Raw genomic sequence first — 143,758 nt, 5'->3', positions numbered from 1 at the left:
TCATGTGTGAGTCAGTGACTGGCAGCTGAGGGGAGTGGGAAATGAGGGAGAGGGTGGAAGAGAAATGGAAGTGAAGATCAAGGACAACAGGGAAAAACAAATAACCAGAGAAAACCAGAACGTGACCTTGCACAGCCTGTTACTGAACTTGGAATGGGTTCCACTCTGCATCTGAGGATCCTATCACAGGTCAAGGCACTCGTGGCAGGAAAGTAAATGAGCAGCTGCTGCCTGACGGTTTCATTTGCTTTGACCAAAGGGGGAAGCTGTGGAGTGACTTGACCTATCCCTTCCTTGACCTTCCAACAGTCTACCTCCATTCACCTGGCCTCATAGGAAAAGAAAAAAGAGAGAGAGAGAGAGAGAGACGGCCTCACCCTCTATAAACAAACCCCTCACTGATCTTCAATAATCTCCAGGGTTAGGGTTTCCCACCCAAATCTCATTTCCTTCCCTAGAACGCTTGTGGAGTGGGTTGCTCAACCTCTGAGTCACCCTGCCCACTTCACTGGTAGCCACATCAGAGCAGTGTCCACAATTGTCCCCTGCACTCCCCAGAGCACTGGCGCAGCCGTGCCCTGGGGTCTCAGACCCCTTGTGCAGATGAAGCACTAAGGAAACAGTTAGAGGCAAGATCCTGCACGTTCTGGGGAAAATAAACAACCTTTGCAGCAATGATGTCTGCACCTTCCTCGGTAGGCAAACCGCCCACCTGGGCAAAGCGGCCCCGCCCCCACAGATAAGGAGCAGAATGGACTTGTTGAAGTCACACAGTAACACCCAGAAGGCCCCATAAAGGTGAACTCTGAGCGCTGGAGGAGTTACAAGAGACAGAGATTTTTCATGGGAACATTTCCTGCCCATATGCCGGCACCAGACTTCTCGCTTTTCAGACCAAATCCTCGGTTCCATTTCCCCCAGATGCCTAGTCCACGGAGCTTGCCTCAGCTGGTGGCCCGCCTCGGACACGCACTGCCCCGTCCTCCCAAGCCCCGCAGCCCGCCTGGCGCGGGGACCCTCAATCTGGGACTTCTCCAGACGTCAGACTACAAAAACAGCCCCAACTCCTTTCCGGCTTGCGTGTCCTCAGCTACCAAATCATCAGCTGTGCTCACGCACCTTCTCCGGTGGGCAAAGCTGCGCCCGGAGGCTTTACCGAGGAAAACTATAGAAACAGAGGTTACAGGCGCTGCCCTTAAAGAATGTGAATTAGCGTCTGCAGGTTGCCTGTTAAGTGTGAGCCTTTATCCTCAGCACTTTCATACATTTTCCATCATTTACCTTCACAAGGATCCGAGCAGTTAAAACCCCATTTGCCCTGTTTTCCAGATGAGCAAACTGAACCTCTCAGAGGTTGAAGAATGTGTCTCAAGTAACAGCTGGTGAGTGGCAAGTCCAGGACTTCTGATTCCAAGCCCGGGCATTTTTCACGACACCAGAGTTGCCTTAAAGAGAATCCATCCTGCTTGGAACTACAGAGCGCTGTGACCTGAGATAGACTCAGAATATTTGCAGAAGAGCATGTCAACAAGAACTGAGGCATGAAAAGATAAACTCCGAGCTGGTGTGCTCTGGTCTCGTCTGTGGAAGGGAGGGGTTCAGCAGTGAAAGATTCTGAAAGGGGGAGTTCAACCTTGGAAATCTAGTTTGAAAGGACAGAGGGCTATAGACTGGCAGGGGCGAGAAAATAAATTTGGAATAAGCACCTTCCCTTAAGGTTACTTAGACAATCCTACTGCCGTGAAATGAATTTTCCAGGCTGTCTCCCAGAGTCAGAGGAATCATGCTGAAACGTGGCAGGGTGAATTCAGGTTAAGAGCACAGAAGTATTTCTGGTGATGAGGTGGTTAAATGCCAAGCGACTTCATTAAAGGAAGTGGTGAAATGCAGATTCCACACCCCACCCCACCCCCGCCGTTGGCTGATTTTGGCCGGCTTCTGTTGGAGACAGGAGCTGGCATACATGAGCTCTGGAAACCTCATCTGAAAATGGTAATTGTGCAGTTATACGATAACTTTATTATGCCCACATAAAAAGGGGCTCAGGGAAAGCCTTATAACAACACACGATTACTCAAGCCAGGACCCTCCCAGAGAGCCGGTGCAGAAGCTCTTTACCTCTCCTCCCTGGTTCCCATACTCCAACAAGCATGAACCAGAAAGGGCCTGAGTCACTGGTCATGTGACTGAAAGTGCACACAGGGCCTCTCCACACTTGGCAGGGCCTCATGAAACCAAAATCGCCTGTGCCCGGCGAGCTAGGGAGCATCCGGTACTCACAGGTCTGTGTCAGGAAACACCCCGGGGCTGCCGTCCAGCCATAGGAGCTTTAGGGAAAATCTATACTTGGAAAAGCTCCGTTCCAAGGCATGCTGGCCTGGCTGCAAGACCGGGCCAGCAGGCCACGCACATTACAGTCATTCACACCTGGGGTCTGCTGGACGCTGCGCCCAGGGTTGCTGGGGAGAGCTCAGCCTCGCGCCCTGTTTTAGCTCCGTCTCTGCTTCCCACAGAAGAGGATGTCTGAATGACTCCATCTCTGCCCTCTGGCTGCTGTTTGGTTATGAGTCAGTCAGTCGATTTGCTGGGTAGTTCGTTGGTTTTGCTGTGAGTTAGTTGGTTTTGTAAATAGCACAAGGGCACAATCCACCTCCAAGAAAATGATATTGTTTCACAGACTCATTAAGGATTTCACTGCTCCTTCAGGAAACCAGAAAAGGCCTTGAACAGGAAGTCCACCAGAAGGAAATTTTCTCCTCCTGCAATCGTTTCCAGTTTCCTGAGAACCATGGGCTCAGAGACAACTTAGGTTTAGCTGGGTCTTAGGAAGGGAAGCCCAAGGTCAGAGAGCTGGCACAACTCACATGTCTGGTCAGTGCCCCTCACCAGTCCACGTCCCAACCACCGCCATCGTCACCAAACACGCACCAAAGTTGCCTGCCCTACCACCTCTGCAAACTCACTAAGCCCTTTATTCCCAGGAGATTTTAAATGCATAGGCACCATGCATTCAGTCCAGCAGAAATGGGAACGGCTTCCTGACCACAGAGGGAGGTGCCACCCTCAGCAGGCTCCGGTGGGATGGCAGGCTTTGTGCCATCAGTTTCGTCACCCGCCTTTTTCTTTCCTCCCCTTCTTGCCTCCCAATTGCCAGAAACCACCTCCCCAGCACTCACGTGGATCAGTCGGGTGTAGACAATGTGGATGGCTGGTTGACAGAGCCAGGGTTCTCAAGTCAAAATGCCTAGATAACTAGTATCAGCCGCATGGCCTCACTCAAGACGTTAATGACTGACATCCTTAAACTGGGGACAGTAATGCCATGGTCCATGACAATGAAATGACATCACATTTTGGGAAAGGCCTCTTGAAACTGTTAGGAGAGGAAGCATAAGGGATTTTCATCACTGCTCCCAAGCTGCCCCAGGCCTGAGCACACGAGTAGAGTTCATAGTCCAAGGGAAGGGTGTCGGCGGCTGGGCTGGGCCAGGGAGCTTAGGAGCGGGGTCTGCCCGATGGGTGTCCACAGGAAACAGCTGCCTCACACAGTCCTCAGAGGGGGCGTGGCTGGGCCACCAGACAGCTGCTGTGTGTGTGTTCCTTACAGCATTTGCAGCACTTTAATGAGGCTGTGTCACCACTGGCCTGGCAGACAGGCTGCTTGCTCGAGGGTGACAACTCATTTTCTTTCCGCAGCCTGAGCTTGTGCAAGTGGAGAATACTGGGGATGTGCACACCGATTCCCTCTTCCTCAACGTCCTTCAAGCACTCGGTTCCCCCCCACCCCCACTCTGTCGTCAACTGTCTTGACATGAAATGATAATCTCCTATCTGAATAAGATGAATGTCTCACCTTCCTTCTCCATCCCCAGAGCTGTTCCTTCCAGAAAGAGTATCCTTTTTTTTTTTTAATTTGGAAGCAATGATACAGATTTATCCATGACAACCGTGGGGGTTAAGAGCATCCTCTTTTACTCACGTGAACCACACCACCTGTTCCGTCCCTTCTCCCTGACCCCTCCTCCCTCAGCAAGCACGGCAGCCCCACTTTCCATTTCTCCTCTCCGCAGACTTTTCTCCCTCTGCCTCCGAGCACGTTCAGACTTCTAATGACTTCAGATATGTTCCTCGATGTTTCCTTCACTATTCGTCGTCCTATTTTTATTTTCTTTCCATTGCCACTCTTCTTAAATCAGCAATCTATACAAGCAGTCTCTTCCTGAAATTTTGCCCCATCTCATGCTCTTTAGAAACTTTCCTCCCAAAGGTCACCAAGGAATAGTCTGAAGGTCAATGACTAATTTTCGGGCCTCATTCTTCCTCTGCAGTACTGACATTCCACTCAGTGGGATTCACCTCCCTTCCCTACCCCGCCACGCTCCTGTGGCACAGCCACCATCGCTCTGTTTCTCTGCCTGCTCCCATGTCCCCTCTGTCACGAGGACATGACAAACTCCTATTCCTTTTTCGCCTCCTTAACGTGGACATTTGTCAAGACTCCGTTCCCAGGGCCTCTGCTATTCTGTTTGTTCTCTTTCCCTATTAACTTCATTCACTTTCCTGGATGGATGTTTGTTTCATTCTGATGTGTTCAAACCTCCACTGGGGGACCAGGGCAGGGGGCGGGGAGGGTTGGAAGAATAGGAAGATAGCTAAAAGATGCGGGGCTTCCTCCTCCGTAAAGAAAATCTCCTAAAACTGACTGTTGTGATAGTTGCACAAGTCTTTGACTATTCTAAAAAACATTAACTTTTACACTTTAAATGGATGAATTGTATGACATGTGAATTACATCTCAGTAAAGCTGCTAAAAAGTCAATAGATGTCTGTAAATACATAATAAACAATTAGAAAACTTTATGGAAAAAAACGTCACTCACAAATCCACAAAATCTAGAAAGCTAATAAATCTTGTGCAAAATCTTTATCTAGAAGATTACAGAGACGGGGTGGGTAGGATATAGCTCAAGTGGTAGAGTGCATGCTTAACATACACAAGGTCCTGGGTTCAATCCCCACCACCTCCTCTAAAAATAAATAAATAAGTAAACCTAGTCATCTTCCCCCTAAATAAATAAATAGATAAATAAATAAAATAAGTGCAATACATTTAAAACAGAAAGAAAGAAAATTGCAATATTGAAGTACATAAGAAAAGAGCTGAATGCAGAAACAAAACTTGTGCACGAATGGAAGATTCACTATTGAAAAGACATTAATTCTCCCTAAATAAATCAATAAAAGAAATATGACTCCATCTGAGTATTTATTTGACCATAAAATTCACATGTAAGGGAAAGGAGCTACAAATATCTAAGACAGTCCTGAACTAGATAAAGTGAGAGGCAAGGTTCACCTACCAGAGATCAAGACTTATTATAAAGTCGAATATGGAGAGTGAACTCGTGGGGGATGGACAAACACGCCAACAGAAGAGATTAGAGAGCTCAGAAACAGACTCTCGCATAACTTAAAACTTGACATATTAGAGAAATGACCTTAAAAATACCCGTGAAGATTTTTTAAGAGAAGACAGGATATATAATGAATGATCCTGATACGACTGATTACCCACAAACCTCTCTCTCTCTCCGACCAACCACAGACATAAATTCCAAGTGGATTAAAACATACATTTGAAAAGAAAACGTCACAACTTTTAGAATAAACTGGGAGAAGGTCTTCACGACCTGAGTAGGGATTTTCTTAAACAAGACAAAAAAGCATTAACTTTATATTAAAAGTGGATTAATCTGATTAAATTGGTTTTTCTAAAACTCTGAACTATTACAAACCTGAAAGCAAAGTGAAAAGGCAAGTCACAGCCTGAGAGACTATGTTTTCAATGTGTGCAGTCAAGGAAAGATTAATGTCCAGAAAATATGAAATGCTTATATATTTCAACATGAAAGAACAAATAACCCAATAGAAAAACGGTCAAAAGATACAAATAGGAAATACACAGAAGGAAAAACCCAACAGCCTAATGTACTTATGAAAAAGATGTTCAACTTCACTAGAACCAGGAAAACAGAAGTTTAAAAAAAAAAAAATTAAAGCTTGTCAAGACCCAAACTTCTCAAGGACACAGAGAAATAGGAACTCTCATAAACTGCTAGGGAAAATGTAAATTGTAAATCACCATGGATTAAAATATGGCAATATGTGGTAAAACTGAGGACATGCATTCTCTAAGACCCAGCAATTTTCCTTCCAGGTACATGTGCCTTAGGATAACTGAAGCACAAGTGCACGTGGAAGCATTATCTACAGTAGCAAAAAAAAAAAAAAAAAAAAAAAACTAAATAGAAGAATGAATAACTATGATTAAATACCTATAGCAGTTAAAGCGTATTAACATGGATAAATCACCCAAAATTACTTTGAAGCAAAAAAGAAAAAGAAAAGCAGAAGCCACCTCCTGAATAACACACGCAGTATGATACCATTTACATACATTTTCAAAACAGGAAAAACAATACTGTGTATAATTTATGGACACATAAATGTGTAGTAAGTATGCAAACATGCACAGGAATGACAATCAGATACATATAGAAGTAGCTCCTGGAGGAGGGGGAGATCGCAGAGCATGGTAACAAGAGGTGCGGGTCCACGGGGCTGTCAATTATTTCTGTACCGTTTTGCCAGATACGGCCAATTTTAAGATTTTAAAACTGTTGGTGAGTATAAAGAATTCTTTAAAATATTCTCTGTTCATTTTTATAGGTTTCAAATATTTAATAAAAAGAAGTAGGAAAAAAAGTAGAAAAGTCTACGTGTTCACAAATATACTAGACAAAAGGTTAAAATATTTAATATATAAAATCTCTTGCAAATAAAGTACAAAAACATCCAGCATGGATAAAAGAAAAAAATAACATGAATAGAGAATTTGCAGCAAATAAAATATAAATCGTTCATAAACGTCTTAAAATCCATTATCAAAGAAATTCAAATAAACAGTAAATAGATAAGATTTTCACATATTAGATTATCAAAATTATTTTTCTTAGTAATACTCAGTATTGGCAAAGATATGAGTCTATGAACACTCACATGCTACTGGTAAGAGTATACATTATGGCTAATCGTCAGAAAAACTATTTGGCAATTTGGATAAAAATATCATAATTTTTTTACCTTGTAATTACACTTCTAGATATCTATCAGGAGCAAAAACAGGAATGTAATCAAGATTTGAGTTCCAAGATGTTATTTATTGCGGTATTTTAAATTTTTTATTTTGGGGGAGAAGATAATTAGGTTCACTTATTTATTTTATTTTTAGAGGAGGTACTGGGGATTGAACCCAGGATCTTGTGTATGCTAAGCATGCGCTCTACCACTTGACCTATCCCCTCCCCCAACTGCGTTATTTTTAATAGCAAAAAAAGAAAAAAGAAAGAAAGAGCATAAATATCCAAAATAAGGGAATGAATTAATAAGTTATAATGATTTATCTATAGAATAGCCTTTGTAGCCATTCACTTATTATAATGATGTATAATAAAGAATTCTTAAAGATATTGTGGAATAACTGTGATGTAGGGTTAAGTGGAAATACAGAGTATTAGCTCTGCTATGTAAATACACACAGGGGTCCCCATTATCCACACAGTCATTATCCAAGTCCCTAGAGCTACATGATTTAGTGAAATGAGAGGGAGTTTGGAAAGCTGCACAAATCGCATGCAAAACCACTAGCAAATAAGAACCAGAGAGTTAGATGAATAAAAAAAATTGAAGAGAAAGTTTGCAAGGATGATGACAAGATGGGCCATGCAAAGACAATAATCTGACTAGTAAAATGTTCTGAGAGGCCACTGAGGAAACTGATGAACTCTTTAAACATTTTTGCAAAATTGGTCCTATGTGTTACAAAATAACCCAGTGTGGAGCCAGACATGTAGTATTAAACTATCTTTCATTTTCTTTGGAAAAATTATCCCCCAGTCTCCTCCCCCATCATTTTATTTATTGATATGTTCTTCTAAGAACTGGTGTATAATTGAAAGTATAAGCTAAGCTTCATTTTAAGAAGACTTAAAATTATTTGTACATTTTTAGATTTTCAAGATAAAAAGTGTAAGGATTCTTTTTGAGAACTGTTAAGAGATAAACGGGGTGTATTAAAAATTGTAAGTGTTTGAGCACAAATTGACTGGGGCAGGCAGCACCAGACTGGAAGTGGCTGGGAGAGCCCTACAAGGCCAGGAGCCAGGGGAAAGGCTGACAGAACCTACGAACGCAAAGATAGGAAATCATTTGATTGGCTATAACTAATGTAAGCCTGGTTGGCTGTCTGTGATCGCTTTTTCCTTAGCATTTCAATTTGGTGACCTTAGGGCATTTACAGGCTGAGATCATTAATTCCTTATGTAAGTCATCTCCGCATCAGAGCCACCTCAGTCTAATATTCTCCTTGTTTAATTAATTTAACGCTACTTAGGCAATTTTGATCCTCATTTAAATTGATTAGCTTCAGGTGATTCTGGGTTATTAACAAAGACTTCCTGACTGTTACACGTATGGAAAATAAAAAGTAGACGGCACCATCCAATCAAAATAGTGTCACCCACTTGTGTAATTTAGGTGAAATTAATTTAATAATATATTGTGTTCAACACAATTATCCAAAATATAATCATTTCAATATTTAATCAATATAAAAACCATGAAAGAGATTTTTTTAAACTAAATCTTCAAAATCCAGTGTGTATTTGACACAAAGCACATCTTAGATTGAACCAACCATATTTCAGGTATAATACAGGCTCAGGCCTAGAAGCAAATGCACACAAAAAGGGTATGTATAAATGGAGGGATTCAATGTAAGAAAGTACTTTCATAATTAAAATTTTTTTTAACTTTGGCTTTAAGTATCTACTTTTTTTGCTTTCTTTTTTCATTGACAAACGGTAACATTTTTCTATATCTCTCATTTAGGGCTTAAGTATTTAAATAGTACTTTTTTCCTATTTCTCTTTATGTTCTTTGCGAGTCATATTTTGTTTCCTGCTTTGGCTTTTCTGGTTTTCTCAGCAAATTATTTCCACTTTTTTTTCCCATTCTTTTCTCTGGTAGCCTGGCGAACTTCCACTTCTGAGATCATTTTAAAGCAACCCTTGGCCCTGCCAAGTTAATTTCTTTCTATCCTTCCCTGCTTGCTCATGGGTCGAGATAGTTTTTTCATATGTTATTGAAACCATATTGCTTTCTTATGAAACAAGCCGTTCTTTTAGACTTCTTTGTCTTTAAAAAAAATCTTCCCAGGAGACTTCTTAAGCTACTGGAATCCACTTGGTTGATTTTCATCCTTTTTCTCCTGCAGGTTTCCTCTCTTCTGTCCTTTAGAATCATACATTTTAGAATGTACAATTACCAGGTTGCTAAATTTAAAATCTTAATACTTTTCCCCTAAGACAAGTATCATCAAGAGGTCTGTTTTCAATCCAGTGATTGATTGGCTTTCTCCACCTCTTGCCATAAGGGCTGCTTCTCCTTAAATGAGCCTGAGTACATTTTCCATCACTTCCATGCCTTCCCCTTTTATGGAGAGATATGCAGAAATTGTGGGGCTGCAAGACTGCATTCTGTATTGACAAACTGAGGATAAGTTGCTCAAAGAAAAGTGGAGCTTGGTTGAGAGATGGTGTATCATTTTCCTGAGGGTAACTGCTAAATTTCACTTTTTGGATGTCCTTAAAGTCCCTGAGTTGGGTAAGAAAAGAATTGCCAATATAGGCATGAGCTAAAAAATGTTAAATTTTCCTTGTATATTAGATATATCTATATTTACATAATATATATAATAGATTATATATTAGGAATGATATATTCCTTATTGTGTCATTACTGTAAGACACCACACACTCAGAAAATAGAAGAGTCTGTTTTAATAATAGAAACGAACAGACAGGAAAAAAGTTAATAGAGGTGCTGTGGGAGGTACTCAGCAGCAGCTTATCAAATACTAACAGCTTACCAAAGCGATTCAGACAGACTTACAGATGCTGAAATCTGATTCCCTGAACATCTGTACAGGAACCCTCACAGGCCACCCACAGAAAACAAGAGGATCCTTTTTTCTCCCCTCAGGGGTGGGAGCTGCAGACGATGAATAATAGCTTCTTAATGCAGGACATGGAAAAATAAAACAGAACAAACACTTGGATTTGGGGTGGAGTGAATTCATGGGGTAATTTACATTTGATATGCATTGTGGGTAAAAGTGATGAAACAGATCAAACGAGATTATCTGGCGGAAGGCCCATTATTTGTTTGTATTCTGCCCTTCTCTGTGTAAAGCTTGAGAAGACCGGAAGTCACTCTAAAAACGGTTAACATTCTATGAGCATGAATGTATAGAAGGAGGTAAGAAAGAAAAGCAAGAAGAAAGAGAGAGGAGGCCAGAAGGGAGAAAGAAAGAAGGAATTTCAGTTAAGTGTATTTCATTTGTAGAATCGGTTTCCTGGAGGGGGAAAAAAAAACAAGAAAAATATTGGTTAGCATTTGATTAAATTAAAAACCCATTTATTGAGTGCTAACTCGTGCTGGGTGCTGAAAAGCATCACAAGATAACCGCAGTGAGGAGATCTCTGCATAAGGCATAACCATGTCCTTCTCACCATCACATGCCCGCAGAGGATGGTCCAGCTTTTACCCCATCACAAGGGAGGAAACCACACCAGGACAGAGCCCAAACCAATGGCAGCTCCCTCCGAGCAAGACCAATCTGGGGGAGCCTCAGAAGGTAGGAATGATTCCAGAATTCACCTGGGGCTTGCAGGGCTGAACTTAATCTTGAGTTATTGTCAGCTCATCTGTAAGTGGTCTCTGACCATTTCCAGGATTTGCTCTGTCTTCTCATGAACTTCTAAACCTGCTATATAGGATGCGGGAATGACCCAAACCAGAACAGAGTGTTTAGGGAGAATGAATAAAGCATTATTAATGCTTAGGTGGGTTACTTGTAGCAGGGCACTCTCTTCCCCAAGAGCAGAAATGCTGTAAGTTAAGGGAACTAGTAGTATCTGGGGCTGAAGAAAAGGAGGATAGGTCTGGGGAAAGCCAGGGAACCCGGGTTTGGGAGCCAGTCACTAGCGGTGCACTACTAAACCAATTACTCAACTTTTCACATCTCTGTTTTCTCAAAGTTCGAATGATGACAATATTAACTATGCCCCAGGGTCCCGCTGATGATTAAATGAGATATGAGACCTGAACATTCTGGAGACATCTAACACAGATGTTAATTAATACTTCTAAAATTATGAAAGATATCTGGAGAGGTGAAAGAATCCATTCCTTAACAGCTGAGGGAGCAAGCTTGAGCAACGAGACTTGAAAGAGAGGCTCTGGCTACAGAGAAAAGACTAGACTCAGAACGTTGCAAGGAAACATCCAGCCAATGACAGAAACTATCCAAATAATCAGACTTTGCTCTTTAATTTGTGAACCTGGGATTATATTTTTATAATCGTATTGAGCCTAAACTCTCCATGCTGTCTGTGATGGAATCAGAACCAAAGAACACCAAAATCCACTACTGACAAGGGCTTTGAAGGAGGGGAGTGTTGTGTTCCTGAAGTCGAAACATGGGCGGGAGGGAGCTGGCTGCTGACAGTTATCTGGCTGCAATCCCACCACACCCTCATCTCCATCCTGTCTGAAACTGCACTCCCGGGGCCAGCCTGAAGCTGGACCAGATTCCACATCAGTTGGGGCACCAAGTGCCTTTCCCTGGACAATCCAGGGGCACTCGGTGTTTCTTCTTGGGTCTCAGTCCTGAGTTTCTTTCCCCCTTGTCTTTGTTTAATTTTGCTATTTACCCTGTTGCATCTTTTCAGCCCACACAATAACGCTGTAAGAAAACCAGTGCTGAATTGGCAAGCAGGCTGCAGAATTGAGCTAAAATGGTCCTTTGGACCTCACTCCTGGTAAATCCTACAACTACCAAGTTTTCCCTCACATCTGTTTCCTCCGGTCAGCTAAATGCCAACAAAGACTCAACATGGTCTCAAACACTTACTTCTATTTTGCAGACAGCTGCAGAATTCCAGGACATGGAATTTTGAACTACAGCAGGAGTCAGTAATAAGCAAACTGCAGTTAGCTTTGGACAATGAATCCAGGTCAAGAATAAAATAATGTTCAATGTTTAAATAGCAGGTTAAAGTTTACAAAATGTTTTACACCCGTTACCCTATTTGATAGAAGCTCCATGGTGAGGCATGTGTCTGTGGTAGGCGGCACCCAAGATGGCTCCAAGTGATTCTGGACTGCAGGTCCTCCTGCCCTTTGGTAGCCATTCCCACGTGGAACAGGGCTGACCTGTACAGCCACTAGAATATTGCAGAAATGAAGGAGTGTGACCTCAACAGACAGGTCACACTCCATCAAGACATAGCAGCTTTCACCCTACTCTACTCTTGGTTCACTCTCTCTGGGAGAAGCCACCTGCCATCTTGTGAGGACACTCAATAGCTCTGGTGGCTAATTTTATGTTGCTAACTTGATGGGACTAAGGGATGCCCTGATGGCTGTTGTGGGCTTTTGTGCCTGACTTCCTTCACTTAGCATAATGTTTTCAAGGTTCATCCATGTTGTAGCCTGTATCATTACTTCATTCATTTTTATGGATGAATGATATTACATTGTGATATATCCATACCACACTTGTTTATCCATTTGTCATCAGTTCATGGACATTTGGGTTGTTTTCAACTTTTGTCTACTACAGACAGTGCTGCTACAAATACTCATATACAACTTTTTGTGTGGGCATATGTTTTCATTTCTATTTGGTATATACCTAGGAGTGGAATTCGTGGGTCATATGGTAACTTTGTATTTGACCATTTGGAGAACTGCCAGACTGTTTTTCAAAGTGACCAAACCATTTATATCCCCCATAGGAAGGTTCTGATTTCTCCACATACTCATCAACATTTGTTATATCTGACTTTTTGGTTCTAGCTACCCTAATGAGTGTGAAGTGCCATCTCATTATGGTTTTGATTCGCATTTCCCTGATGACCAATAATGCTGAGCATCATTTCATGACCTAAGTGGCCATTTACACATCTTTGAAGAAATGTTTGTCTGTCTAGCTACTTTGCCCTTTTTCAAACGGGATTATTTGTCTTTTTACTATTGAGTTGTAAGTCTTTACATATTCTAGACACAAGTCTCTTAACAAACATATGATTTGCAAATATTTTCTTTCATTCTGTGGGTTGTCCTTTTACTTTCTTAATCATGTTTCTGGATGCACAGAATATTTTAATTTTGGTGAAGTGCAATTTATTTATTTCTTTTATGGCTTGTGCTTTTGATGTCACATTTAGGAATCCATTGGCAAATTCAAGATCATGAAGATTTACCCCTGTGTTTTCTTCTAAAGGTTTTATAGTTTTAACCCTTACAATTAAGTCTTTGATCTATTTTGAGTTCATTTTTGTATGTAGTGTGAGATAAATCCAATTTCATTATTTTGCATGTAGATATTTAGTTGTCTCGTTGGAACTGGAAAGACTATTCTTTTCTCCACTGAAGGGTCTTGGCACCCTTGTCAAAAATCAGTTGGCCAGAGACACATGGATTTACTTCTGGACTCTCAATTCTATTCCATTTATGTATGTGTCTATCATTACGCCAGCACCATGCCTTGATTACAATTGCTTTATAATAAGTTTTGAAATTGAGAAGTATGAGTGCTCCAACTTTGTTCTTCTTTTTTCAGGATTGTTTTTTATTCTGAGTTCCTTGTAATTTCACATGAATCTTACTGTCAGCTTGTCTAAGAAGCCAGCTGGTATTGTAATGCGGAAGAACAAACCTGACTCCGTATTAGATCTACTCCTTTAGCTCTAACCCTGTGCTCTGTTTCCTGTGCTTAGTCATTCTGGTTTTGTCTCTTTTGTAAAAGAATGTTGTTATAGCCTAAAATATATGAGAGTAGGACAGCCCACCGTCTAGGCTCTGACCTTTAAGGGTATGACACTTTTGCATTCATATAGAGATAAAAAGCAGCAGAACAGAAAATAACATTTGTCTTGCTGGAGGTTTACAGGAGCATCATGACCTGACCCACGTGGACAGCTGCAAGAACAAAGGATTCCTGCACCAAGACGTTTGCAACAACTAACCACATCCCCTCCCCTTTTAGTATAAAGAAAGCCTGAATTCTGACTTGGGTCAGATGGTTCTCTAGAACATTAGTCCCCATCTTCTTGGTCTGCCAGCTTTCCAAATAAAGTCGTTATTCCTTGCCCCAACACCTTGTCTCCTGATTTACTGGCCTGCCATGCAGCAAGTAGAACAAGCTTGGACTCAGTAACAGTGTTCTAAATAGGAATTACATTTAGTCTGTAGAAAAACTGGAGGAATATTGCTATCTGAACAGTCTTAAGTTTTCCGATCCGTGGACACAGAATGATTCCTATTTATTTGGTTCCTATTTAATTTATTTAATTTACAGTTTTCAGAGTATTGACTTTGCACTCCTTTTGTTAAATGTATTCATAATTATTTTATTTTTTGACACTATTGTAAGTAGAATTGATTTCTTAATTTCATTTTCATTGCAAGTGTATCCTGCAATGAGGCTGAACCCATTTATTAGTTTTTTTTATTTTAACTCTAAGAATTTATTTGAATTACATTGTGTGGGATTTTCCAACTAAGCTTTGCTTTCCTAAAAGAAAACCCATGTGAAGAAAAATGGTCATTTGGGTGAAAATAGTTGCAGCTCTCTAGCAGCTGGGGACTCTTTCCTAAATAGTTTTTGTGAATTCTTTGGGGTTATCTATATACAAGATCATGTCATTTAGAAATGCAGATGGCTTTACTTCTTCCTTTTTAATCTGGGTGATTTTTTTTATTTCTTCGTCTGCCTAATTGCCCTGGTTATGGCCTCTAATACAACGTTGAATAGAAGCGGTGAGAGTGACATCCTTATCTTGTTCCTGATTTTCAGGGAAAAGCATCTAGTCTTTCAGCATTAAGTGGATGTTAGCTGTAAGTTTCCAAAGATTTCTTTTACCAAGTTGAGGAAGTCCCATTCTATTTCTACTTTATTGAGTGTTTTTATCATGACAGGACGTTACACTTGTCAAATGTCTTTTCTGTGTCTATAAAAATGATCATGTGGGTTTTGTTTTTTATTCTGTTGATATAGTGTATTATTTTGATTGATCCATCAAAATCTTGACTGAGACTTCACAAGAGATCCTAGGCAAAAACCAGCTAATCTGCTCCTGAATTCCCGACACACAGAAACCTTGTGAGATAATAAATGTTAATTCTTTCTTAAGCGGCAAAATGGTGGGATAATTTGTCATGAGGCAATAGGTAACCTAGTACAGTATTAGTACAACTATTTTGTAAATGAAGAAACTGAGGTTCAGAGTGTTTGCTCGCTTCATAATTCTGCCCTAGGTTACAGAGTTAGAAGTAGAAGCGATTTGAACAAAGTCTTCTGCTTAAAATAATAGGTTTTCCTCCAATGTTGTCTCTGATTGGCAAGCCCATGTCATATGATTGGGCAGGTTGTTCACTGCAAAGGGACAACTGGCTGAGAGGGCAGATGGGGACGGGTACCTGGACTGTGCTTTTTCTGCCAAGATGTGCACACTGGCTCAGGGCTGCATCTGCCCAGAGGAAATGGCTCCTTTTCAAGCGTGTCCAGAGGCACAGTCTGATTGTCTAGCCTCACACCCAGAGGGTTGATACTCTCATATTGATACCTTTTCTAATTTGTGCAGAGGTACTGTATAAGCCTGTTAGGTTGTTTCAATAAAATTATATAACTGGGGAAAGTTTCATATTTCTCTGTTTACTGGTTTTGCATGCCAATAGGGCAATATTAGTCAATGGGACAAGTCCCAGACAAAATTTTAAATCTGGGACAAGAATTGTACTCACCATTCTCTCTTACCCCTCTTCACCAACACCTCTTCCCTAGGACCTCGCTTTTGGGAAGGAGAAGAGCAGGAAAAATACCTCCTATTATTTGAGTGCCTTCTACGTGCCAACATGTAGCTGGTCCCCTTCCATACTCAATATTACTAAATGTTCTTAATTATGAGAGGAAGATACTATTATCCCCATTTTACAGATAAGAAAACCCACTGAGAGAGGTCAAATAATTTATTCAAGTCCCACAGATGGCAAGTGGTGGAACTGAAGTTAGAACTCAGGCTCATCTGACACCAGAACCCATGTTCCACCCACCACACCTTGCTGTTAAAGGGAGTGTCCCGCCAGGAACACTCATATTCTCATAGAGAACTCCAGCTGAGCCAGTAACACTCAAGACACAAATAAATCAATCTAAAATGGTAGACAGTTGTGCCTTGAAATATGGGATGGTTTTGGGCATTAAGAACTTGCAACACTCTTCAAAACATACCACGTAAGTGACCTCCTTGACTTAAAGGTTGCCCTACTGACCTGGTCTCCACAGACACAGACTATCTGCTGGAGTCCATATCCTGGATCTCAGAGACAAGTGTATTTTTAGCTCTGAAATAGAAGAGAAGATCTACTGATACAGGAAAACAGATGTTCATTCATTCCTTCTATCAAGATATATTGACTGAATGTATATTGATCGATTTGCAAAAGAATATATAGGAAAGATAGATAGATAGATAGATAGATAGATAGATAGATAGATAGATCACTATGCTATACACCAGAAACTAACACAACACTACAAATCAACTATACTTCAATAAAATTTTAAAATTTTAAAAATAAACAAACAAATAAATAAAAGATACAGTATTAACCAAGGCGGAAATGTTCCCTGACCTCATGGAGCTATGAGCTTAGAAGATTATGAAGCTCCTTAAACATGCCCTTTCCCCTTCTCACTGAAACACACACACGGCTATCTGAGTAGTAGAGAAACTGCACTTAACTTTCATTAAAGTCCTTAGAGTAGAAAGCTCAATTCACTAAGGCAGACATAGATGGTTTAAAAATAAGCAATAGTTGATAAAACTAAGATAATGGGGCCCAAAAATCTTCCTCTTACTGCTCAAGTGAATAACCAGGGCATCCGCACAGATGCCTCCACGCAGCCCTTCAGGGGCCAGCGGGAGAGGCTCTGACTACACTCCCCCGTGACCTTAAGGTAAAAAGGGTTGCATGGCTGAGAGACGGGCCACCAAGGAGAAATGGCCTTTAGGACAACTTGGCCTCAGATTCAGGAATGTCAGTTTCTTCTTGCCATGATCTGACCCAGGGAAGAAGGTGGCGGAGTTTGAGTTCTTCTCAGAACAACATGTAGAAAGAACTGACTGGCCACCCAAAACCTTATCTGAACCTAAAATGTCCGCAAAATTGGGCAACAAAGTTCAAAGAAACAGCCTTTTCCTTGCAGGCTTTTAGTGCCAAGACTCCCAGTCCAGTTGTAACTCAGTGAATATAGAAGCCAAGAGAATTAAATGGAATGTTGGAACTCGATCCTGGGTGTGCTGCAAGTTGAGGACAGAAATATTTGGGTTGATGAAAGCGGGGTGTAGGCTTGTTTTCTTTAGGGTCCTTCCCATCCTCTGCAACCTTGGCCCATGTTACCAAGTCAGGCTGGCTTCCAGGATCCTTGCAAAGTTCATGGTAATCTGCCCCAAACTTCTCTATTTACAATATATGATATGGAGAGTACTAGCTGACAACCCCCTTTTAAGACAGAATAGGTTCAAAAATTCCATATACTGGAAATACTGGTTAGAAAAGATGGAATCTGACACCATGTCATAGGAAGAGATGGACAAGTACTGATAAGGGAGTGCTGCGGGCAGTCTCGGGGGCTGCGGCAGAAGGCAAAGCGACGGCCAGTGTGTAGGTCCTGGCTCAGCTTCTCCCTTCAGCCAGAACACCCGGCTTCCCTCCTCATAACCCAGGGCTCAGGAAAAGATTAAATTTGAGGCAAAAAGATTCAGATACATAAAATGGATGGATGGATAGATGATAGATAGATAGATAGATAGATAGATAGATAGATAGATAGATAGATAGATAGATAGATAGAGATAGATAGATAGATAGATAGATAGATAGATAGATAGATAGATAGATAGATAGATTTATTTTATCTATAAAACATGGAAAACCCTGGTGGTGTAGAAAGGATGCTGCACTGGGAGTTGAGATCAGGCTTCTAGCCCAAGCTGCCACTAGGTCCCAGTGTGACCTTCAGCAAGAGATCATAACTTCTAAGTCTCATTTTTTTTTTCCAACTGATAAATGCCCAGTGTGGGCTAAAGGTTCTTAAGGACCTTTAGCTCTGACATGAGTTGATTCTCTGATTGCAAGGAAGCTCTAGAAGAAGCTGACGGCTGTCTTTAATGACCAGAGCTTGAACGCTACCCTAGTCTCCCTATGCTGAGAAGACGGAGTTTCACATGAAGATAAGCCTGAGAACTGTTAAGTCATCTCTTTGCTTAGAAGACCCCTGTAACTGAGCGCAGAACTCGGTTTATAGATGGAATCAGCACACTGTATTCTAAAGAGAACCAGACGGTGCCCTGGGCCACAAGAATAACCCCAACCATGGTAATAATAAAAGCCTCCTGTTATGAGAACTCATAATGGGTCAGACATGGGGCCGAGCATTTTATACATATTGACTCATTTAATCCCCGTAACAGTCATACAAAATTAGAACATAAGCATTCCCATTTTACAGATGAGGAAACTAAGGCTCAAGGTGGTTAAGTGACTTATCCAAGATCACATTGCCACTAAAAGCAGGAGCAGACTTCAACGCCAGTCTGGCTTCAGTGCTCTTAACCACAGTGCTGTTCAAAGTGGAGACCAAGATGGCGACTCTGTTGACATTTGAAGACTCATCAGAGAAGGGAGGAGAAGTTGTAAAAGCAATGAAATATACTGTCTAGCAAACAGGTAGCTACTCAATAAAAATTGGAATCCAGGGGAATGCCTCAAAGATACTTCAAAGTAGGCTGGCCAGACATACTGAGTTATTCAGGAACAGTGGCTCCAAGGGACAGAGGACAGACAGACTGAGTAGTTCTCCAGAGAAATGATGAAATCAGCTCGCAGACAATGGGCAGAATGAGGGAAGATAAACAGGCAGGTCCCTGCTGACAGGGTAGGGGAGGCATATCGGTGGAGGGGGTTGGCCAGAAATTCACACCAAGCGTCCCAGAGTCTGTCTGCATTGCTTAATGGTTCTAGAACTATTTGAATGGAACTTGCACACTACTGAATTCCTAGTTTAGACCTTAAAAAGGGTCAGGCGAGCTGAGAGAGGGCTCTGCCTTCATCTGCTGCGGTAGCTTTTCCTCCGTATTTGTGCTGATTTCTTGTGGAAGAGGAGACAGGGAAGGGACATGAGCTAGCATTTAAAGACAGTCCCCCTACAACACAGGCCTGAATCTCTAAGATATTCCCTGCCCTGTTGCCCCACGGCCTTCACCTTCCAGTCCAGAATTTCCAGAATCCTAGTCTTTCCTCTGCCTGCACTTGAGCTTAAATATGTATTCCACATGGCTTACTCCTTTTGAAAAACCTCACTTCTTGCCTCTTTCCAACCTAAGCAGCAATGAAAGCATCACTGTCCCTCAAAAAGGGTCTGGAAAAGCTGGTCACAGGATACAGAGAAAGGGCCAGTGGTAACAAAGAGCCACCCCAGGGCTGAAACCAGCCAGAAGCAGGTGGCAGTCTTGGTGCCTGTCACATGCAAAGGACTCAAGTAACATTTGCCAGATGGAAGGAAGGAAGGAAGGAAGGAGGAAGGAGGAAGGGGTCGAGGGAGGGAGGGAAGAAAGGAAAGTTTACTCTGATATTTACAGTCAGTCTGAGGATTTGAGGATCTCCAGACCATACTAAGGGACTGAGAGAAGCCACTGAAAATTTTTTTATAAAATGAGTCAGATAATACATTCTATTAATGACCTTGATGGCTACTCTGTACTGTTTTGTTTCTTCAACCCTAAGTCTAGAAATTCCCCACTAAGTGGTCCTAATAACAATCTAAATTTATCTCCCTCGCCTCTTCCCTAGCAAAGTCACCTGGTTGGGTCTTCTATTGTCTTATTAGAATTATGTGCACACCAGTCTCCTGCACTAAACTATAAGCTTCTAGAGGCTAATGTGCTAAAACATTTTCTATTTGCCCCTCCAGGTCCACTTTCCACCCTTCTCCACCCTGCCTTTGAGAGGGTGAACTCTTCAGACTATTACCCAGATTCCCTTGCACCTTTGGTTTCCAGTGGGTTTGGCCAACAGAAGGCACCGATGAAAGATTGGAGGGTGGGAAGAGAGACAAGTCTGGGGATTTATCCATCCTACCAAGCCATGTTCAGGCAGTGGCTGTGGCTTTCTACCCAATGCCACAACTCCTGGCAAATGGCCCCACTCTGAAAACCTTGGTTCTCTCCCGGGCTGATAGCCACTCTTTCCCCTGCACCTTCAGACTGAGGCATTGCATGGGTTTTCCACCACGTTCATCCCACACATTGTACCATCCCTTCCTGGTTCTCTCAATCTCACCCCAGAGCTTTGCAAACTGCCCATTCATTAAGCCTCCACAAACGTTTTTCACATTTTGGATCAGCCATAGTATGGAACTGATGCTATGCGAGGCACACCCCAGTTTGGTGCTGGAAGTGAGCCCTAATTTACCTCTCCCTCCTCCCTGCTAGGACCCCAGCCACAGTCCTACAGGGGCATCTCCTACCTAATTCTTTTCCCTCTCCTGGGATTCTTTTGAAGGTGCTTAATGCATCTTTGAGTTTACGCTTAGAAATCTCTCCTACAATGTAGATACGGCTTCTGGGAGGAGCATGTTCTTATCTCAATACATTCTAAAGGTGAACAAGCTTATCAGATTGATAGGAGAGTGTGTGTAAATAAAACCTACTTTGATAAACAAGTTTACAGTAGATAGCACAGGGAACCATATTCAATATCTTGTAGTAACCTATGGTAAAGAAGAATATGAGAACGAATGTATGTTCCTATGTGACTGAAGAAGTATCATGCTGTATCCCAGAAACTGACACAACATTGTAAACTAACTGTACTTCAATAAAAATATATTTTAAAAAAAAACCTACTTGGAGAGCCTGTGATTTATTAACCATTATTTGAGTGCTATCGCTTAAGTGAATCCCCAAATACGTAGTACAGCAGATGTTGCTTTGGATTGGAACAAAGGGCGGGAGACACGGGTCCCAGCAGAGCTAAGGAGGACCTGAGGGTGGGGGACTAGCAGGGTGTGAGGACATGGAGAACAAGTCAAAGGAATCGTGCCCAAAGACAGAGAAGGCCCCTGGAAAGAAACTGGGTCCATTCACATATTTGTACAGGGCTGGGCTGGCCCCACCCTTTCCTTCCTCCTCCCCACCCATCATTACTTCTCTGCTTGAACCGCTACTTCCTCCTCCTCCCCCTCTTTCCCTCCTGTGTCCTTGGTCGCCATTCATGTATGTATTGTCTAGGTTACAGGGGAAATTCATTTTCACGATTGCTAAAAATGATGCCAGGTACCTCTTGTGTAGCATTCAAACAGCTGAGGGTCTGGGGGAAAGTTCGGGACATCCATGCTGATGTTCTTCGGAAAACTGGGGGGCTAGGGTGATAGCAACTGGGGTGACCCTGCCTTTCCCTGGCATTTAAATGAGGTCAGTGGTAACCATATCATGCAGCTATGAGGGTTAATGACTCTCTGGAGGGCCCCTACAGCTGTTACATGATTCTCTGTGGCACAGGCTTTTTTGTTAAGAAGGAGAGGAGAGAGGTGAGGCTGTGTTGGATCTCTGATGACATGCACAGTGCTGGGCTCTTGCTTGTGGGATTTGTGGCAGACACTGCGAGTTGCCTACTGCAGTATCTATTCTCACCTTGTCACCTAGAGAAATGACAGCATTTCCCAGGCTCCACTAAGTTCTGGCCAATGTGTTACAAGCAGAAGTGATGTGTGGCAGCTTTTAGGACATCTCTTTGTAGTACAGTTGTCAGGTGCCATATTCCCCCCTTCTTAATTATCCCTTTCTTCTTTATGCTGTTGGGAGTACGGATGTGATGGCTGGAGCATGAGCAGCCACCCAGGGCCATGAGATGGAAGCCACATGCAGACAATAACAGAGCATTAAGACGGAAGTCTGAATCCTTGACATTGTGCATGTTTGTACCAACCTTAGACTACTTACCTCTAGACTTCTTATATCTGAAAGGAAAACAAACTTCTATTTTGTTTATTTTGGTTTATTTGTTATATGTGGTCTGATCTGATTCTAACTGATAAAGTCCCTCTCTAGGCTTTAGCTAAAACACCTTTATCTTGAATAAATTCTAGTCCAGGAATTTCACTGTCATTTCCTTAACTTCTCCAGAGTTCTAAATATGAAATTCACTTCCCCTTCTTTCCAGGGAAGTGAAGAAGGCAATAATTCCATGGTCCCAGAAGATGCCTATCTCACAGTCTGAATGACAAAGCGGAAAGTGGTACATCATCTAGGTTCCCATCCAGGCCAAACTCTGGTCCAGGGGTTCCCCCAGAGCAGCTGTGTCACAGTCTAATATTAAATAGGCATACGAAACCCACCTACGTTTAGGGCCATGAGTGAGCTTAGTAGTGATTCAAAATCTCCAGATGACTTGGTGATCCTTAGACGAAAAGAGGCTTAGGAAATAGAAATGCATCCTATTCAGCTAGAAAACAACACTCTGTGAGTCAGAACTGGCACAGCAGGACTGAGGCAGAGAATGGTCTCCCTGGCCATTTCAGGAAGTAGTTAACAGTGGAAGGAAGTAGCCACTGATGAGAAGGAAGTGGGGAGGATGGCGGGCTGCTGGGGAGTGAACACAATGTTCCTGATCGCTCTTTCCTCCGGCTATGCCAGCCACGTGGTGTGTTCTGGTCCCTTCACGGTCTTGCCCTAATGAACCTCTCTTTTCCCATAGCTCCCATCTTCTCCAGTACCATCCTCCTTGCCCTAAACATAAACTCCAGATCATTCTGTGAAGAAATCCTGTTCTCCCATAGCTACAGTTTTCTGTTCATGCTATTCTCTGTGTTTAGAATGCTCTTAATCCTCCACCAGTTTGACTAACACCTCCTCAGTGCAGCCTTCCTGGATTTCCTAGGGCAAAGTTAGAACATTTTTCCTCCGTGCTTTCAGAGCACTTTGTACATTTATACAAACTTCCATCTTGGGGATAACGAAGGGCCGTCTCATAGGCACACTGAACTTGCATGTATTTAACTGCACATGCTCAGTAAACAGAAAGCGGGGAAAGAAGAGAAAACGATGAGAAAGAAAAAGACATCTTTTTATTCTATACTCTATGCAAAACAGACCTTAGCTTCATAAAATAAAAAAAAATTTTTAAAGGGAGTTCTAGCTGAAATGCAAAGAAAAATGAAGGAAGTTTCTTTGAGTTGATTGCAGGGATTTTTGAGGGGGCGATTTCTCTTTGTCATTGCACTTTATATGCTGACTTTGGACTAAATCTCTGAATAAGATGTGACTCTCCTGCACAGCATCATGTGGTGACTTCTCTGACTGTCCCCAGACAGATGGCTCCAGGCTGAGAGCTTCTGAAGAGTGATAACTTGTGTGATTGATTTGGGGGTCTCCCAGGATGGTATAGACAGTTGGTGCTCAATAAATGTTTGCTGAAAGAAAAGTTGCAAGATGCCAGTGTTCCCTACCAGCTCCACCAGAGTTAGGATCTGAGGGAAACTGTCTCACCCCACTCAGCTCCCACCACCCTTTTCAAACTATCATCTGATCCCTTCTTTGAAGATCCAACTATGAGCAATTCACTTTCCCCAGCAGCACACGTCCCCACTTTGTTAGAAATGTCTGCCCAGAGGGGAGGGTATAGCTCAAGTGGTAGAGTGCATACTTAGCATGCACAAGGTCCTGGGTTCAATTCCCAGTACCTCCTCTAAACATAAATAAATAAATAAATAAACCTAATTACCTCCCCCTAAAAAATAAATAAATAGATATTTTTTAAGTCTTAAAAAAAAAAAAAGAAAGAAATGTATGTCTGCCCAGGTCCGGTTGTTAGAAAACCAGGACTGTCCAGAATGCTCATCGTGGGGCCACAAGCAATAGGAGCTGAATTAAATGCATCCTGCAGCTGCCACCACTGCCGGTGAGATTCACAGCAGGAATCAGAAGCCTTGCATTACGAACTCATAACACTGGCTTCCAGCTTTCAGGATTTGAGAAGTTGAGGGTCTTTTCCATTCTCGACAGTGATCTGAGATCTGCCTTTAACAGCTCAGTTAGCCAGAGATCGGCCTTTTGGAATCCTCAGGATGGCTCTGATCCTCAAAGTGATGAGACTTCAGGGTGGCGAAATCAACTCTTGATCACCTATCACGGTAATGGAGCTCCAGAGACGGGGACCTGGAGGTGACAGCTGACGCCTGCTTGGCTGAACCAAGAAGAAAATGAGCTCCAGTTGGTGGTGCAGACGACACGGTGTCTTTGGTAAGGAGAGAAAGAAGGCTTTCTCCTCTTGTCCTCTCCTTCTTCTTCATCGTATAGGGGACTGAAAACCGTGCTTTGTATTCAGCCGCTTACTCAAGAAATGTCTTTTGAACATCTGCTCTGTGTCAGGCACTATGCTGCTCACTGGGTTCAATACAGGAAAAGCCCACAGTCTCAGGGAGACAAGTAAAGGTGAGACAAGCTGGTGTGGTGAGTGCTGGGAGAAGGCAACAATCAGTATAACAGAAGCATGTATGGGAGCCACCTACCCCCACGCCGGAAGAGAAAATAAAAATGACGGTGACAATTACAGCGAGTAAAGCACAGTCAGCAATAATGGGGTAACCTTTTCACACCTCACAACAACTTTACAACGTAGGTAAGCTTATTATTCTCCCCATTATCACCAAAAAAAGAGAGAGAGAGAGACTGAGCCCCAGGGAAGGTGCATAGCTTTTACAAGTTCATGCAGCAAGGAAATAGTAAAGCTGGCAGTCTGACTTGGGAGCCTGTGCATCAATCAGCCACCCCGTTCTGCCCCCTAGAGAGGAGGGGAAGGTCATTTATGGGAGGTGACTCCGACCTGAGACCTGGAGGACAAGTGGGCAAGGGCACAGGCAAAAGCAAGGTAAGTTTGGGAAGGGGCTGGGGAGCAGTGAGTGGTGAGTCTGGGAAGGGAGCCAGGGGGCAGACCGGGAATGGATCAGAAATCTGGCTGTTAACCTAAAAAAGATGGATAACCACTGAAAGGTCAGGTCTGCATTGTTGAAAGGTCCCTCTGGCCACTGTGGAGATTATAGACTACTTGGGTTCAAACTGGAGGCAAGAAGACCAGAGAGAAGAGAGTTGTTACAGTAATCCAACCAAGGGCTGATGGCCACCTGAACTAAAGTGGCAGCGGGAGGAAAGGAAGTAGGCATTAAAGCCGACGATGACAGGACTCGATGATGGAAGCAAGCATGTGAGGGAGAGAAGGTCATTGGGGGACACCTGGGTTTCTGGCGCAAGTGATGGGTGGATGGTGATGCCAGTCACTGCAATCCCACGGAGGAGTTTATGATCCATCCAGAGCATACCACCATTAGGAGAAGGGCAGAAGACAGTTTCCCTCCCCCTCTCCTACCTAGGTCTCTGCCACGGTCAGGTGCATGACACTGTTCTACTGATATCTGCAATCCAGCCTTTCTGGGGGATTCCTGTAGGACTGCAAGAATCCAGGAGGCAGACTGACACCCTAGATGCCATATTTAAAAGATACCTGTGTTCAGAAGCCAAAAAACAGAGGCCCTGCCCGGAGGTTATTTTGATGAGAGAAGCACTCGTGCCTCTATGCTTGTTTGTCTTCATTATAATTAGACTGCTAGCTCCTCAGGGTAAAACTTACCTAACCATAAGCTTCTGAGGGTACCCTTCATTACTAAGGATAAATAAGGAAATAACAGGAAACCACCAAACTCTTTACTAGGAAACAAAAAATATTTATTTTTATTCTATGGAAACTTTCGTAAAGTAATGGGCAATGATAATATGGGGACAATTTGCCCAATTTCTCCCAATTTTAGCATTGGATTAACTTCTTGGATTTGACTGTGAAAAGTTCTAGAACAGGTGGGGTGTTGTTTGCTTTGTTTCTTGGTGTGTGTGGGTGTGTGTGTGTGTGTGTGTGTGTGTTTTAAATCACGAATGGCAAGTCGTTCCAGAAATACAGTTTATTATATGGTGAGAGGGCAGGAAAGACATTTCCTAAATCCATTCATTCGTTCATCCCACGTCACTGAGCACTTACTTTGGGCCAGGAGCTCTGCTAGGTAGTAAGGGTACAATGATGGGGAAAGTACACAGAAAAAAATTGCCATTAAAGTGAGTTTGGTGAGGAGAGGCCTCTTCCGTGGACTGAGGCCGTCTGGTTCTAACTGGGGCCCCACAGCTGTTCAACCCTCTTCGGCCCGCTGGGCCCACAGGGCTCCCTGACACAGACACGACCCCGCCGGAACGCAGTCCCATTCTGAACTGATCCCTCTGCCGGGTCAGATTCATGTCACCGCCCAGACACCCTGGTGGGCTTGACTCACTCCCCGAGCCGGGCTGCGGTGGGGAGTGGATGCCCCCAGGTGCCCTCTCACAGCCACACCTCCTCCAGCCCTTCCAGAAAGGCCCCTCAAGGTTTCCAGCATTCCAGCAACCAGCCCTTCCAGTTGGGCAGAAATTTCCTGCCATGGCAACCGAGAGGCATTATGTTTTGTTTTATTTTAATTGCTCTGTTCATCCTCAGGCAGCCCCACCCACTGTTCTAACTCCATTCAAGCTGTTCTTTTTGGACCTTTATTTTTGTGTCTGAGAAAGGGGAACTGGGACAGAGGTAGAGAGAAGCTGGAAAATGAGATGAAAATTGAGGGTGGGTCCCTCGTATCCCTGTTCTGACTACTTTCTCTCTCAAATGTGTCACCTCCACACATCCAACAGCCAAGCTTGTCCCCAGGCTCCTCACCTCAAGGAGGAGTAGGCTGCCTTAACTGAGCCAGAATATATATCACAGGAGCTGGCAATAATTAAAGGATAAAGCAGACATCTGTGTCTTCAGAAAATAACACACATGCACACTGCTCTTAATTTAAAACTAATAACAATGTCAGGCTAATGTAATTAATGCCTCATTTATTAGGTCCAGTGGGAAACAAACTAGTCTTCTATGTAATTGATTCTCCCAGATTCCTGCAGTCTACAATTTGGGGAATCAAAATCGTTTCAACATTTTTCATTGGTGTGGAACTCTTTCTAAATATATTATATCATTTTCTATTTCTCCAAACAGAACCCACCCAACATAATTTATTTACCCTCCATAAGGACAGAACCATTTCTGTCATTATACACCCGTGACCTGGTGGAGTCCTCAGGCTTCCAATATACGTTTGGAGAGCAAATAAGTAATTATAACCCACGATATTGAACTTTGATGTAGAAAAATCATGAACTCTTGGGCCTTGGAATTATAGACAGCTATTTGCCTTTACCTTGTATTATATTTCTTGCATTTTTATTTGTGTTTTTATAATTCTTCTGTCTCCTCCCTCACCATAAAGCTGCCAGCTTCTTGCTTCTGTTTCTAAAAGTTCCTCCCTGCCCCACTAACACACTGATTCTAATCTGCTGTAGATCAGAATTAAGCTTATTAGGTCATGCCTGAAATAGAAGGAAATAGTCTCTAAGAGAGGAGGAGTAGCCCTGAGGATTTGGGGGTCCATGTTGGCCACCCAAAGACCTTTTTGGCTGCCTTCTGGTTTCTCAGCTGTGTTTCAGATGGCTGCACCTGCCGTGTGAGTAACTCCCAGGCAAGTCAAGCGTTACGGTAAGAGGTACTATAGAAACTCATAATAAATGAGTCTTACACGGGTTGGAACCTCTCATCATATGTCACCCAGGAAAAGATCACTTCTGATCATAGGATCTGACATCTAAATTAACTGGTTCCTCCACATTTGTGAGCCAAAGCCAAGAGAAGTCACACTCCAGACAAGGAAGGGGCCCGGACAGGCAACAAAATTCCTCAAAATTCAGGAGTAAACCAAATCTTCCATTTGCTGGTGCTTTGGGTCCACCAGACCTTCCCTCCCTGGGTCCTAGAGACTCCAAATTTATCACGCAATCAATCCAGCAAGGTTGAGAGTTTCCTAGAGTTCCCAAGAAACTGAGAGCCTCTCTCCTTTGTGCTAAAACACAAAATAGATGAAAAGCAAAAGAGTGAAAAATCTTGATTTTGAGTTTACTAAGAAATCATTTAGCCTTCTATAATACATTCTTTCACTAACGAAGAGTTCAATGAAGACGGAAAAGAACCGGTCCAAAATAGCGACAAAGGAAGTGAGGAAATAAGATTAGCATCAGACCCATCAGATCTCACCCTTGGTGGGCCGCTAATACCATCTCTGTTCCAAAGCAAACTGGTTAAGACCTGAGTCTTCCTCCCACTTTGTGGACTGGTTTAGGGCCAGAGGGTTCTTTGTTGGTTGGGGTAAGTAAGAGAAGGGCCAGGAGGAGGCAGAACTCAAGGCTTTTCCCTGTCAGCAGCTGCCCCACCAGGTGACCCTGGGCAGGCTGTCTTAGCACTTTTGGAGTCCAGTTCTCAGACTGTAAAGGGAGTGATGATTGTATCCCTCTGCTCCCAGGATGGTAGGAGACATTGCTAATTGGTTTTTGGAAAATTTTGTATTATTGGATGAAAGCATTTATAAGGTTTGAGCTCTGTTTTTAGCCAAGTTTCTGTATAGTTGGATTTTCTTGACTATGGGAATGGGGCTTTTATGAGTGTCATGATAAACAGATGCCTTTATAAACCTCTTATGTTTCCCTCTGACTCATTTTTCATCTCATAGGCAATCAACACAAACTCCTTCAACTCTAAGAAAAATTCTTTGGTGGGGACGGTATAGCTCAGTGGTAGGACACATGCTTAGCATGTATGAGGTCCTGGATTCAATCCCCAGTACCTCCATTTGGGAGGAAAAAAAAAAGTTAAAAAAAGATAAATAAATAACAATTTTTTTAAGAAAAATTCTTTGAAAATTTTAAATTCCAAAAATATGTGGTATAAACTAAGTTTTTCTAAATCAAATTATGGATTCAATGCAGTAATAAATTGTGCTTGCTTAAAATTTTAAATTTTGAATGTTTTAGAAATGATTATGTTTTTCAAAGTGAATAGCTATCTTCCAAAATTATCTTTTTTAACTGCTATATTGAGGTATAACTGACATACAATACACTGTTTAAATTATACAATTTGAAATGTTTTGACATACATATATATCCATGAAGACATTACCCCAATCAAGATAATGAACTTAGCTATCACTCCTCAAACTTTGCCCTTTTGGAATCCCTCACTGTCTCCCCTTCCCCCATAGTCTGCATTTTCTAGAATTTGATATTAATAGAATCAAAAAACCTGTGCTCTCTTTTGCCTGGATTCTTTCATTCAGTGTAATTATTTTGAGATTTATTCCATGTTGTTGAGTGTACTATACTTCATTCCTTTTTATTGCTTAATAGTATTCCATTGTATGGATATACCACATTTGTTTATCTCTTCACTTATTGATGGACGTTTGGGTTGTTTCCAGTTTGGAACTACTATGACTTAAGCTGCTCTGGACATTCATGTACACGTCTTTACATGAATATGTCCTTTTATTTATCTTGGGCAAATACCTAGGAGGAGAATGGCTAAGTCATATGGTACAATATTATCTTCTGAGTAGATCCTAAATAAATAGATACTGTGTTCACAAGCATGAGGCATGTGAACCCCTACATATACTTCTCTTGATGCCTGCAAGTGTTTATCATGAAAAAAACAAACAAAAAAATTAAACTTTTTTCTTTCCTTATGATAATAGAAAAAAATATACTTTTGTGTTACATGTGCAATTTACAAAATGCCTTTGCATATATGATCTTAACATATCCTCACAAATAAGTTCTTCTTCTATTTCTATGATTCACTCCAATTGATTCTCTCTCTGCATAGGAGTAACATCTCCAAGACTAGAGGTGTTCTCAAAATAACTGCACATCCAAATTGCTTTTGCTCCCTTGTTTCTCAAACCCTAGGTCATACTCCCTGGCCAAAAGGCTCCATTGTCCCAGCCTCAGAAGGAAATCTGCAAGGTGTGAACCAGATCCTTCACTTGCCTGCTCTTGGCTGTGTCCTCTTTCACTCTCTCATTTCCATGGATACAGACTCATTACTCACTAATGCTGACATTTTTATATTACAAACTTCATATCTGGACTCCAACTCATTCACAGATATCTCCGCTAAAAAGATACGGAAATTGTAAATTCCAAAGCTCTGAATCCTCTTGCCATGTTAAGTTAGGAAATAATATTATTTCAGAGACACTTTTGAAAACTAACCTTGCATGTTCACTGTTTTCTGCCAAAAATCATTCCATTCAATTGTTGCAGAAAATTTTAGTGAGACCCTTAGAATCTTCACTCCAAAATCTCATCTACTCTCTTTCCATCCCCTTCTGCACTATGTTCCACTTCCTTACTGCCTTTTCTTTCTTCACTCTTTCACTTTCTTCTAAGGTTTGGAGAAAACTCAGTCAAAGACTACACGAGAGAATTCTAAAAAAAAAAAAAAAAAAAAAGAGTAGCTTTGGGACAACTGGTATCCTCATTGTAGAAGCTAGATTATATCCCTCCTTACGCAAAAATACAATTTAATGTGGATTTTAAAAATTTAAAATAGAACTACCAAAGCACTGAAAAATATGAAATTTAAAAAATAATATTAGGATGGGAGAAGTCTTCCTAAGTAAACGTAAAACTTAGAAGAATAAAGAAAATTATTGATAGAGTGATCATGTAAATTTTCCATTTCTGTATGTGAACGACATCATAACAAACTTTAAGAAGCAGATTGGAAGAAAATACTTGCAGTATACATATAAGGGGAAACGTTACTACTCAATATATAAAAAGTTCCTTAAGATTTGTGTATTTTACTGTACATAAATTTTACTTCAAAAAATAAAAAGGACGTAAACAGATACTAAAGTTGCTGATAAGCATTTGGAGGACTTCGTGTACTGATATTAACAGCTGACTTTGAAATGTACAAAAATAAGGTGGATTGATAAATGAATAAAGGGATGGACAGATAGAAAGATATGTGATAAAAGTAAATATGGCAAAATGCTAATTATCAGTTCTAGATGGTGGATGTATATCAATGTCTACTGCATAGTTCTTTTAACTCTTCTATATGTTGGAAATTTTTCATAATAAACTGTTGGGGAAAAGCCCCTGAAAATGAATAAAAAAATACATATAACTCCTAAGAACAGTAAACAAAGCAAATTAGTAGACACTTTGAAATAAAGAAAAACAAATGGACCAAAAATTTAAAAAAGGATGTTCAGTCTCACATGGAATCAGCCACAATTTATAAAGCTTGATAACATTCAACAGAAATACACACAGACGGGGAAAAAATACACCTGTAAGAATATTTATTGATTTTTTGTTGTTGTTGAAAATAGAAAAGAGAAAGAGAAAAAAAGAAAGAAAGAAAGAAAAGGGGAAAAAAAAGAAAAGAAACAGCCCAAATACCCATCCCTGGGGAAATGTTTGAATGACTGACAGTGAGTCTATGGTACAGAACCCTGGGTAGCAGTGGAGAAGAGTGAGGTAGTTCTGGGTGCCCTGACGTGAGATCTCCAAGGTCTACTGTTCATCAAAAAAACGAATATTGCAAAGTGAATTGTATAAAATGAACACTTACATAAAAAATAATACTAGAACTATGAATGTATGCAAATGCACAGAAAAAATGTCCAAAAGGATACGTAATCATTCTCTTATTCATCCTAGGAAAAGAGTGAAAATGGAGGGAGGGAAGAAGACACTAAAAAGACATTTAATCTTCTACCCTATAGACTCCCATGTCATTGGGACTTTTTACGACAAGCATGCAATACTTTTTGTAACTTCTTAAATTACCTAAATTGGTCCAAGATGCTAATAAAGACTATTATCTGAATATCCCTAAAACACCCAGTGAAGGTTGCAAAATTCGGTCAAGAATCCACATATTTTTCCTTACATCAAAAGCCTGAAGTCTTGCAGACCAAACATCTGGTGATCTTTTACAGGATTTTTCTTTACTTTTTCTCTGAATGTCTCAGCATTCATGTCTATTAAGCCAAATGGTCACAAGCCTATAAACCATGTGAAAGTTCTTTCTTCTCCCAAGCACTGCCCCTAGGGCTTAACCCAACTCTGGATGCAAAGCCTGGTCCCAATAGAAGCTCCATTGAGAGGAAAGCGTCCTTAAACATAATGGAACATATTCTGAGCTAAATGCCAAAGAGTAGATGGGTCAGAAGAGGAGAATTTTACAAAAACACTGCAAGCCAAAGGAAAGAGAGACGTACTTGGGCGTACAGCTCCAGTCAGCAAGCCGGAAGAGACTGTCTGGAGGCAGACAGAAAGGTAGATCATTCTTTCAAAGTGAAGGTTCTAGCTCTGCAGAGAGACGCAGACGTGGACAGAGGAGCGCAAGAGTTGAGTTGGGATACACTCTCTGAAAGATTATGTGTCCATGGCGAACAGGCCCCATGCCCACGAAGAGCCTCAGAGCATTTTACAAACGTTCTTGTCACGAGTGGGAAGGACATTCAGCTTCTTGCCCACCTGTGGCTCTGTTACCTGCAAACTGGGTTCGTCTCTTGCTGGGTGTCGAGCCAAAAGACATAACCAAGCCAAAGCCCAGGAGAAGGAAGGGTTATTACTCACAGCAAGTAAGGAGAAAACTGGGGATCTTTTCTAAAGGAGTATCTCCCCAAACAGCAAAACTGGGGAAGTTTTAAGCTAAGAATATGCATACTCATGAAAGGGTTTGAGCAGAGGAGAATTCAGCACAGAATTAGGGCAAAGGTCGACAGAGTCCAAGCTTCAGTTGATTGAAGTCAGGAGGGTAAACATCATCCCTCCATCCTCCACCTGAACAGGGGCCTTAGTTCTAGCAGAACTCAACGATATATTATTATGTGCAGCCCTTGAGGAGGACTCTGCTGTAGCATGCACTATTGACCAACTGCCTTTTCTCTGTTCCTGCATTCCTTTGTTCCCTTAGGATCATTAATTACTGAGACCTGCTCAAGGGCAAGCATTGAGGCCAGGCTAGACCACTAATGGCTTAGAACAAAACGGCTTCTCTTATGTCAAGAAAGCCATTCCTGGTTCTCTTTCTCCGGGGACCCCCTAACCTATCTGCTTACAGCTTCTCTGGTGGGGATTGGATGGCTTGCATCTGGACTCTGGCAAAAATACCTGTGTCCAGGTGAGGATGTCATGTAGCCAGTACCAGGATGCCATTCCCAGAGCACGTGTCTTGCTACCTCTGCTGAAGGAAAAATCCCCCTGTGCTTTTGAGGGAGGCAGCGGTGCCCTGGTCACATTTGCCCTTATTTTACACTTCAGTTCACTCAACTCACATGTATGGGGTACTTAATTAATGCCAGACACTGAGCTTTGCTCTGGAAATACAAAAATGAGTGGCATGACCCTCTCCCCAAGAATCTCAGTCTGCTGGGTAAATATTTACAATACGATGGATGTTTGTGAAAGGTACTGTGACAACACAAAGTCAACAGAGATCAACCGCTGGGGAAGGGAAAAGATGGGCCCAATGTCATGGAAGGTGAGCTCTGAGCTGTGCTTTAAAAATGAGTAGGAACCAGGGAATGAGATTAGCCAAAGCCTTGGAGAAAATATTTGCAGAAGACATATCTGATACAGGACTTATCTAAAATATACAAAGAATTCTTAAAACTCAACAATAAGAAAACAACAACCTGATTAAAAAATTGGCAAAACATCTGATTGGACACCTCCTCAAAGAAGATACACAGATGGTAAATAAGCATATGAAAAGACACTCCACATCATATGTCACTGGGGAAATGCAAGTTAAAACAGCAACGAGATACCACTACACAACTGTTAGAATGGTGCAAATCAAAAACAGTGATAACACCAAATGCTGGAGAGGATGTGGAGCAAAAAGAAGTCTCCTTCATTGCTGGTGGGAATGCAAAATGGTACAGCCACTTTGGATGACAGTTTGGCAGTTCCTTGTAAAACTAAACATATTTGACCAAATAACCCAGCAATCACAGTCCTTGGTATTCACCCAAAGGAGCTGAATCGATGTCCACCCGGCACCTGCACACAGATGTTTGTAGCAGCTTTATTCCTAATTGCCAAAACTTGGAGACAATCAAGCTGTCCCTCGGGAGGTAAATGGATAAACCAACTGTGGTATGTCCAGAAAACAGAATATTACGCAGTGCTAAAAAGAAATGAGCTATCAAGCTATGAAAAGACATAGAGGAACTTTAAATGCATATTACTAAATGAAAGAAGCCAACCTGAAAATCCTACATGCTGTATGATACGATACGATATACTGGATATGATGTGTATGATATGATATGATACTGGATATGATATGTATGATATATGATATACTGGATATGGTAAATATAGAGAGAGTAAAAAGATTGCCAGAGGTTGGTAGCAGGGAAGGATGAATAGGCAGAACACACAGGATCTTTTAGGGCAGTGAAACTATACTGTGTGATTCTACAGTAGTGGATATATGTCATTGTACATGTGTCAAAACTCACAGAGTGCACATCACCAAGAATGAACCCTAATGTAAAGTATGGACTCCAGGTGATATATACCCAGGTTGGTTTATCAATTATAATACATGTCCCATTCTGGTGTGGGCCATTGATAGTGGGGGAGACTGTAAAGGGGAAGCAGGAATATATGGGAACTCTCTGTCCCTTCCACTCAATTTTGCTATAAACCTAAAATTGCTCTAAAAAATAAAGTCTATTTAAAAGGCAAAAAAGTGAGTAGGAGGTTCCACACTGGCTACCACACATGCTCCTCCTGTAGGTAAGAGAATCCGGCAAAGTCAAGCCCTCTGGATGACACAGGAAGCACTCATGTGAATAAATACAAAGATACTTTTAAAATTACCATAATTATATTTGATGGGTAGGGGAAAGGCAGACAGTGAATGTAAAGCACTGAGCACTGAGGATGGCACTGTAAATTCCCAGGATGTGGAGGCTGTTATTCTTCTTACCCTCCTCCTCTGCTTCGTCCCCCTCCTTCTCCTCATTAGCATTCCAGAAAGGGGGAACGTGTTTAAGGCTCAGAGATAGAAAACCCCATTAGGCTGTTGGGCGTGCACAGAGGGGGTCGTGTCTCTGGGACACAGGAACAGGGGTAGGAGCAGGAAGAGACAGGCCAGGTCCTGCAGAGCCATAATTAGTCCCAAAGAACTTTGGATTTTATCTCGCATGTAAACAGAGATAGTCTTAAGCAAGAGTCCCTGAGCTCAGATTTGCACTTCTGAAAGGTTGGGAATGGGATTCAGCCTGGTGGCCACTGCCATCACCTAAGAGAGGAATTACGCTGTTCTTGGCCAAGCAGCAGGAGGAAGAGCAGTGCGAATGGAGACTGAGTCTGCAGGACTGATAGACTTTCTTAGATGGTAGAGGTGAGGTGGGAAGAGAGAGGCTGCTAGGATAGTATCTGGGTTTCTGGTTTTAGCGAACAAGAATGATGGGGACATCAAGGGGTGCCAGGGCTTGGGAGAGGGCAGTGAGGTAGAGAGAAGAGAGCAAAGACAATGAGAGTTCTCTGTCCCCGAGCACTTCCTGGACGGCCCTGCCGATGATCACGGAGGCAGCATTTAGGAGGCACGAGACACGGCCCTGCCACTCTGCTGAGCCTTCTGCCTGCACTGTCTCATTTAATCCTCCCAACAACCTCATGAAATAGACATTGTCATTATCCTTATTTTACAGATAAGGAAACTGAGGCTTACAAACCTGCCTAAAGTCACAAAGTGGCGGAGCAGAGCTCTACCCCCATGTCTCCCTGACTGCAAAGCCCACATCCCCGAAACCAAGACACTCCATGGACCCACTGACTCACCATCACCTCCAGCCTTTCACCTCTGTGTGACATACAAACACGTGGCCTTGTCTCCCTAGCAGAGCCAGGCCCCATCTGGATGCATGGCTTGGTCCCTCAGCTGGCAATCCCTGGCAGGGGGCAGCTGGCACCACTGGACATGGTGTCCCTGTGGCCCATTTGCTAAGCACACTTTCCTTGTTCTCACCCTGGGGCATGATCAGGCCCATGTGAGGACACCACAAATCCAGGAAGAGATTTCAGCTGCTAGAAGGGCATGTTCTCTTCTGGTTGAATGACACTTCCCAGAGGAGGGGCCCTTTTCTGCACCTGCTGCTACCTCCCATCTGGACATGGTGCATGGCCGCAGGAACTAAGTAAGCCACCGTGTCAAGGTGGGGTTTTCATTAAGAAAAAGGAAAAGTAGAATTAGGGGTGAACACTGGACCAGGAGGAAATAAAAGATGGATGTATACTTGGTGCACTGGTCATGAAAACCATTGGGACTGTGAAATTTGCTTCCCTCAGCAATGTGGAGCAATGAAAATTGCTACAGTTAATTAATGGCTGTGACTTTTAGCACAGCAGTTTGCAAATGCCAGTCCTCAGGCCAAGTAAGTCCATGATGAAGTGTCACTGCAAGATGAAATGGCAAAAGTAATGGCAATGCAATGTGCTTGTGTGTGTGTACATATAATACATATTACACAAATATATACATATCACTATCACTTTTCCAACCGCCTTTCTTGGGAAAAACTCTCCCTTATTCTAAGACTATTATCTTCCCAACATTAGAGTAGTTTTTACATTCCAAGCAGCAACTCCAAAATTCTAGAACGATGACTGCCATTAGCAAATTTTATTTCATCATTTAACTCTCCGCCAAGATGTCCCAGAAAACAAGGCCAACCAACTCCTGCACTTACAGAGATCACCCAGCAGGAACGGCGGTTGCTGGGGACGTCATACGGAACATGAACCCCGTGTTCTCCTCCACGGGAGCATGTGACAGGCCACCTCGCCTCGCTGGTGCATCCGGGAAGGCTCCATGGAGAAAGTGGTGCCTAAGCTGAGCCCTATAAAACGAGTAGGGGTTAGCTGGACGAAGTGGCTCTAAGTGGCAGCAGTTTTGAGCAATGGGAGGGAGGTGGTGAGACTCAAGCGTCAGGAGGCTGGCTATGTCACAGGAGCACTTCACTGGTTTACATCTAGATCGTCTACAGCCAAGGAAGGAAAGTTCGCCAGCACAGGGTGAGCCAGAATCAAACCCACAGGCTGTGTTTCCAGAAGACGCTCCTAGCCGCTTGCAGCACAGACACCGAGTGACAAATGTCAGACTGCACACTCTCAGGCTCTGGTGATGAATAATAAGTGTCCAGTGAGTAAGATGCTGTCACTAGCTGGCAAGGTAGGGCAAACAGGTCACTGTTCTGAGCGCTCTATGCTTCATTTTTTTCCTGTGTCTAAAATAAGAGGGTTAGATCATACAAAATACTATAATTAAAATAGATCAGCAGCAGGGATATACTGTAGAGCACAGGGAATTATACCCATTATCTTGTAATAATAGAATATAATCTGCAAAAATACTGAATCACTATACACCTGAAACTAACACATTATAGTAAATCAACTACACTTCAGTTTAATCAATTCATTAATTAAAATAAAATAAGAGGATTAGATTAAATAAGCTCTAAGTTGTATCTCGGGTAAACATTCCATAATGATAGATGTATAGCAGCTGCCATTTGTTGAGCATTTGCAAACTGAAGTCATGGTGCTAGGTGTTGTACGTATGTTATCAACAACTCTCATCACAGCCCCATGACATAGGTGTTACAGATGAGAAACTCAGACACAGAGCAAAAGTTCCAAGGTCATGCTCTAGTACGTAGCAGATCCAGGATGCAAACCCAGGTCTGTTAGATCCCCAAATCCATGCTCTCTCCATCAGTCTGCACACGGTACCGCGAAGTCTCGTGACGCTTTATGATTTCACTGGTGTTCCTCAGCCTGGCATCCAGAGTCTCTTCTGTGCCACTCTTCCCCTTGGCTCTAATCAGACTGGCCTCTGGGCTAGCCCAGTACCACCACCCGCCTGCAGCACTCTGCTCATGTGTTCATCCTTGATCTCCCCAACACCCCCTCCCTCTCTCACTGGAATGAAATCAAGCAAGCAACTGGATGATGACCCAGAAACAAAACACACTGAGCAGGGTCACACACGGAGCACACACACGAGAGGCGTTATAGGAGAGGAGACCTCAGGTCCAACTGGGTCTTCAGAGTAGCCTCGGTAGAGAGTGACAGGATAAAGGTCTTGGCAGGCAGGTCACTGTCAAGGAGCTCTTGCAACTGTGACAACTGGACCAAGAACAGCGGAATAGAAGACACAGAGATCCAGACATGATGCTGGCCAAGAGTGGCCCAGGAAGTGGCAGGCGAATCCCTGGGGCTGTGGAACTGGGTGGAGTTCCAGAGCAGGCACTTCAGCCATGAGGAACAAGGCAAGAAACACCACCACAGTGGAGCCCAAGACTGGGACTTGGCTCCGAGGGACAAAGAAGAAGCTCAATCACTGATGCAGGAGCATTATGTGAGCCAGACCAGCAACAAAGCTCTCCAAATAGGACGAGGACCAGGTGTTGGGACAAATCTGAGTCTGGTACCTCGGACAGGGAACAAGTGCAGTCACTACAAGGATCTTGGCAGCTTTGCTTCTAATCCTCGTCCTGACGCTCACCAGCGGGGTACCCTTGAGACGCTTCTGGGAGACAACTCTCCCTGGGCGTCTCCTAAGTTTGCATGTCTCGTGAGAGGCACTGACTACACTTTGTTCCAGATTTATCTTTTCAAAGACAATGGTACGAAAAACAGCCTTGGAAGATAGAGTCTCCCTTTGGAACAAAAATCAAGAAGGCTTACGCCCTATTATAAAAGATTTGGGATCCCTAAACTCAAGATTCTTTTTCTGAAAAAACAGACTCACAGGTAGATGTAGAGAAAGAACTAGCGGTTACCAGTGGGGAGAAGGAAGGGGGAGGGGCAGGATGGAGGTGGAGGAGTAAGAGGGACAGACTATCAGGTATAAAATACACTGCAAGGATGTACTGTACAACATGGGGAATATAGCCAATATTTTATAATAACTATAAATGGAGTATAACCTTTAAACATGTATGAATCACTATACTGTATACCTATAACATATAATATTCAATTTATATTCGATAATATTTCAATTTAAAATATATGATACTGTAAAATAAATACATAAATAAAATGTTTTTTAAAGATTCTTTTTCTGTAATGAAATCCACATCACATGCAGGTGTCATCTGGTCCACTTAGCATATTAACTCAACAAATTCTATTCCTCCCTTCCACCTCCACTCAGAGAGGTGGTACAGGGATCATAAAAAGAACTCATTGCAAATGCTAATATGAGCCATTAACGTCATTATTCCTAATGCAAATTCTACAACTTTTTCAAATCCCAGCTCATTTCTTCACCTCCGTGATGACCTTTCCACGTACTCCAGGACAGAGGTTACTCATACAATGTATACACACTGTCAAACACTTTCACACTTACTTCTTGATTGTTATTTTTCACTCCCAGACTTGATTATTCGTGTTGGAGGGTGGGGATGATATCTCCCACCTCTTCTGGATCACGTATCTACACTTAGCTTTATGATAAGATGCCCAGTAAATACCTGTAAATTGATGAGTCTCATGTGTCATCATTCTACCTACCTATTACCAGGAGAAGCTTAAGAAAAGTCAATAGGAAAGAATGTTAATTGTTTTTAATAAGTTTTACTGTCTCTGTGATACAGGCTTTCTAGCCTTGAGAGAGGGCAGGCTGATAAAAACTGTCTGTGGGATGGTAAGCCCATTGAACTTATCTGAAAGGCTCATTTAGTTCATGTGTTCATTGCATATTTGCATCAAATGTATTATTAAGCACAGACTTACGTATTTATAGATGCGAAGCAGAATGCGGTAATTCATAGCAGTTCTTTCTAGCAGCTCATCATGTGGAACAGGCCATCTGCCCACCCACAGGAAACAGGCTGGGTCAAATCTCAGAAGCCACATCTTTACCCTGTTCCTGGGATCTCTGAGCCACAAAGCATGTCATCTATTCAAAAAAGATATTAATTAATGGAATTAAGTTCTGAGCTATCATGGTCAGCAAGCAATAACTCTTATGAGCAAAAGCAAGACCAAAGCAATAAAAACCAAAATTAAGCTGATAGTACAAATAGTTATTATGCTACTGTCATCATTATATATGTTCAGGGTATCCAGGCAGTTTATTTTCTCCAAGATACTTGTCCTGCAAGGTGGGCAGAGGTGCCTTGGTCATGACCTCAAACACTAAGAGCCATGCATCTCAAACACATCATTTACCAAGTGCTGAAAATGTTATCTCAATGAGTTATGCTAAGATGCTGCGCTGTTTCTACAGAGCCACCTGTACAAATCCAAAATTCTACTGCCATTGGGTACAAAAGACCACAAAGTAATATGAATCTATCATTTCACAAATCTGCAAATGAGGATTTGCCCTCCCCAAAAGGGCCCAAATGTGGAAATCTATCCGAGTTAGAATCTGACATATCCACATTTTCATCACCTGTGAGTAGAAAGAATTGAAGAGGTTACAAAGAGAATCTTCCTGTCTCTTGATCTCCTATGTTCTAGTCTAAAACACGTATCGCCCACCATGTTCTTTAACTTGGATTTAAAAACAAAACACAAAACAAAATCAAAAGACAATATTCTCAGGTAACTTTACAACCTGTGAAATTAAGTGAAACCATGTGTGTAATGTGTCTGATTCATGATAAGCATTCACTGAATGTTAGTTCACTTCTCTCTTTCCTTTTCCCTAAATAAACCGGAAATTAGGGATAAGAATATGCCACCAAACCTAAGAGGGCAGGGACAGAGACAACAGACCACTTCATCAAATGCTAACTCCATCCCACCAGCCATGTGTAGGGGAGGGGGCAACAGGGACCCAGGCATCTGTTGCCACTGGAGATGAAGACACAGGTCTTTGAAAGTCTGTGCTGCAATGAGATCCACCAGATTAACAGATCCTAATCTTCTGGGTAGGTTCAGGTATTCCTAGGCAGATGACACACAGACTATTCACATGGGCCATCAGGAAATGGAATTTTACCATCTCTTTCTTTCACCAGAGCGTGAGGGGTTTGCAACGTGAAGGCTAGTGATTGGACTGAAAGGCAGCCTTCCACAGCTGTGCCTGTGATAAATTACTCACTATGCTGCAAGGTAGCAAAATGTGCCACCCCAAAATGTGCCTCGTTGGCCTGAGGACTAATTTAGGCTGACTGTTTTTAGGAAACCGAAGTCTTGGGAACATTGACCTTCCCCTTAACTGCCTAAGAGAATTTAGATAGAGGGCTTGTTTCTGGAGGAGACCTATCACCAGAGGTATCTGCAAAGACTGTCGGATTAGGTATTTATCAACTATACTTCAATAAAAAGAAATAAAAAATAAAAATAATTTAAATAATTTTAAAAAAGAATATGGGCTAGGTGTGGCAGGGAAAACTTAGCAGGACCTGAGATCAGAGTTCACTCTGTGTCCCACTGTCTCTGCAAAGCCCAGCGAGCATTCATTTACCAAACATTTGTTTTTCTAATTCCATGTGAATTGCTTCTCTCCCCTTGGAAATCCCAAACCACTACCTCCAACATTCTCTTTTGTCTTCAGCTGGAGATGGTGTTTAAGGGGAGGGCTTCAGCCAACATTTTGGTGAGTTACTCAGCTTTCCTGGGTCTCTCCCATGGATACATGTATTCGACTTTTGTTTCATTTTCTCCTGTTTATCTGTTTCATGTCAATTTCATTCTCAGACCAACCAGAAGAACCTAGAAGGGCAAAGAAAAATTTCTTCTCAACAATGCAGCCACTCCCACGCAGGCAGCCAGGCCGACCATGTTGCCCAGAGCCAAGACCAGAGCAGACCTCCAGCACATCCTTGTCTGAAGAGGACTGCAGAGTTAATTAAAAATCCAAAACAATGGGACTGATCTCACAAACCAATATATCATTGTTGTTGATGCGTAAGAGGTGAAACTCTAACCTTGGGCAAGTCAAAATACTCGCTATAAGTTAAGTACAATTATGTCTGGCAGCAGGTATCAGATCAGGTGTAAATAACTGTGAGACCTGGAGATGAGAGCTCCAGTCCTCTTTGCCTTTTGTGATGCTATTTTGCAGGAATCTGGTGTTACTGCCTTTTTCCCCTTTTGTTCTGTGCCATCCTCTTCTCTCAAGTGAGGAAACATTGCTGGGAAGAGTGTTCAGAGCCCTTGTCTCTGGTTTGCCAGAAGGCAAGGGAAGAAAGAATGGAGATTCTGGGTTGAGTTTTGGAATGTAAAGATTACTCAGAATAAGCTCTTAAAGCCGAAACCTCAGATAACAATTTTAGATAAGAATAGCAAAACTTCAGATAGCAATTTTAGGTTCTTGTACCTGCCATACAAATGTCCACATTTTAATGAGTGTTTTTGCTTCTTTTATTCAAGGGCCTTGGAATTCTTTAGGATGAAAGGCCCCAGGAGCCTGAAAGGGATTAATGACAGGCTTTCTGCGTTATTATCCTCCCACAGACACCTGCAATCTGGGGGCAAAGGTGAACCTCCTGCCTGAAGCACGGCTGGACGGGAGGGGTGTGCTGTAGTTTTTGTTGCTTCAGAAAAGCTCTCCAGGGGTGACCGTCAGCACCAAGAAAAGAGGGGAAGGAGTGATAACACTCGTAACAATAACAGCACCAGTGAGACGTCACGAGGCGCCGTCCTCAGCACCTTGAATTGCAGCCTGACAGCAGTGGTATGCATCTCCATTTTCCAGGTGAGGAAACTGAGGCACAGAGAGATTAAGTAACTTGCTCAAGTTTAAACATCTTATAAACACCAGAAACTGACATTGTACATCAAAAAATTTAAAAATTACAATTAAAAAAACTTATAAGCTAGACAAGACAGGATTTGAACCCAAGTGGTCTGAGTCCGGCAACTAAGCTCTAGACAGAAAGTCAGTCAAAGCTTTTTCATCCTGTCCATTTCGTAAAAGACTTGACTGGCTCAGGTGGGCTTGGAGCCCCCATATCCTGCCCTTGGTCCTCCTTCTGTACCTCTGGTCTCGTCACTGATGCATGCCTACCCACTGTGTCCAAGAAAGCCATTGAAGGACGCTCAAGGACGCAACAGGGTACCCGCTGAGCGTCAGATCCTCGGGTCTGTCTAAGAAGCTGCCGCGTCAGGCCAGGTTGAGCGGCCTAACAGCTACAGGCGGGAGGGAGGAGGGCTGCCTGCAAATACAAAGTAGAGCTCTTTCGGCAGAGCAGCCCAGGAGCCGGAAGACCAGGCAACGGACACCAAATGAGGAACTGCTGAAGGAACTATAGAGATTTAGCCTGGGGAAGAAAAGACTCAGAAGACAGGAGCACTATCCTCCAATATCAGATCCGTTCTTTTGGGAAAAAGGATGCAGTCCTGCTGGAAGGTCCCAGTGCCTAGAATCCACACAAAGACAAGGAAGCTCATTTCAGCTAGAGCTGTCCAGAGACTAACACTCACTGGAACCAAGAGCGTCCCTATGGGGCCCTCCCAGGTGCAAAAGCCTCTCCATGCCCCTTTTCTTATTTGCAGAGAAAAGGCTTGAGCCTCCTAGACCTACCCTGAGTTCCAAAGGGCAGATTCAAACAGTTACTAATCTGGGAAGGGAGGGGACGCAGAAACAGGGGAGGAACAGTCAAGACACAATAGTGCAGGGATGGGGCAGGGTCCAGCTTCATCCCCATGGGATGTACATAACAATACCTTAAGTTCTTCTGCAAGAACTAAGGCCCCCACCCAGGTGGAGGATGGTAACTTCAGGCTGAGCACAAGATTCCTGGAACACCATCCTATTACCTCACCACTAACCAATCAGAAGAAAGTCACACATCCTGCAGCCTTCATCCCCAATTTTGCCTATAAAAACTGTTCTGTGAAAACCATCAGGGAGTTTGGAGCTTTTTAGAGCATGAGCTGCCTCTCCTCCTTGCTTGGCCCTGCAATAAACTTTTCTCTGCCCCAAACTCTGATGTTTCAGTTTGGCCTCCTGGTGTGTTAGACACATGAACTTGTTCTGGTAACACTTAAAAGTCTCCAAAAGAGTCACGGTTTCAGTCTAAATGACTGGTCGCCAAAAGGAGGGAACACAGCCCCTTGGCTCCCGGATAACTCGGGTAGGTTTCAAAACATTTCCAAGCACATAATTTTCAAATTTACACATACCAGATTTTTGGAGATAATCCTATGATCGATCTGTAGCTACAAGGATTACACTTTGTTTCAACTTTTCCATCATTTCCACTGTGGTAATTGAGCCTGTGCCTTCACGGGCTTCTCCGTCTTCCTCTATTTGTGAGTGCCCTGCCAGCAGAGGAAACAACCCAGGAATGTTGTGTTGAATGGAAAAGGCAGGAAAGCACTGTTTGGCTTGGAATCCAATGACATGTGGCCCGCAGGGCGGAGGACAGACCGGGCTCACTGAACAGAGTGTTCTTTTGGGGTCTAGGGAACTCAGTGAAAGAATCTAAGTTCACAACAAATGAGAGGAAAGAGCAGAAGGGACGAGCAGGGACTAGTGTGGTGTCCATACGTGTCTGATGGAAAACAGTTTTCTAGAAGCAATCATCTTGCTGCAGTGCGGTTTGTTTTGCTTTGTGCTTTTTTTTTTTTTAAGAAAATACATCACAAGCCTAGGGACTAAGATAGTAATTTTTAACTACAGTTTATAGGGAGGGAGGAATTAAGCAAAAAAAAGCAAGGAGAGCGAGAGAGAGAATGAGACTTCCAAAAGACCTCAGGGAGGAAGTAAATAGATTCCATACCATCGGGATGCCAGGTCGAAGCGGCTTCAATCAGAGGGCTAGAGCAGAAGCTCTCTCAAGTTTCCCCCTAGTTTATGATGCTTCGATTATTGCAAGAGGAATGTCAGCCCCATGCAGTGGGAGAGGACACGAAGCACGTGACGGAGAGTCACCTCGTCCCTGGCTTGGCTGTGCGACTTTAACTAAATCACCACATCTCTTTGAGCCTCAGGGTCACATCTGTGTCCACATGAAACTTTTAGGACAGATGTCTCCAAGACCCCTTCTAACTCTGAAGTTCAGTGATTCCAGGATTAAATTCTAAAAGAGCTTGTAATTGCCCTGGAAGCGTCTTCCTCCAGGTAAAAGTGAGGAAATGGAGAGAGTAGCAGAGAGAGTAGCAGGAAGGGAATTTGTCCATGAGCATTTTGAAGAGTTTGTAAAAAGGAAAAGAGCTGGGGGAGGGTGTAGCTCGGTGATAGAGCACGTGCTTAGCATGCATAATGTCCTGGGTTCAATCCCCAGTATCTCCATTAAATAGATAAATAAACCTAATTACCCCCCCAAAACAAAGACAACAAAAGAATTTTAAAAACAACAAAAAAAAGGAACAGAACCAATGAGAAATGTAAGCAGGGAAACTAGACTTTTCCAGGGGGTCAAATACCTCTGTTTCTACTCGTGTCTTATGATTACCAACGGGAGGGCAAAAGCAACCTCAGGTGGCCCCCTCCCTTCTGGAAATCTCCTCAAAAAATAAGGTGATGCATGGTAACCTGAAGAGATGTAGATAGATCTATGAGGCATCAGCAACTGATCTTTGTCATTAGCTAGGTCAGGCCTCATGCTCTGTGGACCACGTGTACAAGTGGATCACCCAACACCCAGAATTAAAGCAAAGAATCTGGAAGAAGTCCAGCAAAATGTGGAATGGCCTGGGGAGCTATCAGGGTAGAAATTTTCATAGAAAACTCTGGAAGCACCAAGAAGCCAGAACAGTTGAGGACTGGTTACCTTCTCACAAGGAGATCCTGTTCCGGAGTCCTCAAAAGCAACCTCCAAAATAGCCAACTGCTGCCTAAATGCCTGCCCTCAGCCACAGGCAGCTCCCGGCAGAACCGTGAGGAGTCAGTGCCGACACATGAGTGCTGGAGCTGGGGGAACATATTCGTGCACATCTCCTCCTGCTGCCAGAGAGCCAGGTTTGGGTCCAGGTTGCTCTGGAGAAACTGACAGCACTGTCTGTGAGCTGTAGGACGAGGGCCTCCGAGGGGGCACGGCCCCTGAGGTGCTCCGTACAGCGACCCCTCCTGAAAGCCAGTGAAGTACTTGGTGCTTCATATGTAACTGATTGTCATCTCTGGGCAAGAAGCCACCAATAAAGACCCATGCCTGTAGTGGGGTGACATCATAATAGTACCTGTGTGTACACAGTTCTGCATAACAGGCCTTTCATGTACGCCTCCTCTTCGGTGCTCAGGACAACCCCGTGAAGCAAACAGAACTGATATTATCACTCCGCTTCAAAAATAAAAATCCCAAGGCTCAAAGTGACTTAATGACATACTCCAGGTTCCATGGCTAGGGAGTGTCAGAGCCTCGACTTTAGTGTCCAAGTTGATAAAAGGCAGTACTTCAGAAAAGAGGAGACATAACCAATCCTCTGGGCTTTGCTTCAGAATTTACTTTCATTCATCTGCTGTGGATGTAAGACTCAGGGAGCCAAGCGTGTGCGCTTTCATGGGTGAGAGGCTCCCAATCCCTGCAAATCATTAGTTTCTCCCAGCTGACTCCCCCAACACACCGCCCCAGAATCACACTGGGTGCGCACGTGAACCCTTCCTGCTGCGCTCCAGCACCAGCGAGTACTTAAAATACTGAACATCCATGCAGTCCTCACCAAGCCCCACCAGGCTCTATGGCCACAAGAAAATGCTACTTTTATTCTCCAGGAATTTACAGTCTTAGGAAGTAAGAGAAGACGGTATCAAGTTACACGTGGAACAAACTGCTTCACAAAATGCCAGGATTCATAGGAGAACATGAAATCTGAATATAGGCGGACAATGTCTCGACTGGGGAAAAATCACTGGGTTTGGCTGTACTTCTATGTCTAAAGCTAACTGCTTGAACAGCACATTTGCCTTGTTCACGGTCGCTAGTAAATAAAAACATGTTTGCATATTTCAAAGGCAGGCTTAGATTTTGCAAGCCTTACACTTACCACTACTACTACTACTAAGATACTGGACAGTTCCTTTTAACCTTGTAAATTCCTTGAGTGTCAATTATGACTCAGTAATAACAACTTCCATTAATGATATGCTTACTCTGTGCCTGGCATTTTAATAGTGCTTTATACTTGTTACCTCATGTAATTGCCTCCAAGACCCTATGAAGTACCTGTTATTATTTCCACTCTTCAGACACAGAACCTGAGGACTAGACTAGAAAGATTCTGAATAAACTAGCTCCAAGTTCTGTAACCAGAAAAAGTAGATTTGAACCAAGATCTGCTTAAATCCAAAGCTCTTGAAAAGTTCACATTTCCTCATTTTAGCTATATGACATCCTCATGAAGTAGGAAAGGTTTTATTAACCCCATTTTGAAGATGAGGAAATTGATTTATTTAAAGTTTCAATGACTTACATAAGAGTTTTGGCCCTAACCCTGCAATTGCATGCTACCTACAAGCCATTCTATGATCTTTATACAGTATCAGCAACTACTTAAATCAAGAAGGAAAGCCAGAATATTGCAATTAGCTTTGAGACTGAAGTATCAGCTGCATTTTTAACCACTCATTTTTAACTGTTCTTTGTTACATGGGCAGTATTGCCTCTAAACGTTAAAATTCTACCCTTTTACCCAATAGAGAATGCAGAAGGTCTGGAATCTTCAAAGCCAAGCTAGAAATGACCTACATTTAAGAAAACTCCTATTCTGGACACTCTCAAAGCCACATGATGCCAGAAATGGTTGGAACCTTGAGCAGACTTTCTTGAGCACTTATCCACTTAAAACTAGCAGTTATGATGGAATCACTGATGACTCAGCCAACTCCAAATTCCACTGGAATTCCTCTCCGCAAGCCCTGTCCATTCTCAGTTTCCCTCCATAAAGATTCCATCTCTGAACTTCTGCCATACTTGTTAGTCACCCCAGCAGCAAAATGTGTGTCCAGGCCGTGGCACTCCTGCTTGCACAGAACTTCCCTTAGAACTGTATTCCTGCCGTAACTTATCAGAAAGTCATGGGTCATCATCTGTAAAGTCATATCCTCAAGGTCATCCTCATCAGTAAAATAATATTAATAAACCTACCTGGCTGCATTATGGGGATTAAGTGAGAAAATGAACAAAATTAATGATGATGAGGAGTTTAAGTCCGTTAAATTTTATTAAGGAGAGTATGAGTAATCAGGACATGCAATTCGATTTTTTTTTAAACTCTGAATTAGATCTTTTCTCAGTCAAACACTGATTTAAGAAAGAAATAGACAAGAGGTAGGGTTATTCAAATAGTCGATTTGGATCATGTTGTGCCTGTGATGTCTGGATGGATCAGGGAGAGAAGGCAAGGTTGGGAACCATCTACTTTTACATATTAGAGGGAGGAAAGCCTTGCATGAAGAGGTTGTATTTTTAGACCTTTGCTCCCTTACTCCCACTATGCCTACATATTCTATTTTTCTATGTTATAAATTAAAAGCAATAAGGCTCAGCGAGGGCACACCTTCCTGAAAGGAAGTGTATGAGCTAGAAGTGAGGACGGAAGTGGAAATAATTTCAGTTTCTACCACTGTGTTAGTTTCCTAAGGCTCCTCGAACAAATTGACATGAAACTTGATAGCTTAAAGCAACAGAAATTTACTTTCTCGCATTCCTGGAGGCCAAAAGTCTGAAAGTTGTTTCACTGGGCAAAAATTAAGATGTCAGCGGTGCCATGCTTCTTCTGGAGGCTCAGGGGAGACGCCTTCCCTGCCTCTTCCAGCATTCCTTGGCCTGTGGGACTTCACTCCAGCCTCTGCCTCCATGGCCACATTGTTATCTCCTCTTCTGTGTGTCTAAGCTCCCTCTGCTCCCTCTTATAAGGATACACGTGACTGCATTTAGGGCTTACCCTGAGGATGCATGGTTATCTCCTTATCTCAAGACCCTCAATGTTATCATATCTACAAAGTCCTTTTTTGGCATTTTAGGTAACATTCACAGGTTCCAAAAATTAGGAGGTGAATATTCTCTTTTGGGGGGGGGGGATTTTTGAGCCTACCACAACCACTTTATCTGCTAGACACTGCACCCACCCCTCTCACCAGATCCACAAAGAGAGATCTTGGAGATGCCACTGACTAGACTATTCCCCTTGACTTTGAAGAGGTTTTCCTCCAGACCATCACACAAAAGTTTTATTTACTAGAACAAGTTGGGCTCATTCAATCCATTTCAAGTCAGCAAAGGATAACCAAGCAAGTACCTGTGCCTCTGGCACCATGGGGATTTCTGAGATGAGTAAGGTTTCTTCTTTGCCCCTTGGGAACAAACCAGGCGAACTAGAAGAAACCTCGGTTCCACTTTCCTTTATACACAATAACAGAATAAACAAGAGATCAGTAAGAATGAAGACCAGGAGCCACATGGGGACAAAAGCCCTGGTCCCAAAAGGATCCAATGCCAGCTCCGATGCCCATGAGGTCAAATCTATTCCCTGAACATAGTCACTAAATGTCTAGTGACAAAAAGTCTCTAGACACTTTTAGTATTTGGGGTAGGGGGAGCAGAAATAAGTTAAAATTCATGGGAAAACTGCAAAAATAAGAATAATACAAAGAATAGTCATCTACCCTTTCCCCAAATTTAGCTATTGTTACAGTTTTACCTCATTTGCTTTATCAGGTGTGTTCTAGCCCATTCTTTCTCTCTGTCTCATAAATAAATGTTTCTAAACCTTCTGATAATAAATTGCTTACACAGGGCCTTTTGCTCCTAAATACTTTTATTATTTTTTATGATTAAGGATATTTTCTTACAAAACTTTAGTGCAGTTATCAATTTTAGTAAATTTAGCACTGAACATTACTTTTATTTAATCAATTATCAGATTTCCAATTATATCAATTGACTCAATAAAGCCCTTTATTTTTAGTTTTTTTTCCCTCCTTCAGTACAAAATCCAGCCTAGGATCAGGTACTGCATTTAGTTGTCATGTCTCCTTAATTCCCTTAAGCTTTTCTCTACCTTTTGACATTGACATTGCCAATGACATTGACATTTTTGAAGAATACAGCCCCAATTTTTAAATAGAATGTTATGTATTTGTTTATTTGTTTATCTACTGCCTATATTTTTCTCAGTAGGGGCTTATTAATTTCTGTTTTTTCCAATCATTTATCATTCAATGCCATACTTAATTGTCTTGGTATTCAAATTGTATGATTTAACCAGTAGAAATCCCTTCAAGGTGGTCCTTGTGAATGTCCCTCATCATTTTTTTTTTCCAAGCATTTCTTTTCTTTCTGGCAAAATGTTCCAAGTTCATCACGTACCTACATGATCCTTCCTTTGGAATTGGCCATTTCTTTGAAAAGCTCTTGGAATTAGAGGCCAAGATTTGAGTGCTAGGTGCTCATTGCTACTGGGGAGACTTTGCTTCTAGGATCTTTCAGTAGACAAAACTAGAAAAAAATACATGTACTTACACGTGTAAATACAAATATAATACACATATACACACAAATATATATACATGTATACATATTTATGTGCACATGTGTATGTATATATGTACACGTATGCATGCAAATGTGTGTATATGTATCCGTATGGAAACATATATATAAAATCATGAGTTCACATTGATGCCTTTAATTCTAATCCACCCTTACAGGGTTCCTTCTTGCCTTCCCCATTTCCATAGTTTGATGTCCTTTTCCCATATGGGAATTCTCACTCCCAACAGCATGAACACATTTCTTCATTTGCCCATTGACACGATACATCTAAAATAGTTTCAAAATTGCTTGACACATCTACCACCAGACAAATAAGAATATATAGAAAGAGTTCAGGAGTTGGTTGCAATTCTCTGCCACTCAGTCTCAGCCAAGACAGAAAGTAAACGGGCAAACAATGTGTTCAAGAGTTATTTAGATTTGTCCTTCCTTTTGCTTTTTCCCCTTCAGTGTGGTTGAAATACAATTGGATTCATTCGGCTTCCCATCTTGTCTTAATTTTATTTTTCAATATGGAGAAGATTAACATGCCTCCAAAAGTCAAACTATATAGAAAATATTATTCTCAGAGAAGTGTCACTCCCTTCTGAATCACATCCATCCCCTCCCTCGAGTAAATCATCAAGTTTATTGTTCTCTGATTTACCTTTCCTGTGTGACCTTTAGTAACAATAAGATACATTGTTCTTACACAAAACATGCCATACTATATACCCTCTACTGTACTTCCCATTTTTTCAGTGAGTATTTCTTGGAAAGCATTTGATATTAGCTCAGAGAAATCTCTCTTATTTTGTTTTTTAAGGGAAAGGAGAGAAATAAGGGCCCAAATAGCAAGGGAAGACTTTTGGCTGAACTGAGGCTGGAATCACGTGCCCTGAGGGTTGTACAGAATTTAGGTGGGGTAACAAGGAAGAAGGAGGACTCCCAGTGAGGAGCACCCTGGTAAAAGCTCAGAGATGGATTATGATCTAGCAGTTCCACTCCTGGGCTTATATCCAGAAGACACTCTAATTCAAAAAGACACATGCACCCCGAAATTCACAGCAGCACTATTTACAATAGCCAAGACCTAAGCAACCTAATGTCCATCGACAGATGACTGGATAAAGAAGATGTGGTGTGTATATATGTATATATATATGAATATTACTCAGCCATAAAAAAGAATGAAATAATGCCTTTGCAGCATCATGGATGGACCTAATTATACTAAGTGAAGTAAGTCAGACAGAGAAAGACAAATATCATATGATATCATTTACATATGGAATCTAAAAAAATGAGACAAATGAACTTATTTACAAAACAGAACAGACTTACAGACATAGAAAACAAACTTACGGTTACCAAAGGAGAAACAGGTGGAGGACAGGGATAAATTAGGAGTTTGGGATTAACAGATACACACTACTATATATAACATGGACAAACCACAAGGACCTGCTGTCTAGCATGGGGAACTATATTCAGTAGCTTGTAATAACCTATAATGAAAATTATCTGAAAAAGAATATATATATAACTGAATAACGATTCACTTTGCTGTACACCTGAAACTAACACAACCTTGTAAATCAACTATACTTCAATAAAAATAAATTAAAAAAAAAAAAGCTTACAGGTGGGCTGAGCGTGCTGTTTCATGGGGCAGAAAGCCCCCAGCGAGACCCTCAGTTGGAAAACTCTTTTCAAGCCTCAGAGTTATGTCTTAGTGTTAACAGCCCCCAAATCCTCTTAAGTGCTTATTGAAATAATATTAGCGAACATCTACTACGTTGCCAGATGCAGGCCTCTGGAGTGGCAATTTCCGCAGATCACTCCCTTTTCTGGGAATGGTCTAGAGCTGTGCTGTCCAGCAGCCACATGCGGCTCCTGGGCCCTCTAAGATGGCGAGTGTAGCTGAGGCACTGAATCTCTAATTTTATTTCATTTTCATTTAAAATTTAAAAATGGAAGCAGGGTAAATTATTCTTCCATTGAACCCAACTTTATTGTTTGGGGGAAGGACTGTATTTTACCTTAACGATGGATAGCACTGCATAAGATATCATTGTTGTATTACAGTGTGTCCATTTTACTTTTTCTAATGTGGCTTCTAGAAAATTTTAAATTATGTCTGTGGTTCATGTCACATTTTTCTTTGACAGCACTGGTCTAGGGTCTTACAACCCTGCGTGGTCTGGTCAGCATCACATGGGAGCTATCCCTGACCTTCAGGATCTGATGGTTTACCATCAGATGCTCAGGTAATTTCTCTGCACAGTAAGAGAGGCACTGATCCGGATGACGCAGAAGACATCCAGGCCTCCAGGAGGTACCCCAGCATGGCCCCATCCTTCTGAGGGTGGGGGGAGGAGACTGGGGGAGCATCAGGGAGTCCCCAGCCCACCACTGTGATGTCACAGAGGCAGCCTCCTGTGTCAGCCAGACCCACCTACACAGGTGTCCAAGCAGCAAGACATCCTCTCCATCCTCTCCAGCCCACCTTACACCACCTGACCCCTCTGCTGGCAAGAGGGGCCCTGACTCGTCTTTACAACAGACACCCATTCCACGCAACCGATTAAGACAGAGCAGAAGAGACACTGAAACACCTTTGCCTGAGAACTTCAAAAGTGAATGAGCAATTCCTATCAACTAGCTCAAAATGTTTGTCTCACCCAGAAGGTAGGTACCTTGGTTTTTGAAATCTCATGACTATCTCAGGTGCATTTAGATTTGTAATATGGGTTATACAAATTCATCAGTTTATTTCACATACCAAAGGTAAGGAGCTTGAGAACATACCATAGGATTATCTGAAATGGAATAAAAATGTGTTACTCAAGCCCAGGTCTGACTGATAAACCCGGTGATGTTCCTACCTTGGCTTCTTGTTTTTTCATCATCTTCCATTAAAACTTCCATTTTTTCCTCCTTTGCCTCATCTTACTTTTCCTCTCTGCTCTCAGGTCCTCTAGCAGCTTAGTGTCCTCTAGATCTTCTTTTGTCCTCTCCATCTGTATGATTCCTGTTACAAAGTCTGGTTCCTGGTAGAAAGCCCAGTGGTGGTGGCAGCAATGAGGACATGTATCACTCTAGTGAACTGAGAGTGGCTGAGGCAGCCCCATGGTCCTCCTGAAAGCCAGCTCCAGTTGGAAATCTGCTGGAACTAAGGCCAGCATAACCCTAGGCTCTTTCTGGTCTCAGAGAATCTGGGAGCATCTGTAGAGATCCTTCCAGACTCAGGAAGATCCTCACAGCCAGCAAAGATGTCTTGGCTTGTTTAGGGTAGAACCCACATCTGGAAGTGACTTGCCTCCTGTTTTGAGAAAGTTGGGAACTATCAACTTTCAGCTCAAAGGGTTACTTAAAAAAAAAATCAAATATTGTTCATTCTATATCTTGCCTTTGACAGGAGGGAAAAGTGAAGCTTTACAACTAGCCAGAGAAATCACACACACACACAGAGCAACGTGGTGCGCTGTTCAGTGGCTGGACATTAGGGATTACAGAAGGAACAATAAGACAGGTTCTCAGAAAGGGACACTTCTGGGGCTACAGAGAAAAGCTGGTGGTTCTGAAGAGCCCCCAAGAGCATGGGCTCAGCCTGCTTCCCTAGTTCAGAAGCTGCCCAAAGGAAACAGATCATAAATAGGAGGACCTTGAGTAGTGGGTAGGGATACGTCAGGAAGGGCAGCCACAATTACATCTCTTTTAAGTACTGGTTTATGAGGAGTGATACAGAGGAAATGCGGGAGAGTCCGTTTACCAGTATATCCCCGTGAAGTGCGCTTCCGCGACCGGGCCTGCAGTCTGTGCGATGGTTAAGGTGACCCTGCCTCCCCTTTACTGGCCATGACTCAGGAGGTTCCCAATACTGACCCCACGTTTACGAGCCTGGTGACCCTGAGCAAGTCAGACACTGGGATCTGATTCCTCCCGGCGGGAGCGGGAGCGCAGCGGCCGCCCCTCCTTCGGGCTGCCGGCGGGGATTAAGGTCTGTGGAGAGAATGGCGAGCTGTCGGGGACTCGTGCGGGTTCGTTCCCCTTCCTCTCCCGGTTCACGCCACCCCTATTCGATCTTCACAGCAGAACCGTGAGGGACAAACGCTTTCTAATGCGCCTCTGAGAAAACAGTCGCTCGGGGAGGTTAGGGAACTTGGCCAAAATCTTTTAGTCCCGTCGTGGGTGGAGTAGTGACGAGCCCCCCGACCTGCTGAGGGCTCGTCGCCCCGAAGTTTCGCCTCTAAGACCCATGAAATGAGGCAAAGGCACGGCCTTACGTCAGAGCAGGAGCCGGGGACCCGTACCTTCATGGGGGGCGGGGAAACGCCGGGCGCCCCGGCGCCCCGCACCGCCCGACCCTCGGCCCACCGGCCCGGGGATGAGGAATTTGTGGGATAGACGGGGTCTCCGAAGTCCCTCCGTCCAGCCTGGCTGGGGCCACGGCCCGGGGCGCCCCGCCATCCCCACCTGGGGGGGCCCCCGACACGCCGTTCCCGCCCCAACTGGAAGACGGGGCAGCACAAGGGCTCCAGCCCCGGCCCCACCCACTGGGGACGTCCTGGCGCTCGGCCGCTGGGCGGGGCGTCGCCAAACAATTCAAAACACGCTCCGACGCGTCGCCATGGCAAGGCGCGCCCGCTGCTAGGCGACCGGGCGCCGTAGTAAACCGCCGGCTGGAGTGTTACTCGCGCAGCGAGGGGGGCCGCGGGGGGGCCGCGTGGACTCACTGCGCTCGGGCTCCGCTGGCAGGACTGGAACGGACGAAGGGGGCGCACGCGGGATAGAAACGGCCCAGCTCCGCCCACCAGCCCGCCTGCCCGCGGCCCTAAGGCCCCTCTAGAGGCCACTTCTGTAGGCCCCGGCCCGCCGGTCGGTTACCGAGAGTCCTCACCCACCCCTAGTCCCGGGGCGAGGGCTCCGTCACCCCCGCGTGAGCGATTGCCCCACAGGATGTGCAGATGTGGCTGTCCCCTCTGATTCACTCCAGCTGCTTGGGGCATGGAAGAAAGGCGGCTTCCTCTCCTGGAAATGACTGCATTAGCAAAAGCCCTCAAACAATTCCATTAAAAAGCGGAAAGGGAAAAGCCACAGAGAGGAGAGGTCCCCAAATTCTTTTCTTTGGTCCTTCCCACTGCGCAGAAGTAGGACTGTTCCCAGAACTCCAGAACTTGAGACCCATGTTAGGAAGACAAGAGTCATTTCTATTCTGTGAGCATCTGGGGTCATGTGAACGAAAAACATGGTTACATGTGAAATTAAACTGAAGCCAGGAAATCCCAGAGCTCAGTGTTCTATAGTGGTAATGTTTGGACACTCAGCACGGTCATTTTAGAGCTGAGGGGCAGATGTCAAAGTAGCCTATGTGAAGCTTGGTTATCTTCATTAGTGAATGAGTCAAATGTGGAGCATTGCAGTAAAAATTGAAATTAAAGCTGCAAAATCTTGAATGGTTCAAGATATGTCAACCAAAAGGGCTCGAGCCAGTAGGGGACCACAGAGCTTGGGAAAGGACATAACATTTCCAATCTGTCACTGGCTTGTGAGCAATCTTATTGTACCCTGGTCTCTGTGAACTGAAGATAATCCTCGTTCATGAGATCATTGCTGTTTTCTGGGCTTTGCTCGTCAAACAGCAGGAATGTTTCCACAGGTGGGAGGAAATGTATTGGCAGAGAATCTGTTTGATGGAACTCGGTACATCTGTGCAAAAAGGCGTAGGGTGGGTATGTAGACCTACAGACCCTCTTTTTAGTTTCTCACTGCCTTTACGTATGTGAATTAGGAGGACTGTATCTCCTTTACAGTTGAAGGCTATTTAGAGACTTTTCTTCCTTCACATCTTATCTTCACCCATAGGCTTCCTAATTGTATTCATGAGCCTGGTTTCCATCACAGACTTCATTCATTCATTCCATTCATTCTTTCATGGATGATAGGCCAGGCTAGGCTCTGAGGATCAACAATGAATAAAACACAGTTGCTACTGTATCTAGACACTTGAAGTCAAGAGAGCACAACAACCAGGTTAAACCATGTGATGAGTTACATGAGAGAGACATAGTAGAACTTGCAGGAATGGAGAACAGGGCGGTGTGGATCAGAGCCAGTGACAACCGAAGCATTTCCACTCCATTCCAGCCTTTTGTCTACTAAGTAACAGAGAGGAGTTAGTTAATCCAGCCGGGGTCAGAAATCTGACTCCTGGGAGAAGGACAGAGATACTGCTATCAGGGAGGGCAAACAAACCTTTCTTGGGAGAAGATGACAGAAAAGATACATGAAAAAACCCCACTGGATTTCGTAGCCCTGGGCGTGGACCTGAGGGAAGTGGTATGCCGCAGTCTTCTCTGGCTCCACATCTCAGCCTTCCTACCCACTGTTGTAATCACCTCTAATCTACAGGGTAGTCATGAAACAAATGGAATTCCTATTTACAAAGTATGTGTGGGTGTCTGAACTCAGTTTCTCTTTATTCATACCTGGTAAGTGTGGTTTTGTACAGTGCAGAGCGGTGGGACTGAGGACTTCAGCAAGTATAAGTTAGTCCCAGCCCTTGGCTCTGTGATGTCATAAGTGTTGCTTCCTGTGGGGGACATCCAGCCCAACACACCAAAGTTAAGTATTGCTTTGAGATGTGGAATCTTCCCGTCTGTGTTGAATCATGAGCTTCAGAGCCTAACCAAATTATATTTATGTGGCATTGACTAGCAATTACTTTTTCTGTTCTAAGAGAGGAAAGAGAAGAAAAAAAAATTAACATGTCCAAATTACAATGAAAGGAAGTGAGTGGGATGCTGGGTTCCCAATTTTTGTGGCCAGGCAGAGAAACTCATGTTTTATCAAAAAGAGGAAATTAGACATTGTGGCCCAGGGTCCTTAGGGAGGGGAGGGGAGCGAGGGGGGTCTCAAAACTGATCACAGTGAGGAGCCAGCCAGCCAAGCATGCATACCAAATGCTCAGCATCTTAAGGGGTAGATACAGGCTTTGGGAAAGCCTGAAAGAATATAATGCGGAGGCCCTCTTTCAGAAAGATAATATAAAGTGACAAGTACAAATTAGGTAACAGGGACTTGGAAGGGGCCAGAGTAAGTAGGGGACAAATTCACTCTAAGTCCACTTCTAGGCCTGCTCATACAGCCCAACTGAGACTTTGCCCTTCCTATCCTTTGCCCGGAGAAGGCATATTTCGGGCCATTCAGGCATAGGGGGCGCGGTTTATAAGCACAGGCCATAAAAACCAAAGGCAGAGGACGGTGCCAAACAGTGACTCAGGCGGGATGTGAGAAGTGTCTCCAAGTATTTGAAGGGTGGAAGCGGAGAGAAGGGAAAAGAATTGTTCACTGTTCTGGGGTGGAAAGGGAATGAGGAGGATACGATGAAGTCCTGAAAAATGTGCACGGAACTCATCAGGAAACACTGGCTAACTATTTTCGGGTACTGTGGAGTTGTATTTCCCATGGGAAGTATTTGGGGATCGATTGAGTCACTGAAAACTAAAACTGGCCACAAAATATGTGCCACAGGAAACAATCTTACAAGATGTCCTCAAGGGAAAAGCTGGATGGCCCCAGAGTTCACTCTGAGCCCTGAATTCCATCAGGCTGACGCAGGTCGGTTCTATAGATGAGTGTGTGGGGCAGAGGCCGAGGGAAGGAGAAAGCGCTCCATCATGCAGGGCGGAGTAGCCACCTCCACCCACCTTTGCTGACCGATGGGGGAAGCCTGTGGCTGAAGAGGAAACATATGACAAGATAGTGCCACCTAGCGTTGAGATGAAGACTGCAGCCTCGAAACCGACAGCCAATTCAAAGGCGAAGAGTGACCGCAAAATTCCTTCTTTCTCCCAAAGGAGAGGGAATTCTGTCACCATGAATACAGGATTGTTTGGGTGATACAGAAATCACACCTTAAATGAATCACTATTCTGTACACCAGAAATTTACACAACATTGTAAATCGACTAACTTCAAATATATATATCCTTAAAAAAAAAAAGTCAAGCCTGGACATAAACCACACGTGTCAAATGTGCTGTTAAGAGGAGAGAACATACTGGGTGAGAGAAGCAAGATACAAAGAGACTCATTTGGCTGGAATGTGGACTAATTCATCTGGTCTGAGGGGCCCTGCCTTTGATTCCCTAAATCAGCTGCACAAATGCAAGCAGAAGACCACGACTTGGTTGGTGGGAAATCTGGAAAAGGTTGGGGAAGGCCAGGGCAGGCTAGAGAGGCTTCCATTCAAAGTAAGCCAGAGGGAGTCAAACAGGTGTTACTTTATGGTATGTTAATTCCCTGGCTCTATATTTCTCGGTCCATTCAGCTTTTTACTTGTTGCTAGGGCGGAGTGGCAATTTCCAAGTGACTTACACGCAGAACCAGAAGCCAAAAGTCTCTCCCTGGGTGTATGCTAAACGCTTTCTAAAATTACAGATTCCTGCCCCCAACTCCCACCCCAGAACTACTATGGCAGCTCAGGATGGAGCCCAGGAATCTGCACATCTTCCAAAGCTGCAGAGATTGTTCTCCTGCTCAATCAGATTTTTGAACTACAGCTCTCAAATAAAGGAGAGGTCTCTGAGGACTTTACAATCTAGACAAATAATTAGAATGGAATATAGAACACGTCGCGAGGTATGGTGTGACAAGGACAGGGAGGAGGGAACTGTTCTTAGGGAGAAAAAGAAACATTTCCTAAGAAAAGAGACTGAAGGCATTCCGGGAAGCAGGAAGAGCAGCTGCGGAGGATGAGGTCCACAGGTGTTCAGGGAATCAAAACAGCTGCAGAATTGTCTCCCTCCTCGTCATCCCAATTAATTGGTACAATTTTTGAGAACAGAAAGCACAATTTGTACTTCTAGGGGACTGGAGGCAAGAAAACATGCAATCAAACCCTTGTTGATTTGCCAGATTAGGGTTTGTTTTTCTTTTTAAGTTTTAGAAATGCTTTTTAAAAAATTATTATATTATTTTTTAATAGAGGTATTGGGGATTGTGCATGCTAAGCATCCACTCTACCACTGAGATATGCCCTCCCTACCTAGAAATGCTTTTTTAAAAACAAAATTTTTATTCCGAAGATTGGGAGAGAAATGGTATATCGCCATAGCACTGCTGACCCCGGGATTTATTTCCCTGATCCTCCTCCATCCGCATTCTCACCCTCATCCCTACCTAACACTCTCTGATGGCCTCAGGACATTGTCATCATCCTTACTCATGACACTAACTAGAGGGTGGAGACCGCCCATGGCACCAGGAAGCCTTTTCACATCCATGGCTTTCTGAGGCCTGGACATTGCAGATTAAAGAGTTTATTAAAGGGAATGAGACCATTTGGAGCAATGGTGACTGTAATATTTCGCCTGCTGTAAAATCAAGCCCAGTCCATTCTCACCAGTTACCTAGGAAATGGCAGTGAGATGGAAATGAAATCATCAGGTACTTTCTAAAGAAACTTCCCTCTGCATATGCAGGTCCTTGCTTCTTTGTGCTTAATCCCAGATCCCCACTGGCAAGTGCTCCAGTGTAATCTTCCAAAACAGCTGGGCCATGACTGCGCTGTGAATTATTAAATGCCCAAGTTCCCTGCAAGGCAGCATTTAATCATGAGGCACTCCAAAAAATACAAGATAGAAGGGGAGGGGTGGAAGGGAGGGAGAAGGGTGGAAAGGCAGTTTTCCTTCTTTCAACATTGAACCAAAGGGATTTGAGGCGCAGATGCCAACGGCAGTCCTCCCAGACAAGACGCTGCAAGACGCTGACCATGGCCAAGGTAACTGGCTTCCCTCTCTTATTGCTCAGAACATACAGTCCGCAGCTATTGTGCACCTGATTCTTTTAGGAGCTGGGCTAATCTCATTGATGCGTTGTCCTTGCTAGCCTACGTTAATTCTGAGTTTTTCGGTTAACCTATGTTGATGGACAAATTACAGACATTTCGGCACCTATGGACTTCCTAGTGACCTGAGCCTGTGTCAGGGAAGCCACACTCTGTCCGTTTTCTAGACGGTAGAGTCACATTGGCTTGGGGCTTGTCAGCACGTGCAAAAATAGAGCTTTTCTTGTGGCTGCTACTTCTTTGTGATCACCTCCAGGAAACCATTGCCAGATTAGATTGTTCTTCAATTCAGGAAGTACCTGAATCCTGGGGAGAAAAGGCATTTTGGGGGGGAGGAGTAATACATGTGCGGAAGGGCTCGGCACTGTGGGTGTTGGAGGCAGTTCTTGAAAAGGCTCTTGAATGAATTCTCATTCAATTATCAAGATGATTCTTTTCTTTAAAATAATTTTTATAGTGTTTTAATTTTTTTAATGGAAATACTGGGGATTGAACCCAGGACCTCCCGCATGCTAAGCATGTGCTCTATCACTGAGCTATCCCCACGGCCCTCAAGATGAGTCTTGAATGAGTTTCCTGAGATCTGTCCTTAGTGGACGCTCCTTCTGGAAATAGCCTCTGTGCCTCATTCCAAGCTCCTTTTCATTCTTGGCTTCTCAAATCACCTCTTCAACTGGTTATCACCTTAGGGCTGCTACAAAGTGGCTGTGCCATGGTGTGGGAGTTCATTATTCTTATTTCTGAGTAACCTGAAGAATAACTTACACATACGTCTAACTTGAAATGGCTTGAGGGCGACCCTGACATGATGTGATAGTAGACAAATTTCCAAGTCATATGTGATCGAAAAAAAAAGTTGCTGGAAATGTAGAATTGCCTAAATCCTTAGTTCAATCTTTGTGCAGAATGATTGATGAAGATATTTTACCCACAAGTCCATTTCCTATTCAAGCAATGGATATAAAAATAAAGGATAACTAACTCACAGAACAGAACAATGACAAAAACCAATAGGATTTTCATAACTAAAAACAGGATGAAAACATTCTTTTTGCAGGGGAAGGGGCAACATATGACTTCCATATCTGGCAATAGATAGATGCTTCCAGATAGATGCCTTGGCTTTTGCATCCTTACTGAGGTCACCCAGAGTCTTACATGAACTGACAATTCTTGGTGGTCTTAATTTGTTGAAGGCTTAAAAAAAAATCATGTTAGCAAATTGCTTTTCAGAAGCTGCTTTATCATATGTTTTGTTTATTGGCGTCTATATACATATGAATCTGCTATTTTTTTTTTATTGCCATTAAAAAAAAAAAAAAACCCTGCACTTTGTCTGTGGTATGCATTGTTTTAGTCCCTGGAAATTCTGAAGAACAAACCATTATGTTTCTAAGATAAAGTCCCTATTTAATGTGGAGAACGTTAAGCTGGGGATGATGAGAGAGGCAGATTTATGGGCCTGCCTCATTTAGCTATGGTCTTATTTCCATCTCTTAAGCTAAGCAGATTTGGGTCTGATTAATTCTGATACAAGGGATCCCCTGGAAGGCTCAAGATGTTTTACTTTAAGAAGTGTCTGTCAGCAACTGATTGCGGGCTGCTTCTTCGTTCAGTGTCTATTAATGTAATGGCACAAACTGCTCCGTAATGCACAGCATGAGACCTGTCAGATTTCTTTATTTTTCCAAATCAGATTAAATCTGGCTCCAAGCCACCACTCACCGAAGTCGAAACATCCAATATTGAACATTTTCAGCTTGCCCTCCTCTTGTCTTAGGCTAAAAATGATGAGGTCAGGAGCTGCAGCCAGAGCCACACCGGTCACGTTCATCTGCTGCCACACACTGTGTCCCCCCTCCTCCTCCCCCAGGAGTCAGGCATTGCTGCTGCATCAGGCTCTGGGGCCACCCCTCCAGGTTCCCTCTCAACCTGCCAAGGGCACCCTCCCTGTGACTCCATGACCACAGCACTCGGTGTCCAGGCCCCATGGGCACAATGCAGCCTCCTCATATTTTAGATTCTATCATCTCAGGGGCAGGGAATGAAAGCTGGACCAGATGGTCACCTCTCTTAGAACCCACAGCTCCACCTCCTCTCCAAGGGCTGCAGCATCCCTGCACCCCAGTTGGTCCACTGCCCTCTTGTATCCTCAAGGCCCCAGTTACTCTATCTGCTCCACCCAGGGTGACCCACTTAACATTCGTTGATAGGATATATTCCCCTTCACTCCTCTCTGAAGAATGCAGAGAGGCGGACACCAAATCTTTACATTGTTCCAGTAACAAATACCTCCGTACGTCAGTACTGCTACCTTCCAATGAAGAAAAAAGCAAAAACTACCAGCAGGAGCATTTGGAATGCTCCCAATTCTTCTTCTCAACCAGATCCAGACTAGCTCAGTGGCTTACTAACATTCCGACTGAGGTTATTATCTGATGCTTATCAAGATTATCCTCGATAAGCGTTTTAATGTAATAAGGTCCAGCTTAAATCAACATCATCGCTGAGGTGCCTATTCTGGGCCACTCCTGGAGCCGAGCTTCCCCACGGCTACTTGGAGAAAACTCCGAGGGCTGGTTGTGCTCATCACGTTGGAGGAAAGTGGCCCAGAGCTTAGGGGCTCGTGGAAGGGCGTCGGGATCTCCGAGGAGGCTCCGAATTCAGGCACTCTGCTTGTGTTTGTCTGTTACAGATGGAACTCCCGAAGGGCTTCTCTGACCAACGGACATGCCTATCTGCCCTCCTCAGCGTGCTATCACTCAGCCTCTCCACAGCATCCCTGCTCAGCAACTACTGGTTTGTGGGCACACAGAAGGTGCCCAAGCCCCTGTGCGGGAAAGGTCTGGCAGCCAAGTGCTTTGACATGCCACTGCCCTTGGATGGGGGCAGCACCAACTCATCACCCCAGGAGGTGGTGCAATACAGCTGGGAGGCTGGGGATGACCGCTTCACCTTCCATGCCTTCCGCAGCGGCATGTGGCTATCCTGTGAGGAAACTGTGGAAGAACCAGGTAACCGCCTCACCCCAGATGCCTGATTTCTTACCCCCACCCCCAACCCCCTGCCCTTGGGATCTCATGTAGGCAAAAAAACATAGTGGGACGTGTATAGCCCTCACTGTCACCCCCTGGACCTCACCCCAGCCTCAGCATCCCCGTCCCCCTGCACTGTGTCCCTTCCCCATCAGACTCCCTCGTAATAAGGTCCAAAGTCCATCTGACATTTCACCTCCTGATCGTCTAATAGACTCTCTGGTTTAAAATAGCATTACCCTGAAAGGGTTTCATTTAGACTTCTAACAGGACTTTCCATTCCCGCTAGCTCAAGTTGCCGTTTAGAGACAAAGCAAGGAGAATTTTATAGAAAAAGCCTGGGCTTTGCCCAGCTGTGACCTTATAGGAACAACTTCATTCCTTCGGGCTTCGATTTTCTCATTTGCTAGAGGAAAGGATCAGAGTAGATCGTCTTTAAAGCCCCCAAAAGGGTTTTCTCTTTCTGAATATTATTGTTACCATTGAAAATGTAGAGAGCTCAGAGGGGACAACTAGGTGGTGGAAGTTCGCCCTGGAGGAGCTGCAGACAGACCCTCCCAGGTCCGCGGCCGCTCACAAAGCGGACACTGTGTGAGCACATCAGCTCAGGGTCGTCCTTGAGCAGGGGGTGGTCGGGCTGAGGACACCTCCTCCTCCCTGCTCAGAGCATTCAAAGATCCCCTGGTCATGAAGTTTCTCTAAAGCCCAGAAACACGTACAATTTGCAACCTGCTGCTTCTCCCGATTTGGGCTAAAGAGATGAGAGAGGATTATAAATTCGAGTGTATTTACATTTTTAAGTCATTATCATGCAACTTAGCACTGCTTCAACTCCAGACCCAGAAGCAATTCAGAACCACTTGGGCCAGTGGTACAGCAGCCGCCAAAGGTGCTGGTGAATGCTAGGGACATCCCCAGGTGTAACTCTCAGGGAAATGTCCTCTTCATCATCAGGACCTGAGAGAGAAATTCATCTTGGTTGACTTTTGCCATTTTGTTCATCCATCCACGCATTCTTCCCTGCTTGCGAAGAGACATGGGTCGCCGGCCTCCCATCTGCTGGGCAGGCCTGGGTGGGGCAGATGGAGAGGCACCTGCGATGGGATCTGGGGAGGTCTTCATCCTTCATCCCAAGTAGCACCTCGTGACCTTGCTCTTTGTCTGTTTCAGGGGAGAGGTGTCGAAGCTTCCTTGAACTCACACCACCAACCGAGAGAGGTGAGAAAGGACTACTGGAATTTGCCACGTTGCAAGGCTCACGTCACCCCACTCTCCGATTTGGAGGGAAGCGGTTGATGGAGAAGGCTTTCCTCTCCCATCCTCCCTTGGGGCTTGTGGCAAGTATGTGGGTTTGATAACAAATTTAGTTGCCATTGAGTTGGGATCTAAACTGTACTGGGATCTCCTGCTTTCCTCTTCTTCTGAGCCTCACAGAGGGACACAGACTCCTTCTAGGCTGACTCTCACTCATACTCAGGGATGCAAAAAAGGAACTGCGGGAACAAATAACGTTCACAAACAGAAATCCACCAACAGCTCCAACCTTGTCCTGTTGCTAAGTAACCCTGGGAAAAGCTCGGGTTTTTCCTTTTTTCTTCCCCCTCAATAATTTTTTTGGTAACATAGAAGGAAGGGAGTCAAGGAGAGCGGGGAGGGAAGGACGGAGAAAGAAAAGAAAATAGATTGTTTCAAAATTCAATTAAAAAAAAAAAAGCAAAAATGACAAATAACAAAGTGATGTTCCCTGCAAGATTGTGTGAACATTGGATGATTTCTTCTCCAATCTCCCTAAGAGTATTCACAGGCAATCACGTGCCTTGACTACATCTCCGGGTGCTGGGCAGAGTGAGAGCTGTGGGGTGATAGCCAAGAGCCCCAGTTCAAGGGCTGTCCCAGCTGCTTTCCCTTTGTCTTCTCCTCTGGTGCTACGAGGCTCTCCACTTTTCACGGGCATCATCTGTTCACTGCTGGTTCAGTCATCTAACTGTCAGGGTAAGGGTTCATCTTCCTCTGGTTTCCGACAGAGATCCTCTGGTTATCACTGGGAGCCCAGTTCGCCTACATCGGACTTGAACTCATCAGCTTCCTCCTGCTACTGACGGACTTGCTATTCACGGGGAACCCGGGCTGCGGGCTCAAGCTGAGCGCCTTTGCAGCTGTATCCTCTGTCTTGTCAGGTGAGCATCTCCAGGGCTGGACGAGGGGTGTCCTCTGCTGCCTTTGAAGCACGAGCCACGAGGCTGGAGTCTCTGTCCTAAAGGGAGGAAGGAGGAGCCCAAAGAAGGGCACCAGGAGATACATCACAGGTGTCGTCTGTTTTAAATGGAAATAACCTGTGAGATTTTATATTCGATCATCACAGACCTTGCAAACTGATTTCTCTCTAGGTTCTTTTTATTTGCAAGTTTTCTCATTACAGTTTGGTTTTACTTTTTGGTCATGATGTACACACAGCTTCTGCAGACTCTGGTGGATAAACTGAGAGATGCACGTAGACGCTGAAGGTCATGTTAGGGGTGTGAGTGGGAACAAGGAAAGCGAGCAGGAGCCCTGGGTGCAGCACTGACTCAGACACTTTCCCACAGCTTGCAACCTAATGTCTGGGGAACCCATTGCAAACCCACCTTCAGGGAGAAGCCCCCCCATTGCAGAGTTGTCCCCCTGGAGATGTGGGGTCATATGGGTAGTGGAACATCTTGACATATGTTGTACCTGATGCCAACTGAGAAGGTTGCTCCAAGATCATTTTCCCTGTAGATGCCACTGCCAGCCTTTCTCTAAGGATGCTGCCTTCCTGTTTCCTTTGTAGGCCTCCTGGGGATGGTGGGCCATATGATGTACTCACAAGTCTTCCAGGCAACAGCCAATTTGGGTCCAGAAGACTGGAGGCCCCATGCTTGGAAGTATGGCTGGGCCTTCTAGTAAGTGCTCACCATCTCCTCAGCTTTTCTCCCCTTTCCCAATCCACCTTCATGCAACTGTCTACCTGCAACAGGATGCTTGCTCTGTGTCCTTGTGCCTTCTCTTCCTCCCTCATCCTAGAAGCCTGTCAGCCACACAGAGGGCAGGACCATCAGGCCACACCCATTCTTTCCCCACCTTCTGAGGAGGTAGAGTGGATTCCTCTGGCTTCTTTTGTGAGGGCTTTGTGCAGCGTTTCTGCTGATAAAGCCCAAACCGCTTCTCCACCTGATATGTGTGCTGCCCTTGGGAAATGATTTTGTCTGGCTTATGGAAGTGATGCTCTCCATTTTATAGATTTTATGTTCCCAGGTATTGGGAGGCAGAGAAATGAAGAATGAGCCTTGAAATGTGGATTGAATTCCATTCCTGGGAATGGCTCACTCCTCCTGTAACAAAGAGTAACTTCTTCCTTCCTCCATTCTCACTCCACCAGACTGTGTTAGAAATGAAACTTACTTCCCCTCCTGGTCCTTCATGAACCCTTAAAGAACCGGGGGGTCAGTTAGTTTCAATTTCTTATAGAAAGAGGGAAGCAGCAACCGTGACACACACTCAAGGAAAACATCTTAGTCTGAGTTCCTCACCTTCTCCCCTGGGGAACACCCCGTGCACGGCACAGAGGCTGATGTGGACTTCCAAGAGCTGTCTGGGCTAAGTGCCGAGCACCTTGCAAGCTGGGAAGACAGCCCTGGGCTCGAGCTTCCGGGCTGAAGAGGCAATCGGAAACCTACAATACGTCTGGCACGAGATCCCATCTCCTTTTCTCATGGTGTAAGATGTGCTGTTTGATTCAGGGGTCTTGGATCACTCCACCAGCCACCACATCAGTTCGTCTCATTTTCCAGACCCATTCTTTCCTACCCTTTGTCCATTTTCAAGCCATTCGTGGCATTACAACTGCAGGGCTCAGACTTCAGCACTCCCATCAGAGGCATCCTGGCTGTCAGAGGCAGCAGACGGGAACACGCAGCAGCAGCTCGCGGCCTTGACCATCATTGGCCTCGTGAAATCCCTCCCCGACCTCCACAGCTCCTGGTCTCCCAGGCTTCCCGCAATCGTGGGAGACTTAGGGGGTTGACCTTCCAAGCTTTTAGGAGTGTGACTGATACAGTTGCCTGGTGACTTGTTTTCCTTTGTTGAATCCATCCAACTTCTTTTCATCTCCAGCATCTCTTCCATCCTTTATAAACCCCCTTGAGCCAAGAACCACATTGTTTCCATGTGCAAATTCCATTAGCACAACCAATAATAATACCTCCAGGTGTGTAGTAAAGGTTTTCTGAATGACCTTCAACCTTGTAGACCCTAAGACTGCTAAGCTCAAAACAAAGGAAGATGGAAGAGGCATCTGAGTGGAGCGAAATCTTTGGCAGGGAGGGGGTGTGTGTGTGGCCAGGGAAGCAGGGAGGCAGTGCACTGGGCTATGTCCACTGTGTACAATGGAGCTACGGGTCTGTGGAACCTTGGAGATTATGTGAGGGTTAGGGTAAGGGTAACTGCAGCTTCGGAAACAAGTAGCCGAAAAAACTGTATACACACATGTACACACACACACACACGCACAAAATAGGCACACCAGGTATAAAAGAACAAGGCACAACTACAATTCAGTGAAAACGAAGCTGTTCAATGCCTAGTCTGGCCTGAACATTCTATGAGTCCTTGTCTTTTACTACAAAACATTCAGAACTTGCCCTAAGACAGACCAAATGAGGTCTTCTTGCCCGCAGCTCTCTACCTGCAACGTGGTGGAAGGCAGTGCCCTCGGGTCCCCAAATCCCTAAGAGGCATCAGCCTAGTTGATGAGTAGGAAGGAATCAGTGTTTTTCTTTCAAACCCCTAAGAATGTCAGTCTCACTTTCCATCGTCTGTCTGTCTGTCCCTAGCACAGCCTGGGTTTCCTTCACCTGCTGCATGGCATCAGCAGTCACCACCTTCAACACCTACACCAGGCTGGTGCTGGAGTTCAAGTGCAAGCACAGTAAAAGCTTCAAGGGCCCCCAGCACTGCCTGCCGCACCACCACCAGTGCTTCCTGCAGCAGCCGGCGGGCGCAGCCCAGCCGGGGGGCCCTGTGACCGGCTGCCCCCCGCACCACCCCCAGCCCATCCGCTCCGTCTCCGAGGGAGTTGACTTCTACTCAGAGCTACGCGACACAGGATTTCAACCGGGGACAAGCCGGGGGCCCGGGGAAGAGGCGGCAAGGGCATCTGTCAAGGAAGAACCGTGTTAGGAGTCAGTGGGCTGGGAGAGCAGGCTGAGCCCTACCTTACATGCTGCTTTGGTATCAATACATGCTTAAGCCAAAGGCTGTTTATGGAGTGTGGTTTTCAGAGGTTAAGAACCAGGGTATTTAAGCCTGAGGCCGAGGGGTCATGCCCCTGGGTGCTGGGCATCCTCGCTCCCTTTTCTGTCACAGCTTGGTCCTCGCCACCCGCCACCTCTCACTCGGGCAGAAGTCCCTTCTCGCCTTTACTGGTTGTTTGTTCTGTGCTGGGTTCTGAGAGGTAAAAGACGAGTGAGATACAGTTCCTGCCCTTTAGGGGCCGATCAACCTGGTCATCTGTCTGAGGTTTGAAAGAATGGAGGTGGGGAGCTGACGGTGCCTCCACTTCCGTGGCGCACTTGAACCTTCCTGGAAGTCACCCAATGGAAGACGAAAGCACTGCTGGGAGCCTGACATGTAGAACAGGTGTCGTCCACCCCGCCTGCTACGGGGTCCTGCATCCCCACAGTGGTACCCATACGACATTACACTAATTCCATATCGTCCCCGGAGCCATCGGGAGAGCAGTACCCATGAGAAGGGTCCTGCAGCACGCCACCCCCAGAAACGGCCCACTGAGGCCACGCAGACAGGATGACGGTTCCGCAGTGGGAAGCCAAGGGAGGCCTCCCCAGGGAGCAGGCTGCGGCGTACCCTCCTCTCTGGACCCCATCCTCTCGCCCTTTCTCTTTTCCATCAGGGGAAACAAGCCATCTTTGATGACTGGAAGAATGAGAATGGCATACAAGTAGGTTCCTATACACGGTGTTTATTTGTTCCGCAACAATTCACATTTTAAATAATGCTTCCTGACAACATACCAGCTGGCTCTCCCCTCATGTGGGCAGTAAGGACAGCGATCCACATTCAAGAGGGTGCGACCACCAGACCACACTAGAAGGGGAGCAGAGACCCTCTGCGGGGTGGGGAGGATGTGGTCCAAGGCAGAGGGTTTGGAAGGGAAGGGAAGAGGAGAGACTGGGAGAAGGAACACCCTTGCCCTTGCACAAGCCATGACTCTAAGCAGTGGTCCTGCTGGCTTTGCTGGCAACCTGGGCAGGGAACGCGGGCAGGAGGGACACTTCCTATCTCACATGTCTGGCTGGGAGGCTGCCTGCAAGGAGAAGGAAGTTTAGAAACGCATTTGACAAGAGACCAGCATATACGCCAATCAGATGAAGATTTCACAGTCTTCGGCCACCATTTACACCCTCTGCATCGGCTGCAAGGAGAGGAAACCTACAGCCTGTGTCCTACGTTTAGCTACAAGAGATTCAAACTTACCACAGTCCAAATAATCTATGTCAGTTTGCAAACACACCACAGAGAATTGAGGGACATTGTTTTTGAGCTTCTCATGTATTTCTGGGACTCACCCAACGTAAATACAGCCCTACCCCAAACAATCCCGCTCAGACCAAATCCTCAGGAAATAGCTTTGCATTTGATGCCTGCCTAAAGGGGCTGGCTTTCCAGAAAGCCTCCACATGGTAGAGAGCCAGGTGGCCCACCCAGGCCGCAGGACCACCGCCCAAGTTTCAGGCATTCATCGATTGTAAGTGAGTCCTCAGAATTCTCTATTAGACCAGATGCCCTTCTACTCAGGCAGATCCTAGACGTGAATCTGGAATCAGTCCCGTGCTCTTGGGTGTCTCCTAACTGCTCCTCCAAGTTCACAATAAGCTGGGCCCACACGTGCCTCCCATAGTGTTGAAACCAAGTTTGCTTTCAGGGGCTTAAGGCAGGGAGGGGTGCCCAGGAACACAGCATGGCCACGCTGCCGGCTGGGCACCAGGCCTGCTTGGAGCGCGGGCTACCAACCTCCCATTACGTCACAATGCCTCCCAGTGACCAATTCACACGTCTCCCTTTAAATTGGGGGTCCCAATTTTCTGGAATCTCTAAATTTTCTGGTATCTATTAACACAAGCTCAAAAGATACAGGCTCGAGTAAAGAGAGACCCCAAGCGCACTCGGGGATGATCTAGCAAAATTATTCGAGAAGAGAAGTGGTTCTCCCCAGGTTCACATGGGACTTTTTTCTGCATTATAAACAATGACCTAGAAGTTTAAAGAAGAACTTGATAAAGCAGCATACTCACATAGGGGAAGGGAGACGTCAGCACTGGAGACAATTCAAAAGGACTTAACCACTTATAAAAGTTACAGTATTTACAGAGCCATTTTCTCAAAATACTCTCCCGCAAAGGCCCTACAAGGGAGGAGGGGAGCAGGGCAGGAGGGCTGCGTGCCGGACCCAAGGAGCCTGAGACAGAAGTCCAGAAACAGCTTTGCTCTCGTTCCAGCAAATCACAATTATCCCTGAATAAAAGAGAGCAAAGTGCGGGGTGGGAAGGAGGACGCCCGACAGGAGAAGATGCTGAGAAAGCAGACTGGAGATGAAGGGGGCCGAGGGTGTCGACCTCAGCCGTTCCTGACTTGAGTTTTCCTCTAAGTTGAGGACGGCATGTACACAAGTGCTGGCAGGATAATCCAGACCACATCGTCACACAGGGACCTTGTCAGAGGTGAGTTGTTTATATTTCTCTTGCTCCCCTTCTGATAGGAATAGGGTTAATTCTTACAGTCACTAAGTACTAGAGACGGAACATGAGGGGACAGGAGACGCAAGGTGAGGATGGCTCACTCCATCCCCCACTGTCAATCTCTCTCACTGCTGCTACGGTCGGGGTGGGGGAAGCCAAGGTACAGGTTGGGGAGAATAGGGGAGAAATGCTGGGGGGCCCTCCAAGTCAGAGGTAGGCTATCTGGGAGTCTCAAGAGGACCAAACCAACCAGATGCGTATCAGACGGACAAGAAACGAGGTCCCTGGAGCTCAGGACATGCTAATCGAGAAAGGATTTCACCACTACACTAAAAAATACACACACAGGGCAAAACGAACCACAAAATGTTCCAAGGAAGAACTTCACTGGAATTTCCCAGCAAGGGTTTATAAATTAGACCGACGAAAAAAAAAAAAAAAACACACTTAATAAGATTCACGTTTCCCCACTATCCACAGGGCGTGCCCGGAGGGAGTTAATGCGGGGATGGGAAAGGCAGGTCAGATGCCCCAGCCAAACGGATCATGCCCTCATCAAAGGACTCCCAGTGTCTTCCAAAGCGGGGCCTGTCACGCAGAGGTGGTGGAGTGAGGTGGCAGGAGTCCTCCTTCTCCCCAAAGAACTGAGTTTACACCAGCTTCTCAAACTGAAGAGTCCGCCAGACTAGATCTAGGGGAAAGGTGCAGGCATCAGTGACTTTCATTTTTTTCTGGGAGAGACGTGGAGGAGCCCTAGAGGTCAGACCACCCCTCTATTTTCCTGTCCTTTTTTGGTCCAGCCTCAGCAGTTCGTAAGTGTCCCTCCAGAAAGGCCCAGAGACTCTTTTCCATGATAAGCTCTTGAACAGTGAACTTAACCAGAGTACTGGGGGTGGGGGGAGGTTGCATTTTGAGTAAGATAATTCTTCACGGTATGTAACTCCCACAAGTCCTGCACGAGGCCGGCATCACCGTCCCCCACCCAGAAAAGACCAGGAGGAACAATAAAAGCCATGACCCCAACTTCCAAATGTCCCCAGAGGGAGATGGTACCATTTCCAGCTGAAAACAGCTGAGTGCCGTCCCTTAATGGTCGTGAGGCTCCCTGATAACCTGACACTGACCCAAGACAACTGTCTCCTGGTACCCGGCTACTCAGGAAGGCTCCCGTCCCACTCCCTCCTAAAGAGCCAACTTGGAGTCAGGAGTATTTGTCCTAAACCCTCAACAGTGACCAAACATTGCTTTCACAAGCTGTTCACCTGGAAGGGAGAATCGACGAATTTTATCCTAGAGAGGAACCTTCGCAGCTCCCCGCGGCCAGTTTTGGGGGTGGTCTCCTTTAGCTGGACCACCTGGCCCTCCATCAGCGCCCGGCGCAGACTAAGCTTGCTGACCACCAGGGGTGCCGGACGGCCTTCAGAGCTTGGCCCTGTTGTCCTGGTCACATAAAAGGCATCTTTCCAGAGGTCGTTGATTCCAACTGAGGACGGACAAAAATGACCAGTTAATGGGGACCGAAAACTTCACTCACAGGGGAGTGGTCTGATTCAGCACCTGGAATGCTTCTTTCATTCACTCCTTCGCTAACTCATACAAGAAGTTTACTGAGCATCTAATCAATGCCAGGCACTGACTAGACAGTGGGTGCATGGGGGTGAGTGGCTAGGTGCCAGCAGAGGAGCAAAGTCTCGTTCTCTGTACCCGTGCTTCTCCAAAGCCATTTCTAAGGAAGTGAGGACAGGCTAACTGTGGTGACAGTGACAGTTCGGTGGAAAAGTGAGAAATTCTGAGAATCCCTGCAGCGTCAGCACCTGCTCAGAGAAGCTATGTTCCTAGCCACTGTTTATTTTGCCTCATGTGTAAACCAGGTGTTGTAATGAAAAGGTCTCAATTCTTAATTACCACGACTTAATGTTCCCTGAATAATAATGTATGGTAAAATGGAAAAAGAGCTCATTTAGATCAGTCTCAAGGTTTTGCGAGCTGACCTCCCCCACCCCGGCCCCCGCCACACACAAAGCCAGGGGGCGGCAGTGCCGGCAAGTTCCAGATTAGCGCTTCTTCCAGTCCCGTGACCCCGGAGTCACAGGCACCAGCTTCAACTTCAAGGTAACCGACTTTGCAAGGAGAGAGCAGGTCTTTGACTGGCAAGTGAATATGGAAAAGAAGTCAAGAAAGGAAATGTGGCCAGCCTGGTCCCCCCACCCCAGCAGGAAAAGCAGATTCTCTGGGGCCAACGTGAGGCGAGGAACCTCCGAGGAGGAGCCCTCAGACCATCCCAGACCAGCCGCAGGCGCCGAGTATCCAGGGCTTTGCGTTTTAGGTCTTTACTGTGTGATCCCAGTTCTGCTCTGTGATGTTATTCAGATGCATATGTAAAGCAGAATCCTTCCAGCATGCTAACTGGGGGTATACAAGGTCAGATTATAGGCAATTTCTCTTTCTCCCTTTTTCTCCTGGCTCCAGTCTCTATACCATGAGCACGTGCACTTTAGATCAAAGAAAGTTTGTACTGAGCCTAAAAGAACACCCTGAGGAAACACACCGCCTCTGTTATGTCCCCAGCTGTGGATTCCAGGTCTGAAGCTCCCGCAGGGTCAAGAAACCAGTCTGGTTGGTATTCCCAGCAGTGGACGCGGTGCCTGGCGTGGGGCTGATGCTCAGACAATAGCTGCTGAATCACTGGCACCTCAAGCCATTGGGAATGGGACCACCCTGCCCCTTGGTTTTCAGCACACTCACAGATCGCCCCTCCACACACACACCGTCCCTGGGACTCACCCCCCATAGACCCCCTGCACCGCCACCACCGTCCCTGGGGCTCACCCTCTGAAGCTGTCACCGTGCCGGTGGCATTGGCCAGATCCAGAAGAATGGAGGGAAAAGCCGGGTGGAGGAGGTAAAGGTGGTGAAGGCTGGGTGGCTCAGTTCCTAGGATGCCATCCTGACAACGAGAAACAGTGAGAGCAAAGGTCAGCCCGCCCTCCACGTACAACGTCGCTCAGGTGAAAGGGCGGCGGAGAGAGCTGTGATGACTCGTTCCCTTCGACGCGAAGGCCTGGCTACAAGGGTGTGTTTGAGAGAGGCTCGCATGGATGAGAGACATATTATTTCAAAAAGCTCAAAACACTGACTAAGCATCAACTTCTTTAAACCCCTAGAGCTAGGCAATGCTTTCCCTCTTATAAGAAAAAAAGAAAGGAAGAAAGGAAAGGGGCTTGTCCCAGGAGAGAAACTGGATGGGGAGTCCTCCCAGTCTGGCGTCTACAAAAGCATCAGAAACTGGTTCTTCAAAATCTGGGCAGAAAACAGAGTGTGCCAAGGACATTTGCTTTCACTGGATATTAGAGCCAATTGCAAGTGGCAAGCCAAACATCACAAAAATCTTATCAGTTCCTGAAATAAACAGGATGTTGACCAGACAAAAGTCATTAATTATAAAACAAAAATTCCAAGGTCTGCATGTCAGCCTCCCAACTCCCGACAGCAGAAGAAACACACATGGGAACTTCCTTTACCGTGCGACTCCTGTGCAGGGATGATGTTCAGCAGACACGCACGGCATTAAAGCTCAGGAGTTTCACACACAGGTGTGTAAGTGGCGGCTCCGCTCAGGACCATCCTAAGCTTCCTCTAGTGGACTGAGTATCAGCCCTGCTCCCGTAGTGTCAGCATGGGAGGAGGTCCGCTGAGTGAGGGGACACGTGGGTGGGAAGCTGGCAGCCCCATTCCCACCACGTGGCCACAAAGCAGAAGAGAGCTTTCCCATACACCTTAGGATCCCAGGCACGACTGGCAGATTTCCGGATCAGCCAACGTGACAAACAAAACAGTCAAATTCCTTCCTCACTGCCTACAGAATGGAGCCCAAACCCCCTAGCACAAAAGCCAAGGTCTTAAGCCATTTCACCCAAATCTTCCCTTCCCAGCCGCCTCCTGTGATGATTTGCCTGTGCACCCCAGGCTTCAAGAACGTCTGTGGTTACCCAAGCACATGCTTCGCTCAGCCCCGTCTGACCTTTGCCAATCTGACTGCCCCTTAACCGTCTGACCATTCCCCGGAGCCTGTTTCCCCCTATTCAAACACTCCTCGTCCGGAGGTCCCCCACCTGATTTGATGCCACCTCTTTCGTGAAAAGCTCCCCAATTGCCCCCGAAAAACGAATACCCCCTCCTGCTGTGTTTCCACCTACACTTCTTATTAAATTTATCACTATCAGAGCATTTGTAACACACCTTTGCTTTGTGGTTATTTATAGCCACTTACACTTGAGAGTCACCTGGTCTGATCCTCTCATATTAAGTGAGGAAACCAGGATGTTAAATGTTGGGTAGCTCGCCCACAGTCACGTGGCAGGGAACTGCAGAGTTAGGACAATCATTTATGTCAATCTGACCCTAAAACGAAGGACTACATCAGCATCTTCATTAACAGAGAAAGAGCACAAGGCTCAGGAAAGTTAAGTGGCAGGTCCCAGAGCACGTGGTCGACGAAGTCAGGACTCTCCCTCCCTCGGGCTCCCCCATCATCCGGCACCGGCTGTCTGCTCCTCTAGAGGGCAGCACTGCTCCCAGCTTATCCTGAGGCCCCTGGCACCAGGGAGGTGCTGGTCAACATGTGCTTAACTGAACTAAATCAGGGTGGGTCTTACTCAGAGCTCCCAGGCACCTACCATAGGCGGCACCCTGATTCATCAGCCCCGTTAAAACACCACAGGTCTCAGATCTGCCTTCTATGCACCAGACCCTCCCTCCATCGTCCTCCAGGTGAACTCTCATCTTCAGCCCAGTGTCCCCAAAACCTCCACTGCTTTGCCACCCTGCCCCCACACCTATTTCTGAAATCTTAGTTTATTCGTCTCAAAGCCTAGCCTCAGCCTCCTTGAAACTTCGCCCCTGCTCCTCGCCCAGCCCAGCCCAGACACGGTTATTTGTCTTCAACACCTGCCGCACAGATGAAGCATCTTTAAAATCTGGACTTGGATATTCTATCCTTTATCTATGCCTCCCACTGTCGGGAGCCAGTAGCTGGGGGCTGCTGTCAGCTTTCACTGCTTGGCTAAAAGGCAAAGCTGGGGAATCACAGCTCAGGAGGAAGCATGGTCCTGCCCACAAGGGCCGTTTTGTCTCCACACAAAACCATTCAGAAGTGCGGCTGGTCTAAACCACCAGCCCAACCCCTGGGCCCGGGCAGCTCCGCAGGGCAGTGACAAAGGGACCCTCCCAGGCTCACTCACGGAACTGGGAGACGCAGCTGACAGCCCTTCAGCCCAGAAGAGGAAGACCGACTTCTGGTCCACAGTAGCGGCTGAGGTGGTCGGTGTTTCCTTCCCGTGGCACAGAACGCTGTAACTCCACGTGACCAGGCCGGAGTCCCCATCCACCACCATCACCTGCAAAGAGAAGATGGGTCTCCCACCCTCAGAAAGGCAGCGGGCTGAGAAAACACATGCACAAAAACAAAAAAGACCTCCGGACATTCATGTAACATGTATGTTAACCGGTGTTAACACTAACTTATTAGAAGTGAACAATTGGGTGTTCAGACAGCGTTACGTAACAGCTGGGGTCCTGGAGTTTAAAGGACTGCAGAATTCTCCAGTGGGAAGGGATGCTGCAAACCATCTAGGCCCTCTCTCATCTTACAGATGAGGAACTGGAGGCTCAGGGACAGGAAGTGACTGTGACAGTTTCAGGTTTAGGACTGTCCTGGGTAGGGCAGCCACTCTCAGCCAAGGTCCTAAAAGCAGCACCTCACTCCTACTCCCTCCCTCAGGCGACACACCACTCAGGGGACCCAAGGAGGTGACAGCCCTGTCCTGTCCCCTGTGCTAAAAGCATTCCATGTTTGACTCTGTCACGTGTCATGGCATGTGGACCTCGGCCCCACGGTAGCCTCGAAGTTAAAAGAATGTAAAAGCCTCAAGAGAGTCACTCCTGAGTTGCACCTCTGAAGGGACAGTTAAGGAGGCTGAATTCATAATCCCTAGCAGCACTTATACCTCCTTTTCACCCCGAAGAACTCACACCTCAGAGTTCGAGAGCCTCTCATTTGCACAAATCCCCAAGAAAACTCCCCTGCCACCTCCAGCCCCGGTGTCTTTACTGCGTCCCTCCCTTGCTCTGTCATTATTGCGCCTCTGTTGTGTCTCTGTCCTGCAGGGAGGGGGAGACCCGCAGCTCCTTCAACGGTACCCCCACCACCATCCTCCGGAAGCCTGCCCTTCTCTGCCCGAGATCAGACTCTGTCTCACCAAGAGACAAACTCCTCTGAGCGAACAAAGGGAGAAGCAGGCAGCAGGTCAAGAGTCCCTTTGTTAGTCTCGGGGAGAAAAGAAGTCTGGAGACACTGCACTAAAACATCTTACCCACTCACGCGTATGATTCCTTTTAACTGTCACAATGACCCTGGGAAGGTAGGGTCTCATTACTCTGCCTGATTGTAAGTTGAGGATCCAGAAGGAGCCCCTGCACAGGAAGGAGGGTGGCTACAAAAACTTCCGATGCTGTCAGTTTTAGCCCGGCACTGTGACTTTTCCTTTCATAGATAATTCGGCTAGACTTGGAGTTCTTTAAAGGAGGGACCGTATTTTCAGTTCTTTCTACTTCTCACAATGCCAAGCACTGGGCAGGACACAAAGTACATCCCTGATATGTGTTTTGACGGATTTTGAGCCCCCAAGTTTTACCTTTTTCATCCCAACTCCATTTGGTATCTGCAGAAGGAAGTCTAGCGTCTCATCGTCCGTGAAGTACCCCGGAGTAGGCTGGCTGCAAACGAGAACAAGCGAGAGATCACAGGTAGATGAGAGAAAGAGGGGACCAGGCACTCCTCCCCGCCCCTCTCCTGCACTGGCCCCGGATATCAAGCAGACATGCTGGCCCGGCTTTAAACATGGGCAAGCAGAAAAACAAAGCCACAAACGTGAGAGGGGCCACCGCCGACCTGCGCAGGCCTTGGAGGCTCAAGGTCCAGGAAGGTGTAAGGTTTTGCCCCCGAAGCAGGACGAGGCCTTGTCTGGTTGTAATCAGGAGGTTGCTGCAGTTGGAATCTGGGGCCTTCACCATCTGGAGGAGCTCGACGCCGTCACTGAAGTAAACAAGACGCCAACATTTAGTCCCAGGCTTGGGTGAGACGCCACCCTGCTAATGCCGGCTTCTCCTCTCGGTGTTCGTGTTTGTGCGGAACACCTTGCGTTCACCCCCCACCAGTGTCTCGTCAAGGGCGTCACACTGTTGTTTCAGCTGAATCTCGATTTCTTCATTTCTCTAGAAACCAAGGAGCCCTGAAAAGGTCATGAAAGTTCCAAAGGAACTGACAGGAAAATTCTTCTCGAACTGGACGCTCCGGGAAAGATAACAGAGGCAAGGATCATGGCAGGGAAGGAGACGGAGGTCGGGACAGGAGGCTTGAAGCTGTCGCTAGGCTTGGACAGCAGCTCCTGCCGCAGACTCCATCAGATTATCTCCTCCTCTGCACACCTGGGACCACTCCACTGACATCTGTCAAATGCACTGACACAATACGAGACTGCCTAAGAAAATGCTAGCAAATGCTTTCAAGCTTTGGTAGAAAAGAATGAAGACAATTACTACCCCTGCCTGGGGTTCAACGGGGAAAATCCACGGCATCTGACAAACAGCATCCTACTTTTAGTTAAGAAATAAACACGGGGGAAAAAAAAAGATTTCACGGGTGCCATCCTTGCAGCCGCCAAAACGATTCTTCAATTAAGAGAAAAATATAAGCAAAGAGTAGGGCAGAAACAAACAAAAAAAAAAGAGCAGAGCAGAGCCTTGAGCACGGTTTTACAAGCAGTAATGTTAAATAAATCTATCTCCCTACCCGAGGTTCCCCAGTCTCACCTGCCCTGCTCCGACTCCCATGCTAAACAAATATCCTTACTGGCCACCTCCGTGCAGAGTGACCACATGTCAGGGCACCCACATGTAGATGTCAACAAATTCTGTTAGCAAGAGAAGAGCATTTCTTTTTTTTTTTTCTTTTTTTAATGCTTTTTTTAGGGGAGAAGGTAATTAGGTTTATTGACTTAATTTTTTAATGGAGGGACTAGGGATTGAACCCAGGACCTCATGCATGCTAAGCACACACTCTACACTCCCTCAAGAGAAGAGCATCTCTAACTCCCCTTAACCAGATAGGAAGGCGTTCTCTCCCCCAGCACTGTTCTCCTCCCAAGCCTCCACCCACATGCTTACCAGCCCCATCAAACACTAAGACTCCCCATCACACCGGGGCGGGGCCAGATAGCTGCCCTACCTGAAAACGTCAATGAGCTCAGACAGGTTGACGGATCTTCGCTTCTCCCATTCGGGTTCCTCAATATGCAGAGAAGGTGGTGAGCTGTCTCGATTTTGGGCCTGAATAAAAATGTCCCGCAGGGCGACAGCCTGGATATTTCCTAGGGTGCAGGAAGAACCAACAGCGAGAAGTTGAACTGGACAGAACACTCCCCAGGGGGAGGATGTGAGGGAGAGACGCAGAGCCTGAGCGGACGGAGGGTCTGACACAGCCTGCCTGGTGTGGCCCAGCACGGAGCCAGTGGGGAAGTGATTAAGTGGATGCTGGACAGACTTCTCTTTGGAGAAGGCAGGTGGGGACAGCAGAGTTAACGCCCTGCAGCAGGGCACATGGGGGAGAGGAGGTGACAGAGGGCAGGTGTCAGCAACTTTCTCTGATGCACGGGGAGGCCTCACCACACACACCGATGAGGACAGTGGCAAAAACGAGCCTTGCTTCTTACCAAAGCCAAACAGGATGTAGATGGCCCCGTTTGTGGTGATGTAAACCTGAGGACCGATCAGGTTCCCCACTCCCACGATGTTATACTTCACAGGGCGGCCCACGGGCCTCCCTGTCCGGCCGGACACCAGCAGAAAGCACAGATCTGGCTGACGAAGTGAAAGAAGGGGGTTGAGTTCATTGGAGCCCTATTGTTGCCTAGTCACATCGTTTCTCCTCCTAATCACATCACTGCTTCCTCGTTAGCTGAGAGTTCAGAAACACCTCCCAAAGTTGGACAGCACCAAGCCGAGCCCGCTTCACTCAGTTTCCCTGGAAGTGAGGAAGTGAGGCGAATGTCCCATCCCTTGTTCAGTACGTGCAAAGAGCATCGGGATGGCAGCTGGGGCAATGTCTCCGAAGCTGTTGCTGAAGAGCAGTGTCCGAGGCCCAGAATTCTAGCCTAGAGCTAAACAGAGGACAATGGACCCCTCACCCCGGTCATCACTCTCAAACCTCCTACTGGCCCCAGGGGGAATCAGCACAGGCAATGTGCTTCCATCATAACACACGCGTCTGCCCTGGCCACGATCAACCTTACCCTCAAGCAGAGATCAGCAAACCTTTTTGGTGATGGGCCAGGCGGTAAATATTTAACATTTTCCCAGCCAGAGGGTTTCCATACCGACTACACTACTCTGCCGCCCTAGTGTGAAAGCAACCACAGCGTATACATAAATGAATAGGCGTGATTGTGTCCCAGTAAAACTTTATTTACAAAAACAAGCAGTGGGCCAAATCTGACCTGCAGACCATAGCTTGGCAACCCCTGCTCTAGAGGATTTTCTTTTGGGAACATAGTCACTGGTTGAGAAATATAAGGACTCTATCAATAACTTAACTTCAATAAAGCTTTTGACAGAGTTTATCACCCCCTAATTCTTACAGACAAGATAAAGAGAGGTGGTTTTCCGTGTACCCTGCAAAAGGGCCAGTACCAAACCAGAAGGAGGTTCTGAGTGGAATGTCACAGCACCCTGCCACTGTCTTATTCCTATTAATCATCCTTATCAAAGACCTCAATAAACAGAATTTGAGCTTATCACAAAGCTGACAGAGACAGCAATCTGCTGTATGATAAACTCAAAATTCAAAAACTCTTAGGCTGGAAGATGGGTCAAAAATCTGGAAGAAGGAACTGGGCCATTAATTAAAAGACGTGGGTATTTTATGCTAACTAGACTTTTCATGGAGATCATTTTGAAATGTACAGAAATATCAAATTAGTATGCTGTGGACCAGGAACTGACACGGTCTTATAGGTCAATTATACTTCAAAAAAAACTCATAGAAAAAGAGATCAGATTTGTGGTTACCAGAGGCGGGGGTGGGGAGAAGGGGCATTGGAAGGCAATCAAAAAGTACAAACTTCCAGTTATAAGATAAATAAGTACTAGAGATGTAATGCACATCATGATAAACATAATTAATGCCGCTGTATGTCATTTAAGAGAGTAAATCCTAAGCATTCTCATCACAACGAAAAAATATTTTCTATTTCTTTAATTTTGTATCAGTATGAAATAACGCATGTTCACTAAACTTACTGTGGTAACCATTCCATGACATATGTTAAGTCAAACCATTATGCTGTAACCTTAAACTCATACAGTACTGTATGTCAATTATAGCTCAATAAAACTGGAAGGAAAAAAAATGAAAGAAGTAGGAAAAAAAAGATGTGGGTATTTTAACTGATTAGAAACAAAACTTGAATCTTAGAAAGGTTATCACAATTCTTGCCTGCATCTGTGGAAATACAGTCTATGTCAAAAGAAGTAACAATTTCCTTAAGCTGATGTAACTGGTTGTATTAGAAACAGAACATTGTTTTCATTTATGGGTACCGTATTAGAAGAGAAATACAGACCCACTGAGTGAAAAGAGAAAGAAATCAAGAAAGAGAGGGGTCCGAATCATGCTGCATGTGGAACAGGAGGAGAAACTGGGGAGCCTTGAGAGTAGCAGGTTCAGAGTGCTGAGGCTTAGAGCTAAAGGCCTTTCACATGGAAAGAGGATTAGATTCATTCAGAATAGTTCTACGGGGCTAAAGCTGGCCAGTGAATGGAAGCTCTGAGAAAGCAGATTTCTCAACAATAACATAGATTTTTCTAGAGCAGATCAAAAGCAAAATGGACTGTGCCACAAATTAGTGACTCTCCCACCAGCCTGAGTACTGGGGGAATGAGTGCCGATGTACCTGGAACAACCTATCAGAGACTGTAGAAGGTGCGAGAGGCTCAACCACATGGCTTTTAAGGTCCCTTCCCACTGATGTTCTAGACCAGATTCATTCTCTAACCAAACCAGGTGTTCTCAGCCCACCTCACTCCAAACCCAGATCTAAGAACGCTGTCACTCCATGTCACAGCCCTAATATGTTTCATTCCTTGGGAAGAGAGAGTCTTCCATCTCTGCAGCTCGGAGCAAACACATCCCTCAGTTTCTTTGTTGCTGCTTGAGGTCAAAAGGGCGAGTGTAAAGAAGAAGCTATTGCTCTAAACCCACCACTTTTCCCAGATTTTTCTAATACTGTCTATCACTTTCCAGGCACAGTAGACACTAGTCCATCTCCCCTCCCAACCCCGAAAAAGGCAGAGAGTAGGAGCAGGTGAGAAGTCATTCCTCTAACAGAGCCCCCTCGCCATGGAGGGTCCCTGAATCACAACTGAACCATTATCCTGTCCACCAGCGCTGCCTAGTTAAGAAGCCAGGTGGGGTGTCAAGGCCGAGGTTTTTCAGGACACGCACACATGTTCAACGTCTTGCTGTGCCTCTGTTTGCCATAATTCCTTTAAAAAGAAACTCCCCATACGTTCCATTTTGGGACCTTCTGAGAATCACCTGTTGATGGAGGTAATCCTTAAACTGTTCCCTGGAGCCAGGCTCTTTATTCACAGTGACTGCAACTAACAAAGATTCTGTAAATAATTCTGGAAGTTTTGGTTCCATCTACCTTGAGACCATCCGGCCAGTTGAAGAACAACCACCAGAAAGAACTTCTAAAAGTGACTAATCTCCAGAAACTGACTCCGTGATCCATCTTCTCTTCCCACATCTCACAAACATAAAGTATCTCATGAGGTACCAAAGCCAGGCTCCTCCAACTTATGGCCTGTGGAGCACTTTGAGTTCATTTATGCTGTTCTCGGCAGGAAAACCAAAAAATACGGACAGATCTAATTCTGCTCTAAATAATTTTACTTGTAGATTTGTAACTCTGCTCCACCCATGCGTCATAAAAATCACCACGGGAAACACAAGGTCTAGTGAAATTAAAATAAGCTACCCAGTGAGGCAAAATGATCTGTATCCACATGTTTCCACAAATATTCTTGGCCAATTGTTCAATTCTTTTGTCCACATGCCTTTCTGGGCAGATTCACCCTAGGAAGTCTGAGAGAAAATGGCTGAGAGAAAGTTTGACAGAAGCTCCGAGAAAAGCTTCAGGAATGAAAACTTAGAGTTGAGATCATTCTGTTTATTAACATTTTTCTGTGATTGAGGGCAGGGGAGGGGAGCTACTGTAATTTTATTTGGGCAGAGAATTACTAGTTCCAGGAACTGGAGTTCCAGCAGGGCACAACTGGGGCACATCATTTAGGGACCACTGTCTTAGAACTGAAGTCTGCAGTCAGCTACAACTCTTTCTTTGGTCACCGTTGTTATTACTTGTTCGACTTATCATTCTTTCTGTATCTATTTTATGAACTTTCTGTCAGCCTGTCTCATTGCTTTAGCACTGCAGTAAAAGTTAAATATATGGAGGGCGTGTATAGCTCAGTGGTAGAGCGCGTGCTTGGCATGCACAAGGTCCCGGGTATAAACCCCAGGACCTCCATTTAAAAAAGAAAAAAGAAAAAGAAAAAAAAGTTAAATATATATAGTAAAACTATGTGCACACTTGGTGCAAAACAGGCACTAGGCACTTCAAATCCGTGAGCTCTCATTTTTCATAATTTGTTTCCTGCAACTGGGGCAAGAGCCCTGCTCTAATATGAAGTAACCAGGGCGGAGGCAGGCTCTGTGGCTGGCCCAAGGCCACAGGGCAGTAGAGCAGAAATTCAAATGCAGACCTCTCTGGCTCCAAAGCGCCACCGTGCCAGTCAAAGGAACCAGGAAAATGGATTCATAATGGTAATTGATTCACCTCATCTCTCAGAGAGAATTTATTTCAGTCTAAGCCCTTATAATGAGAAGGTTTCAAGCAGCCTTTCTAATAATGATATTAGGAATGGACTAAAGTTGAAGCATTCGTGTAAGAAACAAGGACTATGTAACGTAGATCATACCTGCAGTTCCCCAATGGCCAGGACCACAAGATCTCTAACGCCATCTTCATCCACGTCCGGCAGCACCACGCCAGGGGCAGCCAGGGTCCCATTGGACAAGTCGTTTGGGTTTAAAGTCCAAATGGCTTTCCCTAGGGAAGGACAGAGAGGCTGATCACAATCAGGGTTTTCTACCTCTGGAGGGGGCCGATGTAATGTTCCCAGGCCAGAAAAGAGACTCAGTGGGCAGAATGACAGACAGCAACTCCTACTCACCTTTTCCTTCAGTTTTTATCTGAGTGTGGGGGAAGGGCACAGGGCGTGCGAGCGGAAGTCCTCAAGCACCTGGCCAACAAGCCCACGTAACAACTTCACACCTAGGGTTTCTTTAGATAAAACAGACGTGCCGATGTCTCTCCAAGAGAGAAGAGCCCACTTGTCTGGGATGGATGGAGGAACTGATTTGTTAGCTATTAAGGAACCTTTCTGGGGCACCAAACAGAAGACCAACGCTCCCCTTCTACCATGCGTTCACAGAAGTGGGGAGACCATGAAAGTTCTTCAAGATGACTTCAGTTCTAGAGTTAATGCACGTGTAAATTATTTTTTTTTCCCACTCAGAAGAACCCCACTACCAAACTCCAACCTCTACAACTAGGAAGGAGGCCATTTCTGCAGCCTCATCCAAATCAAAGGTCAACAAGCACGTCGGCATGTATGCGAGGCTCTGCGAGGAGCCTTCTTGGTAACTGATTCTTTTCTGTTCCTTTTGTCACATATCTGAATTCAACACAATAAGAGGCCAAATCAGCATGCCTGGACAAACCTTAGATTCTTCACTGGCATAATCTTAAGTGGTTAAAGCCCAAGTTTACACGTGGACCCAAGTGTGTCAACTGGGAAGAGACAAAGCTCAACTGTCTTTTGTACAAAGAACAGAGTAGGGAGACTCTTTGGAAACCAACGGCCTCAGGGTAGTTTGTTTGGATAACTCAGTGCAGCCCCATCCGATCACCAAACAGGTTGCAACGTGGATTTATTACTCAATCTATTCCAACCCTTTCTCTTATTTCCCTTAACAGGCACCTTCCGGAGCAGTAAATCAGACTTTCCAGCATGTGAGAGTGGAGCGGCCCCTTCCCCAGCAGATTATTCTAATCCGAGATTAGGGCTCCTTGAAGCAGGATCTTTACCTGATGTCGCATTGAAAGCACTGAACATCTTGTGTGTCCCTGTCACGAGGCAGATGGTTCCGGCCACGCTTCCTGGCATCAGATCCAAGCAGGTGATATCTCGGGCCTCCTCGGGGAGGGGACTAGACCAGAGTGTGCTGCCGTTCATCCCCGAAAGGCACACAAGGACAGCAGGTGGCCTTGAGACACCTAAAAGCACACGAGAGACAAGCAAGGGGAGGGGGAGACAAGAGGGAGAGATAAGGAGGCCAGGAAACCAAAAGGAAATGGACATAAGGCAGCAACTCAGAGCTGTGGGCTGAGCTCCCTCCTATATTTGTGGCAACAAGTCTGCAAACGGAGTACCTGTCATATCTGCGCAAAGCACCTCTCACGGAAGATGAGATACTGTGACCTCCTCCAGGCAGCCTCGCAAGCTCCATCCCCCTCACACCTCTGCCAACACATCTGTTTGCATGCCTGTCACTTTAGCCCCTACTAAACAGGGAAATCCTTAAGGCCAGAGCCTGTCACATTCATTCCTGCCTCCTCAGTGCTTTGCAAAGCCCCAAGCACATACAGCAGCCAATTGTTCTCTGAATAAAAGGAGCAAACTCAAGAATATGGAAAAGTCATCGCTAAGAAGAAAAAAAATACCAGGACGGAAAGGTATGCTCAGGAAATTGAGACTGATCTAGAACGTGTGTAGAGCAGGGGGCAAAATATCTGAATTCTGATCATTGTGGCAAATGCTCCCCGAGAGCAGGAAAAAATCTTAAAAAAAAAAAAAAAAAAAAAAAGGAAACCTGAAGATGACACTGAGCAATGATCGGTAGGTCTAGAATTCCATGGAATGCGCTGATCTGGCCTCAGTCGGGAAAGAACACTTGGGCAAACTTAATAGCCAGGCCCAAGGATAGCTGGTGAAGGATGAGAGTAGCTCACCTCTTAAGCAAATAATCCCCTTAAGTCACTCAACTAACACCTAAGAGTAATAAGCTTCTCTCCTGCCGCTTTTACACTCACTTCCAGGATAGGGCTGTGGCCCATCTCACACACCTCCACGTTCCGCTCCCAGCGACAACTCATAAGGACAAGGGAATGCAGGTGTTAGAGTGTCACTGTACCTATTCCTCAGAACTACTAATTAAACATACAACCTAAAACAAGTGGCAACCTGGCTCGCTCTTCCAGACCTTGTTTTCAGAAGCAGTGATATACATGACAAGTCTATGCCTTCCCAGGGATGCTCTGATTAATATACTGTACTGTCCCTTCCTCCTTAACGACCCTACTGACTCTTCAGACATGCAGAGAATCTGCAGACATGATGCATACAGGTCAGCCTCCCGTCCCGCCGGGAGCAGAACAGAGGGCAGGGATGGAGGAGTCAACAGATGGGATACAAGGCAAACCCCTGGCCAAGATGTACACGTGTAAAGATGTGTTGGAACATGAGCAGACGCTTCCTGCCAGGGATGGGAAGGTGGCATAGTCTACACTGACTACAAAGAGGCCAGGGAAAACTGACAGGGAGAAAACTCAAGAAACCTAAGTGCCAGCACTGGTCAGTGCAGGAGTGCGGGCAAAAACTTCCTCCCCAGTCTCAGGCTGTCACTGCCCTGGGGCAGCCACTATCATTGTCGCCCAGCTCTCGCTCTCCGTGACTTCTTGAGATGGGTGTGAGGCACCTGCAGAAGCTTCCTGATGAGGTTCAGCGTGCAGGAGAGGTCCACGAGGGCTTTCTCTGCCCTGCAGGCCCCCCAGGAGGCAACCCCGACGTGTTCTCTTAGCTCACACCCTCCCATCAAGGAGCCTCTCCAGCAGTGGCCTCCGAGTGACACGTCCCTTACCAGCTGCACTCCGGTTCCTCGACGTGACGAAGGAGAGAAGCACGTCCCGCAGGCCATCTCCGTTCACGTCAGCCAGTTCCAGTGGGGACAGGTCCCCACCTGAGAGACACAGAGGAAACACAATGTCACCGGCCAGTCCTCTGCTCCAGGCTGGAGAGAGCATGTTCCCAAAACACCAGGCAGGCTTCCAGCTCCCAGATGAAACCGATAGACCCAGTTCTGCCTCTGCCTCTAAGTACAGCTAGAATCCTGGGCATTAAAAGTAAAACAAACAGAAGAAGACTCCGGAAGATGGAGATAAGGCAGACCGGCTAGGGACAGCGAGACCCAAGGAAGGGCAAGCCGATGACCCCCCTGGGTGTTCTCGGACTTCGCATATCCCAGACAGGGTGCTGCAGAAGCCGGCCCCCCGGGAATGCCAACTGGGACGTACAGAGGCCCCAGAGAAGCTGGTTCCCCAGCCAGACGACAGGGAAGGTGCAGCCTAGCAAGACAGAAGAGTTTTCGATAATAACTGCTCTACTCCAACCAGACACCACAGATAAAGCGGTGGCCCCGCCCCACTCCCACAGCAAAGGCCAGGTGGAAACCCTCGTCCGGCTGTAACAGGGCACCCCTCACCCCACCAGCACCATGTCAGAGAAGGTCGGGCAGGGAGCCCGGAATTCCATCTCCACCTTGCAGTGACAAGGTAGGGACTGTCACGCCCCCCCCACACACACACCCCCAAACCGTGCTGAGTTAGAAGATGCTTGCCAGATTTGGAGAGAACTCACACATGGCTAATGGAAATGTAAACTGGTACAACCACCATGGAAGATAATTTAACACAAACTACTATGATTGAACATGCACAAGGCGTACAACCCAGCAGTTTCAATCCCAGGTTTGTGCCCCAGAGAAATTCTTACACACTCCATCAGGAAATAGGTACAAGAATCTTCTTAGCAGCATTATGGGTTTTTTTATTTTTGTTTTTTTTTTAATGGAAGCCACCTAAAGACTCATCAACAGTAAAATGGATCCATAAATCATGGGATATTCATACCACAGAAAACGAGACAGTGGTGAAACCCAGTAAACCCCAGTGATGGTACATTAATATGGATAAACCTTACGCTAAACAAAAGAGCAAGTCACATGGACCTAGAGATGATCATACTAACTGAAGTGAGTCAGAAAGAGAAAGACAAATATATGATAACACTTACATGCGGAATCTAAAAAAATGACACAAATGAACTTGTTTACAAAACAGAGACTCACAGACATAGGAAACAAACTTATGGTTACCAGGGAGGAAAGGCGGGGAGGGATTAATAGGGAGTTTGAGATTAGCTGACACAAACTACTATATACAGAATAGATAAACGAGGACCTACTGTAGAGCACAGGGAACGATAGTCAATAGCTTGTAATAACTATAATGAAAAAGAATATGAAAAAAGAATATATGTATGTATATGTATGACTGAAACATTATGCTATATACCAGAAATTGACACAACATCGTAAACTGGCTATCCTTCAATTAAAGAGGTTAAAATTTTTTTTTAATTAAAAACTTTAAACATTTTTTAAAAAAACAAAAAGAGTGGTGACTGTGGAAAAGTAACTAAAATCTATGAGGGAACTACAGGAAGATGAGAGTTATTCTAACAAGGCCTGTTTGTACAGATTTCTCTCGGCCGCAAGCCCTCATCTCTGGTGATAAGCGTGTTCTTTTCTCCTGGTGTAAGGAAGGCAGCTTTCACCTGGGGGTTTCATCTCCCGCTTTCAGGAACAATCGAAGGTCAGAGTGGCTCTCTTGCACCTGCTGTTGTTGAAATACCTTTAACTCAGAATAGCCAAAGCACCGTATTTGGGACCGGTGCAGTTTACAAGGGACAGGACCATTCAGCGCTGACAGTTTGGATGTGATCCCCATTCCTGACCCAGAGCAAGTTGTTTTAAAGAAACCTGCTCCGCAACCAAAATGTCCTTTAACAGATGACTAGATAAAGAGGATGTGATATATATATAAAACACACACAATGGAATACTCCTCAGCCATAAAAAAGGATGAAAATTTGCCATTTGCTGCAACATGGATGGACTTCGAGGACATTATATGCTGAGTGAAATACGTCAGACAGAGAAAGGCGAATACTGTATGATGTCACTTATATGTGGACTCTAAAAAACACAACAAGCTAGAAAGAAGTAGACTCACAGAGAAAGAAAACAAACTGGTGGTTACCTGGGTGGGGGGGAGGGCACAATAGGGGCAGGGGATTAAAAAAAAGGGGGATGATGGGATTATATGAAATCATGTGTGTGAAACTTTTGAAAATTGTAAAGCACTGTAAAATTTAAAGACTCTTTCACTCAATTAAAAATAAAAATAAGAATAAAGCAATGTCCTCCAAAATGAGACAAAACAGCTAGAATTACTTGGGTAGCACCATCCCAGCCATTAGAAGCAAGAAAGAAAAGTTCCTGCAAGGAAGCAACTCTTTTTTTCCTTGAAAAGAAATTAGTTGAAAATTCAATTTAAAGTCAGGCTTCTACAATCAACAAACACCGGAGGGCCGGACAGGAGCCCTGGCCGCTGGCCTGGCCAGGACTCGAGCCTTGCTTCTCTCAGGTGACAGCCTTTCCCTCAGCTTTGCTCTCCGCTGACACAGCATTGCCTGCCCCACAGGAGCCCAGCCAACGATGTTCTGTCCTCTCTGCCTCTAATTAAGACCTTCACCAGGAGAAATCCCACACGGTCCCCTTCCCAAGTTTTCCGAGCTGTCCCAATCCTTTTTTTTTTTTTTTTTTTTTGTCCTATTTCAAATCTTAACTTCCTAACCACCTCCATGCCCAGGGGGAGAAATGCTAGATGACACCCATTAATTTGTAAAGACTTTTCTGTGTAATTGGAAGCTTTAGGGAATTACACATGCGCGATCACGAAGTTTTACAGACTGGGAGTTGAAAATCCCGCCACTCACCTCCCTGGGGGCCCAGGTGGCGGCTCCACGTGCTGTGCAGATCTCGGGGGGGACAGGGGATCAGGAAAGCACACACGAGCACCAGCACCATGGAGATCACCAGCATCAGCAGGAAGACAGACGTGCGCACGTAGGACACAAGGGAGGAGGCCGCCTTCTGCTCCAGGCCCCCTAGGGGTTCCAAGGGGTACCCCTCTGTGGTGACCTCCGACAGGTGCGGCTTTGCAGCCCCTGTGACCTCGGTGTCTGAGTCAGGCTCTGGGGCTTCACCCAGAGGACTCTTCCCGTTCTTGACCCCTCCGTTCTTCTGCTGCAGGTTAAGCACTAGGTCATCTTCACTCTCGTCACTGTCAGCCTGTGTGAGGGGGTCATACTCCCCCAGGTCTGGGCTCTTCTTCCCTGAAAAGACAGAAGGACAGATAGTCAAGGAGTACTTGGAGGAGGAACCTTCAGCAGACACACACCAACTGTCCACACCTAGGAGAACACACAGAATAGAACAGAAAGGCAAATCTAGGTTGACAAGCTTGGACCTTGGTAGCCATCTATAAAATAGATGCCAGGGAAAGGGTGGGGGAAAGAATGGGGGAAAAAAAGAAAATCATAGTGTTTGAGAACTGTTGCTTTCATGAGTTTAAGAAAATTGGAAAAGAAACAGAGAAGGTGGCAAATTTCAAATAGCTTCTTAGTTGAAAAAAAAAAAACCTCTCTTAATTTAAATCTCACAAATGAAAAAGACCATGGCTCTTCCATCAACCTTCATGTGTCTATTTCCTTTGATTTTCTTAGATCGGTGATGTTCCAGTCTTTCCTGGGACGTCTCTAAATTTTTAGGACAACTGTTCTCTGTACACTGCTCCTCACGGTCCAATATTTGTGGCTTCCCAGCTGTTTCTATGGAAACCACTTAGAAGGTCAAATGCTGAATGTCACCTGGAGATGTCTTACTGAAAACTTCTGAGAACCTTCCTGTGAGTCAAATGCCCTTTCAGGATGTGTTTCTGTAAACAGTGGTTACCTTGAAAATTGCTATTCTGAGCCTGCATTCCGGGAGGTGGGACCCAGCAGGAATGTGGAGGTGGAGGGCTGTCTTGAGGCTGGTTTACATAACAAGCACCCTGGTTTAACTTAGACCGCATCTTTGCTTGGGGTGGCAAGAGGCAGATGTTACAGCGGGAGGTTGGACACATCTAGTCCCAAGCCACCCTTGGCCCTCACTGCCAGTGACTGGATGACTTTATGCCTTTATTTCAGGCTATAGCCAAGTAAAAACCGAGAAAAAAGTTCCTGCTTTTGGAAATTACCTGGTAAGCTATTGCTAGTGTAGAGTTTACATCAGCAATAGCTTACCAGGTAAACAATAGTTTATTGTTAAATCTTTTGTTAAGAAGAAATATAAAAAAAGGAAATACAACTCAGCTAACTAAAAGGGTGAAAAGAAATGTCAAATTTCACATTTATTACCTGTAGTTTTTTTATGTATTTATTTACTTATTTTATTGAAGTATAGTTAGTTACAATGTGTCCATTTCTGGTGTACAGCGTACTGTCCCAGTCATGCATATACATACATATGCATGACTATTTGTAGACTTTTAAATGATGGCCATTCTGACCACTGTGAGGTGAACTACCTCACTGCAGTTTTGATTTGCATTTCTCTAATAGCTAGCAATGTGGAAAAAACATATGAGCAATGTTGAGCATCTTATCATGTCAAGCCAGCTTTCTTGGTAATCACTTAACTGATTCAACTAAACCTCACAAGCACTTTCTACACACACTAAAGCCACCCCATAATTGTACAATGTTTAGCATCAAGTGGAAAATTTAGTGTGGACTGTTTATGGAATTCAGTCTTGCTAGTCAGTTTCCACCTTGCAACAACGTAGCCGAAAACCGCACCTTTGTCAACCTGAAATCATTACTGAAATACTGGCTAGCAAAACAGTTAGAGGAAACACATTTTTATTATATGATATACTATCACAGGAGGAAGAAAACTTGACTGCATGTGCTAGAGAAACTTGTAAAATCTTTAACAGGTCTATACAAATAAATCGCAAGCATTCTTTGAAAAGCAAAGCCGCTGCTGAATTGGTCCCTCTGAAATGATTATATGCTTTTGTAGTTAAAGATGGCAAAGGAAGGCCTTTCTGTCAGTCTCTTCCTAAAACCAGGAAGGGCGAAAAAGAAATAAAAGTAGGGGGAAAAAAGGGAAACAGCCACACTCCTAAACTACAATATATGAAAAATTGTTGCCAAATGCAGTGAAACTTGTATCCAATTGGAGAAGCACGGTAAGAACAGGCACTTACATCTCAGGTCGCCAGCGATGAGCAGAATTCACAGAATTAATAGTGATGCTGACGATGATAACTGGGAATACACCGAGACCCTACTGTACAGGCACTGGTCCAAGCACTCATACGTATTAACTCATTTAATCTTCATAACAACCCTAGGAGGTAGGTATTATTATTATCCCCATTTTATCCACCAGAAGATGAAATTACAGAGAGGTAAGTTGCCTGAGATCACAAAACTAACAAGAAGAGCCAGGATTCAACCTCAGGCAAGTTGATTAGGGTCCACATGTTAAGCTACCTCTTTTGTTCCACGGATATAGAGCCAAACCAGTAATCTCTTGCGTGGAAAGACAAAGACTGGGGTCCCAGAAGCACCCATGAGTCCCATTCAGCATTCAGAGAGTCAACAGCGAGGTTAAGACTGACGGAGTGCAAGCACAAGCTTCTCTCTGCACAAGAAGCAGGCTGGCAGCGTGCGGCCCTGTCGGTTCCCAAAGCGACGAGCTTTGGGACAGCGCGGATTCTGCCAAGAGACCGAAATGAGACAGCTTCAATGAGGACAGTCTAACATAAAAAGAATTATTAAACAGTGACAGGAGAGTAAATATGAATCTGGGAAATCTAAACGGTACCCTAGGATGGAGCAGTTGTATCCGAGGAAGGGTAACTTGGAGGATTGAGAGGATCCAGGTCCACTTTCACAGATCAGGCAACGAAAGTAAATCTGGAGCTCAGGGGCAATAAGCTGATAACTAGCACGAGAAACAAAGAGAAGGAAACGCTAAATCGGCACTCTCAGGCCCTGTGACAAATGCCAGCCAGGAAAGAAGCACCTCCGGGGAAGAGCACCAGTGGGAACAGATCTGAGCTGGCAGACCTAGGGCAGATTCCAGATTCCAGCTGCCCAACCCCACCCAGCCTCTGCCCACAGGTCAGCCAGCAGCCGGCTGTAAGACGACCGTCCCTTTAAACAGGAATAATAATCAGAAAGGAGCCATCATTAGTACTCAGTCCAGAAGATACTACGAAGTTCTACAAATATTCAAGAAAGAAGTTACAACAAAACACAGCAAGCAAAATCAGCTACAGAACAAACGCTGGATAAATTACACCACAAAATGGAAGAAATAAGGAACAGATGCTTCCTCATGGGGTCCAAGAAATGCAAGAAATAGCCTTCTCTGAAAAAAGCGCTCATAGGAAAAAATACAATATTTCTAAGAAAAGATGACAATCCATTGGCGAAGATGAAGAGCAGACAAGGAGGGCTGAGGAAAACAATGGAAGAAAATAATAAAACAATATCAGAAAGGCAATCCTTATTGGGATCAGCACAAGGGACCCAAACGGCTGAAAACAGCGTCAGAGACAGACGTGAAGGACTGACTGTGAAAATCAAGCAGGATGGAATGGAAATAACGATGGCTGGCAGCTTTCAGCACATAACTATGCTCGATTCCAAGCTCTTCCACCGTCTTATCTCAGTAAATCATCACAGCAACCCTTTGAGGTAGATGCCTTATTGGCTCCAATTTAAAGATGAGGAAACTGAGGTTTGGAAGTTTAAGTAACTGGCCCAGAGTTAAACAGCACGGAAGTGATAGTACAAGGATTCCAACCCAGGCAGTCGGGCTTGAAATCTGCACTGACTATACGTGTGCTACTCATGGAAACAGATCAAGGCTTTTAAGAAGACTAGAAAGAAAGGGATGGATACAGAGAACAAAAGTGATTCAATATCTGCGGGAGGGAAGAAGAGAACAGAAAAGAAAATGGAACCAAAAATATCTAAAAGATAGACCAAAAAAGGTCCCTGCAATAAAGCAAGACCTAAAAGTGCAGAATAGAGGGTACACCAAGTACCAAGAAAAACTGAGACAGAATAATCGACATTGAAACATATCCTAGGAAAGGCACTGGACTTCCAGGACAAGGCAAACATCAGATGAGCAGCCAGGCCAAGGGAAAAAGAATCAAGTCACTAGTGATGCAGACAAAAATCAGCCTCCCTTCCCCACAATAACATCCGTTACTAAAGGGTAGTGCAGCAATATGGAAAAATCCTCAGAGAAAGAGCAGGGGGCTGCAGAGTCCAAGAACTGGCCCAGACACGACATTTCAGACGTACGGAGCAAGCATGCAAGAACGCAGACACTATCATACCCCTGAGTCTTTCTTTAAATCACAGAAGACTAGGACCAGTTCCTGCCCAAACTCTTGAGGAAGATAAATATTGACTTTTGCACTATTAATATATATTTTTCCAGATACGGCAAACACAAACCTCAGCTGAATTACTACAGACTGTAAGTTTTTTTTTCAATTTATTTTTTACTTTGGGGGGGGTAATTAGGTTTTTATTTATCTGTTTATCTTTAATGGAGGTACTGGGGACTGAACCTAGGACCTTGGGCATGTCAGGTGTGCAATCTACCACTGAGCTATATATACCCTCCCCCTCTACAGACTGCAAGTTTTAATTAGAGAAGTCCTATGTACATATTTTGTCCTATCTATTCACAGAAAGAGGGGGGAGTATATAGTGCACCAACTTGGCCTAAAGCTATACTCAGGCTGAGGAACAGACAGCAAATCCATGCTTCAAAGCTCAGGGAACTTGCACACCCTCTTCTCTGCTGATTTCAGCCACCACCCGCACTTTTAGTCAATGAAAGGTTTTCAGAGAATAAGGAGAGGACACTAGTTTCAGAATACATCAATATAAACAGGCTCTCCATAGCTATCACTTTTCCTCTCCGGGAGACCAGGGATGCTGGTTAAACAGCATTCCCAAAACGGCATAGAGGGAAACACAGTAGGGAGGAGATGCAGCCGTACCACCCCCACATGCTCTCAGGAAACCATGCTACGATACACACAACCCTATGACGTGTACTACCCTTTACATAGACTGTCCAGCACACTCTACTGCAACTAAGGGTAAATAGTTCCCACCAGGAATTCGTTTATCCAGGGGCCCAGAATCATTCCAAGTTACACATGATAAAACAAACCATTACAATAATATTATGCTCTGATAGTCCCTTCCGCGTCTGACCTTTAAACTTTTTAATGGACCAAAATACATATTCTTAAGAGATAAGTTGTCCCGGAGGCTGCTTTATGAATGTCACATTGTCTTTCTGTTACTAATTAACCTCACTCTATGCGTGTGAGCCAAACATCTTTCCATCTTGAGCTCAGTTGGGGGTACAAGACGGAAATACATTCCCGGCAACATATCTTTCTTAACCGGGTTGATGAATACCTGTCATGAGCGCACTATGACATCAGGCCTTCCTCCAGGAAGCACATTTGTAAATGATCAGGGTGCTAATGATGATGGCGACAATGGCTAACACTTACTGAGTAACTGACATGCATCAAAGGTCACCTAAGAATTTCCAACTTCCAAACTTCCTAAGAACATCCATCTCTTTTACTCTGCCGAATAACCCTAGGAGGTAAATATGTAGCAGAGCAGGTGGCATATAATGAATGTCTCATAATAATATTATTACATATGAAGAAACTAAAGCTTAAAGAGAATAAGTAACTGATCTGATAAAGAGTGGACTTAACCCAAGTGCGTCTCATGCTCTTAGTGACCATTCTATTGTGCTTCCTTACACTTAAAAATAGATGTCATTGTGGTGATCAGTATCTACAAAGACCAACTCGTTAGGTTGTACATCTGGAAATAATATAACGTTATATGTCGGTTATACTTCAACTTAAAAAAAAACAGTGAGGATGTTAACTAAGGTAACAAACAGGACAGCAGCCTGGCAGTCCCAAGTACAAGGTATCCAGAAAGAGCTATCAGAAAGCAACTTCTACCTAATATGAAAGCTAAAAATTGTATTTGGGGTGGAGGAGAGAAAGGGCAAGAGGGAGAAAAGCAAAAGCACAAGTGAGAAAAAAAAAACCCACATCACATAAAAGAACATATGGCCTTTGTATCTGGGCCTAAAAGTATCAAGCACACCTGAGTGCTCAGGGCCTCACTGTCGTCCAAACACCGGCCCAAGGATGGTACTGTGCTTCCCCCACCCTGCCAGCTGACCAAGTTACTGCAACTGAATACCCCAGGAGTAATGATGCCAAAGCTTCAGCATGCAAAAGAGCTCAATAGTTTCGAAAGCAGGATTTGTTTTTTTCCATTGCATTCCCAGCCTCTGGGATAACAATTACCTTGCTGGGAAGGTGGGGTGGGGGGAGGGAGCAAGGAATCTAAAAGAAAAAAAAGAAAGCTAAATATGCCTGACATCTCCTTACCCCTTGGGGAAGGCATCATCCTACACTGAAGAGACACAAGGCTACTATCTTCAAAATTAATCCCACAGGTAAAGGAACATGTCCCCCATTTCATTCCAGTGTTACGTGTGTATTCCAAGATAGACGTTATCAACATTTCTTCCGATGTTCAAATGAGCCCATGTGGGAATAAAATGTTTGAAGTCATGAAGTCTGGGGGTAGAAATGCAAATTCATATCAAATTCATATCCAACCCAGTGTCAGCCGTGGCACAATGTAGCAGACCAGAAGCTCTTGAGAACAAGGACCCTGTCACCTCCTCCCCTGCAGCCTTATGCCTGAATATCTACTAGTCACCCAACTAGCCCTTTCTAACCATAAACTGAAAGTAACTGCTTTTCCCAGTAACACCTTAAGTTATCAGCAAGCAAATATTTATAGTTTAATGTGTAAAACTTATTTAGGTAAAACCGTAATTTTTTTTAAAAAGCCTTAACGTCTAAAATTTATTTGTGCCAAACAAACATAATTTTATTAAAATACCAAGTTTCTAGCAGCATAGTTCCATTCGGAAGGTTTAAGAGGAAAAAAAAACAAAAAACTTGGAGCTGCTGCCAAAGTACTGAATTAGCTGCCATCTCCACTAGTGCCTCCTTAAAGAATATTCCATCCATTATCTGCAAATTGCAGGTGCCGTATCATTTCCCTCATAAATGCTCAGGCTCGAGAGCCAAAGGCTGACCAAGTGGAACCAAAATCCCAGGATCTTAGAGACAGAAAACCCCTGGCATTTAAGTCCAGGATTTTCCAATACTGCTTATGCGACCCTGGACAAGTCAATCTGCCAAATACCTCATTTTTTTAAGAAGGGGAAATGTCTGTCCCACATACCTCATGGCAACATCAGTACTGTCATTAAGTGGCGAGGCTGCTGCAAAGGGTCACTCGCCATCCTGCCGCCCCCTGCCACCACTCAGGTCCAGCCGAAAACAGAAGGAGCTGGAGACCCTGCGGTACCTCCTTCGCGGCGCTAGGGAAAGGATGCTAATCTCATCGCCCTCCCCTGGGGACAGCGGCGACGCGCGCTCTGACATTGGCCGCCGCCGCAGCGCCGGGCCACCATACCGGCGTGCCTCCAGCGGCCCTTCCCTCCGTGTCTCCCCGGTTCGCGCCGGCCGGCGACCCCTCAACCCGCCGGGCGCCTCTCCTGTCCCTTGGTGGCGCGTAGACCCCAGCCCGCGGGGCTGCGTCGCCTCGCCTCCGCGCGCCTGCAGCTCCGCCCGGGTTGGGGCTAGGCCCGGCTCCGCCTCGCCCCGCGGAGCCTCGCCTGCCCAGCTCCCCAGGCCCGGCGGGGGCGGCGTGGGCGCCAGGCTGCGGCTTCTTACCCGGGAGCTTGAGCGCCCTGGACAGCACGGTCGCCATGGTGGAGGCCCGGGTGCGCGTGCGTGCGCTCGTGTCCTGCCGGGAAGTGTAGTTCGGAGTCGGGGTGCGGGGGACTGGGACCTGGAAAGGTGGGAGCGGGGCGGCGAGGCAGGGCGCGCGGGAGGTGCCGGGGCTGCTGCATCATCGCCCACGTGCGCGCTCGTACGGCTCTTCTCCGCCCCCTGGGGACAGACCCCTTACGGCGCGCGGCGCGTCACCATTCTGAGCCTCACTCTCCTCCTCAGTGAAATGGGGAAATAGTACGCCCCATATAGGCTTGCAGTGAGAATGGAGGGAGATAACAGATATAAAGGAGGCGAGGGTTGTGAAATGCGCGTAGGCTTTGCAGTGAGACAGACGGGCTCTGAGTCCTGCCTCATCCCTTACTAACTGGGCCATCTTGGACAAGTCACTTGGTATGATTCTTTTTTTTAAATGGAGACTATACCACCTACTTCACAAGCGAACTGTGAGGATGAAGTTACATAATCTGTTTAAAACGCACAGCACACAGTAAGCACCTAGTGTGTTTCTGTATGTTTCTTAGGTAAAGGTTGAGGTTTCCTGTTACCAGTTCTTTCCAGGTTACCAACTCGGCACCCTACCCCGCAGCTTCTAGTTTGAAGGGTCTAAGGAAGCAAGAATATACCTGCTTCTTCCCCACAGGCACCAAGAGATCGGCATTTGGTCCAGGAATGCTGAAGGTATTACTTATCTTAACACAGGAATAGACCTTAGGGGCTCCTTGTTTTACTGAAGAGAAAACTGAGATCCATAAAAGTGACGCGACTTCTTGGTGTCAAACAAAAGCTGCAAGATACTTAGCGCTTGGACCGCCTCATCCCCACGAGAAATTGTCATAGGAATATCCTGTGGGTATAATCCCAGAGATTCTAACAGCCATCCCCACCACCCTTTTCCCCACGCAAAAATGTCGCTTACTCCGGCAGACTCTGGAGCCAGGCCACGAGTTCATAGCCGAACTCCACCGCTTACTAGCTGCCAGATCTAGGCGTGTTGCTTAATCTCTCTCCGCCTCAATTTCCTCCTCTGCAAATAGGGGGTGAAATAGTTCCTATTCCACAGAGTAGTTCTGAGAATTAAATGGACACACGCAAAGCACTTAGAACAGTGCCTGACTCCTAGTGTTTTGTCAGTGTGGGCATTTCTTTTTTATTAATAATTTATTTTTTTCACAATTTAATAACTTAATAACAAATAATAACTAACAATTTAATGGGCTAGTGATGTATTTGTTTATTCTTTCAGCGTTCTACAGTACCTGAAATTTTTACTGTTTGCCACTTCGCTGGAGCTATAATTAAAAACCACCTTTTACATCTATGTGGGTCATCTAAGAGAAGCAATATTACCGGTCACAATACACCAGTAGAGGCTTGCCTGATACCAGTTTAACTGGAACACATTCTTGAGATACAAAGAATGAGAAAAATAACCTTTAAGGTGAGTTGGATCTGTTTTTTGTTGTAGAAGGAAAGAAACTTGCATTTTTAGGAGGGGGTGCTGGTGGATTGAAACATCCAGGTTACACAGGAGACAAGGGAAGGAGAAAATCTGTCCACTTTTCTTAGTGAGAGGGTGTAGCCTAAGAAAGTCCCTTATGTGATGAAAGTAAAATAAAATTGTACGAAGTTTGATTAAATCTTTGCTTCAAACTGCATCATCACCCAAAGCACCCATGTGGGTACACACACTGACGTGTGTGCACATAAACTGTGTAAATGTGTATGCGTCCCATAGATGTGGTATCTGTAGCTCCTCAGCTTTTTTTTTTTTTTTTTTTTTTTTTTTTTTTATTGACGTGTAGTTGATTTACAGGGTTAGTTTCAGGTGTGCAGCAAGGCGATTCAGTTATACACATACATACATATATACATATATTTTCAGAGTCTTTTCCATTATAGCTTATTACAAGAAACTGAATATAGTTCCCTGTGCTATACAGTAGGTCCTTGTTGTTTATCTATTTTACATATAGTAGTGTGTGTCTGTTAATCCCAAATTCCTAATTTATCCCTCCCCACCCTTTTCCCCTTTAGTTTGTTTTCTATGTCTGTGAGTCTATTTCTGATTTGTAAATAAAGTTTGTATTTTTTTAGAGTCCACATATAAGTGATATCATATGATATTTGTCTTTCTTTGACTTCCTTCACTTAATATGGTAATCTCTAGGTCCATCCATGTTGCTGCAAATGGCATTATTTCATTCTTTTTTTATAGCTAAGTAATTTTCCATTGTCTATCCATTCATCCATCAATGGACATTTAGGTTGTTTCCATATCTTGGCTATTGTAAATAGTGCTGCTATGAATACTGGAGTGCATGTGTCTTTTCAGATTATAATTTTCTCCCAATATATGCCCAGAAGTGGGATTGCCCCTCAGCCTTTTTTAACGTAATCTTTATGGCTTCCCCCCACTCCCCATCATCACCCCAGCTTTGCCCAAATGATTTTCAGGGGGAGCAGATGCTGTGGAATCCCTCCCCCCGTTCCTTGACCTTTTCCTCCTCTTTGACTCTCTTGCCCCCTCAGAAGTCTCTCCTGTCCCTTCCACTTTTTTTTCCATTTTAACACAGGAACCACAGCTTAGAACAGTATTTTTCACACTTAATGCACTTTTCTTCAATGAAAGGAAAAAATTCAAAGTGACCACCAAACGAATCTGGATCCTTGCCTTTTACCTAGAGAACACCTGCTATTCCTCTCCAGTCACCGGGCTGACTGAGCACCCCCGCTGCCCAGACACCCGCAGAGGGCACCGGGCTCCCTGACCTCCCAACCTGGTTTACCTCCCAGAGGGTGGCCGTGGAGGGAAGCCAGTGGATATCCCCTGCCTGAGGGCTGTACCCACTATGAAGAGAAGAAATACTATTTCTGTGTGTCACAACGGAAGCCAGAAGAGCCTCTTCTGATCTCCCTACATGGACCTGCAGTTAGGGTTAGGGTTAGGGTTAGGGTTGGGGTTAGGGAGTGGTCTTCCCCCACCTTCCGAGGTTCCAGTACCTTGTAGAGGGAACCCATATTTACCAGCTCTTACTACCTTTGTGATATCCCAAGCATTGTTTAAAAATCTCCAAGTGTCCTACGTGGGCTCATGAGCAAAGCTGACTCTAATATTCACCATTCCCTAGACACTGCGGCCACTTCTACTGGTCCTGACCCTCCAACTAGCTTTCACCACTTCCCTTTGGGACCAGTACCACTGGCTGCCACCCCTCCCTCTCGGCACCACTGGGACTGCCAAGCCTCATGGCCATCTCTGCCTTCTTTCAAAGCCTGCGACTTCTCCCTGTATCTCCCACCAGTCAATGCCACTTCATGTGTTAGTTGTTGAAATGTCAAAACTGTTCAGAGTCTGACAACTGAGAAAGGCTGTCTCCCTCTTCTTTTTAGGTTACACTTTATTAGAAAACTAAACACTACGCTGCCTCATCTTTAAGGTCAAATGCAGTATTTTCATTAAACTGAGGTTTTATTTTTACCCACTGAGGCAGTCGGGGCAAGGTTACTGCTGTAATAAACAACTTCAAAAGTTCAATGGTTTGAAAGAATGAGTTCATTTCTGCTCATGTCATGGTCAAGGTGAGGGTGAGGCTAGGCAGCCCTGAGACTCTGTTTCTTCAGGTCCTTCAGGGACCCGGCTTCTCTGCCTAAGGCTTCTTCATCCCTGGGGCCTTGGAGTCCTCCACTTGATCATCAGCACCTCCTGATCACGCAATGTAGGGAAATAAACTCTTTCCCTCTTCTTTCTTATCATAAATATTCTTTTTTTATTTTAGTCTTCAAGACCTGGAGATTTTATTCTTTCATCTGAGTAATTGCTATTTTTATTCCCTTACCCTAATCTTAAAGACCACAGGTGGGTGCTTAGAGATGAGATTTTGCATAAAGGTATTTTCTCCTTCCTAACACAACTGTCTCATTTTATTTCTTTGTCTGAGTTCATCTTAAAAACCTGAGTTTGGTTCTTCACTTGGAAGATTTTGCATGAGGCTAACCTTTCCTCCACTTCCCCAGTCTTAAAAGCCATCACTGGTCTTATTTGAGGAGATGTTTTGGAATGGGTTTTTGTTTTGGTTTGGTTTGGTATTTTTTGGCGGAGGGAGGAAGATAATTAGGTTTATTTATTTATTTATCTTTGGAGGAGGTGCTGGGGGTTGAACCCAGGATCTCCTGAATACTAAGCATGCACTCTACCACTAGAGCTATACCCTACCCCCCTGGAATGGGTTTTTATATTTTCCCCCATCACTTTTTGGGGAACACTTATTCCCCAGTCCCAGATTTCCATATGGAGGCATTTCCTCTAGAGCATCACAGAAGAAGTGAGTTTTCTGGTTGGTGAGTTCAGAAAAAGGGAGGAGGGAATGTTAACATAGCTGCTTCTCCTTTGGGACTCATTCATTCATTCACTTTTTAAATGATTCATTCATTCAATATTTGAGTGACTGCTACTTCTGGGCCCTATCCTAGATTCTGGGATGTAAGATTAAACAAAATAGTGGAGCCAGGCAGGAGAGAAGGTAGATAAATATATAGTGTATGGGATGGTAATAAATGTTATGGAGAAAAATAGGATAGGGAAGGGGAAATGAAGTGTGGAAGTTGCTGGCAATGGGGGAGGAGCATCCAATTTTTAATAGGATCGCTAGAGAAGGCAGTAAGAGGGTGACATTTGAACAAAGATTTATGGAGGCAGCGTGAATAGCAAATGAAAAGCCCCTGAGGCAGAAGCCTGCCTGGACTGTTTGAGGACCAGCAAGAATATGGCTGGAAAGGATGGTTCTAGGCGGGAAATTAGTAAAAGGTGAGCTCAGATATGGCCAGAGCAGAGACGGGTTATGTAGCCTTTGCGGGTGTAAGTAAACACTTGGGCTTTTGGTCTAGGTTAAATAGGAATCCTTTGAAATTTGGGGAAGGGGGAACAGAAGAGTTGATTTTAAAAGATTTAGATTTTAAAGGGATCCCTTTAATCAGTTTGGAGACTAGACTGTGGGATGGCAGAGGTGATGACTAGCTCTTGGTCACTGCAGTAATCCAGCTCAAAAGTGATGGTGGCTCAGACGAGGGTGGAGGGAGGTGGGGAGAAGTGATGACTCCTCCTTTATTTTGAAGGTAGAGCCCCTTGGGAATTGCTGATGAATGGAATGTGAAGTGTTGGGGAAAGAAGAACAAAGGAGGCTTTGAGGCTTTGGCCTGAGCAATTAGAAAACCGGAGCAGGGGAGACAGAGAGCAGGCTGGAAACGGGACATCAGGGGTTTGGTTGGTTGGGATGTGCTAAATTGGACATCCACTTGGATGTGCATGTGGAAATGGAGACTAGGCAGCTGGATATAAGAATCTGGAGTTCAGGGAGAAGTCCTAGGTGGAAATGTAAATGTGCAGGGCATTAGCATATAGCCCACATTGGACCGAGATCACTAAAAGAGTGAGGGTGAAAGAGGAGAGGAGGGAAGGGGAGGGGAGAGTGAGCCCTGCCAGCAACATTCCAGCAGGCACAGTTCCTGAGAACCTGCAGCGGAACCAGGAGGAATGGCCAGTGAGATCAAAGGATGACCAGGAGAATCTGGTGTCCGGGAAACCAAAAGGAAAAAGTATTTGAGGGTGAGGGGGCCAGTGTTTAATCAGTTGTTTAGGTGCTGCAGAGAGATCAAGGAAGGAAATGATTAGGAGTGATCTGTCTGCTTTCAGAGCATGCAGTTTGCTCTACTCTTTGCTGTGGTTTAGGGATCCTGCAGTTTTCCTGCTATGCCAGACTGAGGAAGTCTCTCTAATTCAAAGAGAGAATTTGCAAGCCCTTTCAACCGCAGATCTAAGCACTGTCATTCAGTCTAGCTTTCTTGCAATAGCAAAGCTGATATTTTCATCTCTATCTGTCCATCTCTTCAGTCTATTCTCCGGTCAATCAAGGCTATGCAGGGGAGATGGGGATTAATTTACTGGCCCCCCAAAACTTCCACAATCTTTAATATTCCTTTCACGTGTCTTGGCTTGAGAGATTTGTTCCCTTTTATATGGTCTGTTTCCTCAGTATTATTTTCTCTTCTTTCTGTCCCATCTTAGGGAGATTCTCCCTCAAGCTACTTTCTTCTTCTCTAATCCAGTGTTTAACACCCACCAGAGGAGCTGCAGTTACCTCAGTGTGGAGCCCGAGACCCTACTCCAGCCTCGCGGTGATTCTTTCTTCTCGTGGGAAGCAGATGGAATTAACAGACCATCCCTAATTGTTGTTCCTAAACAAGGTACTGCAAGATTCATCAACCTCTTCCCAGAAGCCAGGCTATACATCAGACACAAGGGTCAGGATTTTTTACAACTCCACCATTAAAAGCCCCTCTTTATGGAAAAACCGTATGCTTGTATGTTTTCATGTTTCTAAGAGGACAGAAATAAACTTGGCCCTTGGTGACCCAAATGAAGTAGAGGATATCTCCATGAGCCCACAGTAACTGCTCTGAGCAGAGTAGTGGAGCGAAAAACAATCTAACTCCTTGGAATTGTCACCAGGTCACATATGCACTCAGTTGCTCTCTCTCTCGTCCATGTCCTGACCGACAGAGACACAGAGTCTGGGCCGAAGACCACTGGGAACTTTAAGGAAGACATCCTCAGGCAGAGGACAGGAGCCGCAAAGGTCAGAGAGATGATGGGAAACCCTCTGATGGCCTCTGGCTCTTGGGGTCTGAAATTTCCATCTTAAGATCAAAAGCATCAAGGGACAGTCTAGCTGAAAAAGGCCACTTGCCCTAATTTTGGAAGAGCCTAAAAATAAAACCAAGGAGGATTTCTTAGAGAGATGATATGGCCTGAGCTTACTCTTCATGACAGTAGACAAATTTATTCCTCATTCTCTCTTTTGCCTTAAAGACCTTGGATTTCTGTTGTTTTTTGTTTGGTTTTGGTTTTGGTTTTTGCTTTGTTGGTAGGTTTAAAGATTATTAGTAGGATTCTTGGAGAGATTTACATGAAGCTGTTTTCTTATTACCATCATGAAGACTTCATTTTCATTTTACTGCCCTCAGAGGTAAGATTTTATTCCTTCATTTGGGAGACTGTACATGAAGCTAATTTCTCATTCCTATGAAAAATGGTTTGTGTGTGTGTGTGTTTCTCTTTGATACCTTGGCCTTAAAGCTCTGAAACTCTGTTGTCTTATTCCAGAGATTTTTATTTCAATCAAACTACTCTCTCCTTCACTAATAAAATCCTTAAGACAAGTAGATTTCTGATAGAGGACAGTTCATGTAATATTAACTTGTTCTTTCACAATACAAATTTCTTTTTTCCTCAGCCTTCAATCCTTAATGATCAAGTTCTTTTATTGAGAAAAATCTGGGTGCATCTTTTTTCTTTTACCTTGAAACTAGGGCTAAAAATATTAGATGCTGAAGACTTTGATTTCATGACCCTTTGGCTTTATATTATATAATTCTTTCCAAGCGGAATAACAATTTAATCTTCGATCTGCCTTGCATTATATAATTATCTAGATTTTAAAACATTACTCTCACTGATGATATATCATCTCTTCCTGTTTCTGGTACATGGTAAACTACATGTTCTTAAGGTTTTTTCGGGGTTTTTTTGTTTTTTGTTTTTGTAATTTCTTTTGTGGGGGAGGAAGGCAATTAGGTTTATTTATCTATTTATTTTTGGTGGAGGTATTGGGGATTGAACCCAGGACCTCATGCATACTAAACATGCAGTCTACCACTTGAGCTATACCCTCCCCTCTTGAAGTTTTAATTTAAATGAAAAAAATAAAGGAAAAAAATTGGCCAAAAATCTAGTTTAAAATGGAATCATAGATTAAAAAAAAAAAATCTTCTTTAATTACACCCAATGTATTTGCCTCAGATGTTCATCTACCAACTCTAATTTCATGACTTCTATGTAAATCTGGACTGACAATTTCAGACTAAAGGGCCTTCACACCAGGGCAAAACGGGCTTCTGTTGGGGGCCTCATGCCTCAGGGCATCCCAGGCTCTGAAGTGTCTTCCTCAACATGCTCCAAGTTCCCTCCAGGATGTGGACCACTCAGGTGGAGTGTGCCCCGCGAGCTCTTGTATCTTTCCTTAGGGGAGCTCTCTGACTCTGCCTCCACCCACATGCTAATGAATTCTGAAAAATCAAAATACATTTGAAATCAAACTGTTTATATTGATGACACCCTGCCAGAAATATTTCCTGAGGTCCTCCCTGCCCCCACCCCACCCCCACCAATCGTCTCCACGGCAACAGAGCCGCTCCATCTCACTCCCACATCTGTGTCCTGTCAGCTCTGCTGAAGGGGATTTGAGTGTGTGTGTTTGTTTCCTTTAATAGCACTGGATCTCAGTGTTGGAAGGGAATCTCAGAGGTCAGCAAATCTAATCCCCCCTGAGTAGGAATTGCTTCTGTAATCCTCAGTCACTTCATCTCTGCTTGGACATTATCGGCTCCTGAGAGCTCATGGTGTGCAGCAGAAATTCTCGGTTGGGTAATTTTGTGGCTGCTACCCGTGACCACCACCCAGCAATCTAATTTTCCCTCCCAAAGCCACAGTAAACAAGGTCTGATCGCCGTTCCACGTGGCAACCCTTGAAATGTCTGAAGTACTGAGGCAGGGTTCTTAAGAGAGTTCGCTTGAAGTTATTTCCTCCTTTCTATCAAAGACATTTTTCTCTACCCACTCCCTTCTCTTTCCCTTAAGTACATGACGTTTTGTCTCCCAGTGCAAGAGGTTTCCGTTGACGATAATTTCTCCTTCAGCAACCAAGCCTCACATTCCTTACAGAGAACGTTTTTTATGGACTTAATTCCTCCTTCCCCTCAGAAGTGTGTTCTTGCACTGCTTGGGCTTTGAATCTTTAAAGACCTTAGACACGGACTCTAAAAGCTGAAAATGCCTGTTAAAGAGCAAGAATGGATTCTCTAGAGAAGAGGATATTCCTGGAGCTGCTTTGACCTAGGACATCACAGAACTCTCTCCTCGTTTCTTTTTCTGTGTTAAACTTAAAGACCCGAGGTCTTGCTCTCATTAGTAAGAACGGAGCTCCTTTCTTCTTTACTAGGCCAACCCTAAATAAGAGAAAGCACTTGAGAGAAAGGATTTTGGCATGAAGTTTTTCTGCCTGTCCCATAGGATCCTTTACAAATTCTTTCTTTAGCCTTAATTTTAATCTTGCATCTCTATTCTCTTATCTGAAAAATTGTTGACTGTATTTTCCTTCCCAGTCTTGAAGATCGGGGATGCAAGAGTCTATTTGCTTCTGTTACAAAAACGTATTGCTTTCCACACCTTAGCTTTACAGATCTGTGAATTTGTTACCTCTTTTAGTGAACGGACAAAAATTACAAACTGGCAGCTTGGAGAAGAGATACAACTGGGACCAATGAATATGGCGCCACTCACTCAGTTTATATTTATAATGTTTTAATTTTAAATGAGTAAGTATGATTCATTTCAATTTGATCTTTTTGTGTGTCATTTCAATGAAATAAAATTGTAATTTATTAATATATGTACAAAACTGAATTTCAGCTACTTAAAACAATGGCATAGATCTAAATGTACTAATAGAGGAACATGCCCACCATAAGCTCCTGAAATAAATCTATAATGATCTGTTGTGTGCACGTGTGTGCACATGTAAAAATGTTTAATGTATATAAAGGGGTGCAACAGACTGAATATTTGGGTTCCCCCAAAATTTATATGTTGAAACGTAATCCCCAACATGATGGTATTTGGAGGCAAGGACTTGAAAGGCCTTGAGATTAGGGCTCTCATAAAAGAGCCCCACAGAACTCCCTCGCCTCTTTGTTACACGTGGACATGACAAATAGACAGCCGTCACCAGACACAGAATGTGCCTTGATCCTGGACTTTCCAGCCTCCAGAACTGTAAGAAATGAATTTCTTATAACAAGCCACCCAATCTGTAGTATTTTAGTTGTAGCAGTCCAAACGGACTAAGACAGGAAAGATAAACACAAAATCGTCAAGAGTGGTTCTCTCTGGGAGGTGTGTTGTGTTGCGTTCATGAAGGGAGAGGACTGTTACAGAACGTTCACTTTTGACTCCATATTCACTTGTTCTAGCGGACCAGAAGCATATATTCCTTTTTAAAAAATTTTAAAGCTGTCACCAGAACAGCAACAGAAAAGGAAAAAGAAAATACACTAAGGACATAGAGTCAATCAAGAGAAATTATATAGAATGTCGATGTTTATTTCCACTGAAATTAGTTTCTAATATCTACTTAATTTTATTAACTTTAAAGTGTATCATAGTTTCATTTTATAATCTACCCCTCCTGTTATTTTAATGGCGATCATATCTAAGGTTTATTATAACTTTCCTATGAAATAGTCTGTGACGAACTTTGATATCTTGCCCACGCATACAACAGACTAGGGAAATATCTCCTAAGGAGACATTACACATGTTTACCCACAGTAGAACATCAGAGTTCTTATATTATGACGTTTCTTCATAAAGAGTCCATTTTTTTATTTCCTTGCCTGTTTTCAGTTCCCAGCTTTGCTGAATCCCTCTTTTCCTCAACTTGACTCTCACCAGGTTCAATCTCTTTGGGATGTTTTCACAGGATATTTGAAAGAGAAGATAAACCCAAGTTCCCCCATATTTTTTCCTCTTAAAAAAATAAATATTCCTTTCCCTTGTTTAATTTTAAAACTCAAATAGAATTTCTGGTTCCTGCGAAAGTGGAAAACTGGCACAGATTACTGGCTCCCTTCCCCAGAATCGAACAAGGAAAAGCTTCAAGAGAACATGAATTCCAGGAACTAATGACACCGACAATAAGAAACTTCTGGGGAGGCAGAGGCAGTGCACCTGAAAGGGTTGGCTGCAGCCTGGGGCAGAAGACTGGCTGGGAGAAACAGGTTAGCGAAAATTAGCTTACATTTCCTCTCACCTCTTCCCTACTCCACTTTGAGGCAATGATTGCCTTCTGGTCCACCAGGGAAATTAGTGAACTAGGGGTTTGGGGGGCAACCCAAATCTCAGCTACAGTTAGAAATTAATGAAAAAGGGGCAAACTGACCAGCCTGGAGCACTGACTCCTCCACCCCTTCCCATAGTCCCTGGCTATTAAGTTCCAAATGATATGCCCAGCCTGGACCTTGCCCTTGAACTCTGGACTCATCTATCCGAAAATGTCTACTCATAACTCTCCTTGGATGTCTAATAGGCATCTCAAAGGAAATGTGTCCTCAGCCAAACTCTTGATATTCCCCCCCATAACCTATTCCTTTTGCTCTGTTCCCCATTACAGTAAGTGATAATTCTATTCTTCTGGTGACTGATTCCAAACCTGTTGGTGCTGTCTTCCATTTATATCTGGAAAAATTCATACAATGGAGAACTATCCGGCTGTAGCAAAAAGGAAGATTCGTATGTACCACTATGGAGTGAATTCCATGATGCGTAGCTAAGTGAAAAAAGCAAGGTGCAGGATAAGTGTGTAGTATTCTACCTTTACCTAAAAAGGAAGGCAAAAATGAGCAAATGCATATATTTTCAAAAATGGAAGAACAAGTTAAAATGCAATGAGAAATGGTTACTTTTAGGAGGAAGGAAGAAGCAAGCAGGTTAGAGGAAACAGGGTTAGAAGCTAAATGTCTCTGAATATACTTTGTTTTTATAGCTTTTAACTTAGAAACCATGTAGATGGTCTACATAATTATAAAAGTTAACTCAAGCTAGGAAAACATTAATCCATGAAAATTGAAAACAAAGAATCAAATATATCAAGTTGGTGACTTAACTATGTAGAGAAGAATTAATTCAGTAACTTCAAAATACAACAATTTGTACCTTCTTTGTGGAGTATAGTCTAAAGGAAAAATAGAATCGCAAAGTAATCTTAAATTGTATTCAGGGGTCATATTGCTAATAACAAAAGTATAAAACTATTATACACATATATAATAGATAGAGCAAATAAGCAATTTGTTAAGGATGTTTGAAACTATCATGTGTACACATAGAATTAGCTAAAGCAAATTAAGTAATTATGCTAATAAGTAAGAATAAAGAGATACAAATATAAAATCAAAGAACTTAGGTTTTAAGAATGTGCTCTTTTATTTGAATTGGAAATATGAATATTAACTTATGAGGTATTTTTCCTTTTCATACAAGAGTGTATGTTTCTAGCTCTGTGCAGGGAGAAGGCCTGGAAGCAATGACTAACCCAATGGGGACCCCTAGTGCCCAGACAGTATTCTCTAAATACCATTTCCTATGAAAAGGAACCAGGGCTCCTTGAGAGAAGGGATGGATTCCCGCCTGGAGCAGGAATGAGCCTGAGATACCTAGTCACACTAGAAACAAGGAAGCTATTAAAGTCCACCGGGGTCATGTTGAAAAGCCCACAGGAACCAGTTTGAAGGAACTCCCAGTGGTCAAAAGTGCAACAGTTTGAAGGGGCTCCCAATAGCCAAAGATGACATTTTATCAATAAGAATAATGACTGCAGTAGAGCAAAACATATAAAATATGTTAATATCCCAAGTTTACAATGATACTTTTTAAAAAATCCTCATTGATCACCTTTAGAGGATACTAAAGAACCAAATAATTTTTCTAAAAACTGGAAATGCAGGAGAGTTAATACCCCATGGGGCAATCCTGGTACAAGAACAGGAGTCAGTGATAAATATTCCTTTCTTCTCTTTCAAGCAGCAACTCTTCCATGCACTTACGTGACTTCCTGGGGTGTCCCTAGCAGGATAAGCCTCTAGTTCCTACAATGGGGTCAACTCAGGGAGGTGCTCTTAGGGTATCTTCTCCTCCTTTCCTGCTTCATTCATTCCCCCTTTTCTGTTCCTTGGAGGATCATTTTCCAAAACAATGATCATCATGCAAGTCTTTGTCTCAGGCTCTGCCTTTTTGAAGAACCAACGCTAAAACAATTGGTAGCAGAAGGCAGCCCCTCAGAATGAGTCTGGATCTGGGTCACTTCCAGGTCAGACATGGGTAAGGACTCCATTACTGGTGATAAGTAAGAAATACTATGGATTTGGCTGACTTTTGTTCATGGCCTTAAAAGCCTTGAAGAAAAAGAAAAAAAAAAAAAAAAAAAAAAAAAAAGGAGGGGGCTCAGGTTAACCAGATAGCTCTAGACATACCGTGAAAGTGAGAAAACCTCCATGGTAGTGTTTAAAGACGTTCCTGTAGCCACAGGGGCTGAAAAGTAAGTCCAGGGTTTAACTGCTAGGCTAGCAGAGCTCAAAGAACACTGAACAATACTAAACAGCACTGAACAGGTCTCATGTCCAGGTTAAGAACCCGATATGATGCAGTGAGAATCAGAGACCTAAGATGGGGGTATCTGGGTGCATGAGCCTAGCAACCTTGAATTCCGATACCTCTGCATCTTCCAGGCTGGCAAATGCAGCTCCCTACCTCTTGCTAAAGGAGAACAGCCTTTATTCAAATGGAGGCTCCCAAGAGACCACACCCAAGGCAGGTATTTCATAAAACGGTGCTTGTTCTCCTCCAGATCTGATTCCATCTTCCCTCTCTGCCTTGGAGCCAATGACAGGGGACAAGTCACAGCACAACCCAAGTGGGGAATTCCTGCTCTGGAAGCATTCGCACTCTGTGAATCTGAACACCTGGCCAACATGTATCAACAGGAACTGGGGCATGTGTGGGTACGGGACGTAAGTATGCTAGACCGGGAGACACAGAGAGCTCGAGATGATATCCAGGCGCTGAATACTTAGAATGGGGGAATTAAAACCTTGTTCTCAACAGGATAAGATGGAAGGGAAATTTTTCAAAACAGGGGAGAATCCATCCATGCAGATGTAAATGAGAACTCGATCCTTCTTCCACTCTGTGATTTTAACATAGACTAATGTCATCAGAAAGAAACAGCTGATGTTACAACTAAGTAAGGGACACGCCAATCAAGTTCCTCTCTTTGGATTCCTCTTTTTCCCCAAAATTGCTGATTCTGATCAACCTTTAAGTTTCCAATAAGAATTATGTACTTTTTCCTTCCCCCTTCTAAAAAAAGAGTTCTTGGCATAGGATGGAATGCTAGACACTAAAACACACACACACATACACACTGGACATTATTCAATCATACCTAGTAAATTGCAAAAGTTTAGTAACTAAAATAGATGATTAGATCTAATAGCAAGAACAGTTTTGTTAATCATTTAACACAATTATTAAGCAACCCCTGGGTGAGGTAAGTGAGGAAAAAGTTAAGGAAAAATAGATCTTTGCCCTTTAAGAGCTTAGTTTTTTATCAAGGCACATGGCTATGAGAGGCAAAAATACTCAGAGCCTCTTACAAAGCAACATACAATTTCTTATGAATTGTAAACTGCATGCTACTTCACATTTTAATGTCTCTGGATGCTGTAAAATCAATTGAACATCATAGTTTACTTGTTAGCATTTGTTTTCTCTCTATTAACAGCACATAAAGTAACAATGCCTCTTATAATCAATGGCATGTTGGAGTCAAGAAAATATAAAATAATTAAACGGCCATTTATTTTATAGCAATCAACAAATATTTGTCAAAAAGTAAATTTCTATATCCGTAGGTAATGAAGTTAGTATCTGTTACTACAAAATTAGAGGTCATCAGCCTCACCGTTATTGATCCATCCTGCCTGGCTCAGGTTCAAGGTCTTCTTTCCCAAGACGCAGCACAGCAAGAGGTTCCTCGGTGCAGATTCGGAGCAGCTTGCACAAATTAGGCTAACAAATAGGTTAACAACTGCAGATAGTGTGACCGCTGGGCAAACCTGCAGAAAGAATTCTCCTGGGGACAGAACATTTGAATAAACAAAAATGGTATGTGAGTTCAGCCAGAAAGACTACACAGTGTTCCTGGAGACACAGTGAAAGTTGTACTTTCAGAGAAGTCCAATTTCAGGGGGTGAGTTAGAAGGGGAGGACATCTTGATGGAGGCATCCGTGTGGCACAGAGGCAGAAGCATCCAGAGGGTGTATGTAGACCTGTAAAAGGTCAGGGTGACAGGGTGCCTGTTGGACAAAATAAAAGCATGATGGACACACCACAGTCACGGATTCAAATCCTGGCCAAGCCGCACCCTGGTTTTTGCCCTTGGGACAGTCACTATGTTATTTTAAAGTCACTTTACTGGGAAAGGCATAAGTACTTTGAATTTCGGGTTCCTCCTTTGTAAAATGACCATAAAATACTCACGTTTAGTGGTGTGAGGAGGAGAGAGAATGCTTGTAAAATACTCAGCAGGGAGGGCGGGCACTCAATAAATGGTAATAATATCGGTTAGAAGGTTTTCAAGAGAAGTGAACGAGCAAAGCTGTGATTCAGAAAACTGACGGAGAATCTGTGATTAAAACGGACTGGAGAAATAAAGTGCTAAGTAGAAAACTAGTGAGGGTGCTATTTCACTCTTCCATTTGGGGGGGTGGAGCAAACTAGAACGTCTGTGGGTGGACATGCGGCAGTCAGGGGTCCCCAGGGGCGGGGGGCTATAAAGACTGTGAGCCCGGCCTGTGCATTACCTTCTGGGGCCAGAGCCTGAGGGTGGAGGCAGGAAAAGCGCGCCAGGAATCCGGAGGCTCAGCAGTTTGGATCCCATGTCCCTGAGGACGCGGCGCGGGAGAGAACGGGGCGGGGGTGTGTTCACCGCTGCCTAAACCCCACACCCCGGAGAATCGTTTCCAGGCTCCCCGGCGAACAGGTCAGATTTAGCATCGGAGGCGAGGCAAGCGGAAGACCACCCGCTTCCTCACCCGACACCGCCGCCCAGCGGCTGCGGGCCGGCGCGGCCCTGGCCCCGCCCCGGCCCCGCCCCGGCCCCGCCCCTCCCGCATCGTCCCGCCGGGCCCGCCTCCCCGAGCGCGTTCCGCGGGGGCGGAGCCCAGGAAGCCCCGCCCGCCCTCCCCGGGTCGCGCGGTCGCCCGGGTCGCGCGGTCGCCCCGCTCGCGCCCGCTGCCCCGGCCACCCCGCGTCCGCCCGTGCGTCCGGAGCGCCTCGGCGACACCATGTTGGGCATGATCAGGAACTCGCTGTTCGGGAGCGTAGAGACGTGGCCTTGGCAGGTTCTGAGCAAAGGGGGCAAGGTAGGCCCGCCGGGCTGCCGAGGACCGGAAGAGGCGTGCGCCCACCGCACCCTGATCGCGGCAGGAGCGGGTCCTGGGGGGCAAGTGGGGGCAGAAGTGTGCCCCGGACTGTGCGTTCAGGCTTCTGCCTTGGGCTCCGACGCCCAGCACTTGGGCCGGGGAAGAGGGACAACCCCAGCTTAGCGAGATGCACCGTGCCTGTTGAATGCAGTTCGTCCATTTAAACATTTCAAACACGCTGAGTGTTCGTTGAGAGGCCTTCGGTTGCAGAAAAGACGGAAAAAGTGCTTGTCTTTAGGACACACCCAGACTTTCCTTAGTGGAGAACTGAGTGTACAAGAACGTGATCCGCGCCGCGTACGCATAACTGCAAGGCCGGGCGCAAAGGGGAAGGAAGGAGCAGTCCGTTCAGCCAGCGGGTGATGGTGGGGCCTTCACAGACAAAGTGCCTTCGGCTGGGCCGCAGGGATGTGCAGGAGTGCACAGAAACAAGAAAAGCGTGTGCAGAGGCCCAGAGCTGTAAAATGGCTTGCTAGCCAATAGAATGTCCAGAACTGGGTGCCTAGAATACAGAATGCGTGAGGAGGGCATGACTGCTGTTTTCCCCCAAATTGACATCTGTGCTAACTCAGGCAAATTGGACAAACCCCCTGAAGACAAGGAATCTCCCTTAGATGCTAACCTCCTTGCAGGCAGGTACTTTGTGCACCTCGTGCTGTATGCCCAGCTCCCTGCCTAGTGCTTCTTTGTTAAAGGACTGTGTTGTCTGGGGACCAAGTTTTGGGTACCTGTTACAATGACTGTCACACAAAAGCCCTCATCTAGAGTCTGGACTCTTGAGGCAGCTGTAGCCAGAGGCCTGTCACTTCATCTGTCTACATCTCTTCCCTTAGCCGTGTGTAGAATGAGCAGTTTAACCCTGATCAAAGGTGACCTATTTCAATGCCTACAAGCAGCCGGGCACATAATGAAAATGAGTGAAGTTGGCAGTTTTAGACTATAAGGCAAGGTGGGGACTGAGGCACGTTGGAGAGAGAGAACTCAGGTCCCCACCTCCAGAGGGTAACTCCAGGCAGTTGTCATGCTGTAATGTGAGCCCAGGTTGCCAGCTTTTTAAGGAAAACCAGCAGTCCAGATTCTTCATGTGAAATCTCTCAAGTTAACATTGATTCACTCAGTAAATAACTGTTGAGTGCCAGGTGTGGGCCAGGCACTCTTATAGGCCATGGGGATAAAGCAGCGAACAAAACTGGCAAACATCCCTGTCTTCATGGAGCTTATGTTTTAGCAACTAATGAACGCATAAATAAGTCAAAGACATCACATCAGGTGATGATCAGTGTTGTGATTTAAAAAAAAAAGCAGGGAAGGGGAAGAAGGACTAGAGAGTGTTAGGAGTGAGGCTGTGATTTTGTGTAGGGCCACTGTGTCAGTTTTAACTGTTGGCAACTGATTCCAGATGTTTTTAGACACTGTGGGCCAGAGGATGTATCTACGGTGGTACCATTCACGTGTGCATACCAGTCTGTGGACTCGGCCCAGTGATCTCTAGGGTGTTTGTTGGCCTTGACCCTGGAAGACTCCCCGTGTTACCTACAGCTCACAGAGAATGTTCCTTTCCGTAGCAGAATGGGGCTCACTTCCTCATCTTTGGCGTTAACGACCATTTGCAAAGCAGGCTGAGAGTCCTGGCTGGTCTGCTGCCCTTCTGCCCCCAGATCCCTTCCTCACTCGTCCCCTGCCCTGCTCTGTGTCTCAGGGTGGAGTGAGGGCTGACTCCTGCTGGCTGTTTCCCAGGCAGAGATGTCAGCGGGCTCCCAGGGAAGTTTGCCCAGTGGGAGGCACCAGTGGGAGATTGGAGGGCGGGAAGAAGGGAGGCCAGGGTATTTGTTCCTCTCCTTCTCCGCCCTATCAGTCCTCTGGAACCAGGAGCTTCTATTTGGCTCCAGCTCTTGATGGACAGGCCACCATGGGTCTGATTTTCACCAAGTGATCCAGGTATCTGAGCTCAGGTAACAGATAACCCTCCTCTACCTCTGTAGTGTCCTTACTAACCTCTGGGTGGCTTCACTGTCCCCTGGTGAGCATCTCAGTTCTTTTATTATCTGTGAAATCAGTTCCTTGAAGCAAAGTGCCTCTGGGGGGAGGGGAGGGTACAGCTCATGCCTAGCATGCACTGGGTCCTGGGTTCAATCCCCAGTACCTCCGTTAAAAAAAATTAAATAAACCTAATTACCTCTCCCCTCCCCACCAAAAATCCCCAAAACCAATTGCCTCTGATCAAAACTACTCTAGTAGTTTCTGTTTCCAGCTAACCACTTATTAGTAGAGTGTCACCTGCCACTGATTTGGTGTCTCTAAGGATAAATGTAGCTCCCTGATAAGCATCTTCCCTCAACGTTTGATAAGAATATGGGGCCATCTGGGATATTGTTACCGGGCTGAAGCAAAAGCATTTAACCTGAAAGAACCTTAGTTCCTGCAGTGGTAGAGGTATGGAAGTCTCTTTCCCACCTACTCCCAGAGTTGCTAGAAATATTAAAATTTTTTTACAAACATGAAAATGTTTTGTAAACTAATACACCCTACAAATGTAGTAATACCGTTACGTCAGAACTCACCTCAGCTCCACTCTTACTAGCTCCGTGGTCACGGCAACTTTACCTCTCTGATGCCAATCAGGAGAGAAGATAATGTCACATCTTATAAGATTGTTTTGGAATTTAAACGAGAGAACCAATTATAAGTTGTTCAGCAAAACACCTAACGCTTGATTGTAGCTTTCCCTTTGTTTTCCAGGTAATTTGGGGTAAGTTACTTACTTAACCTCTCAGCCACTCTGAACCCTGAAATTCCTCGACTGGAAGACGAGAATGGCAGAATGAAATATTCAAAGATGCTTGCAAACCTTTTTTAAAAAAATATATAAATTCAGGGTGTTCTTATTTTGAAGAGAGGCTCTTTCAGAAATGAGCCTCTCTCTCACCCTGGAAAGAGTTTGGGTCAGAAACCGTTATCTACATCCCTGGGCAAACGGATAGTGTCCCCTGTGTAGCTCAAATTCAGGCTCACCAGATGTTCAGGGCTGATTGCAGACACCTGGTGGGGAGGCCCAGGCAGCTGCGGACCTTATCAGGTACCTTCGGCATGGCTTGGGGAGGGAGGACGACAGACAGCTCTCTGTGTGGGACTGGGTGGGCCTTGTGGGTGCTCCGAGCAGGGCTGATATTAATAACTGACATCTTTATGGGATTTGTTCTCAGTCCATTCGCATTGATTAGGACCCCACACGGCCTGGCTTGAATCCTGGCTCCACCACTTGTTACTGCACCTCGGGTGTGTCACTTAACCTCTCGTTCTCCAGTTTCATCCGAAAATGAAGATGAAAACCTTTAGTTCTTCACAGGGTTGTTAGAGGGATTGAATGAATGAATCCATCTTGGTAAATGATTGACAGCCCCTGACCCCATGGGGCTTATGGTTGCAGATGGAGGTTAAACACATTATTCCATTATAATCATTCCATAATAATTCCTTTGTAACTATAATTACAATATACTGTGTTGTGAAAGTAGAAGGGCTTATAAAAAAAATACCATGGGAACTTGTTTTATACTGGGATCCTCTGTGAGGAAGTGACTTTTAGGTTAGAACCTGTTGGATGAGTAGGGGTTTCTCGGGCAGAGACAGGAAAGGAAGACCCTAGGCAGAAGAAGACGCAAGAATGACCATGGCATTGAGGGAAATAATGAAAAACCGGGGAGGAGGAGCTCTGGCGTGGCTGTCAAGGAAAGGGGTGCCTGGATCACCTGGGTTAGGTTAAGAAAACGGTAAAATGACTGCTTTTAGACAGATGATTGATTAACATGATGAATTTATGTAGAGTGCTCTGTGTATGTTCCCTGGGCAATCTCAGCCTCATTCATAGCTTTAGTGACCCCTTAGGCTGATGGTCCCAACTGTGCCAGTCGCCGGCTGAGCTCCACACCCGTGTGTCCAGCTGCACACTGGGCGGTTTGCTCACCTACAACAGGGGCAGATGAACTGATGGATATGTGAGTGCCCTTCTGGCTCTAGTGTTACCTGTCTTTGAAGTTCAGAGGAAGGAGGGACCATTCAGGAAGAGGAGGTAAAGTTACGCCTTGAAGGATGGTAGACTTATCACCGGGGCCTTAGCTCTCGGAATCAAACTACGTTCCTTTCTTGGCAGCGTTTCCTTCCTGGCTGTGGACTTTCTGCCTGGGGAACCAGCTGGAACACTCCCGCAAGACTCAGACACACTTGCAAACTCCTTTATTTATTTACTTATTTTTTAATTGAAGTATAGTTGATTTAAAATTTATAATGTTGTATTAGTTTCTGGTGTACAGCATAGTGATTCAGTTATACATATGTATATATACACATATTCTTTTTCATTACAGGTTCTACAAGCCACTGAATATAGTTCCCTGTGCTATACAGTAGGAACCTGTTGTTTATCTATTCTGTACATACAGGATGCAGAATCCTATACTGAGATCGCAAAAGTCAGTTGAACTAATTTGGGGTAAAGGAAACTGACTTGCTGTCAGGTCATTGGACTAAGGGTTGCAAAATCCATCTCCCTATGACAGCCTTCAGGTCTTTGGAAATCTGGCCCCTGCCAGAGTCTCTGGCCTCCTGGATAGTCCTTGCTGCAGCTACAATGAACCACTTGAGTTTTTCACCATCATCATACTGTTCTTCAGCTCTTTCCTCTTACCCCTGTGGTGCCCGATACCTGGCATCACCCTCCCTAAACCGTCAGAGCTTACTGATAACTATTATATGATGTAGTAAGCTACCAGATGTTTACTGCATCGTATCATAACTGTGTAATTCTTCTCACCATCCAACTGCCCATATCATATTAGTCTCCAAATCTGTAGCACCCAGCAGAGGTTCTCAATAGGTATTTATTCAGTGAATCAATGCATCAGTGACTGAATGTGCAGTTGGATGATCTGTAAGCCCCTCAAAGTCAGCTTGAACTATCCAAACACATAAACACATCCCTGTGCCCCGCCAGACTAACCTGGGTAGTCCTCTTCTGTGCTCCTGTGCGGCCCCGGAACTCCTCTCCTTTTAAACATACCGTCAGATTGTAACCTGTTTTCCCGGCCCCCTCCGTCAGACCATGCCTCCCCTGGTGTCGGGGCCGTGTCTTTCATCTCTGTATCACTGCACCTGGCACAGCGCTCTGTACACAGTAGATGCTCCATAGTTGTTGGTTGAATGAATAAAAGAAGGAGATAAAACAAAGAAAAGAGCCAGCAAAGTCTGTCTCCAGGGAGCATTGGTCATTGGTTTCTCCATCTGTAAGAAAAGAGGCTGCACTGGATGACCTGTGGTGCCCTGATCTGAGTTTGACACGGGCGTACAAATGTCTATCAGAAACAATGACCTCAGTAGCCAAAGGAAGAGGTTAAAAAGCGCTCCCTTCATCCCCATGGGGCGTAGAGCCTCGTGAGAGCGTTAGACCAGAGTTTGGGGGTTGGAATTCTGGCTCCAGTTTCGTCATTTAGCGGCTGTGTGGTCTTGGGCAACTCAGTCTCTCTGGTTCTTCGTTTCCTCTTTGGTAGAGTTAGTTTGGGTGAACCTTAAAACCTCTTTGAGGCTGAAATTCTGTGACTCAGAGAGTGGCATTTCTGAAATTTAAAATATTGTTGGTGGCAAGACTCGGTGGGACCTCAAATGAAGGCTGTCTGGTCTCTGCTGTGACAGATGGAGCCAGAAAAAGCAAAATACCCCAAGTTTACAGAAAACAGTTTGCGGTGGAAGGCTCTTTGGAAGTGTCAGGCTCGCCGAGGGGAGGGCCTCACAGCAATCCTCGGAATTAGGAGGTGCGGTGCCCCACAGTCCAGACCGCTCTGTGGCCTCTTGACCCTTGCTCTGACGCAGTTTCCCCTGTCCCATGGGAAGGGAAGTTTATGAAATTGGCACTCAAGCTTTGCTTTCAGATTTCCCTGACCCCTTTCTCACTCCTCTCCTCTAATTTTGCATTACAAAAACAATAGCAATTTTTGTATTCGAGATATAAAATGATAATATTAAATGTACTTTTTCGGACTCCATAGGCCACTCGCAGCCCTGTAGAGATTCATTATGTCCCCTTGGAAGTTGAGTATTCAGTCTAAGACGTCACAGGAGGCCTGTTTGACCAGCCTGGGGCAGCCAGCTCCTCTATGACGTGTCTGTTTTTTTATAATCATTAGTGAGAGAGGCAGCTCCTTAATCAATCAATCAATCAACATGATTTATTTAAAGCAATACCTTGAGCACCTAACATATAAAGCTTTATGGATAGTTCCTGTCCACAAAGACTTTATAGCATATTTTTCAAACTGCACTAGTGTTCCATGACCAGATAGTAAAATCAATATAGAGCGAGTGTTTCATTTTTTCTTTTAGTGGACTAGAATAAAATTCACTTGAGTAGAACAGAAAAAAACAGGACAGAAAGAAAAGGCAAGTATCAGAATGCGTCCCATCCATAAAGGTAAAATATAACTTTGTGAAACTTTGCTTCAAACGTGTATGTTCAGGATGGGACATGATGTAAAAACGTATTTCTTGCTATGGATTGTGATTTTTTTTTTTAAGTTGGAAAAGCGCGGCCTTATAGTACGTTCAGGAATACAAAATTGCATCCCGTGAGACATCAAATGGTGAGGAGGAGGAAAAGGGGGTGAAGGAGAGCTGTGTGGGTCCATAGGGAAAGGATAATGACCTTGGGACAGAGACTCAATGCAGAGAGGGGATCGCTGCCAGGGAGGAAGGATTTGGGGGGCAGTGACGGTGCAGCTGAGTGGTCAGGAGAGTGGGGTGTGACTTAGTGGGACGGGTTGGGGAGAAGAATCGCGTCTGGAGGTACAATGTGAACGGAACGACTCTGATCCGTCTTGAATAAGTCCTGCTACTAGATTGACACTAATCTTGGGGCTTTAGAGTTTTGTGGGATTGTTGCGTTTCTTTGTTTCCTCTCTTGCAATTTCTTCTTCTTTTTTTCCTAGATCTCTTATTATTCAGACGTTGGATCCCTTGGCTTGACCCTCTGATTTTCTCTTCTCTTTTTTGCTTCTCTGCCTTTTTACTCAACTTTCTGGGATATTTTCTTCCACTTTATCTTTCAACCTTTCTGCTGAATTTTTCATTTCTGTTGTATTTTTAATTTCCCAGAGCTCTTTGATCTCAGAATGTTCTATTTTTATATCATTCTGGGGATGTTCTGGGTGGTTTGAGATGCCGTGTCTTCTATGATTTCTCTCAGAATATTGATTATATGAAGTTTTTTCTGCTGTCTCTACATCTGTAAGAAATCCAAGAATCTATTTCTCTTGGTCCTTCATATGCAGTCTGTCTCTTCTGCTGTCACCATACCCAGGCTCATTATGGAAAGTTCCTTAGAAGTTTGTACCTCTTGTAACTGGACTTCTCCTGCCTTTACAGTCATCACAGGTTGCTGCCTTGCATCTCTTAAGCGCTGTGTATTTGCTGTCTCTAGGAAGATGTCTCCTATGAGGAAAGGGACTGTGAAGGCGGGAAGTTTGCCACAGTGGAGGTGACAGATAAGCCTGTGGATGAGGCTCTACGGGAAGCAATGCCCAAAGTCATGAAGTATGTGGGAGGCACCAACGACAAGGGTGAGTGTCCCTGGAGGGTTGGCTCTGGTCTCATAGACCAGTGTTGCAGTCTCACTTCATCGATGGGCCACACGGGGAGAAGCCACAAGGCACCTGTCACTACCTGTTTCAGGGACATGTGAACTTGCCATGCTGTGTGAGCAAGGAGACTCTTGGGAGACCCAGTGACTTCCTGCCAGCCTCCCCCTTTGTGGTATCCGCGCTCAGCAGCACTGCATTCATGCATCTCCCCCAGGTGTGGAGACATGTGCTCTGTCTGTTCATTTGTTTGCTTGTTTGTCTGTTAACCGTACAGTGCTTATTGTGCCTTTGGATTGGTGGACTGGGTCAGGTGTGCCCATGATAAGCCAAGCCACAGAACAAGGCCAGCTTCTGACTTGAGACTTCAGCCCCCAGGCTGGAAATCTCCAGAGTCAGCCCCCCCCCCCCCCCCGCGCCCCGGTAGCTCGGATTCTGCAGGATACTGAGGATCAGTGAGTGATGGGTTTGGTGGGTCCCTGGCTCTGTTCTGGCAAATAAAGAGCCTGAGAATCCTTAGGTTGCCCTACTCTTAAAGATGTGGCAGTCAGTGCTGGCTGCCTCCCTGTTTTTAAGGTAAGAGGTCTGAAGTTTCAATGTACCTGTTAGCATGTAAACCATATTTAAACACGAATTTAACTCTGAAGCTCTCTAATTTGGACTGCACTTTGGAATCAGTGCAAACCCGAAATGGGTCAGAACGCAAGGTGAAAAAAGAGATGATGTGTTTAATTTTTAGGATATTTCTTAAGCTGATAATTGAGAAAGTTAGAAATTGGTATTAACCTTAGTAATATTTACCAGGACCAAAGTAACCAGGCTTTGGAGGTAAGTCAACCAGTAGAAGGTCAAGAGGAAATCTTTTCTTTCTTAGCACTGTTACAACATTTTCTTTAGCAGAAAATATGTATAAAGATTATAAAACTCATTAAAAAGTTTTGAAAACAACAAAACAGCACCCCTAATCCTTCTTTTCTGATATAATCATTTGTTGTATTTTTTAAGGGCTTTTTAATCCATTTTTTTAATGTAACCATAGTATTTACATAATCTATCCTGCTTCTGTTACTTATTTCATAATTATTTGCCACTGTAGCTAAATAGTCAAGCATAATCATTAATAGCTAAATTATGTTGCATAATGTGCCTATACTTTAGACATATTCCTATTTTGAACATCTATGTTAATCTCAGTTTTTCACAATAATAAATTCTCCTGTAAGGAAATCCTATTACTTATAAATTTTTCCATATTTTGGATTATTTCCTTAAAATTGACAATTAAGTAGGAAGTAATTAGATATTATTATATTATATTATATTATATTATATTATATTATATTATATTATATTATATATGTTATGTCATATTAGATATATGTGCAGTCTTGATATATTACCAAATAATTTTTTCTGGAAGTGTGAATCCCTATACTCCTGCCTCTATTATACACACATTATACACAAATCAGAAGTGTTTTGTGTGTGTCTGACTATACAGTTTCATGCTTGAAATGTTGAGTATCAATTTCAAGAACAAAAAAGTATCGTCTTAGAAGAAGAATGAGGCTAACAGACCTTCCGCAGGCCTGAGTGGGCTCCGTCTGACACCCACCTCACTCTGTGGGGTTTTGTGCTTTCAGGGATTGGGATGGGGATGACAGTCCCTATTTCCTTCGCCGTGTTCCCCGACAAGGACGGCTCCCTGCAGAAGAAATTAAAAGTCTGGTTCCGGATCCCAAACGCGTTTCAAAGCAGCCCGCCGGTCCCCAGCGACAACAGCATTAAGATTGAAGAGAGGGACAGCATCACTGTCTATTCCATGTAAGGAGACCATTCTTTAGACATCTGAGGGTGGCACTTGGGTTTCCGTAACCACTTTTTGAATCATCTGCAGTGAGCATTTGTGTTAAATTTATTTTTTCCAGTTTTGAGAGATAATTGGCCCATAAGATTGCATGAGTTTAATGTGTACAACATAATGCTTTGGTATGTGTATAGATTATGAAATGATTACTGCAATTTAGTTAACATCCTTTATTTAACAAAGTTACAGATTTTTTTCTTGAGATGAGGAATGTTAAGATCCAATCTCTGAGTAACTTTCAAGTATACAATACAGCAATGTTCACTGTAGTCACCTTGCTGTACATTACATCCCCAGAACTAATTTATCTTATAGCTGGATGTTTCTACCTTTTGACCACCTTCACCCATTTCTCCCACCCCCCACCACCCCACCCTCTGGCAACCACCAGAGTTCAGTTTTTTTTTAATTCCATGTATAAGTGAAATTATATTATTTCCCTTTCTATGTTACTTCATTTAGCATAGTGCTCTCAAGATCTATCCATGTTGTTGCAAATGGCAAGATTTCCTTCTTTTTATGGCTGAACAATATTTCATCATATGTATACACCATGTCTTCTTTATCCATTCTTCTGTCTGTGGACCCTGAGGTTATTTCTACATCTTGGCTATTGTAAATAACGCTGCAGTGAACATAGGGGTGATGATATCTCTTCAAGCTAATGATTTCATTTCCTTCAGATATATACCCAGTAGGGGAATTGCTGGATCATATGATAGTTCTGTTTTTAGTTTTTTGAGGAACTTCCATACTGTTCCCATAGTGGCTGCCCCAGTTTACATTCTCACCAGCAGTGCACAAGGGTTACCTTTTCTCCACATCCTCGTCAACACTTGTTACTTCTTGTCTTTAAGATAAATAGTCATTCTGACAGGGGGGAGGTGATATCTCGTTATGGCTTTGATTTGCATTTCCCTGATGATTAGTGATGTCCAGCACCTCTTCATATATCTGTTGGCCATCTGTGTATCTTCTGTGGAAAAATGTCTATTTATATCCTCTGCCCATTTTTTAAATCAGATTTTTTGGGTTTGTTTTTTTTTTAAACTCTACAGTTGTATGAGGTTTTTTTTTTTTAGTATGTATATTTTGGATTAACCCATTACGGATACATTATTTGCAAGTATTTTGTCCCATTTGGTAGGTCGCCTTTTGATTTTGTTGATGGTTTCCTTTGCTGTGCAGAAGCTTTTTAGTTTGGTGTAGTCACTTATTTGTTTTTGCTTTTATTGCCTGTGTTTTTGGTGTCAAATACAAAAACTCATTGCCAAGACCAATGTCAGGGAGGTTACCCTCTATGGTTTCTTCTAGGAACTTTACAGTTTCAGGTCTTAGGCTTAACTGTTTAATCCATTTTGAGTTGATTTTTGTGTGTGGTGTAAGATCATGGTCCAGTTTCAGGCTTTTGCACGTGGCCATCTAGTTTTCCCAACACCGTTTATTAAAGAGACTGCTCTTTTCCCATTGTACATTCTTTGCTTTGTTGTAAATTAGTTGACCATATACGCATAGATTTATTTCTGGGCTTTCTATTCTGGTCCATTGATCTATGTATCTGTTTTTATTCCATTACCATAGTGTTTTGATTATGATAGCTTTGTAACATAGTTTGAAAGCAGGAAATGTGATGCTTTCAGCTTTGTTCTTCTTTCTCCAGATTGCTTTGGCTATTTGGGGTCTTCCATAGTTCCATACAAAATTTAGGTTTGGTTTTCTATTACTGTAAAAAAAATTCCATTGGAATTTTGATAGAGATTGCATTAAATCTATAGATTGCTTTGGGTAGTATGGACATTTGAACAAAATTAATTCTTCCAATCTATGAGCATGGAATATCTTTTCATTTCTTCTTCAGATTTTCCATTAATGTCTTAGAGTTTTCAGTGTACCATTTTTTCACCTCCTTGGTTAAATTTTCTTCCTAGGTATTTTGTTCTTTTTGATGCAATTGTAAATGGGATTACTTTTTAAATTTCTCTTTCTAAATTCATATTTTGATGAATTAAGTAAGAAATATTGAGTCCTGACAGTTTCTCGCTTCAATTTCTTCTGCCCACAGCACACAAACATTTGCACTGTTTCTGAATAAATGCCTTAGCCAGTTGCCAAATTGACTTAGATATAGAGGGTATCCCCTCAGCTTAAGCTGAACACCTGCATTAACAGCAGGGTTCTGGGAGACAGCGTAGTTGGGGGTCATAAATATACGGGAAGCATAAAGAGCTGGAGGTACCTCATTTTTACCTCATGCTCCCCTTGAATGCCAGAAGGGCAGGGAGCGTTTGCCAGAGCTGGACTGCCACCCTCTCAGTGGCTCATGGTCTGTGGTCCTCAGAGCAGAGCACACATGTATCCTATTATTCTAGTCCTGTTTCCAGGGCCTCATTTGGGGTCAGGTTCCCTTGACTGTAGAGAGTAACAGGTACAAATGGTTGCAGACTTTTATTCTTTGGGCCCCAATCTCCCCTCAGAAGCCAAGTCCCTTCTAGATAATCAGTAACTCCCCGTTTGTTAAAGTCCTCCCGTGTGACAGGCACAGGACCACGGACGGGCGGAGACCAGGATCTTCACCAGGAGGAGCCGTAGGTTGGGGTTTGGTTCTGCTCTAGAACAGCCTCATGAAAAATATAAATATGAACAATCTCGCACTGGAAAGATTTTGTCCACTCTTAGGGGCCTCCAAACTTGGTTACTGTTTGGCTGCCCCGCTCCAGCTCTGCACCCAAGGGTGCAGCTTCCTCTAGAGTTAACACTGATGATGCTGAGAGTGAGAGCTTGGCTGCTCCAGGCAAGTCCTAGGCCAGGTGGTGCAGAGCCCCCCCAGAGGACAGTGCGTGTACTGCAGCTGGGCAGCTAGCGCTGGAGCCTCCAACTCTTCTACTCTGTCCTTGCACAGCCTTTCCAGCCTTCACCACAGAGGCTGCAGAGAAAGCAGGTTCCACCTAAAGACTGTCAAGACTATCTTTTCCCAGGGCAGGGACTAGGGTGGGGAAGTAGGACGCCCATTGTGCAAAATTTAAGGAGGCACTCACTCTCACAGTTGTCCAAGTATATGCAACGTTGGCCCTGAGAGTGAGCGCCTCCTTAAATCTTGCACCCTGAGGTGTCTCAGCTGTGTCATCCTAGTTCTGTCCTGTCCTTTCCATCCTCTCTCCTGTGTCTTGGGAGGCACCCTGGTGTTATACAGTGAACAAGTATATTTGAGTTTGAATCCTGGAGGACACTTGGAAAGTTACTCAGCTGCTTTGAGACTTAGTTTCCCCATCTGTTAAGTGATGATAATATAACCTACCTCACAGGATTATTGCTAGAGAGTAACTTTCAGTATTTACTAAGATACTATTTATAAACTACTTAATGTCTGTGACCTGTAGTAAATTTCAGTCATTACTCTTTCCCTTTGTTCCTTCTTATTTCGTAAGAAAGGAGCTTGACGTGATTAAACCAGTTTGCATAAGACTTCAAGCAGAAGGGACTAGTTTGTAGTCATTTCTTTTTCCAAACCCAGGATAATAACTTGGTACAATTTTTCTCTCTAGCCTTTAACTTTTTAGTATTGAAATTTTCAAACATATAAAATGATAGAATAAGATAATGAGACCCTGTGTACCCATCCCTCACCTTCAGTGATAATTAACTCCAGGTGAATTTTGTGTCATGTGTACCCTCACGACTTCCACCCAGTCCCTACCCTAAATTATTTTTAGGTGAATTCCAGACATTGTATTATTTCATTCCTAAATATTTCAATGTGACTACCAAAGACTTTTTAAAAATATAATCATAATACTTTATTATTCCTAAACTTTTAACAGCAATTCATTAATGTCATAATAATTTAAAATATCCAGTGTTCAGTGTTCTCTGATTCTCCAATAATTTGTTCTTACAGTTTGTTTGAATCTGGACCCAAATAAGATCCATCCATTGCAATTGGTTGGTACATCTCCTAAGCTTTTATTAATCGGTAGATTTCCTCACCACCATGCTTTTTCCCTTTTTCCTTGCAGTTTGTGGATCATTTGTCTTGGTGTTCCCCACAGTCTGAATTTTGCTGATTATCTTTCTGTGGCATTTTAACATGTTTCTCTGCCCCCCCCCCACCCCCCTCACCCCCCCGTACTGCCTGAAATTAGTAGTTGGAACTAGAGGCGTGATCAGATTCAAGTCTGAGTTTGGGGCAAAGATATTTCACAGACAGTTTTGCCCATCAGGGGCTCATATCATCTGCCTGCCCGTTTCTGTGATGTTGGTGGCCGCAGAGTACGATTACCCGGATGCCTTGTTTCCTTAGCGGTTGTCAAATGATAATATTCTCTATTTTTCCTTTTTCATTAATTAGCTGCAAATCCTTTGGTAAAGTTCCCTTGTCTACTATTTGGTTTCCCTGAGAGAGAGTCGTAGAGGAAAAGCTGGATACCTTCTCTTTAGCTGGAAACCTTCTCTTTATCCATTTTCAGAATAATGACTCCATTGCTTAACATCCTCCAGGGGGAAGAAGCGTTGATCTCTGTCTTTTTGAGTATCAGTATAAACGTATGAATTCAGACATAATTGATGTGTCTCAGTTCTTTCCAGTTATTATTCTTATTGATGCTCAAATTGTCCCATCTTTGGCCTGTGGGAACCTCTTCAAGTTGGTTTCTTGGTCATTTTGACATGACCTCCAGTAACCTCCTCATGGTGGGAAAGGGGATCTCTTTAAAAGGTACTATTCCAGCCAGGTCTGCAGAAGTTTTCTTTGCTGCAGCCTAAGGAGAGGAAAGTGATAAATATGCCATCTAGCCTGGCTCAGTGAGTTGTTCTCTTTTAACCTGTTAACATCCGATCATTCCTCAACTAGCCACTTGGTGTCACTGCGCAGTCAAGTGTGTATTTAAAAGTACCTTTCTGTGGAAGGCAGAGTCAATGAGGAGGCAGAAGGCGGAAGTACTGTTTCAGGACGCAGTAAGTGCAGTCGATGACAGAATTCACTGTAAAATGGAAGCCTGGCATCCTTCATTCAGTCTTCCTTTTTTATGACCTCGTGAAGGGATGTCCACGAAGGGTTTACACACTGATTAGCAGTATGTAGTACTTTTTAAATGAATAGAAGGCCGACATGACCAGAATTCTGTCAGTATTCACAAGAGGTGTTAGAATTATCTTCACCCTTCAAGGAGTGGCTCCATTCCGGTCCACCAGCCTCCCTCTGTGTTCTCCAAAGGCCACTTAGGTTACAGCTTGGACTCCTCTGTCCCATTCACCAGAGACCAACAGCAGGAGAGGTTGGATGGTTTTAACAAAACCTGATTCATTACCATTCATCCCCCTACCAACCAACTGCTCGGTTATCCCTCCGGTCTTTTATAGACTGATACTTGGAAGGGGCTTCCATCATCACTTTTGGGTGGATGAACCCAAGTCAACACAGCTAGTGCTGCTGCCTTTTCCCCCAAGCTCCCCAGGAGGCATTGCTCGTAAACCTCCTCGGGGTGTCTCCCAGATCATTGTGTCTGAATGGAACTCAGATTCCCTCCCACATCTGGTCCCCAGTGTTCCGTCTTCCTAAAGGTCCCCGCCTTCCTACCCGTCCCGTTCAGATGCCATCCTGACTTCATCTTCCACATCCGTGTGGCCCGAGTCCTCGTCCCCTCCTGTCTGTGCCTTCCTCTCCATCCGCACAGCTGCGGTCTTCATCACCTCTTACCTGAACCGTTGCCATGGCCTCCTCCTGAGTGTTTCTAATTCTTCCACCTCTGCCCCTTCTCAGTCGTCCTTTCGTCACCACCAGCCCTAAAGCACAGGACCGATCCCACCACTTACCCCTGCTGTTCTGCTCTGGTTGTGGGCCTCGGCCTGCGTCTGCCCTGGGCACATGTGGAGCTTGGGACCAAGCCCGATCGAGTATTAAAATGGGTAGACTTTAGTTTGGGTCCCCAAATATTTGACCAGGCAGTGGAGCCTACTAAAGTGCCTTATAACATTTACTGCCCTCCGCAACATAGCCCCGCTCCAGGGGGTCCGCCTGGACTCAGAGCAGCCCACCTCCACCTCCCAAAGCCCCTCTCAAACACACACATGTACAGTATCCACTCCCAGACCTTCACTCACACTCACCTGGCTCCTCTCAACCCCTCCCCAGTCTCTGCTCCTTGGAAGCTCCGTGCGGGCAGGTATTTTCGTCATGGTGATCATCACCAGCATCAAGAAGAGATGCTCAGTAGGTAACTGCTTGATACCGCATCCTCCATAACATCCTTCCCTTCACGTTCTAAGTCAGAAGCAATCACTCCCGATTCCCCGCCCCCAGAGCATTCCATCTATGCCTCCATTCTAGTGTTTTCTTCTGCCCTGATAGTCCTCATGGGTGTTCCGTCCCGACAACTGCAGTTAGCCATCGCCGGGGTAGAAGGGTTTCCCTGTCACCTTCACGGCTCAGTGCTGCCCAGCGTGTGTTTCCTGCGCAGTGATGCTCAACTCAGTAAGCCTGGTTCAGTCTGATTGAATGAAATGACATATGGCGTTAAGCTTCTTTCCTATTGACATGGAATTATCAGCTCTTCTTCTGCTCCTCTTGCCAAGCGCAGAGCTGCATGCATAGCAGACTTGCCACAAATCTGTGTTAAAGTTTTAGGCCAAGTTGGATGGTCCGGCTCACAGTCAGCCCGTTTCTTTTCTTCCTTACCACGTGCCTGTTCCAGACACTCCCTGAAAGATAACATGTTACGATTTTTTTGGACCTTGGACCAAAGTCTCCATCTGTTAGCCTGCCTCATCCCACTCCCCCCAACCCAACTCTTCCAGACGCATTTAGTCAGTTCCTTTCTTATTTCTGGAATCCGGGGCATGTGAGTCCTTCCTCGGTTCCCATGGTAACCAAATTCTTGGCTGGGAATACTGCGCTCTGGCTCTGACGTTGGGTGAGAGACAATGCGATGCCCCCCGCCCCCCCCCCCCGAGCTGCTTTGAAGATGGAGATTAGAGACTTGTTAACACACTTACGAAAATAATGTATAGACGTCTCTTTTTCCTCTGAGGAGCTCAGAGCGCTTTATGAGCAATCCTTAACTCACACTCAGACGTGCTCACGGGTTCTGAGATCTGTGGGCACCGCGTTGGTATCCTCCGTGTACAGGGAGGAGCCTGAGGCTGGGGAGACGAGACAGCTTGTCCATGAGCACCAGCCAGGGGGGCAGCCAGAGCTGAGCCTCCTTCACATCTTGGGGCTCTGGGCCTGGAAGGGTCTGGGTTTCTGGCTTGTTCATGCTGTTCTGTGATGGAAGTTAGGGTGAGCTGGTTCGACTGGCAGCCGGGGAACACATCTATCTGTCCCCTAGCTCACCAAGCTTTGCTTGTTTTCCGGTAGAAGGCTTCCTTGATGAAGCAATAGGGACATTTTTATCCTCATTTCGAGCATCTCAGTCAGCCTGGGAATAAATATAAAAAGTCAAGGAATTTTTTTTCCTCTTGATGATGATAAATTTAAGAATCCCTGAATGGTGATGTTCTCCGTCTCACTCTCTGCCAGGTCTCCTTGTCCTCAGACAACTCCTTCTTTGCTGAATCCTCTTCCTCCACCCACAGCGTGGGGACTCGGATCCCCGAGCACAGCCTGCTGACCCCTGTGTGCTCACTGCCCCAGCCGCATCTCCCTCCTGGCCGTGACCAGAGCCAGCACCTACCCACGGGTGACTCCCAAGTCTCTGTTGCTGGGCCCATCTCCTTCCTCAGTCATATTTCTGAGTCCAGTTCCCTCCCAAGTCTAAGGAGATTTCACAGTGCCTGGCACACACTTAGGGGCACAGTAAATGATGCGTGAGTGTACTTCACAGAAGCACCTTCATGCCAACGTGCCCCCAAACCAGACGATGGACTCACCCCACCCCTCCTCTCCAAAGTGACTCTTCAGCCTAGAGTCCCCGTTCTGACTGGCGGCGTCAGTTTCCATTCAGAGACTTAACTGGAAGCCCTGGAGAACCCTCGACTCCCCGTCTATCACCTACACCCCCTCCGAGGCTTCCCGTCCACACCCACCCACCTCTCAAACTTACCTCTGTCTAGGCCTTCATTGTCTCATACTCAGCATTTCCTGGCCTCCCGTGACTCCATTTCCCCCATCCCTCCACTGCCACCAGAGGAATATCTCCAAAAACCAGTCTGATCATGTCAGTCCACCTTTCTAGGGTCAGACTCAGAGTCCTTACTTGGCATGGCCTTCAAGGCCCTTCCCAACGTGGCCCCAGTCAGTCCACTTTTCCCGTTTGAATTTCCACCACTGTGCCCTTAATAGGTGCTTCAGATTTTATCATATGAGTGAGTGATTATGGAGCCATTAATGAAGCTAGAACTCAACTTTCTCCACCTGCCTTAGAATCTTTCTTTGATAGACTTGAAGAACCAAGCCTCCTGCATCCCAGATTGGTCTCAGCTCTGTCCACGTTCTGTAGCTTTTGTCTAGACATTAGAATTACCAATCCCTTCAAGATGAAATCCTGGGGATTTTTGAGTCAATAGCCCTGTAATCAACATGCTGAATGCTTAACGAGCATGACTAATCACTTATGAAAGAGCTAAGCATGAGTCAGAGAACCCCACCAAAAATAATGCATCTGGCCTGATCTTCGCTTGGTGCAGATTCAGACCTTTGAGTCATAAAGCTCATTAGAAATGGGGCTGTATTTGACTCTAATAAAGATTTTAGTGCAACCCAGATTTAGAGTGATGCATTTAGGGTAGGTCACAGGATGAATTTTGGAGCCTAGGCAGATGATGGAAGGAGAGAATAATCTTGAAAAGACAAGCTTTATTGCATCTCAGTCCCCCACCTTCTGTCATCAAGAGAAAAGGCTGATTTAGGAAAAATCTCTTTACTTACTAGAAAAAGAAGTCTTTCGCAACTTGAGCAGGAGAAGGGATTTATTAGAAGTGATGTCTTTATTCGGGGCGTGATTAAAGTTTGCCCAGGGGCCCTCCCAAGACTTCCTTGGGTCGCTGCCTTTGGTAGCTCTGTTTTTTAACAAAGCTTCTGCTTGTCACTGCTGGGACTGGCTCACGCCTTAGAACTGCTCTGCTGTGGGAGAAACGTTAGCTACAGCTCTGCCCTAACTCCCCAGATCCTCCTCCTTCCCCAGCTGGAGGCAGGGAAGACAAGCAGCCAGGGCAGCAGAGGGAGCTAGAGAAAAGGGTGAAGGCATGGCCCTGGGAAAAGTCAGCCTATAGTCTCTTTGGGAAATTTCAGAAAAGGAAGGGAAGCTCACCTGGTTCCAGACTGGTTCCAGGACACCCCCCCCCCCCCGCAGAAACCAAAATCCAAGGATGCGCAAGTCGCTTATATAAAATGGCATGATATTTGCATATAATTTACATACCTCCTGCAAACTTCAGATCATCTCTAGATTACTTATAATCCCTATCACTATAAACACCCTGCAAATAGTTGATGGTGCGTGGCAAATTTAAGTTTTGCTTTTTGGAACTTTCTCGAATTTTTTTTTCCCAGATATTTTCCATCTGCAGTTGGTTGACTGTGCGGGTGCAGAGCCCACAGATAGAACTGTACGGCGTTTCAGGCTCTGCGTTAGAGCTTTTTACATCCATGATTGTCTTTAATGCCCCCAGCCACCTTAAAGGAAAAAGAAAGTGTATCCCAGTGTTACCAACGAGTCTCTGAAACTCAGTGAGGTTCAGTCCACCCTGTAGGAAGGGAATCGTCCCACTGTAGCATGCTCGTCATAACAAGAGTGGGGAGTGGCTTCTTTTTTGAAAGCTGCCCCTTCTCTCAGAGACCGCATCCTTTCTTCCCCTTGCTCTGTGCCCGCAGGCAGTTCGGTGGTTATGCCAAGGAAGCGGACTACGTCGCGCGCGCCGCCCAGCTGCGCACGGCCCTGGAGGGCACAGCCAGCTACAAGAGTGACATCTACTTCTGCACCGGGTATGACCCTCCCATGAAGCCCTACGGTCGTCGCAACGAGATCTGGCTGGTGAAGACATGAGGAATTCACTGAGCCGGAGCTTCCTGGATGCCTACTTCTGTGACCACGTATTCCAGGAGGGAGCAGACCTTCCCATGCAGCTCCGTCGTAACCGACTTTCCTTCAGAGCCAACTGATCACTGCCAATTTTCCAAAATCAATATATTCCAGATACTGAGGCTCTTTTTCTCATGGTGGGAAATGATACACCCAAAATAGACATGCGTCCTTCTAAATGACAGAAAATTCTGTGGTAGACCAGAAAACCCCAGCAGCATTTCCTTAGATCTCTGTATCACTAAAAACTGATTTTTATGAATCACTGAAACTACCATTTTGTTATCAAGGGGGAAATGTGATTTATGTGTGATCTCTCATCTGTGATTCTTGTAAAAGATTTCTTTAAAAAGAAACTAAAAATAAAGATCTTTGACTTAAACAGCTGAGACAAACCCTAAGTATAATTATTTCCAGGATTCCCACAGTCTTCTAGATACGATTGATGGTGTTCACTGCTGCTGGAATCCTACGTTTAGAGTTCCAAAGTCCTTCAGAATATAAACCCGAAGATCCTGGGATAAGAGGACATGCACCACCACATTTACGGAGACTGTCGTGGTGATTCCATGATGAGAAGATGGCGGGGAGGGTAGAGCACATGCCTCGCATGCACGAGGTCCTGGGTTCAGTCCCCAGCACCTCCACTAAAAAAAGTAATAAAAAAATTTTAACCTAATTACCCTCCCCGCCCACCCCTCAAAACAAGAAGATGGGGAACCTATCTGCAGCTGTGGGCCGTGAAAGTTTCCACAGATCACAAAAATAGACCAAGAAGAAAAGTCACAGCACCCTGATGCACAACCCTGGAGGCTAGAGGATCCCAGAGGGTTTATTCAGGGTGATGAAATGAGATTAGAAAAAGCTGGGGTTCAGTTTCATTAAGTGAAGAGGACAGAAGCGAAAGAATCAATGTTCATTTTGGCTGAGGGTCCCACCATTTGTAATTTTGGGGCTTCCTCATTTCCTTCTTTTTTTTTTCATCTCTCATAAAATGATAAGTTTGATAAGAAAGAGGCCCAGACCTGCTTTGTTCTCCATTATGTCCCCAGCACCCAGTTCAGGGTCACATTATCATTGAAGAATGAACTAAGCTGCCACAGAAAACTAAACCAACAATAGGTTAAACTAATAAAATTCTACTTTCTCATGGAGTAGGACATCTGGAGATAGGTTCAGTGGCTTAATGTTTATGTCTCTGTACTTGCCTTGCTCTTTCCCTCATGGTGGCAAGATGGCTGCAAGCACCTGCCATCTCATCCATGTTCAGGACAGGAAAAGAGGAGAGGAGAAAAAGCTGTATAAGTTCTATCTGTCCCATTTTATGAGGAAGCAGAAGCTTTCCCAGAAGTTGCCCCAGCAGATTTCCACTTATATCTAAGGGGCCAGAGCTAAACACTAGGAGCCACCCATACCTGCAGTGATGATGGGGAAAGCGTATGTGTTTGGCTTTCCAGCCTCTATCGTGGGGAGAGCAGAGGAGAATAATTTTTCAGGATGGCTTTGGGGTAGCTGATCTCCAGGGGTTTCTGCAAAGGGATGATGATGAGGTGTGTACACCTGGAGTCAAGGACTTGGGAAGGTGAGAAGTGAGAGGCAGCTGGAGAGATGGGTGGAAGCCAGATTGCGGAGGATCTTAAAGGTCCTAGTTCTACATTCTCACTTCTGAGCCAATGCACATGACTCGGGAGCACTTTGCTGCCTCTCTTCCCAGTGTCTCCTGCTTCCACCTCCTCCCCTTTCTCCCCTTTAATAACCCCCAACAGTGGAGCATCGTCAGATGGACAAGGGTGTGCTTTCAGTCTCCTGTCTCCTCCCCACTGTCAGGACACAGAGATGACAGGATGGTGTCGATACAGTGAAGTAAGAAAGGGTCTAAAGCCAGGGAAGTAAGTTGTTTATCCTCACTCTGGATTAAATAATGAAAAATAGAACAACAGAAACCAAGGTCACTAATTGCCAGCCTACGGACTATTAAAGCAATCTTTTTATCCAATTCCAGCCCACTTCCTTGTCAATCTTTTTCCCAGAATAGAAGTTGAAGAAAAGATCCTCTGGTCCTACCCCATACCTCCTCTCCCTAGGGTCTGGAGTAGAACATATGGCTAATATTTTAGATGGTTGTATAATCAAGTTGGAAAACAGTAAACAGTAGAGTAGAGATATTGGCAAATATTCAAACTATGTTCTACGTGTAACACTTGGGATGACAGCCTTTTAAGGCTGCAGCCTCTCTGGAACTGCGTACGTCAGGATGCTCTACCTCCCACAGCAAACCATCTTCCGGTGCCGTGAATATCTTTTTATGTTTTGTGAGCACCACCCAATAAACTTTGTCCTGCACGTACCACAGCTCAATTCCACACACTCCTGCTTACGTGGGTGCTGACGGGCCATCGGGTGATTGTGTATAAACACAATGGAACACTGGGCTGGGCTCAAGGAGTTGGTCATCGCCTGTTTCAGGAAGACCGCCTTCATTTGTATCTGGCTTCTCCACTCTTGAGTAATGTTACTTTGATCTTAAGCAACAGTCATTAAAGCTTTGTAGGATGCCACATTGCTGGGTATTTATTTGGTTGAGTGCCACGGATTTTGCCTTTAAATCTATGTTCTTGACTAGCTCTAGGTTTTTCCTGTAGAAGTATTTGGTTTCTATAGCAACCATCATTCTCTAGGAATTAAGAGACTGACCCAAGCAATATGCACACATGCAGAATCATGAGTTCCTCATCCTCCAGCAGCACAAGCAAGAATAGATGCCGGTTCCCTGAAGATGCTCCCCGCTCTCCTGCTCCAGGCCTTTGCCCACACTGCCCCACACCACGAATACCCCCCTCCCCAGCCTCCCTACCCAACCTCTACCCATCCTGAACCCCAGCTCAGGAGTCTGGCTTCTTCCCTGATCCCTGCAGTTGCACCCGTCTGCCTTTGTGATTTGTAGTCCCCACGTCACCCCCACAGCATAAGGGTATGTGTACAGCAGGTGCTAGCTCTAACGGATGTGGACTAGTTTGAATTTTTTTAAATAAAAGCTAATATGTATTAAGCATTCACCGTGTCCCAAGCACTATGCAAACTCATGAAACGAATGACTTTCCTTATTAGACGCAACAATCCCACGAGGCCATCACAGGCGAGGCCATCACAGGCACGGCCATCGCTACCCAATTTACAGATGAACTGGGGCCGCCCGGGGAGGTTCATGAACACACTCCCGGCTCCACAGATGGTACCTGACAGAGCCAGAATCTGAATCCGGGCATTTTCACTCCCAGACCCAATACTACTAAACACTCTGTTCAACATCTGTTTTCCTTGTCTGGCAAGAAAGGAAATGAGGCAGAATGTGACTCTACAAGTGAGTGCACTGGGTGGATGCTCCCTCCTTCCTGGTTAATTTATTCTGAGGCTCAACCAAAGTGGCAGTGACATAATCCCTGTCTGTGGGGTATATACCGCTGCCTGCAATGAAGATGAACAAAACCCATGAATTTAAAACTCCAGAAACAGCACAGATACCCAGCCGCAACCTGTGTGCCACCTGCCACACCAGCATCCCTGCCTGTCTTCTCTCCCTCTAGAGACTAAAATTCAGCTAAAAGAAGTTCTTCTGCCACCAAAACAAACACAAGGATGACTGTCCCTCCTGAAATAATGTCTACGATATACGTACTTTTTTCCCTCCAGTTTCAGTGAGAAATAATTGACACACAGCACTGTGTAAGATGTGCAGCACCGCGATCTGACTTATGCGCAGCATGACATGATCACCACGGTAAGTTTAGTGAACAACCATCATCTCATATGGAAACAACATTGAAGAAAGAGAAGAAAATGTTTTTCCCTCTGATAACTTAGGATTTACTCTCTTAACAGCTTTCATATATAACAGGCATCAGTGTTAATTATATCCCGTTGTGCATTACGTCCCTAGCACTTACTTATCTTGTAACTGGAAGTTTGCGCCTTTTGGCTGCCTTTACCCAATACCCTTTCCCCTCCCACCACCTCCAACATATGTGCTTCTGAATATGTCATGCATGTTTGTAACCCTCAGAGCGCTTTCTTACAGGCTGCCAGACTGCAGGCTCACGCAGGGCGTTTGTGGTGTAAGCAGAGTGGGTTCTATGAACAGAGGCACCTAAACCAGAGGCAGAGCCCAGTGGAGCCTCAGCCATTCTAAGAATCAAGAGGACTCTCTAGCTCTTGGATGTACCTGCAGGGCTCCATGGAGGAAGGAGGGCTTGGGGTTCGGTTTTATTCTTAGGAGAAGCAGCTCAGTGGGCAGTGGCGAACACCATCCTTGCCTCCTTACCTCTCTGGGAGGATGAGGTATCCCACCTCCCATCCAAGGTCAGTCCTCTCACCTGTGCCAGAGACTAGATCTCTCACTTCCTTCAGAATTCCAGTCTCATTTACTCTGTCCTCATGATTTCAGTCTTTCCCTCTTCCCTGGCACTTGCCTCTTACTGTATAATCATGCTCACTCACACTCTCCAATTTAAACAAAGAAAAAACCTTTCCTCAGTCCCATCTTGCTTTCCACCTCCATTCTCTCATTTCCTCCACAAATTGCCCTACCAATTCCTTTCCCCACGAAGCGTCCAGTTCTTTTCCTCTCCATCACTCCACTCACAGGCAGGTACTTTCTCTGAAGTTGATCTTCATCCGCCAACTCCAGCAGGCACACTTTGGTCCTCACCAGGTTGGATGCTCCCCGGTACCTGTTGACACTCACACCTCTCCTTCCCACTTGAGTTCCTCCTTTGGCATCTGTGACCCATCAGTTTCCAGGTGCAGTTACCTGAGACCACTCCCCTACTTCCTTCATTGGCTTCTGTCTCCCTCCCAGCCCTTAAATGTCAGGGTTCTCTGAGTGGGTGGAGGGGGGGACATATTCTGTCCTCTTATTACTGCATCGCATTGCTCTGCACACTCTCCCAAGATGAGCCCATCCATGTCAGTTCAGATGATGCCCACGGATTCAGTGACCATCCACGTCCTGGTGACTCCCAAGGATTCACTTCCAGTCCATCTCTCTTCCTGACTTAATTTTCCTGTGTGTCCCATCTCCTTTCAAAATGTGACCCTCATGCATGTGAAAGTAAGAAATGGGTTCGTTGCTGAGACATACACTGAACTCTCCCTCTCACAGTGACACAAAAACATAAAAGCTTCAGGGGGGTGGGGAGGGATAAGTTGGAAATTCGAGATTTGCAGATACTATTATATATAAAACAGATAAACAACAAGTTTATCCTGTGTAGCACAGAGAACTATATTCAATATCTTACAATAACCTATAATGAAAAAGAACAAGAAAAGGAATATATGTATGTGTATGTGTATGTATGACTGAAGCATTATGCTGTACATCAAAAGTTGACACAACATTGTAAACTGACTATACTTCAACAAAAAAGAATGCAAAATAAATAGAAGCTTTGAAATAATCACTTGAAAGGGCTCATAAAAGAATTGATAAGATCTAGTCTCTTTCAGGGGTCTCTTGCTGGTAGGAAGGGAGGTAGAAGTATTAACTTGTTCTTCAAGTTACACATACCTCAGAGCATATAAATCTCAAGTATTGGTCAGCATGTCTCACCAATTAAATGTGACTTTCCTGAGTACTGATATTTAGAGTTGTTCATTTTTGTACTCAGCTCCCAGCAGAATACCAGGACACAGCAAAAGCTCAGTGGATGGTTGTGGGGTGAATAAAGGAAGGAATGTGTTCTCCAACTCATGCAACTGCTGAAAGCAGGCAGGGAAATGAGGATGGAGGGGGCTGGCCTGTCTGCCTGTTTGCCATCCAGCTTGGTACACATCTACCAGGCCAGCAGGAAGTTGAGCATACAAGGTTCATTTATTTATTTCAGTGGAGGCACTGGGGATTGAACCCAGGACCTCGTGCATGCTACGCATGCACTCTACCACCGAGCTGTACCCTCCGCCTAAAATAAAATTACTCTTAGAATAACATCTGTACTCCTTAAAATATAAAGCCTGGGGCTCCCCAGCCCCCGCAACCATTGCCGCTCCCTCTACACTCACCTACTCGCCGTGGTCACGCTGGCCATTGTGCAGGCTCCTTCCTCTGTCTAGAGCTCTCTTACCCCTCATTTCACAAAGCTTCACTCAGCTTCAATATCTCTTTCTCTGAAAGGTCTTCTCTGACCCCCTTGCTAGTGTACGCACAGAATATTTACTGTTTTCATTACCTGCTTACCCTCTACCCACCCCAGACTGTAAGCAACTTGAGACTTGTAACCAAGTCTCGCGTGATGTGATATTGTAATAGGGAAGAAACTTTGTATTCTATTGCAGGTTAATCACTAAAGGGATGTTGCTAATAAGCTTAAATTATACCCATCTCTGAGAACCCTGCCTGCCAGGTAGTGAGCATTAAACTAAAATACCTTTGTTTAGCTCACAGGAAGCATCCTGACCAGGCTCACCTGGGAATGGCTGCAGGAAGGAAGAAATTAACGCATCCCCTCCAGAGTCTGGCCTGAACCAGGACTTTACTCCCTCCCCTTTTAATATAAAAGAAGCCTGCATTCTACCTCAGGGAAAATGGTTCTTTGGGACACAAATCCACGACTTTCTCAGTCTGCTGGCTTTCCAAATAACGTCGCTATTCCTTGCCTGAATAACTCATCTCTCGATTTATTGGCCTGTTGTGCAGCAAGCAGTACGAACTTGGACTCGGTAACATCTCAAGTGCAGGCATGGTGGCTGGCACAAAATAGGTGCTCAAAAAAAGTCATTAGAAGAATAAATGAGCTAATGAATGAATTCATGCCAACAATATAATTCTCAGGAGAGGCTCTAGGAGTAAATAAATTGCCTACTTTAATATGTAAAACTAACATTTGAATTTAATGTAATACTTTGTATGTTGATAATTAAGATACAAAAATCCTTTAAAATTCATAGTATTGTTAGATTAAGCAGTCTTTCTCACTTAACATTTGGTTTGGTTTATACCATCATTTTGCTTTCAAAACTCTTTAACTCAGCCCAGGCCAAATTATCACAAAAATTGTTTTTCCTTTATGTAAATATACCCACAGGGAAGAGGAAATAATTATTAAATTCAGAGGGATCAAGACAAGGAGCAAGTTCAAGGCAAATATCCAGACCCAAGTCAGAGTGTGAGCCAGCGCTCACTTGCTGAGACTGATTTTTTTTAAGCCTTTTTTTTTTTAACCCCAACCCACAATCAGAAATACATTTTACCTCTGAACCCAGTACAAGCATTTGCATGCATGCACACACACATGTGTAAAAATGTTTTATGAAATTATATTTCCCATTAATACCAATGGTAAAATAAAAGCATAACAGAGATAATATTGCATAGTATTTTATTGATATGTCTATAGAATATGAAAATTCAAAATAAACAATACAGGAACAAAAATTGAGACATGATACGTATTTAGCTTACCTGTGTGTAAATTCATCCCCATGGACTGAGAACAAAGCAGAAGGTACATCTGGTAAATCATCAGACCCGGTTTTTAAATCTAACCGAAACTGAACCCTAAAAATTCACCCAAATAGGTTGTTGTGATTGGTAACATAGAAATACTCTCTATGTAGCACTGGAAATTTTTCTTTAATATTAATCCAGATGATAAACATTATGTCTTTTAATCATTCTTCAGTCTATGAATTAAATGCAGTCCTGTATCCTCTTCATTGTTCATCAAGTTTAATTCAGTTATTGATTCAGAGTTTGAAAAGCAAATAGATCTTTTATTCAAATGTTTTTCTTTCAAGCTTCATGTTTTCCTCTAAAAAGCAATGATTGTGACTTTGAGAGAAAAGTGAGATGGAACAATAGATATCTCTAACTTTATTTCATTCAAACTGATTTCATAATTTTCCCATCTATGTGTTGCAGTCATGTTGGGAATATTCAGCGGCTAGAATAATTCTGCTTATAAGGAAAATTTTAAGATTTTGGCATGAGCATCCTTTTGACAGAAGGCTGGTGCCTCTGGGATTATCTGATCCTATAGGGATGCACACCTTTGGCTTTGACGAGGTTGTTTTAGAACTCTGGAAATTAACTTGAAGGAAACTCATAGCAATGCAAGTAAGCCTTGCATTTGACATGTACATAAATTCTGTTTAGCGAAGGTTCAGCTGAACTGCTGGAACAAGAGGATCCACTTCCCAGCTGGCTTTTCCACCCACGTCCGGTGCTGTGGCCATGACGGCGGGAAGGCCGGTGCTGTTCAGAGGACCTACATGTGGTCCCTTGTGTGACTTGGGATTCTCAGAACAAGGCAGCTGTGCCTCAGGAGACAGCATCCAGAGACCGAGTATTCCAAGGGACCAAAGCTGACGCTGCAAGTCCTCTTTTGACCTAGCCTCGGCAGAATTCACACATCATCACCCCCACCCCATTTTATTGGTTACAAGAGAATCACTAAGGGCAGCTGAGATTCAGGCAGAAGGGAATTCGATTCCATCTCTTGATGAATTACAGCCATCTCGTAAAACTGCCACGTCCTTTGGAATCCTTGATAGTGTCTGACATGGTAAAATATATCATGATTTTCTTCCAAAACTGTAGTTAAGATTGTCCAAAAATCAGTTAAACATGCGTTTTTATTATCCAAATATCATGTCCCAAAATAGTTGCCAAGTGAGGTGGTACCAAAGTTTCATGATGAATAAACTATGGTTGTTAGTCATTTCAAACAATTTTTACTAACTCAGTCATATTTTCTGGTCATATTTATTGTCTAAGCTTATAATTCCTTTACAATTCTTCTGGTTTAAATAATAGTGAATTAACAATATATATTTCTGGCAGGGAGGGTATAGCTCAGTGGTAGAGCACGTGCTTAGCATGCATGAGGTCCTGGTTCGATTCCCCAGTACCTCCATTAAAAAAATAATAAATAAATAAACCTAATTACCTCCTCCCTAAAAAAAAATTTTTTTTTTTAGAAAAAACAATACTTTCCAACTTGGAGATCATATCTAATCCAGTTGTGAGTGTAATTAAATTTAAACAGCACAAGAAATCCTCTATAAAAATCATTTTGTCACTCATACCAGATCTAACAAAAAGTGTTGGCAATTTATATTAGTGTTTTTATCAAGCTGAATCACAACCCCTAGATCATACTATAATTGCATTAAAACATTGCTTCTTTATGTTCTGCAGCAGTATGGATATGATGAGATATTATGGGATACTAAGAGGTATAATTTTTAATTTGTCAGCTGATTTATCATTTTATAATCAAAAATCATATGTACTATTCCATACATCCAGGAAGAATAATTTTTAGCAGCTGTGACCCATTTTCTCTTTTTGTCTCCTAATATATTGCTAAATAGATGATTATAAGGCTCTTTCATTAATAGTAGATAACAACTTAGAAATAATTGATAAATTTACATATTTTTCCTTCATAAACATGTGAAGGACTTATCAACAGAATATCCTGTTATTTTCTGGGTGTGTTTTTAATTTTGAAGATTTTCAGTTTTCATTTGTAAAAATTTCATTACAAATTATATATCAAGTTTCTCGTTTTTGTTAAGCTTTGCATGTTTTATTAAATCATATTTAAACAATCTTCATTATAAGGTCTTGCGTCTACTTCTTTTTCAGAAAGCAGCTCAAATAAAATAAAAGTTTTTATTAGTCAACATTTTTCTCAACATTGTTGTGTTTACATTTCCAGATCCAG

The 143,758-nt window shown here is 44.6% G+C and overlaps 3 protein-coding genes and 2 long non-coding RNA genes across 8 annotated transcripts; 3 read left to right on the top strand and 2 right to left on the bottom strand.

Annotated features, from left to right (window-relative positions):
- Positions 1 to 36,879: 36,879 nt before the first annotated feature.
- Positions 36,880 to 44,464, bottom strand: LOC116150352 (uncharacterized). Its single transcript, XR_004134073.2, has 4 exons — positions 44,331 to 44,464; positions 41,733 to 41,915; positions 39,984 to 40,149; positions 36,880 to 37,462 (listed from the first exon to the last, which is right to left on the bottom strand). It is a non-coding gene; the product is annotated as an uncharacterized LOC116150352 (long non-coding RNA).
- A 15,812-nt stretch (positions 44,465 to 60,276) lies between these two features.
- On the top strand, positions 60,277 to 68,777 carry GSG1 (germ cell associated 1). 3 transcript variants are annotated; one of them, XM_031444065.2, is made up of 6 exons: positions 60,277 to 60,407; positions 63,169 to 63,487; positions 64,679 to 64,726; positions 65,533 to 65,685; positions 66,318 to 66,429; positions 68,359 to 68,777. In XM_031444065.2, exons 1-6 carry the CDS (start codon positions 60,399 to 60,401, stop codon positions 68,702 to 68,704), a joined length of 987 nt encoding a protein of 328 aa, XP_031299925.2. In that variant the 5' UTR covers positions 60,277 to 60,398; the 3' UTR covers positions 68,705 to 68,777. The 3 variants fall into 3 exon arrangements, with proteins under 3 accessions (XP_031299925.2, XP_031299924.2, XP_064335130.1); XM_031444064.2 differs by having other exon boundaries at positions 64,679 to 64,849; XM_064479060.1 differs by lacking the exon at positions 66,318 to 66,429 and having other exon boundaries at positions 64,679 to 64,849; positions 68,359 to 68,615.
- Positions 68,778 to 69,490: 713 nt separating this feature from the next.
- On the bottom strand, positions 69,491 to 99,343 carry FAM234B (family with sequence similarity 234 member B). Of its 2 annotated transcripts, none has more exons than XM_064479059.1 (13): positions 99,295 to 99,343; positions 90,364 to 90,762; positions 87,386 to 87,484; positions 85,554 to 85,742; positions 84,382 to 84,512; positions 80,052 to 80,199; positions 79,568 to 79,709; positions 78,233 to 78,376; positions 77,976 to 78,057; positions 76,524 to 76,679; positions 74,113 to 74,230; positions 72,546 to 72,766; positions 69,491 to 71,974 (listed from the first exon to the last, which is right to left on the bottom strand). In XM_064479059.1, the coding sequence occupies exons 1-13, from the start codon at positions 99,326 to 99,328 to the stop codon at positions 71,969 to 71,971; spliced, it is 1,869 nt and encodes a 622-aa protein (XP_064335129.1). In that variant the 5' UTR covers positions 99,329 to 99,343; the 3' UTR covers positions 69,491 to 71,968. The 2 variants fall into 2 exon arrangements, with proteins under 2 accessions (XP_064335129.1, XP_031299926.2); XM_031444066.2 differs by lacking the exon at positions 99,295 to 99,343 and adding an exon at positions 98,316 to 98,487.
- Positions 99,344 to 104,417: 5,074 nt separating this feature from the next.
- LOC135319314 (uncharacterized) lies at positions 104,418 to 110,266 on the top strand. The gene is made up of 3 exons (XR_010377797.1): positions 104,418 to 105,400; positions 107,698 to 107,807; positions 109,069 to 110,266. It is a non-coding gene; the product is annotated as an uncharacterized LOC135319314 (long non-coding RNA).
- A 4,046-nt stretch (positions 110,267 to 114,312) lies between these two features.
- HEBP1 (heme binding protein 1) lies at positions 114,313 to 134,415 on the top strand. Its single transcript, XM_010986243.3, has 4 exons — positions 114,313 to 114,471; positions 121,997 to 122,135; positions 123,797 to 123,977; positions 133,826 to 134,415. The coding sequence occupies exons 1-4, from the start codon at positions 114,394 to 114,396 to the stop codon at positions 133,995 to 133,997; spliced, it is 570 nt and encodes a 189-aa protein (XP_010984545.1). The 5' UTR covers positions 114,313 to 114,393; the 3' UTR covers positions 133,998 to 134,415.
- Positions 134,416 to 143,758: the final 9,343 nt, after the last annotated feature.

Source organism: Camelus dromedarius, chromosome 25 (assembly GCF_036321535.1).
Source record: "Camelus dromedarius isolate mCamDro1 chromosome 25, mCamDro1.pat, whole genome shotgun sequence".
Taxonomy (NCBI): Eukaryota; Metazoa; Chordata; class Mammalia; order Artiodactyla; family Camelidae; genus Camelus; species Camelus dromedarius.
This window is presented reverse-complemented; position numbering and strand designations above follow the sequence as displayed.

What these genes read in the sequence shown, in the direction of transcription:
- GSG1 (XM_031444064.2), top strand. An exon ending in GGAAACTGTGGAAGAACCAG is followed by an intron (nt 63,488 to 64,678) that starts GTAACCGCCTCA and finishes TGTCTGTTTCAG; the next exon opens with GGGAGAGGTGTCGAAGCTTC. An exon ending in TGTATCCTCTGTCTTGTCAG is followed by an intron (nt 65,686 to 66,317) that starts GTGAGCATCTCC and finishes TTTCCTTTGTAG; the next exon opens with GCCTCCTGGGGATGGTGGGC.
- FAM234B (XM_031444066.2), bottom strand. Translation starts at nt 98,352, where the DNA reads ATGGCGACCGTGCTGTCCAGGGCGCTCAAGCTCCCGG. An exon ending in CCACCTGGGCCCCCAGGGAG is followed by an intron (nt 87,485 to 90,363) that starts GTGAGTGGCGGG and finishes TGTGTCTCTCAG; the next exon opens with GTGGGGACCTGTCCCCACTG. An exon ending in ATGGAGTTGGGATGAAAAAG is followed by an intron (nt 76,680 to 77,975) that starts GTAAAACTTGGG and finishes TTCTCTTTGCAG; the next exon opens with GTGATGGTGGTGGATGGGGA.
- HEBP1 (XM_010986243.3), top strand. Translation starts at nt 114,394, where the DNA reads ATGTTGGGCATGATCAGGAACTCGCTGTTCGGGAGCGTAGAGACGTGG. An exon ending in GGGAGGCACCAACGACAAGG is followed by an intron (nt 122,136 to 123,796) that starts GTGAGTGTCCCT and finishes TTGTGCTTTCAG; the next exon opens with GGATTGGGATGGGGATGACA. An exon ending in AGCATCACTGTCTATTCCAT is followed by an intron (nt 123,978 to 133,825) that starts GTAAGGAGACCA and finishes CTGTGCCCGCAG; the next exon opens with GCAGTTCGGTGGTTATGCCA.